The sequence below is a fragment of the Oncorhynchus clarkii genome, chromosome 5 (genome assembly GCF_045791955.1).
Source record: "Oncorhynchus clarkii lewisi isolate Uvic-CL-2024 chromosome 5, UVic_Ocla_1.0, whole genome shotgun sequence".
Lineage (NCBI taxonomy): Eukaryota > Metazoa > Chordata > Actinopteri > Salmoniformes > Salmonidae > Oncorhynchus > Oncorhynchus clarkii.
In genome coordinates this window covers 53,055,927-53,177,822 of record NC_092151.1, presented here as the reverse complement: position 1 = coordinate 53,177,822, position 121,896 = coordinate 53,055,927, and the positions used below count along the sequence as shown (strand labels likewise).

Sequence of the window (121,896 nt, the reverse complement as noted above, 5' to 3'; positions counted from 1 at the left end):
TTCAAGAGAACGTTTAATACTGTAGGCCTACATGTATTTGATAACAGCAAAGAACCATGATATTGTTGTATTGCAATAGTTGGCAACCACAGTGCGTGCACTAATGATACAAATATCCACCTAGGACAGTAATAAATGTACAACAGTAGTTTACCTCTCTCAGAGTCCTTTCCAGGTGTTACATGTTGCCCACACAGCTAGAAACCTTGCCTGAGATGTGCCAACAGATTTCAGTCATTGTTTCTGGTAGTGTGCGTAGCAGGTCCATCAACAGGTGTCAAGGCCTCCGGTTTTAAATTGGAGAAGTCCACATAACCTGGGGAGTTTGAGTGTGATTGAGCCGGTTACCCGGACACAGAATAAACCTAGTTGTAGACTAAAAAGCATTGTCAATTGAGAATGTTTTAATCCATGACTAGGCTTTGTCTAGGAAACCGTCTTTTACTGTGTTTGTAAGACTCATACATACCTGTTGTAGCCAGGGGGCAGTAGCGTGTCTCAATCAAATAAAAATGTAAATAAAAAACTTTGACATAACTTACTGTGTGCAGTCTCAGTGGGAGAATGTCAATTGCATACTCTACACATCCTCTCCCCAAAACCCATTGGAGGGGGAAGGTCAGACGGATCTCTGTCTTCCTCATCCAATGGGTTTTGAGGAGAGAGGAAGCGAGAAGTACACAATTGACATTTTCCCACAGTAGGTTGCCAAGGGTTTGTTTCTCCCCCTGATGTTGCAACATGCAAGCAAACCATCACTACAGGATCATCTCAATTGCGTACTCCTCGTGTCCTCTCTCCTCGCTTCCTTCTCAAAACCCATTGGATTAGAGAGCCAGAGGTCCCTCCCCTCTGACCTTCTCTTCTAATGGGTTTTGAGAAGGAGGCGAGGAGAGAGTATGCAATTGAGACAATTCCAATGTCTGGTATGTTGGTGAACCAGCTCTACTGAAGCACTCAGCCCTCTTCCCTGTGAGTTTAATGAGGAAGGAGTTAAATGGGTTAATGTACTTTCCCCGATGACCGCAACCCAGCATGACTCACTTTTATATTTGATCAAATTGCCATGAACTCATCGCAAGGTTGCTCCCTCTCAACATTATCATGAAAACCAAATGAGTAGATTTTAGGCTGTTAATCTGGAGATGGACAATGATAGTTGTTTTTTTTTAGCAAAAAAAATCTATTTCAGCTGACAATTTATTGTAGGATACTGTAGCAAAAGATTAAGGACACCTGCTCTTTCCATGACATAGATTGTGTGTTCCATTCAGGAGGGTGAAAGATTGAAGTGCCTTTGAACAGGGTTTGGTAGTAGGTGCACCGGTTTGTGACAAGAACTGCCACGCTGCTGGGGGGTTTTCCCGCACTCAAACAGTTTCCTGTGTGAATCAAAAATGGTCCACCGCCCAAAGAACATCCATCCAACTTGACACAACTGTGGGAAGCATTTCAGGTCAACATAGGCCAGCATTCCTGTGGAGCGCTTGACACCTTGTCGAGCCCCGTAAAAATGTAGGATGTTCTGAAGAAGAAAAAATGGAAGGGGGTGAAACTCAATATTAGGAAGGTGTCCTTAAACATTTTTTGTACACTTTTCTTCTGCATTATCATGAATGTTGAAGGGGAGAAAAAGTGAGCAAATTTCACTGTTCAAACAAGGAAAAATAATGCGCTAGTTTTTTAGTAATTTCAATCCATAATGATTTGAGTACCATTTCACCTCTGTGCCCAACAAGACTTCGTACACGCATAGCAGTTGCAGGCCCTACAGTGAAAACAGGTTACACTTGTAACAAACTGGTGATACTCATTTGGTACAGTTGCCTTGTAATGCAAATATTGATCAGGAGTCAACCATGTCATTACTGGTAAATGTCTCATAACCGCTTAGTTAGAACAAACACACGTGTGAACAGAGATTACAATTAGACTAGGCCTACATAAGACGTGGCTTTGTAACATTTGCCACTTCCTGTTAACCTGGTCGGCGTTACAGGATTATGAGGGGGCGCATTAACCAGGGGCACAACGTTGCGGAATGTTCAGATAGCCTTATGTTATTTAGAGCAAACGGAATCTTTTCTTCAACGTTTGCCTAGTGAACATGACCGAAGTCTTAACTTGTAGGCTAAAACATGGAATTGGCCCTTGGATAGTACTGTGTGTTGGAGACAGCCTTCCTCCATTCCACATTGTGGTGCAGGCAAAACCAGGGCATCAACAGAATGCTGCAATAAGTGTATACATGTCCTCTCTCTCTCTACAGGTAAGTGGGGAATCCCACCCAGACCATCCCTTTTCCCTGACAAGAGACTGAAAAGATGGAATGCAGCACAACATGTTCTCAGTGTAGTGTTAAGAGAATATGGTTGACTTTACACTGGCATATTTAATACTTGTGCTTTGATTGTCAACTCTTCTGCAATACGATTCGTACAATATCTGTAACTCGCTGAATAAACACTAAGCCAATTCCTAGGAGTCTGAATCTCGATTGATTCTTTCCGAGGGGAGCTACAGTAATAGCACCCAAATGCACCTCAAAATATTTAGGCTAGTTGGGGGCCATACATAAACCATTCACTTGTGTGCCTTGCATCATGTTTTAGTCTCGATAGAAATGTGATATCGAACCCGGGCCTGAAGTTAGAATACAAGTGACGCCACAGAATTGGACATATGTTTAGTGAATAAAACACATGCAAATATTGTTTTGAGATGGTAAAAGCAAAACGTTTATTCAGTTCATGATACAAAAGAGTCTCACAGTAAGCGCCAAAACACACACGTCTTTGATTTTGTAGGCCGCATACAGACTCGATTTCAGTTCGTTTTGCGCTCACAGCATATAGCACAAATCAGTATACAGCAAATCACCAATATGCACTCACTATCTGTTCCGATGATGTACGTGTTCTAATTTGATATTCAATTTGTCCACAAGGTGATCCTATTATCAGACGAAAGGAAAAATACACATCCCTTAGTTCTGCGATTTTTTTTTTTACACCGATCCTCCTCCACTGTCATTATCTTAAAAAGAGCAGAGATTCCCCGTTTATCGACAAGTCCCAGACAATAATCATCCTTAAAATGGCACAAATCTTATCCAGAACATTTTTACACGTATCAAAATGTCTTGACGAGTACAGAAGAGTCTCCGGGGCAGATGCCACCAACTCGGACAAAGCACGCCAACGCCATCGGACTTGGATAAAGAAGCTCGGTCAATGGGGAAAAATCTAAAATACGACAGGATCATAATTAAACATTTAATGTCGATCAAATTGGGAACAGTGTCTGATTTACTCTTTCCACCTGTGAAATAAACAATTATTAGCGCCATGTCCATTTGCAAGTCTCCCAAATGGCACCCTATTCCCTACATAGTGCTCTGGGGGGGAAATGTGTGCACTATGGGTCCTGGTCAAAAGTAGTGCACTACATAGGGAATAGGGTGCAATTTGGGAGGTGTACTATATCCAAAAGTCCCTATAGCCTCCTGTAACCCCTTTTGATACATGCATCTCTATTACAGGAGGACGTCTGATAAGTGTGTTCTCTATTCCCACTATTGTGATCTTTATTCAATATGATGAGAAAATGACAACTGGCCACAGAGCAGTGAACCCTATCAACACAGCTGTCTGAGTCAATAGGTCCCTTTTGAGTAGAAAGAAATCCTGTTCTCACTTTCCCTGTTAATTCCGTGGATGACTGAAACTTCCCTCCACTCTCTCATGCATGTCTACCCTGGGAATGTTTACTCATGTGACACAACCCTCTCGGTCAGAGAGGAGTGGTGTGTGTGAAAGAGAGAGACAGAATGCATTTTTATTATGGAATGTACAGAAAACAAGATTTTGCAACGGAAAATGTTTTGCAACAAAAATCAGAGTTTCTATTTCTGCGAATTCAGTTAGGTCCCTCCTTGTTTTGTCCTGTTTGGTTCCAAGTGAATACAGCCCTGCCAAGACCACCACAATCTTATGTTTGGCACAGAGGTGCAATATACATGCATTCAATTCTTACTGGTCACCTTGTCTTAGCGCTGAGAGCATGTAAACAGATGAGACTATCAAATACTGGATGGAACATACAACCAAATATATTAGGGCAATATTTACAAAGAGCATTTTGTTCATCCACAAAACAAAATGGATGGAGTTCAGTGGCTTGGGCTCTCGTTGACTCACGGAGTGTCAGAGTTTCGCAGAGAGGATAGAAATTCAGCCCACAAGAGAGCACAGTCAGTAAGCATGCACGTAAAACACTTAACCATGGCAGTATGTCCCATAAAACCCCACTTCTACCTCCCAAGTCTTCATTCCAAGTAGAGAAATGCCCCTTTAGAAAGACACAGGGGAAAAATACACGCATATGGAAACAGCATACAGCCAGCAACAAGTCAGAAGTCCACATACGATCACCATTCGCTTCTGGACTGGAAAGCATTAAAACACAAAGCCAAAAGACCCAGCATCCTGATATAGTAGGTTCTCTTTTTTTTCTTCCCCCCTGTGAATAAAATGCTAAAATATGTCTTTTCAAAAGGAGTATTATATGCAGCGCAGCACGTATGACTGGGCCTGTCACGTTGTTCATCCTAGATGCGCAGCACAATACGAGGACGGGAGAACTGGAGCCTGGGAGTGCAAAAAACAAGCGTCGGCCATCTTGGCTCAAAGACGTACAATTGGAGGCCATTTCGGCTCCAAATACAGGCACATCCCATAGACAGCGATAGATAGACGGAGATTGCACAGTTACAGTATATCCAGCAAAGGATTGATTCACCATGATCCACAGACGGACGGAAACACCAGCAAACGACAACTACAGCAAAACAGAAACGCCTTCATCTCCCCCCCATCATCATCTTCAACAGTTAAAAGCCAGCAAGAGGATAAATATCACAAGGCATCTCCTTTGAGTCTTCTTGGCTGTTGCGCCAATTGAAAGAAGACAACCAAAATGGAAAAAAAGGGAACGATAAAAGAGTATGCTCTCAGCCGCACGCTTTCCCGAACTCCCGGCCAACTGGACATGCTGGAGAATCCCACCGCCAACGACTAGGTGACATTGTCCCAAGGCTCTTGGTCAATATAAAGTGATGGGAGTTTTTAAAAATACAGCAACGATGAGTAAAAAAGAAAAGGAACAACAAAGTCACGGATGGATAACTTAGGGAGCCTGGGTCACTGCCTGTAATAGGTACCTGGAAGAGACAGACATAAACAAATAAGAGACAGCAGACATAAGCTTAAACTTTTCATTGCAACCACAACTGTGTGTGTATGGTAGAGAATCCAAAACAGTGGGAGATCTCTTAGGAAATTAACTAATCCGTTCAGCGCATGTCAACAACGTGGTATGCTGGATAGTTAGCTCCATTGGAAAGAGGGTTAAACCTGCACTAAAACGATCCAAGTGACAATGGGAGTCCTACTGAACCAGTCTAACATTGCACTCAATGTACACGCTGATCTAGTCGGGTAATGTAACTTAAAAACACAGCCGGGGGCCTCCGGTAGCTGGACTAACCTTTGTAAGCAGCCTCAGGTCTGGCTGGAGTGCGGGAAGAGTAGTGGCTCTCTGAGTAGCTGTAGCTGGTCTCCACATTCTCATAGTCATGTGGAAGAGGTTGAGGAGGTCTGAGAGAAAGAACAAATCATGTTGTAAGGGCATTATATTGGTGTAAAAAGAGTTTCTAATGTAACAAGGGGTGTATTTAATGTTGTGATAAGTGTTGCAATGTTGTGGGGGGGGGGGGGGGGGGGTTAGATCAGCTTTAATACTGGATATATATACACACACATGGTACCAGTCAGTTTGGACACACCTACTCATGCAAGGGTTTTTCTTCATATTTTACATTGTAGAGTAATAGTGAATCATGTAGTAAGCAAAAAAAAAAAAAAAGTGTTAAACAAATCTTAATATTTTATATGTGGGATTCTTCAAAGTAGCCACCTTTTGCCTTGACAGCTTTGCACACACTTGGCATTATCTCAACCAGCTTCATGTGGTAGTCACCTGGAATGCATTTCAATTAACAGGTGCGCCTTGTTAAGTCAATTTGTGGAATTAATGTGTTTGAGCCAATCAGTTGTTGTGACATGGTAGGTGTAGTATACAGAAGATAGCCTTATTTGGTAAAAGTCCAAGTCCATATTATGGCAAGAACAGCTCAAATAAGCAGAGAAATGACAGTCCATCATTACTTTAAGACATGAAGGTCAGTCAATATGTAAAATTCCAAAAACGTACATTTTATTAAAGTGCAGTCGTAAAAACCACCAAGCTCTATAATGAAACTGGCTCTCATGAGGACCGCCACAGGAAAGGAAGACCCAGAAAATAAGGACAAGTTCAGAGTAACCAGCCTCAGAAATTGCAGCCCAAATAAATGCTTCACAGAGTTCAAGTAACAGATACCTCAACATCAATTGTTCAGAGGAGAATGCGTGAAACAGGCCTTCATGGTCAAATTGCTGCAAAGAAACCACTACTAAAGGAAACCAATAATAAGAAGAACTTGCTCAGGCAAAGAAACACGAGCAATGGACATTAGACCGGTGGAAATCTGTCCTTTGGTCTGATGAGTCTGCGCTTAGTGGGACTATCATTTGTTTTTCAACAGGACAAAGACCAAAAACAAACCTCCAGGTTTTGTAAGGTCTATTTGACCAAGGAGAGTGATGGAGTTCTGCATCAGATGACCTAGCCTCCACAATCACCCGACCTCAACCCAAATTGAGATGGTTTGGAATGAGTAGGACCGCAGAGTCTAGGAAAAGCAGCCAACAAGTGCTCAGCATATGTGGGAACTCCTTCAAGACTGTTGGAAAAGTATTCCTCATTAGCTGGTTGATAGAATGAAAGTGTGCAAAGCTGTCAAAGTAAAGGGTGGCTACTTTGAAGAATCTAAAATCTATATGATTCCATAGTTTTGACATCTTCACTACTATTCTACAATGCAACAAAGTCAAAATAAAAACCCTTGAATGTGTAAGTATCCAAACTTTTGACTTGGACTCTATCTAGGTACAGTGGGGCAAAAAAGTATTTAGTCAGCCACCAATTGTGCAAGTTCTCCCACTTAAAAAGATGAGAGAGGCCTGTAATTTACCATAGGTACACTTCAACTATGACAGACAAAATTAGAAAAAAAAAAAAAAATGTATTTGCAAATTATGGTGGAAAATAAGTATTTGGTCACCTACAAGCAAGATTTCTGGCTCTCACAGACCTGTAACTTCTTCTTTAAGAGGCTCCTCTGTCCTCCACTCGTTACCTGTATTAATGTCACCTGTTTGAACTTGTTATCAGTATAAAAGACACCTGTCTACACTCCAAACTCCACTATGGCCAAGACCAAAGAGCTGTCAAAGGACACCAGAAACAAAATTGTAGACCTGCACCAGGCCAAAATTGTAGACCTGCACTTGATCTGGGGCTCCATGCAATATCTCACCCTGTGGGGTCAAAATTATCACAAGAACGGTGAGAAAAAATCCCAGAACCACACGGGGGGACCTAGTGAATGACCTGCAGAGAGCTGGGACCAAAGTAACAAAGCCTACCATCAGTAACACACTACGCCGCCAAAGACTCAAATCCTGCCGTGCCAGACGTGTCCCCCTGCTTAAGCCAGTACATGTCCAGGCCCGTCTGAAGTTTGCTAGAGAGCATTTAGATGATCCAGAAGACGATTGGGAGAATGTCATATGGTCAGATGAAACCAAAATATAACTTTTTGGTAAAAACTCAACTCGTCGTGTTTGGAGGACAAAGAATGCTGAGTTGCATCCAAAGAACACCATACCTACTGTGAAGCATGGGGGTGGAAACATCATGCTTTGGGGCTGTTTTTCTGCCAAGGGACCAGGACGACTGATCCATGTAAAGGAAAGAATGAATGGGGCCATGTATCGTGAGATTTTGAGTGAAAACCTCCTTCCATCAGCAAGGGCATTGAAGATGAAATGTGGCTGGGTCTTTCAGCATGACAATGATCCCAAACACACCGCCCGGGCAACGAAGGAGTGGCTTCGTAAGAAGCATTTCAAGGTCCTGGAGTGGCCTAGCCAGTCTCCAGATCTCAACCCCATAGAAAATCTTTGGAGGGAGTTGAAAGTCCGTGTTTCCCAGCAACAGCCCCAAAACATCACTGCTCTAGAGGAGCAGATAAATAAATTCATTAAAAATCCTACAATGTGATTGTCTGGATTTTTTTTCTCATTTTGTCTGTCATAGTTGAAGTGTACCTATGATGAAAATTACAGGCCTCATCTTTTTAAGTGGGAGAACTTGCACAATTGGTGGCTGACTAAATACTTGTTTGCCCCTCTGTAAATCGGTGCTACAACGTTGTAATAAGGTGTTCTACATTGTTGCAGCTAATAGAGTGAGACATACCTGACAGGCTTTTGGTGGTTCCTGTGCCTCTGATACTCCTCCTCTCGGGACCTGGGACGCACTACCTCCTCTGAGTTGGGCTGGAACACACATACAGATAGACAGGAAAACACTTTATCTGTGGTCGAATCCATTATCAACAAGTTGACAAAAAAAAAAGGCACCCTAAACTGTGCCAATACACCGTGGCTCTCTTACTACAGAACTCCTATGTCAAAACCAGATCATAATCGGCACCAAAGTTAAAATACATGCATCCATACATTACAGTATTGAACACAAATTCCATCTTGATGACTATCAAAATACTGTACATGTAGTGCTAAAGTCAGTGTTACTGATCATAAAGTCGTCTCGTCCAGAAAAACGATGCGAAGAAGACCAGTCACCTTGAAGTCTCCTCCCTCTGGCCGCCTCCTCTCTTCCAGCCTCATCCCCCTCTCTTCCGGCCTCATCCCCTGCTTCTCCTTCTCCCTGGACTTCTTGTACTCCTTCTTCTCCTGCTCCATCAGCAGCCGGGCTATCTCCTGACGGCGCCAATACAACCTGGTTCACTACACAGCTCTAGTACAAGACAGACGCACTCCTTGTCCCAATGAATTAGAGCGCGGTGACACTTCTCCAGCCCCATCCCCCAGCGGTTTACCTAAACAAGTGGCTTGGTACCCACTGTTGTTTTTCCAATCCCAGATTTAACTTTTCAGGCACATACAGTAGTGCTGCTTCATATGTTATCTGGCAGTATACACTGATAGGAGCTATTACCCATGATGTGGTGAAATGTGATTAACCCCAGGTTAAAACCGACCAAAGAGAATAAATGGGACCAGGGTTATCATTTATTTAACAAAGGCAAACCACTGTCACACTCAATAGATGGCTTTATTGATGGGGTGAAAGTCGAGACTTCAGTGACCGTGAGAGACCGGGCAAGACAGAGAGAGACAGCCAAGAGAAAGAGCGATAAAGTGAACGAGAGAGAGAGACAGCCAAGAGAAAGAGAGCGATAAAGTGAACGAGAGAGAGAGCGAGAGACAGCCAAGAGAAAGAGAGCGAGAGAGAGAGACAGCCAAGAGAAAGAGAGCGAGAGAGAGATTTGCAGTGACACGTCAGTCTGTAAAAAACAGAAGTTTCCAGACCGAGAGAAGGGGCCACATCCTTACCTCATCCTGAGCCACTTGGGCTGCGCGCTTGTCCATCTTGCTCGCCTGGAACCCGAAAAAAACAACAATTAGAAGCCAAGTTTGAGTCACATTCTCCCCCCCCCCCCCCAAAACACAGCACAAATGACAACTATACATGTATCTTTGATGCTGCTGTAACTAAATGCATCTAAAATAGGGGGCTAAGACAGAGGCCAACTGAATGGCGAGAGGGAGTATTACAGTACACGGTTGTGACATGGATGATCTTGAAAATAAAAGGGTGTTTTTAAAAAAAATGTAGGGGGGGGTCGTCATCATTCACTCGCTGACCAGTCCTCTCACCTTGACCTCTTCCTCCTGTAGTTTCCGGGCCACCTCCATGTCCAGGATCTCCTGCTCCCTCAGGTCCAGTTGGGCGATGCCCTGGGTGGCCTCGCCCATCCCGTACTCCCCTCCTACCACCACTGCGCCGCGACCCCCTGGTCCCCCTTGCACGATACGACCTGCAGGGGGCGCCACATACTAATTAATACAGCTGTATGTCGAGTCAATGATACAAACCACAGTATCCCCAACTCTGATTCCTCCAGGGCTTGTAGTGCAGTGTCTATAGATTAAGTCACTGGCATTTTTTAAATTTATGGTCCGAGACAGTAGATAGGTGTTTGGACAAATCGATGGCAAATCAATGCCAGTACTCGATCAGTTGTGGAGAGTAGGGCTATAAACACTGCACACCGACGGAAGCCCGTGAAGACTAGAATTAGAAGGTTCAAGACAGAAATGTAATGTATACAAGCTAACAAATAATGGAATCATATCTGTTCTACACAGTACATTTCTATCTGGACCATCTGTCATGTTGCATTTCCCGATGGAACAGAATCCACTGAGCTCAAATCACGACCCCCCCCCCCCCCCCCCCCCCCCCCCCTTCCACTACAGTGGAATCGTCACCATAACGATAAATCAGATACGGGAAGGAGAGAAACCCACCACACCAAGAAGAGGAAGAAGATGACGATGAAGAGGAAGATAAGGGTATGATTAGTAATTATTGTGTTAGGGAGCCAAAACCACCACCAGCAGCTCCCAGCAATGGGCCAATCAAGGCTACACATGCACACACCACACACGGTTGACCATGGGCCCGGCACTGCGCCGTACCTGGCTCCCTGGGAGCGGGGTGCGTGTAGGAGCGCTCCGTGCCCATGCTGGGCCCCTCAGGGTCCTTGTGACCTCTCCTCTCCCCCCTCATCACGCCGGGGCGGGGGCTCCTTCTGGCCTCCTCCTCCTCACACAGCTCACTGGGGCCAGAGTGGAGCCTGGCCATGGGCCCCCCCTCATCCCCAGGGCCCTCCACCCCACCAACAGTCCAGGCTCGGCTGCTGGGTATGGGCTCGTAATAGTCTTCATCAAGACCTCGCTCCCTGCTCTTGGTTCTCTCTCGGCGTCTGTCTTTTTCTCTGTGTTTGTCTCGGCCATGCTCTTGGTCTTGCGATCGCAGCCCATGTCTCTGTCCGCCTCGCGATCTCTCCTCGTGTCTTGGTGCGTCTCTCTCCCTCTCCTCGTCTCTCCTGGCTTCTCTTTGCCGGTCTTTCTCCCACTCTCTTTTTCTCTCCCAGGCCTCGTCTCTCTCCACAGGGTTGTGGGACTGCGGGGGCGGCCGGGCGGGCCTCTCCTTCCTCCTCACCACCCGCTCTCCCTCATCCCCTCTCTCCTCTCTGTGTCTCCTGGGCTCACGGCTGTCTGGGTAGAAGGTGGACTGGGACTCCTGGGGGTCTCGGCCCCTCTGGCCCCCCTTCCCTTTACTTCTACCCTCGGTGGGGTGGTGGTAGTCTGGGTAACTGCCCCCACGTTTCCCCCTGCTATTGGAGAGGTGGTCCTCGGGGTATGGGTCTCCATGCTTGCCCCTACTACCCCCTCCTCTACTCTCTAAATGGTGCTCGGGGGATCTGGAACGTCCACTGGTGCTAGGCTCCACAGAGTCGTATCTGGTCCTGCTAGGCTCAAGAGAAACGTACTCGGGGGAGAGGTCGCGTCGTGAGCCTGGGGTAAGGGGATGCGACTCGGGGGAGTGGGAGTTCGAACCAGGTCGCCTGGGTTTGTCATCCAGGTCCAGAGGGGCTCGGATGGCTGGGCCGAGGGGAGGGGGATGGGGGGGGGGGGGGGGGGTCGATGTAGAAGGAAGACATGGATGGGACAAGACAATGGCAGATGTGAGCAAACACTGGGTTGGTTAGTGAACACAGGGTTAGTTAAGTCACAGCACCTGCATGTAAGGACCGTGAGGGTCCATCATGGAGCATGTTTAAAATGTTGAGCCATGGATATTTCGTACAGTTTCAGCAAACTTAAGTTTGATAATTAAACGGGTGCCATTTTGGCTCCAATTATTCCCAGACAATCGGATCCGAGTTAGAATGCAGAGTGGGATGTTATTATCATGGCTAGTTAGCCGATCCCCGTACATCCGATAGCCGAGGTAAAAACCAAGCTACTGCTCCAAGCACCTCAGGCAGTGAGAAGGGATGACATGCAGGCATTCATGTTATGACAATCAGTGAGTGGCATCCACGAGAAAGCAATGGAACAATATGGACATAGTATAGTAATACGTGGCATTTGACAGACAAACCTCTTGGAGTGCGTCGTACCGGATAGCTTCGTATTGAGCTGTGGTCGGAGGCACTTGAAATTGAACAGCTTTTTTAAAGCTATAAAAATAATAATCAGACGATTATTGGGTGGGGGGGGTCATCTGATTTGAAAAAATATATAAAATACAATTCATGCTTAGTTCAAAGAATCAGTAGCCGCCAGATGAGGTTGTAACAAGCAGATCGGTTTCTGTTTTCTTCCTACACGTGGCTTCTTCTTCTGAACATTTTAAGTGACAAAATATTATGGCCCCATCACTGAAAGATAAGACCGTTTCCCCTCAAGCCGCGCAGGGCAGCACGGACAAGACCAGGCACGGATATCAGACAGGAGGGAAAAGAACAATCAACGACGCTGTTCTTTTCTACACGGAATATCACACAAAATGATTGCCTGATGACCTTCGGGAACTTCCCTTTCTGATGCATTTCAGTCACTTCAAACCATACTTCCTTCAGATTGAAATACTGTCAAAAGTAGTCAGACCGATTTGTAATACAGTCATAGCCGTCCCCCCCACCCCCAAAAAAAGTAAACAACAGCCTTTGATTACATAACTTTTTTATATGGTGGGGGTCGCCGGCCAAAAAAAGCCTGTCGTCAGCTGAATGGAATGTCGGCCATCCTGCAGATGTTGCTGAAGCTAATCTCGTCAACCGAAACGACTGTTTATGTTTAACTTTTGAAACAAGAGCGAGGCGAGGGAATGTACAAACCTACGTTAAAACACATTTAAAAGTCCTAATGTTTCCTTAAAACGACACTGAAGTGAAGTCATCGTTGAAAAACAAAAGTTCCGCCCTCAGCCTGGGCTGCTCTCCAATGGTGGCTTGAGGATCGAGCCTACTTTGTGGTCACCGTCATCTGCCGAAGATGTATTAGCCAACTAAGTCGGTACCGAGTATCCCAAAAAAGGTGAGCGGTTGTCATGCTCTGAAACGCAACATTTTGGAAATGATTCTCTCTAGCCTATTTCTGTGGCTTAATACATAAAAAAAAACCGAGGCAAAGCCTGGATATCTCGTCTTCCTTCCTTCCTCGGTCTCCTCTCCCTCCCTTCCCACTTCTCTCCCCTCCTCTCTTTCCAATGGCTTATCTGCGTAGAAGAGGCTGAGCGTTAAACCAACCGTTTCTCTCCCGATTTGGAGGATTAAGACAAACATGGCAGCGCCCCCTCCTTTCCTCATTTCCTGAGAGGGGCAGCCAATCACACAACCTGCCAGAGATAAGACATGGCAGAGTGTGTGTGTATGTATGGATATTTGAGATTTAAAATGCTCAGCCAGACAGCATGTGCACACACAGGGTAGTACTGCATATGAGGCTTTAGTTCTTGGCCCATACTCACAAAGCATCTCAGAGCAGGAGTGCTAATCTAGGATCAGGTCTCCCTCCTGTCCGTGTAATCTAAATCGGAAAAAAAGATCAGCACGACAACTCTGAGACGGTTTGTGGATACAGAAAAATGCCAATCACTAGGAAAGTAGAGATCCGTGTGGAAAGACGAGACAGCAGTGACCGTCCCTTCAACCCTGTTCATGTCAACACAGAGGTGGAGGGAAAACCTGTGTGTGTGTGTGTGTATCGTCCACACCTAACCTATATACTGTAACCACAGCCTTAGCTTTGTGTAGAGTAGAACGAAATCCCTGACTATACTCTCTGTTCCTTTTAAAAAAGAGAAAGAAAATAAAATCACTTTGAAGAGAAGATTTAATCCAATCGTTAGGTGAAATAGAGAGCGGTCCTGGGCAAATATTCCTCCTTGCCTTCTGTCTAAATAAAAGTAGCTAGGTGGGGCTGGGTCTGCAGGAAAACCTCAGCCTACCGTGTGTGCGAGCGCCAGCTGCGGAGGAAGGTGAAGAACATTAAAGAAACCAATTAATAAAAAATACCCCCTGCACACACACGCACACACCTGTGCCTCTAGCTATGAGGCCTGAAAGAGCTTCCACCACTAACGCCTCAGTGAATAAGGTAAAATGCCCACCAACACTTCCCAATGAGACATATTAAAATGATTAACGACAAATGTCTTACTGTTTTTAAGGCAGGGGGATGAGGAGGCTGGAACCCACTATGACAAACATTAACTGCCAAAAAGACCCTTCAAGTCTCTTGATTATTCTGACAGCAAGCTTCTAACTGTTTAAAATGGAGCCTTATTGCTGCAGTCAAGTCTAAGCTGTTCCCGCAGCCCTGCAAAGCACTGTCTCGGCTCACTAAGGAGCAAAACCACGGTGTGTGTGTGTGTGTGCGCAAGAGAGAGAAAGCGAGCGATGACAAACAACTCTTTTTTTCTACTTTAGTACCTACGCAGTACGCACCCTCAAGGTCAACTATGAAACAGCCCTCCTAAATCCTCGTCCGAAAGATCAACCCTACAGTAACTCACGCACCTCTCCACACACACCTCGTGCATCTCCATCCCTGACCAACACACACACTGTATGACCTTTCCAATCCACCCCTCGCCATAATGACCCACCCTGACACACACGCATGTGTGAATGGCTGCGTGTATGCACGTACCCCGGCCACTCTCACCCCAACCGTACCCCGGCCACTCTCACCCCAACCGTACCCCGGCCACTCTCACCCCAACCGTACCCCGGCCACTCTCACCCCAACCGTATCCCGGCCACTCTCACCCCAACCGTATCCCGGCCACTCTCACCGTATCCCGGCCACTCTCACCCCAAACGTATCCCTCCCTCCAACAACAGAGGAATAGAATCCTAGATTCCTGAAACAGACAGGGGGCGCTCGACCCACCTCCTTTATCCTCGTAGTACTCCTCCTCAAAGTTGGCCTCCAGCTGCTTCTGTCGCTTCCTCTCCTCCTTCATCTCCTTCTCCTGCAGCTTACGAGCGATGGCCTGGAAAACACACACACACACACACACACACACACACACACACACAAAAACAAAACACCTTCAAAACTGCTGACACCTCGCTTGTTATTTTTATCCTGCTGCTTTTCACTAAGGATTACAAATGAAAAGGTTTGAAGAAGTAGCCTATGAGGAATCCGTAGTATGGCCCTGTGCCTGCACAGTGCCAGTCAGACCTGGATTCAAATACAGGCCTATTTGAAACCTTTTAGCGTTTGCTTTAGCCTGCCGGGGCTAATGCCGGATGGGCAGGGTGACGTTTTGGGACTATTCTATTGGTTCCATTGAAGCATGTAAGCTAAAATAAAAAAATCAAGCACATATGAAGTATTTCAAATGACTCAAAATAGTATTTGAACCCAGTTCGGGTGCCAAGGCTCCATTAGGCTAGACATGCTTTACTAACAGTAAAGTGGAACAAACAAGTACACCAGCAGTGGATTTGAATAGGCCAATCCGGTGACCCGCCTGTGGTGACCCATCGATACTACAGTGGGGGTAGGGTGGAGGGGGTGCACCCATGTTGATTGGGTGCAGGTTGACGCTTCCCCTGGACCCTGATCTTGGGTCGGTTTAGCATTTCCCCCACTAACGGTTAATGGTTAGGATTAGGGAAAGGGGGAAGCTGATCCTAGATCTGTACCTAGGGACACTTCACCCCAGAGCTGTTGATTGGGTGTGGGTGTAGTCACTTACCGCATCCTTCTCCTCCTGCTTGCGCTGCTGCTCCGCCTGTCGAACCAATTCCTCCTGTATCTCCTGGGCAATCTCATTGTCGCTGCGCTCTCTAGGTGTGTGTGTGTGTGTCAGAGACAAAGGAGACAAAACATTAGAAGCAAATACAGAACAGTCAACTACCCCAAAACCTGTACCCTGCCCAAAGTTCTTGTATGGATAGTAGGGCTATTTGTATCTTGTCCACACTACCCCACTACATAACACTAGTGGCAAAAACAAGGGCTTTCACAGAACACAAAAAGGACGCTAGTGCTTCTATATCTGCATTGCTTGCTGTCTGGGGTTTTAGGCCGGGTTTCTGTAGAAGCACTTTGACATTTGCGGATGTAAAAAAAAAAAGGCCTTTATAAAACACAATCGATTTGATTGACTAATCAAGCGCGACCTCGATAGCGTCTCTCCGTTTCAGTCTTCCTCCTCTCGGCCTGTTCAGGATTACGAAAGACAGATTTATCCGGTGTTGTAAAGCGGTGAGGAGACCTGTCACAATGTGGCGGCGACAGCTAGGCTAACACAGTCGGGCTGCGATCGTTGACACGTTGAACTGTAGCCGTGTTGGCTCAGGGTGCCAGGGCAGACGACGACGGGTCCGAGATTAGGCAGATGGGACGTCTTTGCTACCGATCTGTCACGCATATAGCCTCCACTCCAATGACCTTCGCGCGTGTTCGTCAACTGAACCGATTCGGAAGCACAGCATCTGTGAGACTCAGGCGGCTCACACCCGAGCTGACTGATTATTCGGGAGAATATGCCAGTATGCAAATATGTAGGCTATTTTCTTATCTGTTTTATAATGCCTGCTCCCTTTGAAAACAGTGGAGACTACCAATAACAGTATACGTGCATTACCAAAATGAATAGACTTCCATTTGAACTTCAGAAAACGGCTCCTATTTCAATTTCAGGTACCCTGCTTGAAACGCACATATTGGAAATAGATGCTATGAATTACACTGCCGAGGTGGTAGCCAGGCTGCTAGCCCCCCAAACAAATTGTATTACCAGCGCCTGTGGCGTGCTCTCCCCAGATGACCCTATCGAAGCCAGCAGTGACGTTGAGAGGCCATCCCCTCACACACCCACAGCTAGCCATGTGGCTAAAGGAGCTAAGCGAGGCATGGGGTAAAGAGAGCGAGCGAGACAATAGGCCTGGGAATTGCCAAGGGACTTCACGATACGATATTATTGCGATACTTAAGATGCCGATATGATATGGATTGCGGTTCTATATGCATTGTGATTCGCTACTGTGATTTTACTGCGATTCGACGTTCCAAACATGTTGCTCACCACGTGTCTGCTGTAGAGGGACAAGAGAGAGCCATGAGAACTCGTTTTGATTTGATTTGTTGTAGAAAAAGTGCTGATGAACTGAAAAATACTAGTTTTGGTGCAGGTACAGCCAACTAGCGCAAAACATATTGCGTATAAAAATAATATGTTATGTAACTATCGATTTTATCCCACATCACTACAAAACAGCCTACAAGTGGGGGAGGGGCGAGAGGGACAGACAGACAGACACACACACACACACACACACACTGGGCAAAGGCAGAGAAGATGGCAGCAGGAGCTCCCAGCATGCCAAGCAGCATTAGCTGGGCTGTATGTGCGGCAGAGCATCTGGCCTCTCTCTTGGGGGCGCTGCCCTGCTGCTAGTGAGCGTGTGAGGAAGACTCACTTCGGAGCACAACTTTCACTGCGGCATGAGCCAGCATATTTGGCACAAAAAAAAGAGAAAAGTGGAGCACTTTCTTCCACATGACACAATAAAATGTGGCTGTGGCAGGGTGTTTAGCATCATGTAAACGGTGTGTATAATACAGTATGTGTGCGATTCATACGTACCGGTGGCGTCTAGGACTTTAGGGTTAATGTGTGGGTTAGATCATGGTTCTCTAGGAGTGTCTCTAGAACCTCCGGCTAGGTTAAGATAGCAGTAGTTTGTGTGGATGCGAGTGCGTTTTCCTACATTTGACACCCAAATGTCTGCTACCGTGTTATGGTCGTAGTAGAGTCCGTGGTCGAATGATATATAAGCAATAAGGCCCGAGGGGGTGTGGCATATTTAAGCAGTAAAGCACGAGGTGTGGTATATGGCCAATGTACCACAGCTAAGGGCTGTTCTCAGGAACAATGCAGAGGTGCTTGATTGCTATATAAACTGGTTACCAATGTAATTAGAGCGGTAAAAATAAATGTTTGGTCACACCGTTGGTATACGGTCTGATATACAGTGCATTAGGAAAGTATTCAGACCCCTTCGCCTTTTCCACATTTTGTGACGTTACAGCCTATTTCTAAAATGGATTAAAGAAAAACATTTCCTCATCAGTCTACCTACACACAATACCCCATAATGACAAAGCAAAAACACATTTTTATAATTTTTTGGGAAATGTATTAAAAATAAAAAAAACGATACCTTATTTAAACAATTACTCAGACCCTTTGCTATGAGACTTGAAATTGAGCTCAGGTGCATCCTGTTGCCATTGATGATCCTTGAGTCATTTCAACAACTTTTTTGGAGTCCAGCTGCGGTAAATTCAATTGATTGGACATGATTTGGAAAGGCACATACCTGTCTATATAAAGGTTCCACAGTTGACAGTGCATGTGTGGGAAAAATTCCAGCCGTGAGGTTGAAGGCACTGTCAGTAGACCTCAGGACATCCATCTCTGCAGCACTCCACCAATCAGGCCACAGAAGCCACTCTTCAGTAAAAGGCATGACATCCAACTTGGAGTTTGCCAAAAGGAACCTAAAGGACTCTGACCATGAGAAACAAGATTCTCTGGTCTGATGAAACCAAGATAGAACTATTTCGTCTGGAAGGAACCTGGCACCATCCCTACAGTAAAGCATGGTGGTGGCAGCATCATTCTGCGGGGATGTTTTTCAGCAGCAGGGACTGGAAGACTAGTCAGGATTGAAGGAAAGATGCAAAGTACAGCAAGCTCTTTGACGAAAACCTGGTTCACCTTCCAACAGGACAATGACCCTAAGCACACAGCCAAGACAATGCAGGAGTGGCTTCGGGACAAGTCCCAGAATGTCCTTGAGTGGCCCAGCCAGAGCCCGGACAAACCCGATCGAACATCTCTGGAGAGACCTGAAAATAGCTGTGCAGCGACGCTCCCCATCCAACCTGACAGAGCTTGAGAGGATCTGCAGAGAAGAATGGGAGAAACACCCCAAATACAAGTGTGCCAAGCGTCATACCCAAGAAGACTCAACGATGTAAATGCTGTCAAAGGTGCTTCAACAAAGTACTGAGTACAGGGTCTGAATACTTATGTAAATGTGATAATTTATTCATTTGATTATATAATCAATTTTAGAATAAGGCTGTAAAGTAACGTAACAAAATGTGGAAAAAGTCAAGGGGTCTGAATACTTTCCAAATGCATGGTATACCATGGCTGTCAGCCAAATCAGCAGTCAGGGCTGGAACCACCCAGTTTATAATGTCTGATATAATTCAGCTTTCAGCCAATCTGCATCCAAGACCCAAACTACCCGGTTTATAATAGTATCTGTGTCACTCACATGTCCCGGTGTTGTCTCTTGGCCTTGGCCTGGGCCCTCCGGTCCTCCTCCTCTTGCAGCTGCTTGGCCAACGCTACGTCCTGCTGCACCAGACGGCTCTTGTGGACGTTGGATGCCAAGTGGCTCTCGACTGTAAAGGACAAAAAAAACAAAAAAATAAACAAACACCATGCTGACTAGTACACAATCAAGGCATGAACACGAATTGCTCTCGCAAGCTGCCTCCCCAAACAGCACCCTCTGGTCAAAGGTAGTGCACTACGTAGGGAATAAGGTGCCATTTGAGACCGACAGTCAGTTCATCTGGCCAAACTGCAACGCTGAGGAACAAGATGGACGACGTCAGTCACAAGCCTCGGGTTTATTTGTTTTGGTGCCTTTTAAACCGCAGGACTGGGACGCAAGTACTTGGAGTTGAGTGTGTTTATTTAGCGAACAGTTTGGACATACATTTTGAGGAGTAGAAGGGCTGTTTTAGAGTTCACTCTGTGGACGAGACGAGAGGGGGAAAAAAACACTGACGCTTTGTGACTCACTGAGCTTGGCTATGACGAACTAGCCCACTTGGATCAACTTGATGAGGAGCTGCCAATTCCAAGGCTGTGAGTGGCTGCACGTGACGAGACAGGGCCGTGGACTCGAACAGGGCAGGCTCTAAATCCTCGTTGCCGACGCACTCCCAGCCCAAAACGCGTGAAGGAGCGTCGCTCACTCCTTTGCTACTCATTCAGCTCCACTGGACTGGCTATTGATCCACTCGTAGGCTTCATGTGAAAAAGACCAAATTACACCACTATTTACTAGAGGCTCCATGAAGTTGCTGCGGTGACAAGCTGGGAAGCAGTGGATCACCAGAGAAATAGACTGACATCGATTTTTAGGACAATGCTGATCGATTGTGTGGTGGGTTTACGGTGCCTCAATTTTTTTAGGGCAAACACACGACAACAGAGAACAAAATATATTGTGACGTTCAATGCTATTTTTTTCCTCCTGGGGTAAAACCACAGTTTGCTGTTATCTTGAATTTCTAAGAACACAGGATAAAGGCTTCTTGTTAACTCAACTTGAGAGATCTGATATCCTCCTAATCAGTGGGCCACAATCTGGTCTAAGACACTACAACTAGCTTAAGTCTATACACAGCGTAGCCTGGGAAATGACGTTTCTGTATGGGCTACTTCTACCAGTTCTCTGTGGCTGGCATCCAAGAGGACCAGACAGCATTGGACAATGACAAAGAACGCATGGGACAGTGATGCTGGACAATGAAAAGGGGAATCCTTCAGAGGCATAAACAAAGCTTAAGTTTATAGGACTAATGTGATGGAGAGACCAAATGTCAGGCCTAGCTGGCCCATCTGCCTGGGTTAAGAGGCATGACGGATGCTTTCAGAATGCAGCCTATTTATTATCTCAACCCAAGGCCATTCATGCCTTTTGGTGCATGACGGTTCTACCAGGGTTTTAAAGCAATAGGCCCTATATCCTACCATGACAGCCATGCACTCAGCAGTTCTTCTGTTGAGTGAACCAAGCCTTGCGTGCAACAATCCCCCCTTGAGGCCTTCCGAGTCAAAATAACCGTTGTTCGAGTTCCTCTCTCGCTGCAGATGCAAATATGCCAAATGTTTTGGTTAAGCAGAGCTGGTCGTGGGGCAGTAGCCATCTGTTGGTTGGAGTGAGGATGACACTGTGCAATGTAGGGGACAGCCAGACCGTGTAAGAGTAATTCCCAGTGACCTCCAAGACAAAGGAACACGCAGACGGAGTGGCTGCTAAAACCAGAACTGTTGCTGTGGCAAAGGAGGGGACCCGCCCTGTCGTGACGCACTATAGCAGTGGAGGGCGGAGGACTGATACAAGGACAGACCCAAACAGAATCCATAAACTCTTCACATTGAGGTATGGATGGATAACGGACGTCCTATCATCCAGTATAGAATTTCTCTTACAAGATAAAGTTTGTTGAAAAGCCATTGATTTTTTTTTTGTTGCAACTTTACAGATTGAAAGACATTATTGCTGGAGTGCTACATTCTGTCCTCCTTGGGCACTGGGAAAGCAATGGGCTCCCAACTAAATAGTCAAGAGGTCCAGATCCATAGATCTTAAAATCTCCCTGGACTTTTCGTGGGAGTAGTTGTGGTTGAGGGATAGCGCTGGGACGATAAACCGAAAATGATTGACACCAACCATACAGATCACTCATCGCAGGCATTTTGCGGACATCGTTCATTACAATAGTCTATAGTCAAGAAATGTTCCGTTTTGAAATGAAATAAGTTTGCTAATATGTGTGATTGTTAAATGGGGCAATTGATGGCTACAACCATCGTCGTCGGTTGTCGTCGTAGTAGTTTAAACAGGGCCGGTCCTGGCCGTACTGTCACTCTAAGCAAGACCAAAAATTGCCTGCCCCTACAAGAATAGTCCCCGTAAGCAAAATGGCGTTGAAAAGACGTCTAAAATATGTATTTTTCAAACGTTGAAGCTAGGTTCAATTTAGGCTCTGAACGAAACAGTGAAAATACGTATTTTCTGGACGTTTTAATGAAGTTAATTTTCTGTTCTGAATGAAAGTTGAAAATATGTCATTTATAGATGTCCATGTTTGGGCCAAATCAAGGCTGGTCCAGACCAGACAAAATATGAACCAACAATAATGTCTGACTGTTCCAGATTTGGTCTGGACTGGAAATCAAGGCTGGTCCTGACTGCACCAAAAAACAAAAAAAAAGGCCAGTCCAGATAAGACCCAAATAGATCAAAAAGGCATCAGCATCAGTCCGTGATTACTGAGGTATAGCCTACAGCAGGGATATGCAACTCGGGTCCTCGGGAGCCGGAGTGGTGTAACTTTCGCCCCCCCATCCCTAATCAACACAGCTGATGAAACTAATTGCATTCTAAACTGAAGATCATGATTAGTTCATTATTAGTGTCAGGTGTGTTAGCTGGGGCAAATATGTGACACCAATTAGGCCCGAGAGGACTGGAGTTGCCCCACAGTGTTGCCTGAAATGTCATTTTAGGAATGTCCATCTGGTAGGCCTACCATTTATTTTTATTTTTTTTTAAACACACACACACACACACACACACGACTACCGTTCCGGACAACAACAAAAAAACATTGCCTACGGACCGTGCTTCCTGGGGTGTAGACTACCTTGTCAGCCTGTTATGGAATTTCATGAATGCCCATCCATATTAGGCCCTCTGTAAAACAGGCCGTTGTAAATGGCTTTATTAGTCCTGATTCCTGTGACTAATCAAATTGGCGGAACGTCAGCTACCCAACTTTATCAGGAGTTATCCTGCGCCTATTTGTAATGTGATTACATAGCGGGAAATGCAGAAGCGCTTTCTTTTTCGCTAAGGTCAGCTTGTAAAACATTTGCAGATACAAACTAAATGACAATTTTAGCCCAAGGGATGAAACGCATGGACAGCAGTTTTGAGTAGCCCGATTGTCCATTCCATATTGTACATTTTACTTTGCCCTGTCCTGTTTTTAGGATATGTTGTTTGTTAACATGTCAGCACATTTTTTTTTTTTGATTGGGCACTATTTAGGTCGGGCTATTTAAGCGGAGAAACCTGCATGATGTAAAAAAAGTGTCCGTCTCATTACATTGTCATAGAGGCTGGAGATAAAAATGTAGGCTACAGAAAAGGCCACATACTCTTTCTACCATATACGATATCTGCGGCCCCCTAATCCTGCCTAAATGAGCGGGCCGGCCATGAGTTTAAAGGATGTTATGTTTTAAACTGAGGTGCACATTGTTAGAAACTTACCGTTATCGAATCAATTGCAGGCAATTTATCACAATATGGATTTTTGTCCATATTTCCCAGCTCTACTGAGGGACACGAGGGCTGTAATCCCCAGCCATCTGGGGGATAATGTTTATTTGTGGAAGTAAGTAGGAAGTAGTAGTTATGTCTGGCCTGGACTTTAATCTATTCTGGGAAGGGTGACTTTTTCACCTCAGGGCCTAATGAATACTGGGAGGCAGCCAATGACAGTGCTTACAGTCAGATAGTTTCACTCAAAGCCTAGGTTTCTGTGTGAAAAAAAGGGTGACACTGAAAGATGAACGACACACATTCACAGCCTAATTATGATTAGACACACACAGACAAGTACAGACACAAGGGCAGACACAAAGAAACTGAAATCTCAAAGATGACACATTCATCTAAAAATCAAACACGCAGGCAAGAATTTGGTTTCTCAGGACAAGTTGAAGAGTCTATGAGATTCAGTTTAATAGTCACATGTACAGGGCTGTAGGTGTGATTGCAGTGAACAGTGAAAATCTTAGGCTTCAACAACATGCAGTGCAAGTGAAATATAATAATGAAAATGGTAATAAAAACAATATAAAATAGCACTATATACAGTGCATTCAGAAAGTATTCCGACCCCTTGACTTTTTCTACATTTTGTTACATTACAGCCTTACTCTAAATTGGATTAAAATTGTCCCCCCCCCCCCCCCCCCCCCCAATCTACACACAATACCCCATAATGACAAAGTGAAAACAGGTTTTTAGAAATGTTTGCAATTTTTTACAAATTAAATCATTTTATTTACATAAGTATTCAGACCCTTTGCTATGAGCTTCGAAATTGAGTTCAGGTGCATCCTGTTTCCATTGATCATCCTTGATCTTTCTACAGCTTGATTGGAGTCCACCTGTGGTAATTTAATTTGATTGGACATGATTTGGAAAAGCACACCTGTCTATACAATGTCCCACAGTTGACAGTGCATGTCAGAGCAGAAACCAAGCAATGAGGTCTGTCGGAACAGATCTGGGGAAGGGTACCAAAAAATGTCTGCAGCATTGAAGGTCCCCAAGAACACAGTGGCCTCCATCATTCTTAAATGGAAGAAGTTTGGTTGGAACCACCAAGACTCTTCCTAGAGCTGGCCGCTCTGCCAAACTGAGCAATTGGGGGAGAAGGGCCTTGGTCAGGGATGTGACCAAGAACCCGATGGTCACTCTGACATGGCTACAGAGTTCCTCTGTGGAGATGGGAGAACCTTGCAGAAGGATCTCTGCAGCACTCTGCAGCACTCCACCTTACAGACTTTTATGGTTGTGGCCAGACGGAAACCACTCCTCAGTAAAGGGCACATGACAGCCTGTTTGGAGTTTGCCAAAAGGATCCTAAAGACTCTCAGACCATGAGAAACAAGATTCTCTGGTCTGATGAAACCAAGATTGAACTATTTGGCCTGATTGCCAAGTCTGGAAGAAACCTGGCAAACCATCCCTACGGTGAAGCATGGTGGTGGCAACATCATGCTGTGGGGATGTTTTTCAGATGCAGGGACTGGGAGACTAGTCAGGATTGAGGCAAAGATGAACAGAGCAAAGTACAGAGAGATCCTTGATGAAAACCTGTTCCAGAGCATGCAGGACCTCAGACTGGGGCGAAGGTTCACCTTCCAACAGGACAACGACCCTGAGCACACAGTCAGGAGTGGCTTTGGGACTAGTCACCGAATGTCCTCGAGTGGCCCAGCCAGAGCCCAGACTTGAACCCAATCTAATATCTCTGGAGAAACCTGAAAATAGTTGTGCAGTGACGCTCCCCATCCAACCTGACAGAGCTTGAGAGGATCTGAAGAGAGGAATGGGAGAAACTCCCCAAATACAGGTGTTCCAAGCTTGTAGCGTCATAACCAAGAAGACTCGAGGCTGTAATCGCTGCCGAAGGTGCTTCAACAAAGTACTGAGTAAGGGGTCTGAATACTTATGTAAACATAATATTTCTGTTTTATATTTGTATACATTTGCAGAAATTTCTAAAAACCTGTTTTTGCTTTGTCATTATAGGGTAGTGTGTGTAGATGTATGAGGAAAATAAACCATTTTAGAATAAGGCTGTAACGTAACAAAATGTGGGAAAAAGTCAAGGGGTCTGAATACTTTCCAAATGGACTGTACATAACAACAACAACTGTGGCCGTGATGAATAAAAACAAATAAATAAAACATTTCCTTGTGGTAGAGTCAAGGATGTTGCAGGGCTGGAATGACCATAGGGGGAACATCAGCATGATCATTGAGTGATGTAAAGAAATATACATATTAACAACTACAATAGTGATTGTCATTTGTGTGGGGGCGAGTTGACGGTGCGTGTGTGTTTTTGGGGGGATGTCCGTGTTGGGTGAATGTCCATAGGGGCAGTAGCAGGGGGGAGAAGGTAGCCCAATAGTCTGAGGGTAGAAACTATTGGCCAGTCTTTCAGCTTTGCCATGATGCTCCTGCACTGCCCGCATCGGAGCGATTGAAGCGGATGAGGCGTTCCCCCCCGATGACATCACAATCCCTGCTAATCTGATTGTGCTGGCCTAACGTCCACCCAGACTAGACTGTGTTGTTGTCCTACAGTAGATGGGCATTAATGTGATCCAGACACAGTGTGCAAACATCAAGCCCACTAACGCACACCAAAGCCCCAAAGTGCTATTGTTGTGGTTGCAGCCTAGCAGGAGTCCTGCAGTGCCAAGCCTGCTGGGTGAAGCAAGCTGTGGCTAGGCTTGTGTTTTATGGCTGCTTTTACTGCTTTGCTTCCACTGACGCTGCTCTTTATGCTGTCAGACGTGACAGATTTTCTGAGGGAAAACTTGTGGATTCATTAGACCTCTCTAAATTCTAAATATTTGGAAAAAATGTTCGATAGTCTGTATTCTCGTAAAGAAGACAAATGGGAGCTTGGAATACTTTATAATAAATATGCTGCAAAGGAAGCTCAAAGTGCTTTTTCTAGACCGGAAGAGCAGTTTGCATGAAATAGTTGCGGCTATTATGGACAATATATTGTAAATGGCTTTGACGTAAATGAGACTTCAAAATGTGCATGAAGCCGACTGTCTGCATCCAGACTTAAAAGTCAAATAATGCCCAGCCCCGATCCCAGCCCAAAGCACTCCGCCTTTACTTGACACATTCGAAAATAGGGGTCTGTTCTCTGTTGCACTGAGAGCTCTGCTTTGGGAACAGCCAGGACAAGCTGAAACCATAAGGGATGGGCGGGAGAAGCGGATGTCCAGGTCAACCTGAAGTGTAGTGGTAGTATACTTACTTTCCTGCTCCTGGAGATTATGGGCCAGGCAGTGGTCCTCCAGCACAGCAAAGTCTCGACACACTGTAAACAGAGAGACAGGAACACAAGGTTAGGGAGCTCTTCTGAAGGTTTATAAAAAATAAAAATACACATTTTTATTTTATTTTTTAAAATCGGTAAACTTTAAAAATTAACTTTTGTAGTGAAAATTGACAACACATTCCTGCTGCAACAAAAGTCTCTTGTTTTGCGATACAGCTGAAGGACTTACAGAAAAACGCACCAAAGGGCCTTTTGAAAAACAGTTTTTGGTGGTGTTCTATGACACAGAACATTTGAGACATTGTGCCCGCCTACACATGATGTTCTACTACAGAAAACACTGAACAGTCGCCCCAATCAAGGGCAGGAAACTTGAACAGAGCACGCAAGACTAAACAAGCTCCCCCAGTTTAACCTTAAGCTAATCAGATGGAGGCTATTGTGACTAAACTACAGCGTGAAATGGAGCAGTGGCAAGGCCATTGGAATGATCACACAATGCTGACAGAGAGGAAGTCCTTGTCTGCTTTGTGGCCAAAAAGGATGATTGCTGCACTACAAGCCTTATCTGCCAGATAAGAGCTAAAAAATAAAAAAAAAGACAAAATAAAAGCTAAACTAGACTGTCTCAAGCAGGGCCCCTGAAAGACAAGTGGTCTGTAAATAAAGAGAACAGAATGAAATAGAACTGTGGTTGAGCAAGCGGCGGCACCGAGATTTTGGTTTGAGTCAACAGCGTAGCTCATTTTGAATTAGGCTCCGCGCATCCCTTTTCTGAGCCGTATAGCCTAAGCTTGCTGTGGTAAATCAAAGTATTTTTTATTTTTTTTACAATACATCAAAATACAGAAAAACGCACAGGAAAACCAGTAACAACTTATCAAATCTTCTAAGAACATGAAAGTCACATCCAATGCACAGCAGCATGGCAAAGTCAAAAGTGTCTTATGCTGAACCTTCCTACATGTCACTCAATCAGAATAGCAATGCTCTTGTTATTGGCAGTATCCTGCACACATTCAGCCGTTTTTGCTGAGGACATGCAAACAGTTTAAAATGAGCTTATGGGGAAGAGGAGGGAAGCAGCAGCTTCCAAACAAATAGTCAGCAGAAGGCTAACAAAAACCATTCAGACCGTTAGACTGAGGCAAAGCAGTTGTGAAACAGCAAAGTGCTACCGTTTAAGGCAAATCAGATGGAGAACAAGAAGAATCACAGGGGTAGAAAAGAGAGAGAGAGAGTGGAACTAATGGAGGAAATCTAGGGCTGCGTCCTGATTTGCACCGTACTCCCTATATTAGTGCACTACTTATATATTATTATTTTTAAAACGGGGCCCATGGGGCTCTGGTCAAAAGTAGTACACTATGTAGGAAGACAACTAGATTCAGCTGCAGGATGATTTTTGTCTTGAGCGGATGGTCAGGGGACTGGAACATACCTGAGCACTCATCATGGATCTCTGTACTTTGCTCCGTTCAGCTTTCCCTCGATCCTGACGAGTATCCCAGTCGCTGACACTGAAAAACATCCCCTCAGCATGATGCTGCCACCACGCTTCACTGTAGGGATGGTGCCAGGTTTCCTCCAGATGTGACGCTTGGCATTCAGGCCAACGAGTTCAAGCTTGGTTTCATTAGACCAGAGAATCTTGTTTCTCGAGGTCTGAGAGTCCTTTAGGTGCCTTTTGGCAAACTCCAAGCGGGCTGTCATGTGCCTTTTACTGAGGAGTGGCTTCCGTCTAGCCACTACCATAGAAGGCCTAATTTGTGGAGTGCTGCAGAGATGGTTGTCCTTCTGGAAGGTTCTCCCATCTCCACAGAGGAACTGGAGCTTTGACCAAGGCCCTTCTCCACCAATTGCTCAGTTTGGCTCTAAGAAGAGTCATGGTGTTTCCAAACTTATTCCATTTAAGAATGAAGAGGCCACTGTGTTCTCAGGGACCTCCAATGCTGCAGACATTTTTTAAGTACCCTTCCCCAGATCAGTGCCTCGACAAAATCCTGTCTCGGAGCTCTACGAACAATTCCTTCAACCCTCAATAAAATGATGCACACGGGCCAGTTGGGGAACCCCGATGTAGGGAATAGGGTCCCATTTGAGACACATCCTAAATGTCCGACAGGTGGGTGGATGTCTTTGGGAGACATGCACTGTAGCCTGTTTTCCCTTGTGCAGGACTTGAACAAGAATTTAACTGACGGTCGCTAGTGTTATCAGTAATGCTGATATGGATATTCATATGATTACCGTCATTATTTTAAAACCATTAAGGGGGGGGAAATCAGACAGATTACGTAGGCTAACCCTAATCCCGAAAAGTCTGTCCTAGCAAACAAACAAACCATAATTGGCATTAGGCCTACTGATCAGCCAATCAACTACATGGAATGTTTTAAATCCCTTTCATACAACTGTATGCACCAGCCATCTCAAATCACTCGACCTTCAGCAAGCAAATGATGATTCAAAACAGACATGCTAATATCTTTTTGCATTTTAACTCCATGCGTCCAATAGACCTGTGCAGAGCCTTGCTACCGTAGGGTCTGTTTTGATCTCGAACATTCTCAGGGTGAAGCACGGCAAATGTTTGCTGAGGAACATTCGCATGTGTTTCATAAGCCGGGTAAAACTGTACTTAAGCCCCTTCTGTTTATCTGTGGTGGACATCTTTTCTCCCTGCACTGTGACTATGTTAGAGGATACAAGTAAGCTGTGATTATAAATGTGTAATTAACCATGTTCCCATCTGCTACTGGCAGTGGGTGGCTGACGTCTAGCCTAATTGTATCACCAGATCATAAGTTCAGATGTTTTCTACACCGAAATGTGCAGAAGTTGCACGTCTAGCAGCACTTAGGTCTAGTTTTGAAAGAAACTGTGTGGGCTAACTGAGGATGTAAATAAGTTTTTTTTTTCCCCCCCCGTGAATATGAATCCTTGTCATCTATAAACCGAGAGATTAACCAATGGGGGTTTGGGGAGGGATGGAACCATCTCCGATGACCATAATGAATCCCGTGGATGGTGCTATGGAGACAGCCGCAGAGCAGTGGAAAGGCACGTTCTCCCATCATGCACTTTTCTAGACCAGCATCTCAAATATTCCACGGAGTTGGATTGGAGCAGCTGTTTCGCACACGCAGGAAGAGTTCGTTACACTTCTCCATTCCGATCAGATTGAAAACATACAGAGGAACAGGAAACGTGCATGAGATATCCAACCCGGGATCTGTCCAGTGGCCACACAGCAGCTGTAACGTACTATTGTTTTAGGGAAGCGGTATGCTTTCTGATTTCTCCACCACTCCATTTCTGAATAACATTTAGTCCATTTTGAGGAAACATTGGGATTGTTTTGCACACTGACATGGAATATTTCTGTCAACATACCGCTATTAAAATAAATGAGATGTTTTCTCCATGAAGTAATTCAACAATATGTATGCTGCCATCTTGTCTAGGCTAGTGTTAACCCGGGATCCTTCGGCCGTCCCTACCCTAAAACCTAACCCAGTGGTATTCAAAGTCGGGGTCATGATCTCGAAAGGTTGCGGGGGAACAAAAAAATTAAGAGAACAGATTGTATGAGACAACATACAACATGAGACTTTTTTTTAAACTATTTTGAAAAAGTATTTATTGGCTTCTTTTCATAATTTTTTTAAACATTTTTTATTTATTTGAACATGGGGTCAACAGAAATTCTGGTAGAAAACAAAATGGGGCCCTCGCTGAAAAAGTTTGAATAGCACTGCCCTAACCCTCAACCATAATCCTTAACCGTTTTAAATGTCAACTTCAACAGGGGTGATGGCAGAGTTGGGAGGTCCCAAGGATTCCATTTAGACTTGTCCATCTTCTCTATTTCAAATATTCTTAATGACAGAGACAGGTGGGATTTAGGTACACAGTACCAGTCAAAAGTTTGGACACACCTACTCATTCAAGGGTTTTTCTTTATTTTTTAAATGTTTCTACATTGTAGAATAATAGTGAAGACATCAACACTATGAAATAACACCTATAGAATCATGTAGTAACCAAAAAGCGTTAAACAAATAAAAATATATTTTACATTTTTCCAAAGTAGCCACCCTTTACGCACTCTTGGCATTCTCTCAACCAGCTTCACCTGGAATGCTCTTCCAACAGTCTTGGAGTTCCCACACATGCTGAACACTTGTTCGCTGCTTTTCCTTCACTCTGCGGTCCAACTCATCCCAAATCATCTCAATTGGGGTGAGGTCAGGTGATTGTGGAGGCCAGGTCATCTGATGCAGCACTCCACTCTCCTTGGTCAAATAGCCCTTACACAGCCTGAAGGTGTGTTGGGTCATTGTCCTGTTGAAAAGCAAATTATAGTCCCACTAAGCGCAACCCAGATGGGATGGAGTATCGCTGTAGAATTCTTGGCCCAAGTAAGTCTCTTCTTATTGGTGTTCTTTAGTAGTGGTTTCTTTGCAGCATTTCTATCATGAAAGCCTGATTCACTCAGTCTCCTCTGAACAGTTGATGTTGATATGTGTCTGTTACTTGACCTCTTTGAAGCATTTATTTGGCCTACAATTTCTGATGCTGGTAACTCTAATGAACTAATCCTTTGCTTCAGAGGTAACTTTGAGTCTTCCTTTCCTGTGGCAGTCCTCATGAGAGCCAGTTTCATTATAGCGCTTGGTGGTTTTTGCGACTGAACTCGAATAAACTTTTGTAATGGTGAGAGGTTAGCATGTCTTGGTGATATGATATTTGTGGGTCTGTAACTTTCGCACTCATTATTCATGATTAATTAACTCAGAATTATCGTGGTAGCATCCACATTAATGTAGACGTTTTTAGAAACATTCTATTATTAGACTCCAAAATGATAATACATTATTTACCATTAATTTCTACTGGGCACAAAATACACAACCAAAACAAACAGCAAATGCATCCACCAAGTTTGTACAGTCACAAGCTTAATGTAGTCATTGCAGTGATAGGAATATGTGAACAAATACTTAACTTGTTTATACTTTAATACACATGTGAATTTGTCCCAATACTTTTGGTCCCCTAAAAAAATCGGTTCACCCGATATGGATGAAAATACCCTCAAATTAAAGCGGAGTCTGCACTTTAACTTCACAGTCCTTGTATCATTTAAAATCCAAAGTGCTGGAGTACAGTCAGAACAACAACAATGTGTCACTGTCCAAATACTTTGAGCTCACATTCACACAGTTTATTAGGTACACCCATCTGGTACCGGGGTCGGACCCCCCTTTGCGCCCAGAACAGCTACAGATATGCTGTAATGTTCAAACATTGCTCAATAGGTATCAAGGGACCTCACTTGTGCCAGGAAAACATTCCCCACACGTTGACACCATGCAGGATGGGGCCATGGACTCAAGCCGCTTACTCCACTTCCTGACTTTTCCATTAGCATGACGCAACAGGAACCCGGAATTCGTCAGACCAGGCGATGTTTTTCCCACTCCTCAATTGTTCAGTGTTGGTGATAGCGTGCCCACTGGAGCCTCTTCTTGTTTTTAACTGATAGGAGTGGAACCTTGTGTGGTTGTCTGCTGCAACAGCCCATCGGTGACAAGGACAAACAAGTTATGCGTTCCAAGATGCTGTTCTGCACACCACTGTTGTACTACGAGTTATTTGCCTGTGTGGCCCACCTGTTAGCTTGCATGATTCTTGCCACTCTCCATCGACCTCTCTCATCAACAAGCTGTTTTCGCCCACAGGACTGGATGTTTTTTGTTTGTTACACCATTCCCGGTAAACCGTAGACACCTGTGCATGAAAAGACCAGGAGGCCAGCCATTTCTGTGATACTGAAACTAGTGCACCGGGCACCGACAATCATACCACACTCAAAGTTCCTTAAGTCACTCGTTTTGCACACGCGAACGTTCAATCGAACAGTAACTGAAGGCCTCGATGCCTGCTTTATATAGCAAGCCACAGCCACTCACGATCTGTAGGAGCAAACAATTTGTGTAAACTGGCCACTGAGTGTATATCAATGTAGAGCTAATGTAACCATGATTGACCACACACTGCAGCACAGTAGGTGGCGGCATGTACCTTAAACGTCTGTTTGCGGACCACCACCATAGAAGAACAAACAAAAAGACAAAGCTGAGTCCACCCCAAACGCTGCATGTCATGGTGACACTCATCTGTCTACTCTTGATCAATGAGAGAATATTTGAAATAGACAAGAGGACAGACACATTGTTGTATTAGCTACTTAATGGAGAGATTCAAATCTCGATTTTTTAAAAAAAATCTATTTTATTAACAGAACATTTTCTAAATTCAAAAAACGAACCACCTGCAACTGGACATACGCATTTCAGAAGATACGTGTTTGGCCAAATCGAGAATGAAGACACTATCGCCAAGTTAATATGGTTGGTCGAAAATACTCAGGGCTACGCCAAACAGTACCTATCCTGCCCTAATGGAGCGTCACATTAGCCCGCGTCATAATCTGCTAGCTAGGCTGGCTGCCAGGCAGGCAGCTAAAAGCTCACGCTAACAACGGGGGATATCTACAGTAGCTTTATAAATAATCCCGGATACAGTAAAAAAAAAAAAAAAAAAATCTGCACCAGGCTAGATAGCAAATAAAACATAACGAACGTTAGCTAGTTACACTGGCACGCATGGATTCGAACAGTAACATTACTGATGCCCTCATAACATCAGTACAGTACTAGTACTGTAAACGAGGTAATGCAACGTTATTACCTGGCTAACAAAACAAACAGATGCACGCACTTGACACCTGAAATGTGGAAAACAACCACCTGGTCACAAGTAGGTCTAAACACGAGGCTAGTTCTACAGATGAACGTTGAATAGATCACGCTCGCCAGCAAACGTTACCTTCTTTTACTCCAGGCAGTTTGTTTTGATCGATGGGAAACTCAGCCATGTTGTCAGCGACGTGTCAAAGCCGTTCCCGTTGAATTATGCTTCCGCGATGTGCCGAAGGTTACCAGAGCAGAGTCTGACCATCTGTTGTCATAAAAACCATTGGTGATTCCGGTACTAACATTACGGGTGTCCCTTTGATTCTTGTCGGCACTGTGGCTAGCCAGTCAGATTTGGTGAGCGAGCCTCCCGTCTTCCTCCGTTCTGCAGCTGTGGGTTTGATTAGCGAGCTAGCTAGCTGAGGGAAGGAAGAAATGAAAAGAGTCCAGCTACGGATAGCAGGCGGGCCAAATCATTCACGGTTAAATATGTAAGGGATGAAAGAGTATAGAGGAGATATTGCGTTCGCTCAACGTACACACACACAATTACACAAGCATAACCACTATTACATCCCTGGCTGTATATCAGGAGTAAAAGTCATGCGGTACGGTACGGGCAAAACGTAAGCCTATCACAATTATTACAACATGCCCCAAAAAACGATAGGTTATAACCACCATTATTTAACGTTGCTGCATGAAAAATGTGCCAATTGACAGGAAACCGGGTGGCATATGCTCAAAATTGTTATGGTTTGAAGGTAACAATTACATTTGGTCAAGGCTGATAATTGAATTTATTTCTTTTAACCTTTATTTAACTAGGCAAACGTTTTAAGAACGCATTCTTATTTACAATCACGGCCTGCTCATTGTGGGATGGGGGCTGGGATTCAAAATAAAAGTATAGGACAAGACAGACACCACAACACTACATAACGATAGACCTAAGACGACAACATACCATGGCAGCAACGCATGACAACACAGCAACGGTAGCAACACAACATGACAACATGGTAGAAACACAACATGGTAGCAGCACAAAACATGGTACAAACATTATTGGGCCCAGACAACAGCACAAAGGGCAAGAAGGTAGAGACAACAATATATCACGTGAAGCAGCCACAACTGTCAGTAAGAGTGTCCATAATTGAGTATTTGAATGAAGAGATCAAGATAGAACTGTCCAGTTTGAGTGTTTCCTTGCAGCTCGTTCCAGTCGCTAGCTGCAGCGAACTGAAAAGAGAAGCAACCCGGGGATGTGTGTGCTTTGGAGACCTTTGACAGAATGTGACTGGCAGAACGGGTGTTGTATGTGGAGGATGAGGGCTGCTGTAGGTATCTCATATAGTGGAAGTGAGGCCTAAGAGGGTTTTATAAATAAGCATCAACCAGTTGGTCTTGCGACAGGAATACAGAGATTACCAGTTTACAGAGAAGCTCCAGACAAGGGAGGATGAGTGGCCCAGACCGATGCGTGCGTGGACAACAATTTAGACTACAAGTGTAGGCCTAATAACAATCGCATAATGTTATTGTTTGTGGGGTTGCCTGTTTCGCATGTTATTTTCGCATTAATACGTGTCTCACATCAGTTTGCAAACAATGTAAAAAATAATACAAATCATTGAGTTAATAAAGCTGCATACAAATATGGTCTCTTTTTTTTGTTGTTGCTTAGGACAGCTTTATGTAGGTCCTAACAGTTTGTGGGCACCGTTTGTCACCGTTATAGTGCAATTAATGTATTGTTTAGTGTTGTGTAGTGGCTTTGCTGGAATGCATATAAAAAATGTTTGGGGGAGTTTGCCCCACCAAGATTTACATACTAAAATTGCCACTGCGTAGGAAACTTGTCAATAAGACTAGGGTAGATAAGCTTTCCCTAAAGTAAATTATATTACACTGAACAAAAATATAAAAGCAACGTCTAAAGTGTTGGTCCCATGTTTCATGAGCTGAAATAAAAGATCCCAGAAATGTTGCAAAAATCTTATTTCTCTAAAATGTTTGTTTACATCCCTGTTAGTGAGCATTTCTCCTTTGCCAAGATAATCCATCCACCTGACAGATGTGGCACATCAAGAAGCTGATTCAACTATAATCATTACACAGGTGTGCCTTGTGCTGGGGACGATAAAAGGTCACTCAAAAATGTGCAGTTTTGTCACATAACACAATGCCACAGATGTCTCAAGTTTTTAGGGTGCGTGCAATTGGAAATCTGACTGCAGGAGCGTGTGCTGTACTTTTTTTTCTCCACACATAGTGTTGTGTGTTCCTTCCAAACAACTCAACTGTAGTTTATCTGTTCACGGAATATTTTGCCAGTGGAACATCCAGGTGCACTTTTGCAAACTTTAGACGTGCAGCAATGTTTTTTTTGGACAGCAGTGGCTTCTTCTGTGGTGTCCTCCCATGAACACCATTCTTGTTTACTGCTTTACGTATCGTAGAGTCGTCAACAGAGATAGCATGTTCCAGAGATTTCTGTATGTCGTTAGCTGACACTCTAGGATTCTTCTTAACCTCACTGAGCATTCTGCACTGTGCTCTTGCAGTCATCTTTGCAGGACGGCCACTCCTAGGGAGAGTAGCAACAGTGCTGAACTTTCTCCATTTATAGACAATTTGTCTTCCATGGACTGATGAACATCAAGGCTTTTAGAGATACTTTTGTAACCCTTTCCAGCTTAATGCAAGTCAACAATTCTTCATCTTAGGTCTTCTGAGATCTCTTTTGTTCGAGGCATGGTTCACATCAGGCAATGCTACTTGTGAATAGCAAACCCAAAATATATAGGGCAAGGCAGCTCTAACCAACATCTCCGAACTCGTCTCATTGATTGGACTCCAGGTTAGCTGACTCCTGACTCCCAGCGTCGTCCGGGTTTGGCCGGGGTAGGCTGTCATTGTAAATAAGAATTTGTTGACTTTCCTAGTTAAATAAAGGTTCAAATAAAACAAATATTTAAAAAATACAATAATTTGTGTTTTGTTAGTTTTAGCACTCTGTTTGTCTATTGTTGTGACTTAGATAAAGATCAGATCAAATTTGATGACTAATTTATGCAGAAATCTGGGTAATTCCAAAGTGTTCAGTTACTTTTTCTTACCACTGTATCTGTATTCCCAATCATGTGAAATCATCATATATGAATATATCATCATATATTCATTTCAATTGAATGATTCCGTAATATGAACTGTAACTCAGTAAATTATTTTAAATTGTTGCATGTTGTGTTTATATTAAGTGTACATTACTTACATTATTATGAAGAGGCAGCCGCAGAGATGAACAGCGCATGGGTTCTGAAAGTAGGCCATTTCGAGGCCTATAATTCATTTAAACAAGTCTTCATTTTAATTTGACTTCAGGCTACTAACATCAAGAGGGCTTTGTGTTGGAGCCTATTGATACCTATTCAAGAAATAAGAGATAGGCCTACCTGTTTGACAGACTCAATTATATTCTACTATCCATAGATTTTGTCAGCCAATTCCTTCAGTCACCATGCACTCCTTAAATATCTCAGTGTCTGTAAAGGGCTTGTTGTGCTAGGTTAAAACTAGAGCTTGAATTGAGAGGGTATGTGAGGGATTTGTGGCTTTTGTTATAGAAAATGGCTAAAAGCATTGGCCTACCCCTTGTTAGCTTAAGATTGAGATTTTTTTTATGGACCTGATTATATAAAGTAATCTAAAATGATGCTTTATTCCGCAATGGTAGGAACAAGCTGTAAAATGCCGGGGAAAACGTGACTCTGATGCATATGGGATATCTTTGGTTTGTCTTTATGACATTCAGAGGTAGCAGCGCTACAACCTTCCATAGCCAAGGAGACAAACAACTTTGCTTGGGAACTAATGTGTGATTCTGTCACTATCAATTGATGTTCAACATTTGTTTGTAAAATGTTACCCCCCTTTTCTCCCCAATTTCGATCTTGTCTCATCGCTGCAACTCCCCAACAGGCACGGGAGGCGAAGGTCGAGTCATACGTCCTCCGAAACATGACCCACCAAACCGCGCTTCTTACCACCCGCCCACTTAACCCGGAAGCCAGCCGCACCACTGTGTCGGAGGAAACGCCATTCAACTTGACGACGGAGGTCAGCCTGCAGGCGCACGGCCCACCACAAGGAGTCACTAGAGTGCGATGAGCCAAGAAAAGCCCCCCGGCCAAACCCTCCCCTAACCCGGACGATGCCGAGCCAACTGTGCGCCGCCCTATGGGACTTCCAACCACGGCCGGTTGTGATACAGCCCGGGATCAAACCCAGGTCTGTAGTGATGCCTCTAGCCTTAGATCGCTGCGCCACTCGGGAGGCCTACGTTCAACATTTCAACAGGCTATTAAACAACATACTGTACTAACTCTTAATCAGTCAGGAGCAAGCCAGGTAGCTTAAGAAAGAACAAAAATAAGGGCCTCCCGGTTGGCGCAGTGGTTAATAGCTGTGCCACCAGAGACTCTGGGTTCGCGCCCAGGCTCTGTCGGAACCGGCCACGTGAGCTACAGTATGCATGCCTAGTTTGCTAATTTTGATTACGTTCCTTAAATTCCTATGCCTTAATCACAGTCAACACAAATATACTTTGAAACCAACAATATCATGGAATAGAATAAATTTGAAGATTATAGTTTCCCAAATGAAAAAAAAGTTACATGCATTTAGGCCTAACTGATGATATGAGGCTGCTGTGTTAAAAAAACAAATGTTTTTTTCTCGAATTCATTGATGATCAGATACTTCAGTTCTGGTCTGTTGCGCTCAATTTTTACAGTTGATAGACAACTTTTGGCCTGTTCCAAACTTAGACAATCCTCTTTTTTTAACAAAAGAATATAGATCAAAACATCTCCGGAGCTGCAACACTTCGCTCCAGCACGCACTCATTCATTGTCATCCCCCACTGTGGTATTACAAAATATTCTGCTCGTCTCCAGTAATGTAAAATTACACACATTACATAAATTAAATGAGTTTATAAAATCTATATATTTTTTTTCAGACCACAAATAAAATGATAGATTCATGCAGTGCTTTTATTATTACGGAGATCTTTCCACACCTACCCTTGTCTGCGGTGGTCTGCGAATCCACAACCTTTTGCCATGTAATGCTTACATAGTGAAGAACAGTTTGTAAAACTGCATATCTAAGAATCTGGTCTGTCCTCAGAGTGAGAGTAAAATGTTAGGCATGTTCTCTGCTATCCACTTTGTTTTAATTATTATTTTGGGTATAGGAGAAGGTCAAGTTTTTTTTTCAAGCGTTCAGGGAGGAAAAACATATTTTACTTTCAGAGAGGTACGATTTTCTCAAGGTATCCCTCATTATAAAAAACGTCCAGTCCCTTCGTCTTTGTCATTACATGATCTGTTTCACCTGTCTTTGTGCTTGAGGTGTCGCCCACCTTCCCCATTATCCCCAGTGTACTTATCAAATCAAATTGTATTAGTCACATGCTCTGAATACAACAGGTGTGTAGACCTTACAGTGAAATGCTTACTTACGAGCCCCTAACCAACAATGCAGTTTAAAAAAATATGAATAAGAAATAAAAGTAACAAGTAATTAAAGAACAGCAGTAAAATAACAATAGCGAGACTATATACAGGGGGGGTACCGATACAGGATCAATGTGCGTGGGCACCGGTTAGTTGAGGTAATATGTACATGTAGGTAGAGTTATTAAAGTGACTATGCATAGATGATAACAACATAGAGTAGCAGCAGAGTAAAAGAGAAAGAGGGTGTTCAGCAGTCTTATGGCTTGGGGGTAGAAGCTGTTTAGAAGCCTCTTGGACCTAGACCTGGTGCTCCGGTACCACTTGCCATGCGGTAGCATAGAGAACAGTCTATGACTAGGGTGGCTGGAGTCTTTGACACTTTTTCCTCTGACACTGCCTGGTATAGAGTTCCTGGATGGCAGGGAGCTTGGCCCCAGTGATGTATTGGGCCGTTCTCACTACCTTCTGTAGTGCCTTGCAGTCGGAGGCCGAGCAGTTGCCATACCAGGCAGTGATGCAACCAGTCAGGATGCTCTCAATGGTGCAGCTGTAGATCCTTTAGAGGATCTGAGAACCCATGCCAAATCTTTTCAGTCTCCTGAGGGGGAATAGGTTTTGTCGTGCCCTCTTCACAACGGTCTTGGTGTGCTTGGACCATGTTAGTTTGTTGGTGATGTGGACACCAAGGAACTTGAAGCTCTCAACCTGCTCCACTGCAGCTCCGTCGATGAGAATGGCGTGCTCTATCCTTTTTTTCCTGAGGTCCACAATCATCTCCTTTATCTTGATCATGTTAAGGAGAGGTTGTTGTCCTGGCACCACACAGCCAGGTCTCTGACCTCCTCCCTATAAGCTGTCTTGTCGTTGTCGGTGATCAGGTCTACCACCGTTGTGTCATCGGCAAACTTAATGATGGTGTTGGAGTTGTGCCTGGCCGTGCAGTCATGAGTGAACAGGGAGTATAGGAGGGGGCTGAGCATGCACCCCTGAGGGGCCCCTGTGTTGAGGATCAGCGTGGCAGATGTGTTGTTACCTACCCTTACCACCTGAGGGTCAGCCCGTCAGGAAGTCCGGGATCCAGTTGCAAAGGGAGGTGTTTAGTCCTAGGGTCCTTAGCTTATTGATGAGCTTTGAGAGCACTATGGTTTTGAACGCTGAGCTGTAGTCAATGAATAGCATTCTCACATAGGTGTTCCTTTTGTCCAGGTGGGATAGGGCAGTGTGGAGTGCAATAGAGATTGCATCATCTGTGGATCTGTTGGGGCGGGCATGCAAATTGGAGTGGGTCTAGGGTTTCTGGAGTAATGGTGTTGTTGTGAGCCATGACCAGCCTTTCAAAGCACTTCATGGCTACAAACGTGAGTGCTACGGGTCTGTAGTCATTTAGGCAGGTTACCTTAGTGTTCTTGGACACAGGGACTATGGGGTCTGCTTAAAACTTGTTGGTCAGCTTACAGACTCGGACAGGGAGAGGTTGAAAGTGTCAGTGAAGACATTTGCCAGTTGGTCAGCGCATGCTCGCAGTACACATCCTGGTAATCCGTCTGGCCCTGCGGCCTAAGTGAATTTACCTCGAAGCGAGCATAGAAGTAGTTTAGCTCATCTGGCAGGCTTGTGTCACTTGGCAGCTCTCGGCTGTGCTTCCCCTTGTAGTCTGTAATAGTTTGCAAGCCCTGCCACATCCGATGAGCGTCAGAGACGGTGTAGTACGATTCGATCTTAGTCCTGTATTTAAGCTTTGCCTGTTTGATGGTTCGTTGGAGGGCATTTCGAGATTTCTTATAAGCTTCCGGGTTAGAGTCCCGCTCCTTGAAAGCGGCAGCTCTAGCCTTTAGCTCAGTGTGGATGTTGCCTGTAATCCATGGCTTCTGGTTGGGGCATGTACGTAAAGGCAGTGGTGGGCCGTCAGGGCCAGCAAGGCCTTCTCTGCTGGCCTAAACATCATCAGAATATAATTTAAAAATATATATATTTTCCCACAAATATGTATTAAAAGAGTTATAGACTTCATTTCATAGCTTTCCTCTTGGTTGCACTGCTTCCAGCCCCAGGTTGAGATTTGGAGGGCTGGTCTTTATGTTAGATCTTTTATCCAATCATATTCAGCCATCATGTGTTGCCAGGGGTCTAAAATCTGCCCTCAGGCCTTCAGAATCAACAGTGCGGGCGCTTGTAGCTTAAAGTGAATGGAAATGAAAATTTAGTGTCAACCAATCAGCTTTAGAGTTGGCTATTGTACGCCTGCTGGCTGGCTCCAGTGTTACACAGGAGCCAGCTAGCAGGCGTAGTGCGTGCTCGTCTTTTGATTGGATTACCAATATTGAGAGGCAGGTCCTATATGGGCAGGTCTATGCAGAACCTCAGAACTAGGAAACTGAATTTGATAAATAAATACATTTGCGTACGACTCTGTTTTTTCAACCCACAATGGCGGAAGGAGGAGAAGATATCGATTTGGTCGAGGATATAATTATAACGGCAGTCTCAAGACAAACTTTTCAAGAAAAGTTAGACATCGTCAGGAGAGGTTGCCCGACGCCGACGCTACAAAGCCTGTCACAGGCGGGAAAGGGGTCCGTTCGCCACTTTCAAAGTTCCAACTACGAGCGCTATCAATGGCTCACAGGCTCCGAGAAGCACTGCAAACTGTACTGCTGGGAATCCCTATTATTTGCAAGTGATCGATTTGGCTTTGCAAACTTGAGTTGTCTAACCAAGGCAGCAACGAGATACCAAAGTACGACTGGGCACTTACAAGCAATGGTGCTTTTGAAAACTTTTGGGGACACCCGAGTGGATCTACAGCTCAACGAACAAGCGTGCAGGGCAACGGGAGCTGCACAATGAAAAGGTATTGTACTCTTCCCCTGCAATTCTCTGAATTAAAATGTCAATTTTAAGGTGACGCCTGGTTATACTGTGTTTCTGTCTAAATGTAGTGTCTAGAGCCATGGCATCATAATGATGGTAATAAGAGGTGGATTAATTCGGGTGGGACTGTATGACCTCACTGAAGGCCCAGGCCCCAGGCCCACGGCACGCCACTGCGTAAAGGTCACTGTGGGGACAATGTCATCGATGCACTTATTGATGAAGCCAATGACTGATGTGGTGTACTCCTCAATGCCATCGGAGGAATCCCGGAACATATTCCAGTCAGTGCTAGCAAAACAGTCCTGTAGCTTAGCATCTGCTTCATCTGACCACTTTTTTTATTGATTTATACCTGTGTTCTCTGTTTGTCTGATGCCAGTTTGTTTTGTTTCATCAAGCCTACCAGTGTTTCTTCCCGTGCTCCTGTCTGTCTCTAGTTCCCGTTTTCTAGCTTTCCCGGTTTTGACCATTCTGCCTGCCCTGACCCTGAGCCTAACCGTCGTTCTGTACCTTGCCATACCACCCTGGATTACTGACCTCTGCCTGCCCTGACCCTGAGCCTGCCTGACGTCCTGTAGCTTTCAGACTCTGCTCTGGACTACTGACCTCTGCCTGCCCTGACCCTGCCTGATGTCCTGTAGCTTTCGGACTCTGCTCTGGACTACTGACCTCTGCCTGTCCTTTACCTGTCGTTTGCCTGCCCCCCTGTTTGAGGAATACACTTTTGATACTTCGAAACTGTCTGCATCTGGGTCTTCCCCTGAGCCTTGACAGTCTTAACATATTGATGTTGGTTGTTCCTCCTAAAAAAATCCCAAGAAAGAGGATTTCTACACCCACCATCTCAGATGGTTCTGAAATCGTTTCTGCTGTTAGAAACAGATACGATTAGCATTCCTACAACATTTTTTTTCAGAAATATAATTGACTCTCTGAGAATTTAAGCTAATTGATGCCACCCATACGCTGCTGCTACTCTGTTTGTTATGTATCCTGATTGTCTAGTCACTTTTACCCCTACCTACATGTTGTAACGGCTTTCTTCGGGTGAAGTAGAGGCGGACCAAAACGCAGTGTGGTGATGATTCATGTTTGTTTAATAAAGGAAAACTATACATGAATAAACTACAAAACAATGAAATGTGAAAACCCAAAACAGTCCTATCTGGTGCAAAACACAGAGACAGGAGCAATCACCCACAAACACACAGTGAAACCCAGGCTACCTAAGTAGGTACCATACTAGGCCAAAACATAGAAATACCCAAATCATAGAAAAACAAACAGACTGCCCACCCAACTCACGCCCTGACCATACTAAATAAATACAAAACAAAGGAAATAAAGGTCAGAACGTGACACATGTACATATTACCTCAACTACCTCGTACCCTTGCACATTGACTCAGTACCGGTACTCTTGTATATAGCCTCGTTATTGTTATTTTATTAATCAATCATTTCCTTTTTTCTCTTTGCTAATCTTTTCTTCCTTTTAACTCTGCATTCTTGGGAAAGGGAGGTCAAGTCTACGGTAAAGTACACACGTGGCGCATGTGACAAGTTCAAAAATGGATTGCCAAATTACTTCTTATCACAATAGAAGGAAACAAATGATTCCCTACAGACGCTGTACTTCAAGGATATCAGATATGGCTTTCATCAGAGCAATCTGTCAGGACATAACACCATCTGCTTTGACAGTTGACACTATTATAGAACTTCATTTTATTGAATGATTCCAAAAGTACATCATACAGCCAGAGGTACAGACAGTGTCTAGGAACGTTTTGCCCTGCAATGTGAGTCATGCCTGGAGATCCATCAAGTTATTGACTATATTTTCCACAAGAGGACCAGACTGTTTCACAAGATGCAATATATCCCTGATGTTACAAGGTTAATTCACTGTGACTCACTCAACCAGGTTCTCTAAATCCTCAAGCCCCGAGATCCGTATTATAAGGATATGTGATGTTTATTTGGGATGAGAGGCACAACTAGACGTCAATAACTTCCTCAGAGGAAGACAAAGGTGTCAATGAAAACAGCACTCAAGAAGCTTTATGGCAGAAACAGGCCAATCAAAATGGGTGCCAGGCACTTCATTTAACTAAAACTGCCGTACATAAACACAGCAGCCATTATACTGACAGAGTTGTGAGCCGTGATTTCTGGCTACAACATCCGGGGTCACGTGGTTTGACCTCGGTGATGGATGTTCAATCAGCCCCACATTGGTGCCGATGCTCAGACCTGGAGCCAAGATGGAAGAGCTCATCTCTGGGCATGGTGCACTTTATAGGGACAGAATCAATTCACTTCTCCCCGTCCAACATTCTCCCTCTATTATTCTTAAGGAAGTAATTCATGTAAAAGAAAAGGACTGAAAGTGCCAAGAACATCCCGTAAATAACAGGTGATAGACGACTTTCTCACTCTGCTGGCTTTGTATCTGTCGTGTTGATGAAGGGCCGCTGGCCGCGGATCCAGATCGTCATATTTCTGTCAGCCACTACATGGCCCCTCTTGCAAAGGACGGTGGTCCATTGACGAAAGCCATGGTGACTACCTATTGATTGAGTGCACTGGGGGGGGGGCCCTCCTCCCACATCTGACAGGATAAAAGTATAGCTGGGATGGACCAAAGGCAGTGGATTTGCTGGGGCAGGTTGAGAACGAGTTGACACTACGGTAAGCACTTCTTTGGGACAGTTGCTTCGCTGACATGGACAGTTTTGTCTCTGTGAACTACTGGCTGGGACTGCTAGCTTTTCTGCTTCTACAAGGGGTAGTCAGTGTGGAGGGAAGAAGCATCTTCAACCCTGGTGAGTCTGCTGGTTTGGTGAATGAATGTGTGCTAGCTGCTGGCCTATTTGAGGCATAGACGACCTGAAGATGTAGGCGGTCTGAGGACGCTGGTTGCAACTAATGGGTTAATTCCCAGCTGTTTTGCATGCATTGTCAGTTGTTATAATGTGAGCATGCAAAAGCATACGGATAATTATTTTGTTGGTATTCTACGGCGGTGTCATTTAGTGTTTGTTTGGCAATTCAATTGTGTTCGTCTAACAATACTGTTAATACTGCACTGTGAATGTGGCTCAGTTTAAAGGGGATATTGTGTAATTATATTTTTTCCCCACATATTCAGGAAACCATGTATATCCCCAAAGAGGAGACACAGACGCCCAGAACAAGATTCTAGCGTTGTTGCTACATAGAAGCTTAGAACCTATTGAAAGAAATGACGCTTTAGGTAAGGTTTTTACAGTATATCACACACACACACACACTAATACAGTGTTTGTCAATGTAAAAAATACAAGGATGTGTATATATAATATTACATGGACTGTTTCTCAGGTTTGCCGTTTGTGCCAACACATTTCTTTCTCCTCTGCAGGTTTAGAGTTTGCCAACAAGCTAGCGGAGCTGAAGGAGGTAGGTCATTCAAGTGTTTTGTACACACGGGAGTGCAACAGTTTAAGCACTTGGTGCACTTTGTGTCATACATTTCATCCAGCTGAGAAGAAGGCAATGCTTTTAAGCAGGGTTTATGAGATGAACGGTTAAACATAGTTCTCCTTGAGCGAGACACTGTGTACATTCTGTGGAAAATTCCCCCTGGGATTTAGCCTTTACATCGAGCAGATCTGCCTATTGTCTGACGGAGTTCAAATGAGAGCATAATCTCTCATGGCCTTGGATAGTGATGACCTTACCTGAGAGCAGGCACCTCCCGTAAAGACCGACACAGGGTTCCTTTGGCCATCTGTAACCACTATGTTCTCTACCTTTACAGATAGAGGCTTTGAAGGAGGACTTGGAGCTGGAAAGGGAGCTCTCCTCAAACACACTAGCGGAGGACAAGTCCATACTGCGGAAAAGGGTTGAGCGTACGTTTCTTATCGCCGACTGTCGGCGACGGCACTGATTTTTCCACAGTCCTAACACAATTTCCTACAGTGGTCTTCATTTTACAAACAAAATGATTATTCCTCCTTGAAATCGAGCAAGAGACTGAACAGTGTTTTCTCTGTGTCCACAGCCTGTTTCTGGAAGTACTGTGTATGACAGTACTTCCAGGAGCGCAGTACTGTACGTGCAGTACTGTCCTACTTAGAGAGGAGCCTCTGAGTCCCGCTGCATTGCCCTAACGCTCCAAAGACTCAACACGCTCACAGGCAACAACACAACTCACCCATTACCAAGTGTTTGAATGTTGTAGCGTAACTAATATGCTAATACTATAATGTACTCATCACTGTGCTGTAACCTCTGCGTTGATGTCGCAATATCAGGCGTCTACAGGTGTTTATAATAGGTTCAATGACGGTTGGGTCTAAATCAAGGTGGGCATAAGTTACATTTTATTTGTGTTGTTTTGCATAATTACCTCAAACGACCGAAATGACTTGATCGCCAGTTCGGTACTGGATGTAACGTTTCAGATGCTTCTCTACAGGACTCCAACTTTTGAGATGACAAGGAGTTATCAGCATTTCTCTAAGAATGGAAGGTATTGTTGTCACAGCCTAACATCGTCTGCTGACAAAGGACTTGGTCCATGTTTCCACACCCAGAGTAACTGTCCTCTTCTCAACATGTTGACTTTGTCTTCCTCTAGTGGTAAATGGGTGCAGTGACGCAATTCATGTACTTTCCATTGTCAAATATTAGTATTGCTTTGATGAAATATCAGTATTGCTTTGATGAAATATCAGTATTGCTTTGATGAATATGTTACCGTTTCCTTCATTTAATAAACTATATATCATCATGCTAGCTTGTGTCTCGGCTACCAGTGATTATGTCACTCCAGGAATAGAGAAATAAATGGTTAGATCAACCCCTGAGTTGTAAGTCACTCTGGATAAGAGCGTCTGCTAAATGACAACATTTTGAAATGTAAGGATGTTTTGGAAATGTTTGGCTATCTTCAGGCTATATCTTTTGCCTGAATGAAACACCTTTACAACTCAGTCGCAAAGACAAGATCTGGCAACAATCGTGTCCAGTATGAGAGCGAGAATGTCCATTGAGGTGCACACGCCTTATAAGTACGTTTTTTGGGGGAGGTACCTGTATAGCCTCAAAACATAGTTAAAACTATCATTTTGATATCATGGATGGTCAGTCCTTGCATCCATATCTCTGTCTACAGATGTAGGATCTTCATTTGAGCCTGTTGGAGCCAGTGCAGAAAAAATCCTCATGAGCAAAAGAGTGACCAAATTAAGATCCTATGTCTATATGAATTGGAGAGTGGTTACATTTCTCCAAGTCCATCCCGGGCGGGGAGGACACTTTGTTATTGTCTCAACTGCTGATTACCACCTTAAATACAGTATTATTTACACATTGTTATATACATTAATACATAGTATTTAGGCTATTCAATCTTGCACCAAAAAAAAATATTGTTTTAATTATATTTTACCAGTTTCATTTTAGTCGTGGTAAAACTATGCAATTTACAGTTCTACAATTTTAGCTCGGCTGAGAATTATTGCTCTGTCCATGACTTTGTTTTTCTGCCATGGTCTCTGCCTCTCTTCCACTCATTGTCACTGTGGTGGTGCATCTGGGAGCCGAGTCATTGGCTCGGTCTGAACATCGGGAGTTGCACCAATGATAGGGCTCTCTGAATCCTACAGAGAGATAGATGGGAGTGGAGGGATGTCTGAGAAACCAGTAAGCCTGTGCAAGCAGCTACCCTGTCAGAAAACCACAATGGAACATTGGAGAGAAACGTGTGGCTATGAAGCACCACTGACTTACCTGAAGCGGTAGAATTGTAGATCTGACTAAAACAGGATAGGGTGAATTATTCGTCACTCGTGGCCTACTCAAAACAAAAAACGCAGACAAACGGCTAAGCTCGCAACCATACACAAATGCACGCAAGCACACCAAAATAGAACAGAGAAAACCTTTTAAACCTACTACATAAGAATGTACGGGAAACAGCAGCATTGGCAACCCTCCAGTCTATAACGGATGTATTGTATTGTGGGTCTTATCTCCCCATGTTCAGCGGCCTGTTGACCGGAACGCGGGCTTGCGTATGGTCTGCGCATCCTGCTAGGATAAATTATACGGAAATGGAGACGCATCCTATCAAGTCTCTCAATTACCAAGCATATAAGGACCAAGAGCAACACAACAAGAGCAAGTCTGCTGTGGTGCGTCTCGTTTGAAAGGTAGGCAGAATTCCTTGCATCAGTCTACTACTACATTCCTTTTCTGTTTATTATAAAGTACAGAAACTCTAGTACTGTATATTGATTATTTGTTTGGTTAAGTCTTTTTTTTTTAATACCTGAAGTCCATAAACGTATCATTCTTGTGCAGTTTATATTTATAGGCTACATTGAGGACTTTATTGAATTGCTTTAGGCTATCTGGCATTAGTGCGTAAACCTAAGCTTCAGGGCCTAACTGGACAGGCGCCAAGTAGTTTACACGCCAATCGCCAAATGCTTTTGGGAACAGGCAACAAAAAAAAGGACAATGTCCAGTTTAATTCAATCAGAGAAAAGCTGCGAAATGGAGAGTTGAAGATCAAGAGAAGGGAAGGCCTGACAAGTAATGCTTGGGAAAGAATTGGTGAAATGGTTAAAGAGGATGATTGATGATTGTGAGGAGCTATAGGAATTCGACAGTCACAAGATGTCACGCCAAGGGAACTGTAGCCTACTGTTCAGACGGGTTGAATTGAAACTGAAATGTATAACCTCTGTGGGAGCAAAACTCATGACTATGATTACATTTCCATTATTAGCAGTATCTTAGACTGTCCACTTTGAAGTGCTGAGACAGAATGGCTATATAAGGAATGGAACATATATGACCGGGGCCCCTCCACCATTATAACCTAGACAGCGTCAGATGCGGGCGTTAACAAGCAAGAACTGAGACGAAAAGATAATGGTGGAGAAAGGTCAAGGGAAGTTATTTTCATATAGAGGGAGGGGATTCTATAAGTTATGCAAAGACAGAATACTATAAAGGCAGGGCTCTGTAATAAGAGAACTCAGCTGTTCCATGGAATTGCTCGGCTCTGTTACTTTGTAATAAAGTCTAACTGAATCTACAGGTTCCAGTATCTGTGCAAATATTTGACTCAATATTTTCCACAACACCTCTCACATAGCCATAATGTTAACTCCTGAAGAATTAAGCACTTCTTGCAGTAAAATTATACACCAAATGTAGGCTAAATTTTGACTGGGGAATAGGAGTGGAGAAAAAAATGATTTCTTTCTTTCAGCATCTTGAGAGAATGTGAATGCGCAGTCAGATAGCACCTCTACTGATGGTATCTTTATCAGCATCATAAAAAACGATAGTATTTCAACCACATAAAATATGCATCCAAGCCAAACTGAAATCTTATCAGAAAAATGTTGGGTCGTTTTTCACAGCTTTCTATTTCCTCACAACCGGTCAAACTGAAGTAATTCTTTGATTTTTTTTCACAGAACATATTTCCCTTATTTTGTTTATACAGCTGACCAACGTACCACTAACAGGGCAACCAAGCAAAGTTATTATTTTTTTTAAATGGCCAAATCAACTCAAAACTGCTCAATATTTGGTTTGATGTTACTTAAAGGTAATATGGTCTTTAAAAAAAAATAATAACTTTGCTTGACTATTCTTGCCCATTGACTACTTTCAAGGTGAGGAACCATCTAACAAGAAGTTGGAAAATACTGAGCTTCACCTTTAATCTAGCAACTTGTCATATACAGTAATAGCCTAATATTGATGATCAGCAGATATTTGATCTTAACACATTTCTTCCTTCAATAGGCACCATGTGGAGCGTATTACTCTTTCTCCTGGTCCAGCCTTTGCACACCGACAGCATGGTCTGCCCTAACAGCTGCATGTGCAACCTAGAGGGGGCCGTCAAATGTGTGGGCAACATCAGGGACGTGCCCAAAGGCATGCCCACCAACATGTACCTACTTCAGCTGAATGGCACCAACATGAAGGTTCTGAACGAACAGAGTCTGGCCATGTTGCCCCTTATGCTGCGTTTAGGCATCAGCCACAGCCCCCTGGACACCATCCACCCTGAGGCCTTCCATGTGGCCCCGCAGCTCCTCTCCATCAAGCTGTCATCCAACGCCCTCTCCAGCCTCCCTTCCCGGGTGTTCAGCCCCTTGGTCGGCCTGGAGCAGCTGCATCTGGATGACAATCGTCTGGAGTCCATCGCTCCCGTGTTGTTCGAGGGTCTGGCCAACCTGAACGAACTGGACGTCAGTAACAACGCCATCGCTCACCTCACCCCCAATGTTTTCCACGGACTGAGTAGCCTGCGCTATCTCAACCTGGGGAGAAACTCCCTGCAGCAGCTGCCCCCCACCTTGTTCCACTCATTGACGCGGTTGCAGTTCCTCATGCTCTACAACAACAAGCTAGAGCGGCTGGAGGTGGGTGCCTTCGACGAGCTGGCCAACCTCCTGGAGCTCAAACTGCACAACAACCAGATTGCATACATCCCCCCTGAGGTGTTCTGGGCCCTAGGCAACCTCATGACACTCACCATGTCCTCCAACCTGCTCCAGGGTGTCCCGAATGAAAGCTTCTACCACCTTCCCAAACTCACCAAGCTCACCATCTACAAAAACCCTCTACTGTCACTGCCTGATAAGTTGATGGGCCAAATGCCCAGGATGAAGGACTTCTACCTGTATGACACCAAACTCAGCACCGTGCCCTGGAGCCTGTTTGCCAACATGAGCGGGATGGAGAGGCTCTCGCTGCACATCAACAACAAGCTGAGGGAGCTTCCCCCTGACCTTTTTTGCTGCCTGCCCAACCTCCAGAAGCTTTCTCTCAAGTCCAATGACATCCAGGATCTACATCCAGATATCTTCTCCAAGCTGGCCAATATGAACACTCTGCTCCTGAATGATAACAAGCTTCGCTCCCTTTCTGAGGACATATTTAAGGGCAACCCCAGTTTGGCCAACATCGAGCTGAAGAACAACCAGCTGCGGACCCTTCCGGGGGAGGTCTTCTCTACTGCAGGGGGTTTAAGGGTTGTTACTCTGAGTGGCAACCCATGGGACTGCAGGTGTGGCATCAGAGACATTGCAAGTTGGATAAAGCTTAATGAAGGCGTGGTTAGTGATCGGACGGATGTGATATGTCGTAATCCGTACCCTCTACTTCTCCGCCCACTTGGTTCTCTACTCAACGAAGAGTTTAAGTGTGACGTTACCACACCCTCGAGCAGCCGCTCCACCCGCTCTTCGATTGAACTCAGCCATGCCGTTTCCACTACAGCTCTTGAGGAGCAAGAGGCGTTAGACTTCACAGCCACAACTACTGCACCCGAGGCTCCATCAACCCAACAAACAGAAAATCCTACTGAGAGTGTCCGGTTCACCACACCTGGGACTAGGCGCACAACAGCTGCCACACCGACCGCCGACGTTCTCGACATTCTTGACGACGACGATATATTCAAGCCTATGGGCACCGAATCGCTCCCCGTCCATGTCCTATCCCCGACCTTCCTCGACAGGCTGGTGTTTGAGAACGGGCTCGAGTTTGTGCACAACAACCGCCTAAAGGGCTGGGTTTACCTGTGGACGCTGCCACCCAATGGGGCTTACGTTGGTTTCCTCATGGCTCTCCACATCCTTCTAGTGGCCACAGGCGTGGCCCTGATTCTGGCTGCCATGTACGGGATGTACCGTCTCCACCAGGCCACGGAAGACCTAGGAGCAATACTCACAAACAGGAAACACGCCATCATATCAGAGAGGAAGCAGAAAGACCAAGATAAACTGTAGCTTCACCAAATGCGAAGATGCAGTACAGTATGTGTCGAGAGTATCATTGTGGTGAAACAGTTTTTAAAAGAATAGCGGAACAAGACCTTGGGAAACCTGTCAATGTAAAGCACAAGCCAACGCTGTCTGCATTATTTGAAGTTCATTAGCATTAGAAGAGTGTAACTGACAATTTATTCATTAGGCATATCTCGTCTCTTCCCAGTGGTAGAAGCTTTAAACAACAGGAACAAAGAATTATCCTCTCACAACATTGGTCCAAAGAGCCAGACCGTTATGGAGTTAGGCTAGCTCTTTTTTTTATTATTATTGTGAAAATAACGGATGACGGTATTGATGACTATGTGGACCGAGTGAACAATTTCTCAATTCTATTGGGTGAACCATATGTTCACTAAGCTGTGGGTAAAATTCACCTCTGGAGTACAAGCTAGGCAACCTTGTCTTACTCCTAAGAGTTTTCCAGTCAATTAATAGAGGTCATACTGTTTCTGCAGCTGGGGAAAGTAAGCCGAACCGCATGAATAGAAATGTTGTGATGTCATAAGATTATCTTATTCCTGTCTTTCCCACTAGCAGCTATGAGTGATCCTAATATGCCTGTATATTTTACACACGCACGAACGCACGCACACACACACACACACACACGTAAGTGAGGTACTGATATCTTACTATTTAACTGCTCAGAGACATCTTGGTAGGCCGACAGGTGTGAATTATGAAAATTAGGGGACTTTTGGATGACCCCCACAAATCACATGACCAATTGTAGTCATTTAAATGTATTAAACACATTGAAAAGCAGAAAAGGGGACAAGGGGACAAGGGGACATGAGCTTCATGTATTGTAGGTGAGCCGATGCTTTTCTTTTGACTCACGGGACACGACGGACAGATACGATGAGGCTCCTATCTCAGTCCTAAAGAATGGGAAGCTCAAGTACACCATTTGTCAATATCATAGTGTAGTAAGACATTTTTCGTTGGGAAATGTTCATTGCAATGTGCCTTCCAAAACAAAAACAAGCATCCACATGAAAAACTGTTTAAGGCATTTGGTATTCATTTATCACCATGTACAAAGTTGCCTATAAATCATTTGTTTTATCCCATTACTCTTGTGTTGGCAGATCATTCTCATGTAGGCTATTTGAGAACTACGCTGTTAAGATAGAAAGACTCAAAGCATCGTCATTGCGTAGTGAAACCATGAAAAGCAGTTCATCTAAGCTGAGATCTGGTGTTTGGAGGGTGTTTGAAGGTAAACCCAATGCCAGTGTTATAATACGGTGAATGTATTTGAAAACAGAATGGAGATTCAGAAAGTGGTTCTTCAGTTTGAAGGTTGGTGTTAAGATAGTCTTGTGAAAACCATTTCTGGTGTTTCAGTGCATGTAAAAAGCAGCATCTGAACACAAAAAGCATGTTTTGGCAGACTGTCTCTAATACAATCAAATGGTTTTGAAATGACAATGGTTTACAGCGTAAATATTGATTGGGGATGATTTTATTTGAGTTTTAAAAATTAAGATAATTATGGGAATTGAATACTTTTCCTAGGGTAGACAAGGGCACTAATTATAGGCTACTGTTGCCAGACCCATTGTGAGATTAGAATTATGTTACAAATCAAAATGACAACTCTTTATGTTGTCAAAACATTGTCTTAGTCCACTCAGTCAGTCTTCAGGACTAAACTGTTGTGCTGAACCACCCTTCTTGTATTGAGCACATCGGGCCTGATTCAGACTTGCGATAGACTTAACATGGACTCAATAAAATATGGACTTAACTCAAAAAATGTTAAAGTCCATGTTAAATCAACTTATCTTTATTTTTTCTGTGCTTTGTTTAGAAGGATTAGCAACAGGAGACTGATTAAATAGTGAATTTTACCCACTCAACCACACACCGTGTGAAGAACTTGGGCCCCCATATCAGAATGTTTAGATTAAAGGCAAAATGAACTTCAGACATTGTGCTTCTTTACTGTTTAGAATTGCTCCAGTCTGGGGCATGGAGGTGGAGAGAGGGCATTCATATCTGGTGTGCCCTCTAAGCAAACTCTATGGTCAAGTATAAAAACAGTATGCGGGCACCTCCCCTTTATTCAGGTCCTTCACGAACTCATACAGGAAAGAGCACAACAAACACTGAGGTGAAACGCTCCAAAATAATCCAAGAAAGTATGCGTCAATGACAATGCGAGTACAAAACGTTATTACACTGAAGAAAGAAACAGAAAAGGAATTCACTCAACAAGAACTCGCCAGCAGATCTGATCCACTTGCTCACAGCTAGTGATGTTACGTTTGATGCCGGCGCTCCAAGGTATGCGTCGAAATCGCAAAGCAGCTAACCTCGAAGATGTCTGCCGATGCGTGTATGACTTTATCAGCAGTACGTCATCAATGACCTCTGAAGCTTTGTTTGATCAAGTGCTTTTTCAAACCGTACGTTGCAAAACGCAAGATCCCACTGATCATGCCGTTGTTCCGGTGCCTTTTCCGATTCCAAGCTGATTTCAAACACTGACCTCTACTGGACACCGTACATACAAATACAGTTAGGATTTTGTACAAAAAGTTTCACCTAGCCGGTAGCTTAGCAGATAGACGAGGGAACTATGTAACAGTCATGGACGTGAGGGTTCGGGTCGAATCCCGTTGAAGGCACACTATTTAGAAAACTATTCTTTCTGCACTGTTGCTCAAATTTGTTTTATATAGTATAAGCTTCTGTCTTACGCATCCTAAATAATGCCATAGATTCAGTTTTTTCAAAATAGTCAAGCATGATGTAAGATGTGAACCTAGTATTCCAACTGATTAGGCTACTAAAGCCAATGACATACAGCTGTGCCTCGATGCTATAACGAAAACAATGGGGGGGAAAAATATCTCTGATAATCACACACTGCTATTTATTGCTGACCAGCAGAGGTCAATAATGTGCATTGGGAACATAATAAAGTTCTGCGTAATTAACAGTTTTTCGGCACAATTTGGTGAAAGCACCGAAGCCTTAAGAAAGCCTTGGTTTCCCATCACTACATATAGCTGCACTAGGGTCAGACAGGCTTCCTGTGTAGATTAAGACGGAGCTGGCGCGAGATATGGCTCGGAAAACGCACCTCAATTCAGGGAGGACAAATATGTTGCATTCCAAATTGTCCTCTTATCCCAACTGTTACACCGAAAAGATTGAAAACTGTTGTTTTTATCCTCATGCTAGCTAGCAGTAGCCACAGCAGCCATTGTGGAATGGCATGTCGCATTGAACAACAAAGGAGCTGATTTGTTGACACGGCCATTCCTAATTGTCTGCTGTTGCTTCTGCTGCCTAATATTAGGATGAAAAGGACTGTTTTCTGGAAAAACTAGCATTCGTTAAATCTTCTACGCGTAACAGTTGGGATAATGGGACAATTAGGAGCACAAGGCACTTCTCATGCCTGGATTGAGGTACGTTTTCCAAGCAATATCACGCCGGCTCCGCAGTGTCTTAATCTACACAGGAAGTCTGTTCGACTCTTATACAGTTGTCAGCAAGCGGGGGATCTGCTTGCCTACTAGCTTTATATATTGTTTGATGCCTGCACCACATGCTATATGTTACACTAAATAGCCACTGTCAATTTAGCCTGCTCTAGCGTTGGCCTGCCTCGCCACATGTTACTGCATCCCACTTTTGACATTCATATTGTTCTGTTGTTGCTATGTTTACAAAGCTTCATTAATGTATATGCATGTATGCAATGTATTAATGCATTTAGCTATTGATGTTTAATAATTGTATATTTGTATAGCAATTTTTGAATATTATATTAGTTAATAACTTCATTATGCATTCATGCACCATCATTATTGCTTGTTATTATTATTTGCCTGTAGAGAAACATACGTACTACGTTACCAACAGGCTGGCCATACCTAACCAAAGGAATCAAGACAAGGATCACAGACTAATGCCATCTGACCTGTCAACTGTCAACCATATCGTTAAGCTCAACTGTACTGTGATTCAATACACCTGAACATCCTTCCATGTACCATCTTCTGAATTAAAAGACTGAATTCAAATACATTAGCATAATGGATGACTGGTGTATCGCATTGAGCCCTGGGCTGAAGTTTTGTATTAGTAGTCATTGCCTGTATTTTTGTCCATGAATCTGAAATATAATGCCATATTTCCCTTGATTTAGAAGAATATTATTAATACCGTACAGATCTTTGAACTGTCTTAAGTGTTAATCAATATAAAAAACATTTTTTTAAACCTGTTTAATGTTTTGTCGTCATTTGATGATTTGCAAAGAAAAGATAAAGCATTTGAAACTTCAAAATCATCTCTTGAAAAAGTAAATGTTTTACTCCTGAATTACCCTGTACAAAGGTATTCATTTGTATTATCACAAAACGATACCCTCGTATCATTTCTTTGAGCATAATACCGTACATTTGACATTTTGGGAATTTCCAATGACGAGTTTATCATATAAGAGCAGGGGACATACAATAAGAGGAGGTATTTCCATTTACAGTGTTTGGAAATTACAGAAGAAGGGATGTAATTCTGCACTAAACAGGACTCAAAACACCAAGTGTTTACAACCTTTTCCAGGTTAGTGCGCCTAGTCTCTTGCAATGTGTAGCACAACTCTTGATTAAGTGATGTTACAACACACCACGTCATGTTTCAGAACACCTTAAATCTGTCCCATAGACACTTACACCCATGTGTTTCAAAACTCCAGCAAAGTTAAGGTTTCGTCTCCTTAACATTGGTGGCAGCTTAGTTGCCACTAGTTTTAGTGTTACAAAACACTTAATTTTAACAGTGTGTAAGTACAAGTAGAATTTAAGTCCCTAAAAGGGTTATAAAACCTGAAAAGTACAAACACAAACTACTTTGGAAAATGAATGACAAATTCCAAGTGATTGAATATAAAACAAACAATGAACAAAAGAGAATGAAATGCTGAATAGCAGACAAGTTCATCGCTATGGCGACCGGTGATTAAGCCTTTCCAGTACATTGAACTCACATAACAGTGGGCAGAGATCACACTATTCACATCAAACACAGGACAGGAAATAGCAACACTGTTTTTTTTTACCCATAGTCTTTACCCATAGTCTTTACCCATAGTCACAAGTCACGAGAACTGTGCCTTAAAAACAGCCATCATAGATTAGGGTTCCCAGTTTGATTCGTCAGAATACTTTCAGTGAATGGAAGTCATTGTAAACGGGCCAATCCAAACATTTCAATTCACAAAAGGGAATCCCCCCCCAAAATGGTCTGTGCACAGCATTTTAGCTGTAGCCAAAAATCAGACCAAAATTAGGCTAGCACTAATGATACTGTATCAGGGCCTACACAAATGTCTGTCTGTGTAAACCTTGCACAACCCATTACCTACATAAGTTGGCCTATTGCTCTTCTTGACTAATACAACTTCCCTGCAAAAACACCCTGTACAAAAGACAAGGACCCGTCCTTTATTTTGCATGTTCCTTAATGGTAATCAGCTACATCTGTATTTTGTCCACGCTGGTCACATTAAGTACATGTTCTCGCTGCTGCTGGGCTGAGATATACATTAACTCCACCCATGCTATCTTGTTTAGGGTGTAGTGGGGGTATCCGTTCCCTTGGTCTGCGTAGGAGTCGTAAAACAGATGGATTTCCCTTTTACAGCAACAGAGAGGAATGTTAATCAGAAGTGTAAGTTAACGTACAACCTTTCTTTAGGTCTAATTGAGAGCAGATGATTGCCACTTTACCTCTACTGAGCTAAAATTGTTTTTCTGCAGAAGACTGAAGTTTCTTTGGAATCTTGGAATAGAAGAAGTGAATACCCCTGGCTCTCCATCATACGTTAGTTATTATCTGAAAGGGTTGATCCCTAGTGCTGTATGCCTCTGAGCCATGCGTGAGAACCGCAGCCCCTCCCCTTCCACCCCCACGATCAGGCTTTTGGTCATCAGCGCATTGGGTAGCCCCTCCACCCCAACTGAAAGCCCACTGTCAGCATGTCAACACACGCCAACTTACTCACGCACAACCACAAAGTCCCATGCACACCTACAGTATATCATACAGTATATATATTCAAACACACTCAAAGGCACGCACATTCATGCAAGTAGTTCCCAAGCGCACCCTCACACAAATGCAGTCCTTTTACAGAGAGGGTGGGGCTTCCCCCTCACACAAACGCCCCACCATACTTCCCCAAAAAATGTGTGTGTATGTGAGGAAGAGAAACAGACAGAGCACAGGCGGTGCAAGCCAGCTTCAGTACATGACCTGAAAGTTTCAAGGGCAAAGGGGGAAAAGATTGATTGAGGATGATGAACGTGATGACAAAGAGCTGAACAATGTGAGGATGTGTGGTTCTGGAAGAAACTGGAATCTCTAATTAATTCACATCTGACATTTCTGAAGAGGGAGCACAGTGACAAGAGAGGATACAAGATAGCAGACACTCCCCACCAACTAATTTCTCCGTTCACTCAACTGCCAAGCGCTGTACAAGGTAAGCTCCACTCTACCATATAGCCGACAGCATCTCATTTTACAATAGTTAGCAGTGCACTGGTTGACCTGGAGATTCCTAATCTCGTGTATTCTGTTGAAATTGCTTTTTTTGCTCGTATGAGAAAGAGATGGTCAAAACCGTAATTATTATGAAAACAAATTATTATTAAGTGAGTTCGTCTACTTTATTGTGAAATTTTAATTGTCCAAGCAAGACAAAAACTATAACGATTATAAAGTAGACGACTGTAGGAGCATGGTTTTCTGAAACTATGATTTAACCATATTATTTAGTCTTTCTGTGCGCAAATTATGGGGAGGAACAAACAGAAATGTGCTTTGAAGAGAGCTCAAACGCTCCTCTTCCAACTCGTAACCAAGTTTTTTCAGGATTCGTTGCAAAAACATCGTCTCATGTCATTTTATATTACCTTTGTGATATTGTTAGTCTATGCAACTCTCCCCATGAACTCACCCTCTAATTTGCTGGATATATATTTTGTGACTGGCAAAGTGCTGATGCTTAAGTCCAGGAAATGGGGAGAGAAAAAAAATCACAGCAATTAATGGTGAACTGGAAATGTTTTACAATGTAAAAAATGTTCCAGCCCAGTCCAGACTGTGGTTTGGTGAGACTGGGACTGATTATATCAGAGAGGAGTCAGTTTAAATGTAAGCGGCCATTCAAATAGGGACCTTATGCATTTATATTTTGCTGAGGAGTCAGAAGAGGCATGTTTGCCAATGGTGCTGCTCAGTCATATCGGCTATATCTTCACTCCCAACACTTCGAGGGGAACAGTGATAGGATAACATTCAACTACAATTTCCTAAGAGGAAACATCTGAGTAAGTAACTATTCTTTAATTACAGTGCATTAAGAAAGTATTCAGACCCCATGACCTTTTCCACATTTTGTTATGTTAGCCTAACATGGATAAAATTATTTTTCCCGCCTCAATCTACACACAATCCCCCATAATGACAAAAAGTTTACAATACAAATTTGCAAAAAACAACAAAAACGTAAATATTACATATTCATAAGAATTGAGACCCTTTACTCAGTACATTGTTGAAGCACCTTTAGCAATGATTACAGCCTCGAGTCTTCTTAGGTATGACGCTACAAGCTCGGCACACCTGTATTTGGGGAGTTTCTCCCATTCTTCTCTGCAGATCCTCTCAAGCTCTGTCAGGTTGGATGGGGAGCGTCACTGCACAGCTATTTTCAGGTCTCTCCAGAGGATATTCGATCGGGTTCAAGTCCGGGCCACTCAAGGACATTCAGAGACTTGTCCCACTCCTGCGTTGTGTTGGCTGTGTGCTTACGGTTGTTATCCTGTTGGAAGGTGAACCTTCGCCCCAGTCTGAGGTCCTGAACTATCTGGAGTGGTTTTTCATCAAGGATCTCTCTACTTTTCTCCGATCATCTTTCCCTAGATCCTGACTAGTCTCCCACTGAAAAACATACCCACAACATGATGCTGCCACCAGCATGCTTCACCGTAGGGATGGTGCCAGGTTTCCTCCAGATGTGACGCTTGGCATTCAGGCCAAAGAGTTCAATCTTGGATTCATCAGGCAAGAGAATCTTATTTCTCATGGTCTGAGTGTCTTTAGGTGCCTTTTGGCAAACTTCAAGCAGGATGTAATGTGCCTTTTACTAATGAGTGGCTTCTGTCTAGCCAATCTACCATAAAGGCCTAATTGGTGGCGTGCTGCAGAGATGGTTGTCCTTCTGGAAGGTTATCCCATCTCCATAGAGGAACTAAGGAGCTCTTTCAGAGTGACCATCGGGTTCTTGGTCACCTCCCTGACCAAGGCTATTCTACCCGATTGCTCAGTTTGGCCAGGCAGCCAGCTCTAGGAAGAGTCTTGGTGGTTCCAAACTTCTTCCGGTTAAGAATGGAGGAGGCCACTGTGTTCTTGGGGACCTTCAATGCTGCAGAAACATGTTGGTACCCTTCCCCAGATCTGTGCCTCAACATAATCCTGTCTTGGAGCTCTACGGACAATTCCTTCGACTTCATGGCATGGTTTCTGCTCTGACATGCATCGTCAACTGTGGGACCTTATATAGACAGGTGTGTGCCTTTCCAACTCATGTCTAATCAATTTAATTTACCACAGGTGGACTCCAATGAAGTTGTAGAAACATCTGGAAACAGTATGATTGATGGAAACAGGATGCACTTGAGCTCAATTTCAGGTCTCATAGCAAAGGGTCTGAAAACTTGTGTAAAAAAAATATATATACATATATACACTGCTCAAAAAAATAAAGGGAATACTAAAATAACACATCCTAGATCTGAATTAATGAAATATTCTTATTAAATACTTTTTTCTTTACATAGTTGAATGTGACAACAAAATCACACAAAAATTATCAATGGAAATCAAATTTATCAACCCATGGAGGTCTGGATTTGGAGTCACACTCAAAATTAAAGAGGAAAACCACACCACAGGCTGATCCAACTTTGATGTAATGTCCTTAAAACAAGTCAAAATTAGGCTCAGTAGTGTGTGTGGCCTCCACGTGCCTGTATGACCTCCCTACAACGCCTGGGAATGCTCCTGATGAGGTGGCGGATGGTCTCCTGAGGGATCTCCTCCCAGACCTGGACTAAAGCATCCGCCAACTCCTGGACAGTCTGTGGTGCAACGTGGCGTTGGTGGATGGAGCGAGACATGATGTCCAAGATGTGCTCAATTGGATTCAGGTCTGGGGAACGGGCGGGCCAGTCGATAGCATCAATGCCTTCCTCTTGCAGGAACTGCTGACGCACTCCAGCCACATGAGCATTGAGTATTGTCTTGCATTAGGAGGAACCCAGGGCCAACCGCACCAGCATATGGTCTCACAAGGGGTCTGAGGATCTCATCTCGGTACCTAATGGCAGTCAGGCTACCTCTGGCAAGCACATGGAGAGCTGTGCGGCCCCCCAAAGAAATGCCACACCACACCATGACTGACCCACCGCCAAACCGGTCTTGCAAGCAGCAGAACGTTCTCCACGGCGTCTCCAGACTGTCACGTCTGTCACATGTGCTCAGTGTGAACCTGCTTTCATCTGTGAAGAGCACAGGGCGCCAGTGGCGAATTTGCCAAACTGGGTGTTCTCTGGCAAATGCCAAACGTCCTGCACGGTGTTGGGCTGTAAGCACAACCCCCACCTGTGGACGTCGGGCCCTCATACCACCCTTATGGAGTCTGTTTCTCACTGTTTGAGCAGACACATGCACATTTGTGGCCTGCTGGAGATCATTTTGCAGGGCTCTGGCAGTGCTCCTCCTGCTCCTCCTTGCACAAAGGTGGAGGTAGCGGTCCTGCTGCTGGGTTGTTGCCCTCCTACGGCCTCCTCCACGTCTCCTGATGTACTGGCCTGTCTCCTGGTAGCGCCTCCATGCTCTGGACACTACGCTGACAGACACAGCAAACCTTCTTGCCACAGCTCGCATTGATGTGCCATCCTGGATGAGCTGCACTACCTGAGCCACTTGTGTGGGTTGTAGACTCCGTCTCATGCTACCACTAGAGTGGTGTGGTTATCACCTGCAGAACCACTCCTTTATTGGGGGTGTCTTGCTAATTGCCTATAATTTCCACCTGTTGTCTATTCCATTTGCACAACAGCATGTGAAATTTATTGTCAATCAGAGTTGCTTTCTAAGTGGACAGCTTGATTTCACAGAAGTGTGATTGACTTAGAGTTACATTGTGTTGTTTAAGTGTTCCCTCTATTTTTTGAGCAGCACACAGTTGAAATTGGGAATTTTACATACACCTGAGCCGAATACATTTAAACTAATTTTTTCCAATTCCTGACATTTAATCTGAGTAAAAATTCCCTGTTTTAGGTCAGTTAGGATCACCACTTTATTTTATGAATGTGAAATGTCCGAATAATAGTAGAGAGAATTATTTATTTCAGCTTTTATTTCTTTCATCACATTCCCAGTGGGTCAGACATTTACATACACTCAATTAGTATTTGTTAGCGTTGCCTTTAAATTGTTTAACTTGGGTCAAACGTTTCGGGTAGCCTTCCACAAGCTGGGTGAATTTTGGCCCATTCCTCCTGACAGAGCTGGTGTAAATGAGTCAGATTTGTAGGCCTCCTTGCTTGCACATGCTTTTTCAGTTCTGTCCACACATTTTCTATAGGATTGAGGTCAGGGCTTTGTGATGGCCACTCCAATACCTTGACTTTGTTGTACTTAAGCCATTTTGCCACAACTTTGGAAGTATGCTTGGGGTCATTGTCCATCTGGAAGACCCATTTGCGACCAAACTTGAACTTCCTGACTGATGTCTTGAGATGTTGCTTCAATATATCCACATAATTTTCCTCCCTCATGATGCCATCTATTTTGTGAAGTTCACCAGTCCCTCCTGCAGCAAAGAACCCCCACAACATGATGCTGCCACCCCCGTGCTTCACGGCTGGGATGGTGTTCTTCGACTTGCAAGCCTCCCCCTTTTTTCTCCAAACATAACAATGGTCGTCATGGACAAACAGTTCTATTTTTGTTTCATCAGACCAGAGGACATTTATACACCAAAAAGTATGATCTTTGTGCAGTTGCAAACCGTAGTCAGGCTTTTTTTAATGGGGGTTTTGGAGCCGTGGCTTCTTCCATGCTGAGCGGCCTTTCAGGTTATGTCGATATAGGACTCGTTTTACTGTGGATATAGATATTATTGTACCTGTTTCCTCCAGCATCTTCACAAGGTCCTTTGCTGTTGTTCTGGGATTGATTTTCACTTTTTGCACCAAAGTACGTTCATCGCTAGGAGACAGAACGCGTCTCCTTCCTGAGCGATATGACGGCTGCGTGGTCCTATGGTGTTTATACTTGCGTACTATTGTTTGTACAGATTAACGTGGTACCTTCAGGCGTTTGGAAATTGCTCCCAAGGATGAACCAGACTTGTGGAGGTCTAAAAAAAAATTCTGAGGTCTTGGCTGATTTCTTTTGATTCCCCATGATATCAAGCAAAGAGGCACTGAGTTTGAAGGTAGGCCTTGAAATACATCCACAGGTACACCTCCAATTGACTCCAATGATGTCAATTAGCCTATCAGAAGCTTCTAAAGCCATGACATCAGTTTCTGGAATTTTCCAAGCTGTTTAAAGGCACAGTCAACTTAGTGTATGTAAACTTCTGACCCACTGAAATTGTGATACAGTTAATTATAAATTAAATAATCTGGCTGTAAACAATTGTTGAAAATATTTCTTGCGTCATTCACAATGTAGATGTCCTAACCAACTTGCCAAAATGAAGTTTAACAAGAAATTTGTGGAGTGGTTTAAAAACTAGTTAACGACTCCAACGTAAGTGTATGCTACCTATATATATATATATATATATATATATATATATATATATATATATATATATATATATAAAAAACCTGTCAAAAGTTGTGAAGACATCAAAATATATTTTATTTTTGAGATTCTTCAAAGCAGCCACCCTTTGCCTTGACAGCTTTGCACACTCTTGGCATTCCCTCAACCAGCTTCATGAGGTAGTCAACTGGAATGCATTTCAATAAAAAGGGGTGCCTTGTTAAAAGGTAATTTGTGGAATTTCTTTCCTTCTCAACGCGTTTTAGCCAATCAGTGTGTGTTGTGACAAGGCTGGGGTGGTATACAGAAGATAGCCCTATTTGGTAAAATACCAAGTCCATATTATAGCAAGAACATCTTAAATAAGCAAAGAGAAACAACAGTCCACAATCTGCAACTTTGAAAGTTTGTTCATGTGCAGTTAAAAAACCATCAAGCGCTATGATGAAACTGTCTCATGAGGACCGCCACAGGAAAGGAAGATCCAGAGTTACCTCTGCTGCAGAGGATACGTTCAGTAGAGGTAAATTTACCTCCGATTGCAGCCCAAAGTTGTTATTTATTTAACCTTTATTTAACTAGGCAAGTTAGTTAAGAACAAATTCTTATTTACAATGACGGCCTACCAAAAGGCCTCCTGCGGGGATGCTTCACAGAGTTCATCAACTGTTCAGAGGAGACTGCATGAATCAGGCCTTCATGGTTGAATTGCTGCAAAGAAACCACTACTGAAGGACACCAATAATAAGAAGAGACTTGCTTGGGCCAAGAAACACGAGCAATAGATATTAGACCAGTGGAAATCTGTCCTTTGGTCTGATGAGTCCAAATGAGAGGTTTTTGGTTCCAACCACCGCATCTTTGTGAGACAGAGAAGGTGAAAGGATGATCTCCGCATGTGTAGTTCCCACCATGAAGCATGGAGGAGGAGGTGTTATGGTGTGGGGGTGCTTTGCTGGTGACACTGTCGGTGATTCATTTACAATTCAAGGCACACTTAACCAGCATGGCTACCACAGCATTCTACAGCCATACGCCATCCCATCTGATTTGAACTTAGTGGAACTATCATTTGTTTTTCAACGGAACAATGACCCAACACACCTCCAGGCTATGTAAGGGTTATTTGACGAAGAAGGAGAGTGATGGAGTGCTGCATCAGATGACCTGGCCTCCGCAATCACCCAACCTCAACCCAATTGAAATTGTTTGGGATGAGTTGGACCGCAGAGTGAAGGAAAAGCAGCCAACAAGTGCATATTTGGGAACTCCTGCAAGACTGTTGGAAAATCATTCCAGGTGAAGCTGATTGAGAGAATGCCAAGAGTGTTCAAAGTTGTCATCAAGGCAAAGGGTGGCTACTTTGAAGAATCTCAAATATTTTATGATTGGTTTAACCCTTTTTTGGTTACTACATGATTACATATATGTTATTTCATAGATTTCATGTCTTCACTATTATTCTACAATATGGACAATTTTAAAAATAAAGAAAAACCCTTGAATGAGTAGATGTCCGAACTTTTGACTGGTACTGTATATTTGCAGAAATGTCTAAAAACCTGTTTTCGCTTTGTCATTATGGAGTACTGTGTGTAGGTGGATGAGGGGGAAAAAATATTTTTGAATAAGCCTGTAACATAACAAAATGTGGAAAAAGTCAAGGGGTCTGAATACTTTCCAAAAGCACTATATACTGCTTGCTACAGTCAATACTGAACTATATGGACTACCAGGGGAAGCAGCGTGTTGCACACACCCACAGGTTGCTATGGTTATGATGAGCAACATGCAACATAACGCAAAAATTATTCAAACCTAATCCAAACCTAATATTTTGATAAGAAACTGGAACTAGGCTATGTTATTTCTACTTTATAGAGCGAAACTCAAAGCAAATAGGCTACATACTGACTGAACACAAAATCTATTGAAATGGGTAACATCTGGGAAACTCCAGGAACGGTTTTATGTTCCTACTTCTTTGATGTAATAATAAAACCCAATTCCTCTGTGGCTGTGTTCAATGGAAGGACAAACACGCTGGTCTTTCAAACACTCCATCTGCACTTTAAAATAACATTCCGCTGCCATTCGACTTTAATAATGGACCAGGGTCTATATGGAGAGAGAACCAAACCGACAATAATATTCGCAGAGCTTTGTATATGCTGCTTCCTCTGCCATTACAAAAAGTCCAAACAGTCCACAGCCCCAGAATGCTGCAGTCGCCCTGTATGCTAATGCTGTGGCTATCCTTTGCCTAGAACACTTGTGGCGGTGAATTAAGGCACTCTTAAAAGTATTATACAGTATTTTATGCTGAATTTTGCACTTCTTGTACTGGTACTTTGAAACTTTGATTCAATTACTACACTTCAGAAATGATTCACGCCTCTTGATCTACTCCACATTTTGTTGTTACAGTCTTAAATCAAAATGGATTAAAATAAAATAATTCTCACCCATCTACACAACAATACCCCATAATGACAAAGTGAACATTTTGTTTTTATACGTTTTAGCTAATTTATTGAAAAGGAAATACTCTACATGACCAAAAGTATGTGGACAGCTGCTTGTCGAACATCTCATTCCAGAATCATGGGCATTAATATGGAGTTGGTCCCCCCTTTGCTGCTATAACAGTCTCCACTCTTCTGGGAAGTCTTTCCACTAGACTTTGAAACATTGCTGCGGGGACTTGCTTCCATTCAGCCACAAGAGCATTAGTGAGGTCGGACTGATGTTGTGCGATTAGGTCTGGCTCGCAGTCGGCGTTACAATTCATCCCAAAGGTGTCCGATGGGGTTGAGGCCAGGGATCTGTGCAGACCAGTCAAGTTCTTCCACATCGATCTCGACAAAACATTTCTGTATGGACCTCGCTTTGTGCACAGGGGCATTGTCATGCTGAAACAGGAAAGGTTGTTCCCATAGCTGTTGCCACAAAGTTGGAAGCACAGAATCGTCTAGAATGTCATTGTATGCTGTAGCGTTAATATTTCCCTTCACTGGAACTAAGGGGCCTAGTCCGAACTATGAAAAACAGCCACAGACCATTATTCCTCATCCACCAAACTTCACAGTTGTCACTATGCATTTGAACAGGTAGTGTTCTCCTGGCATCTGCCAAACCCAGATTCATCCATCGGACTGCCAGATGGTGAAGTGTGATTCATCACCCCAGAGAACGCGTTTTCACTGCTTCATAGTCCAATGGCGGCAATCTTTACACCACTCCATCCGATGCTTGGATTTGTGCATGGTGATCTTAGGCTTGTGTGCAGCTGTTCGGCCATGGAACAGTTCTTGTGCTGACGCTGCTTCCAGAGACAGTTTGGAATTTGCGTGTCGCAACTGAGGACAGACACTTTTTACGTGCTACGCGCTTCAGCACTCAAGAGGTTGCTGTTCTTTGAGCAAATTCGTGGCTGAGCTGTTGTTGCTCCTAGACATTTCCATTTCACAATAACAGCACTTACCGTTGACTGGAGCAGCTATAGCAGGGCAGACATTTGACTAACTTACTTGTTGCATAGCTGGCATCCTATGACGATGCCTCATTGAAAGTCACTGCGCTCTTCAGTAAGGCCATTCTACAGCCAATTTTTGGCTATGGAGATCGCATGGCTGTGTGCTTGATTTTATACACCTATCAGCAAGGGGTGTGGCTAAAATAGCCTAATCCACCAATTTGAAGGGATGTCCACATACTTTTGTATATATAGTGTATCGAATTTACATAAATATTCACGCCACTGAGTCAATATATGACTCACAGTGATTACAGCAGTGTTTTTGGGTAAGTCTCTAAGAGCTGTGCACACCTAGAATGTACAATATTTTCACATTATTCTTCAAAAAAAATTCAAGCTTTGTCAAGTTGGTTGTTGATTATTATATAGACATGTCCCACAGTTGTTCTTATCATGTCCAATCAATTGAATTTACCACAGGTGGACTCCAATCAAGTTGTAGAAACATGTGAAGGATGATCAATGGAAATAGGATGCACCTGAGCTCCATTTTGGAGTCTCATAGCAAAGGGTCTTATGTAAATAAGGTATTTCTGTTTGGTATTTTTTTAAATTTGCCCAAAATTCTAAAAACCTGTTTTCGCTTTGTCATCGCTGAGAATAAAAAACAACAATAATAATTTAGAATAAGGCTGTAATGTAACAAAATGTGGAAAAAGTTAAGGTGTCTGAATACTTTCTGAAGGCACTGTATACTGTAATTGTATATGAAGGTTCAAAAATATTGCAGAAAGTGAGTCCATGCAACTTATTATGTGATTTGTTAAAAACATTTTTACTCGTGAACTTATTTAGTCTTGCCATAACAAAGGAGTCGAATACTTACTGACTCAAGACATTTCAGCTTTTTATTCTTAATTCATTTGTAAACATTTCTAAAACCATAATTCCACTTTGACATTATGGGGTATTGTGTTGCCAGTGACACAAAATCTCAACTTAATCCATTTTAAATTCATGCTGTAACACAACAAAATGTGGAGAAAGTCAACGGGTGTGAATACTGTCTGAAGGCACTGTAGAAAAAAGGGTTCCAACAGGGTTCTGCAGCTGTCCCCATAGGATAACTGTTTTTGGTTCTAGGGAAAACTATTATAGGTTCCATGTAGAACCCTCTGTGGAAAGGCTTCTATGTGGAACCCAAAATGTTTCTACCTGGAACCAAAATGTTTCTACCTGGAACCAAAAGGGGTTCTTGAAAGGGTTATCTCCCAATCTGGCCCTTAAACCATCACGGTCACCTCATAATCCCCAGTTTAAGATCGGCTCATTCATCCCCCTCCTCTCCCCTGTAACTATTCCCCAGGTCATTACTGTAAATGAGAATGTGTTCTCAGTCAACTTACCTGGTAAATAACAAATAAATAAAATAAAATAAAAATGGAGACAGCCGAAGAAGCCCTTTTTGGTTCTAGATAGCACTTTTTTTGGTGAGAGAGTAACATGTCATAAGTGCACAGGTTTTTCCTCACAATACTTGGTTATTTCACTTTCCTTCAGCTTACTTGAAGTATTTACTGTGAGTAGCTCTGGATAGGAGTGTTTGCTAAACTGACAAAAAAAAAAACAGTTGTAAAAAATGTAGGCCCTAGGCTTCTATGCCAGACCTTTAAGCTGGTGTTAGACTGGTGAACTAATATGTCTGTTCAGATGGTACTGAGTGTAGGAATAATTTGGTAAGAATGTCGGGTGAGAAATGAGTCTTTCTAACTTTAGACTCTGGGAATTTCCTAGAAATTAATAGCCTAGCCATTGTGGATCCAATCAAATAAAAAAATAACATGAAAACAAAAACATCACAATCTGGCAGTATTGTCGGTTTACCCCCATTTGAACAGAAAGTTGTTCATTTTTGCTACTATTAAGTTAACAGTCCCATTAAGCCATTAACTTAACGATTAAGTACTATTAAGTCAACAGATGGACTGATTCCAGTACTCAACGGGAGATGCTAAATGTAGCCCATTTCATGGTCTATTTAGCTCACATCCTCCCATGCGTGTCATGTCCACATGATCCCAATTTAACAAGACACAATTTAAAGAATCGATGATGCAGCCGTATTTGTCTAATATATTTTTAACCTCACTTGAATTTGATTTATTAGGTCTTATTTTAATGTGGATTTCTTTATTCAGTGTAACACATATTGCTTTATAAACCTGACATGTTGTTTGGGTGTGCATGGCATCAAATAAAGCAACCCACTGGGCACAGACGTGAATTCAACGTCTATTCCAGGTTGGTTTAATGCCATTTCATTGAAATGACGTGGAAACCATGTTGACTCAACCAGTTTGTGCCCAGTGGGTAACCACTCTTTTGATCTTTTCTAGGAGCATCAATGGACCTGCCAATCAACCTCCTCATCTTTCTCCTCCTCCTTGCCATCAGTGGAGTTCTTGGAGCGTGCCCAGATGGATGCCAGTGCAAAGACAACAAAATCCTTTGCCATGGCAGGTCAATCACAGAGTTTCCCTCCTCAGTGCCTGGTTCCACTACCACCTTCTACATCTCCAACACCAACATCACCGCTCTCAAACCTGATGACTTGGCTGATTTTGCCGAGGCCCTTGGCATCTTTGTGGTCAAAGACACTGGGATCAGAGAAGTATTCCCTGGCACCTTTGACCTCACCCATAACTTGGGTGCCCTGGGCTTCACAGGCACTGAGCTGAATGACCTGCCTGAGGCCCTGTTTCTAAATCTGGTGAAGCTAGAATCTCTGACTCTGAGCAGCAACAAGTTCCTGGTGCTTCGCCCCGCCTGGCTCTACTCCCTCGCTGCTCTGAGGACCCTGGACTTCAGCAAGAACCTCATCACGTCTGTACCAGAGAAGGCCTTTCGCTCTGTCACTCAGCTGGAGCATCTCACCCTGGCCAGGAACGGCATCAACCAACTCTACAGGGACACCTTCAGGGGCCTGCGCAAGCTCAAATCCCTGCGTCTGAACCGGAACGCTCTTAGGGCGATCCCTGCTGGAGCGTTTGATGACCTGGTAAGCCTGGAGGAGCTCTCTCTGCAGGATAATGCCATCACTCATCTCCCCGCTAACCTGTTCTCCCAGCTGCAGAGGCTAAAGAAGCTTTATCTTTCCAGCAACCGTCTAACTTCCCTCCCAGAGGGGATTCTCCTCAACCTCCCTAACCTGGCACAGATCTCCCTGTATGAGAACAAGCTCCAGAGTCTGTCCCCAGGAGTGTTCGGCCCCATGGCCGTGAGGGAGCTGTGGCTGTATGATAACCAGCTGACCCACCTGGAGGAACACACCTTCAGCAACCTGACCCAGCTGCGTCTGCTGGTACTGAGCCGGAACCAGATCAGCTATGTGTCTCCCGGGTCCTTCAGTGGGCTGGCAGAGCTGGGGGAAGTGTCCCTACACACCAACCTCCTCACCAGCCTGCAGGAAAGCACCTTCCAGGGGCTGCATAAGCTGGTAAACATCTCCCTGGAGCACAATTACATCCACTCCCTTCCTGCCAGGCTTCTCCAGGGCCACTCCCACCTTGGCCAGCTGGACCTCCACAACAACTCCCTCCTCAACCTGCCCTCAGAGCTCCTCAGCACCCTCACGGTGGCCAATGAGGTGCTGCTCGCTGAAAATCCCTGGAAGTGTGACCAGGACATCGTGCCACTGCGGGACTGGCTGATACGAAACCCCACCAAGGCTAACCTCAGTACTGTGGTGTGCCTCACGCCCTCTGTCTTAAGTGGTGACAGCATAGCCGAACTGACTGACGAGGAGTTGATGTTGTCCACTCCGACCGCCGTCCCTGATATCACCCCGACAGAGAAGAGGAGGAAGCCCCACACCCCCGCTCCCAAGAGGAGCACCCCCTCCCCTGCTGCAGAGGCCACGCCCACCCAGGAGCAGGGGGAAGACACCAGCAGTGGGCAGGGGAACGGAGAGGGTGTGTCCAGGAACACGCAGATCATTATCATCGCGGTGGTCTGCACCGCCATCATCACCAGTCTCATTGTCTGCTGCGTCTGCTGGAGGAGGAACAACAGAGGCAGCCGCAACCTTGGCCGCAGGAACAAAAACAACTCGGTCATCTAGACTGGCCCAGAGGCCTGAGAACCACATGGGAGGTGTACTGTACAGTTATGCTGAGCATGCCAGAGCAAACATCCTGATGCAGCTGTTCCCAAACATCTTAGCACAGGAACCCATCATGTCTCTATCATGTCTCTTCAAGAACTCATGACCAAGGACAGACTAGCTGGGGCCTGATCCTTGGGGAACTCTACGTTGATCGAATAAGTTATTCTGATTGGGATCCCATAATATTATAACTAGACAATTTTGCAAGTCCCTCTTCAGCAAGCTTTCTGAGGTTTGAACACTATCTTGCACAAATAACCAAAAAGAACATCATCTGGAAATTACATGGATGGAATGCACAAAATGCCATTAATCTTTTTTCAATACTGGTAAAAAAGTTGAACGTATACAACTGAAGTCAGAAGTCACCATACACGTGGATTTTAGTCATTAAAGCTAGTTTTTCAACCACTCCACACATTTCTGGTTAACAAACTATAGTTTTGGCAAGTCGGTTAGTAAATCCATCACAATTCCAGTGGGTCAGAAGTTTACATATACTGAGTTAACTGTGCCTTCAAACAGCTTGGAAAATTTCTGAAGATCATGTCATGGCTTTAGATGCTTCTGATAGGCTAATTGATGGATGTATTTCAAGGCCTACCTTCAAACTCAGTGCCTCTTTGCTCAACATCATAGGGAAATCAAAAGAAGTCAGCCAAGACCTCCACAAGTCTGGTTCATCCTTGGGAGCAATTTCCAAACGCCTGGAAGTAGCACGTTCATCTGTACAAACAATAGTACGCAAGTATAAACACCATAGGACCACGCAGCCGGGATAACGCTCAGAAAGGAGACACGTTCTGTCTCCTAGAGATGAACGTACTTTGGTGTGAAAAGTGCAAATCAATCCCAGAACAACAAAGGATCTTGTGAAGATGCTGGAGGAAACAGGTACAAAAGTATCTATATCCACAGTAAAACGAGTCCTATATCGACATAACCTGAAAGGCCGCTCAGCAAAAAACAAGCCACTGCTCCAAAACCGCCATAAAAAAGCAAGACTGTGGTTTGCAACTGCACATGGGGACAAAGATCGTACTTTTTGGAGAAATGTCCTCTGGTCTGATGAAACAAAAATAGAACTGTTTGTCCATAATGACCATCGTTATGTTTGGAGGAAAAAGGGGGAGGCTTGCAAGCTGAAGACACCATCCCAACCGTGAAGCACGGGGGTGGCAGCAACATGTTGTGGGGGTGCTTTGCTGCAGGAGGGATGGTGCACTTCACAAAATAGATGGCATCACGAGGCAGGAAAATTATGTGGATATATTGATGCAACATCTCAAGACATCAGTCAGGAAGTTAAAGCTTGGCCGCAAATGGGTGTTCCAAATGGACAATGACCCCAAGCATAATTCCAAAGTTGTGGCAAAATGGCTTAAGGACAACAAAATCAAGGTATTGGAGTGGCCATCACAAAGCCCTGACCTCGATCCTATCGAAAACTTGTGGGCAGAACTGAAAAAGCTTGTGCGAGCAAGGAGGCCTACAAACCTGACTCAGTTACACCAGCTCTGTCAGGAGGAATGGTCCAAAATTCACCCAATTTATTGTGGGAAGCTTATAAAAGGCTACCCGAAACATTTGACCCAAGTTAAAAAATTTAAAGGCAATGCTAACAAATACTAATTGAGTGTATGTAAACTTCTGACCCACTGGGAATGTGATGAAAGAAAGAAATCTGAAATATATCTTTCCCTCTACTATTATTCTGACATTTCACATTCTTAAAATATACTGGTGATCCTAACTGACCTAAAACAGGGAATTTTTACTAGGATTAAATGTCAGGAATTGTGAAAAACTGAGTTTAAATGTATTTGGCTAAGGTGTATGTAAACGTCCGACTTCAACTGTATACTGAACAAGTGTAATGTTCAGCATAGTCTTATCACACACCTGCTGGTTTTTTTAGAAGCTCTTTTTTTATGATTTACTGACTGGAATTAGGAAACTTACTGTGTCATTTTTCTATAGTGTAATCAGTAGATAAAGGCTGGTTTCATCTACTTGCAAATGATTATGCTCCACACACAAATCAAGTCAAATGACGGACTGTTATATTAAATAAATACACTATATGGTAGTGATATTCTGAAATACTCAAGAGACAAGTCTTCATTGTGTGGCACTGTGTGATAAAGAGTTATTATCTTTCCACAACAACAACGTGTTGAACTGATGTGGGGGGGATTCCCGTCTTCCTCAGCCCATTGTATTTGGTCCAGTTGTATACCAAGATCACTTGTTCCTCGGGTAAACATTGGAGTTTTAAGGCTGACTATTTGAATGAGAAGTTATCCCACTAGTGAAATTTGGTATGCACTCTGAGTAGGCTACACAAAAAAGATTGATGATCATGTTTATGCCAATGGTTTGTGATGGGGTTGGGAGGGTATCAGATGAAAAACTCTGCCATGACCTTGGCACCCAGAGTTTGTGTGTGGGGGAGATTCTGACTTTATCCTTGGTACATTCCACGTGTTTAACGCAGATTGATGGTATAGGCCTACACTTAGCATTGAAATGTAAGCCACCCATCTAACTGAACACACTTAACAAGATAGAGAATAGATAAGAGTTTGGTTGATGCTGAGAATGGAATGTGTTTTTAAATATATGTTTTTAAATAACATTCTCTGAACATAACTAAAGTTTTCTTGTGTTTTTTTTGTGGAACAATTCCTTTACGTTCTGAGAACGGAATGAATGTGTTAAACAGAATTCTTAGAACGTTGCTAAACTCTTCCTGTGGTTTTTATGGAAAGCTTTCTTAAAACCCTTTACACTCGTGGGAATTGACATAAATGGATAGGGATACATTGAAACGTTTCTTACAGAAGAAACATGAAAAGCATTGAGGAACTAGAGCAAGCACACTTGTAGCCGTTTTGTTTGGAACTCAGCCCTGCATCCCCGCCATCACACAATTACTGTTGTTGTTTAGGCAATCCAAGAATGGTCCATTATAAATCGCAATCTGGGTCAGGTTGGCATCATTTGAAAGCTTGTTCTATTGCCAACTAGCAAAGTTATAAATTACGATATTACAGTGTTAGTCTTTCACAATGCAATTTGGGGAAACAGATCCTAATTTTGGTGCGCATAGAAAGGAGTCATGAGTGCAGTGTTGTAGTACTAGGGAACGGTTGCGGACTTACAAAAAAAAGATTGCTGTTTTGAAAAAGTGCAGTAACTGCAGTCAACGGTGGTATTTTGGACACAGTATTTGCAGCATACTGCAATTATCCTTCACTAAAACTGCAGTTATACTGCAGTGTACGTTACAGCCTTATTATAAAATAGTTTAAATAAAAACATTTCCTCACCAATCTACACACAATACCCAATAATAACAAAGCAAAAACAGGTTCTTAGAAATTTTGGTAAATGATTAATGAAGTAAAACCGAAATGCCTTATTTACATAAGTATTCAGACCCTTTGCTGTGAGACTCGAAATTGAGCTCAGGTGCATCCTGTTTCCAGATGTTTCTACAACTTGATTGGAGACCACCGTGGTAAATTAAATTGATTGGATGTGATTTGAAAAGGCACACACCTGTCTATATAAGGTCCCACAGTTAACAGTGCATGTCAGAGCAAAAACCAATCCATGAGGTTGAAGGAAATGTCCGTTGAGCTCCGAGACAGGATTGTGTCGAGGCACAGATCTGGGGAAGGGTACCAAAATATTTGTGCAGCATTGAAGGTCCCCAAGAACACAGTGGCCTCCATCCTTCTTAATTTGAAGAAGTTTGGAACCCCTGAGACTCTTCCTAGAGCTGGCCGCCCGGCCAATCTGAGCAATTGAGGGTGAAGGACCTTCATCAGGGAGGTGACCAAGAATCCTGATGGTCACTCTTACAGAGCTAAGAGAGATGGGAGATCCTTCCAGATGGACAACCATCTCTGCAGCAATCCACCAATCAGACCTTTATGGTAGAGTGTCCAGACAGAAGCCACTCCTACGTAAAAGGAACATGACAGCCCGCTTGGAGTTTGCCAAAAGGCACCTAAAGGACTCTCAGACCATGAGAAACAAGATTCTCTTGTCTGATGAAACCAAGATTGAACTCTTTGGCCTGAACGCCAAGCGTCACCTGGAGGAAACCAGGCACCATCCCTACTGTGAAGCATGGTGGTGGCAGCATCATGCTGTGGGGATGTTTTTCAGCGGCAGGGACTGGGAGACTAGTCAGGATCGAGGAAAAGATGAACGGTGCAAAGTACAGAGAGATCCTTGATGAAAACCTGCTCCCGAGCGCCCAGGACCTCAGACTGGGGGTGAAGGTTCACCTTCCAACAGCACAATGACCCTAAGCACACAGCCAAGACATTGCAAGAGTAGCTTCAGAACCCGGACTTGAACCCGATCAAACATCTCTGGAGAGACCTGAAAATAGATTAGCAGAAACACCCCCCATTCAACCTGACAGAGCTTGAGAGGATCTGCAGAGAAGAATGGGAGAAACTCCGCAAATACAGGTGTTCCAAGCTTGTAGTGTCATACCTGACCGTGTGGTGCAAAGACCACAACCTCTCCCTCAACGTGATCAAGACAATGGAGATGACTACAGGAAAAGGAGGATACAGGCCGTGAACAATTAAACCAACACACAATTATACACAATTGTAAAAGGATGGACTTAGACTCTTTTTAGTTTGAGGTTTAGGGGCTTTAAATCTAGAAAAATACACATTTGGGGTTTTCTTTCAAAAAGTTTAAGCTTTCAGTAAACTTTCTGTAGGTAAAGACATCGCCACCTAAAGGCTACTTTCCTAACAAAATTAAACAAACTCTACTACTACTTCCTAAACCTGCTAGTTCACGAAGAAAATATGTCAATTCATCAATGTTCATTCTCTGAACCAATCTGCTACACTTAGAGAGGAATAATGTCCCCTGCTGCATGTGACTTTCTGGAGCGGGGCCATACCATACAAAATGGTGCATTGTTTAGATCAGACCAGTGACCTTTGACACAGCGCTACTGTATTCTGTATCTCATAGTGCGTTCTGGAACTCACTGGATCACTGATCATGGCATAACCAACCAAAGAGCGCATACACATTTCAACTGGAAGTTAACATGACAAAACAGAAACCGTAGCTACTGTAATTGAACTTTACTGTATATGGACACATACTGTGTAATAGCCTAATTGATTATTAGAAAATAAGAATAAAGAATGCAGCACTAAAGCATACCATACCACTGCCATAAGATTCAGAGTTCTAGTATAGCACCCAATGTGTGATCTATGCTCACAGCTCTGTTCCTTCTTATCTCTGACAGCAGAGGGTTCTCTAGCCACGCCCCATGTTGCCTCCGGTAGGCACCTAGCACACTGGTAGCCTGCTGTGGGAGTTAAATCAAAGATATGCGAGATCAGGTGAGTCCATTCCAGCCAATGAGAGGGCAGAACCGTGTGTGAACAACAGGCACAACGCCGACATAAAGTTGTTTTATTCAAAAGTTGCCAAAATGCCACGTACATCCACTTACATCCGTGCATTCTTAAAAACCGAACCATTACGAAATGTCTATTCGATCAAAAAAGCCTCACGTAGCAAATTAACAATTACACTTTATGTTGACAAAATGTGTCACTCTGTCATTGACAACAAAAGTTTTGGAACAAAAGTCAAAGGTTTTGGAACACCTACTCATTAAAGGGTTTGTCTTTTTTTGTACTTTTTCTACATTGTAGACATCAAAGCTATGAAATAACACATATGGAATCATGTAGTAGCCAAAAAAGTGTTAAACAAATCAAAATATACTGTATTTTATATTTGAGATTCTTCAAATAACCACCCTTTGCCTTGATGACAGCTTTGCACACTCTTTGCATTCTCTCAACCATCTTCATAAGGAATGCTTTTCCAACCGTATTGAAGGAGTTCCCACATATGCTGAGCACTTGTTGGCTGCTTTTCCTTCACTCTGCGGTCCGACTCATCCCAAACCATCTCAGTTTGGTTGAGGTCAGGGGATTATGGAGGCCAGGTCATCTGATGCAGCACTCCATCACTCTCCTTCTTGGTAAAATAGCCTTTACACAGCCTGGAGGTGTGTTTTGGGTCACTGTCCTGTTGAAAAACACATGATAGTCCCACTCAGCCCGAACCAGATGGGATGGCGTATTGCTGTAGAATGCTGTGGTAGCTATGCTGGTTAAGTGTGCCTTGAATTCTAAATAAATCACAGACAGTGTCACCAGCAAAGCACCCCCACACCATCACACCTCCTCCTCCATGTTTTACGGTGGGAAATACAGTTCATCCGTTCTCACAAAGACACAGCGGTTGGAACCAAAAATCTCAAATTTGGACTCCAGACCAAAGGACACATTTCCACCAGTCTAATGTCTAATGTCCATTGAGATAAGGTGCGGCAGGTAGCCTAGTGGTTAGAGTGTTTGACTTCAAGATCAAATCCCCGAGCTGACAAGGTTAAAAAAAGGATCAAATATTTAATAAAAAAATCTGTCGTTCTGCCCCTGAACAAGGCAGTAATAATACATAAAAATATGTTCTTAACTGACTTGCCTAGTTAAAAAAAGGTAATATATATATACATGTTTTAATTCTAGTGTTTTTTGGCCCAAGCAAGTCTCTTCATCTTATTGGTGTCCTTTAATAGTGGTTTCTATGCAGCAATTCAAACATGAAGGCCTGATTTACACATCTCCTCTGAACAGTTGATGTTGAAATGTGTCTGTTACTCGAACTCTGTGAAGCATTTATTTGGGCTGCAAGTTCTGAGCCTGGTAACTCTAATGAACGTATCCTCTGCTGCAGAGGTAACTCTTGGTCTTCCATTCCTGTGGCGGTCCTCATGAGAGCCAGTTTCATCACAGCGCTTGATGGTTTTTGCGACTGCACTTGAAGAAACTTTCGAAGTTCTTGAAATGTTCCGTATTGACTGACCTTCATGTCTTAAAGTGATGATGGACTGTCATTTCTATTTGCTTATTTGAGCTGTTCTTGCCATAATTTGGACTTCGTCTTTTACCAAATAAGGCTATCTTCTGTACACCCCCATACCTGGTCACAACACAACTGATTGGTTCAAATGCATTAAGAAGGAAAGAAATTCCACAAATGAACCTTTAAGAATGCACACCTGTTGATTGAAATGCATTCCAGGTGACTACCCCATGAAGCTGGTTGAGAGAATGCCAAGAGTGAGCAAAGCTGTCATCAAGGCAAAGGATGGCTATTTGAAGAATCGCAAATATAAAATATATTTTGATTTGTTTAACACTTTTTTTGGTTACTACATGATTCAATATATATTATTTAATGTCTTCGCTATTATTCTACAACGTAGAAAATAGTACAAATAAAGAAAAACCCTTGAAACTTTTGACCGGTAGTGTATATATATTCGTGGACATATTTTGGGCAGAGTAAACCCTCTACAAAACTGTGCGTTTGCCTGACTCTCTCTATAACTGTCCTGATCACCTCTCTCAGTTATAAGCCTCAAAACAAGAGAAAATAATCAGGCGTAGCTGTTTTTTTTATGTTGGACGGCATATAAATGACCTAGCATTAAATGGCTCCAGTGTATACTGTCGTTGCTCTGCTTAGCGCTTAGCGTTTTGCTGCAGGTATCAATTAAGAGATCCCCTTTCTTTGTGAATCAATGCAACTTTTGAATATATGAAGTTAAATGCCATATCAAAACGAAATCTTTCCATAAAAAGTTCTACATATTTTCAGGAAAAATGGCTAGAGGGCACATAATCTGTCTTCTGCCTTTGTGGTTTGGGTATTAGTCTCAGTCCTGTGAGAAGGAGACTGACTGCCCCAAAGAGAACCAGGAAGTTGATGGCAAGGATGTGCCACAGAGGTATTCTTTGTGGACAGTCAAATCACTGTCATCACAAAGGGGGCCTTCACCACCAACCCCCAGCTGGAATAGGAGGAGTTTGTTGTCTGGACATAGGATCGTTTGATGGCCTTAAGAAACCGAGAGAACTCCAGTTACACATAAACGAGATTGACACCATCGAGGAGGGATGTTTGATGACCTTGAAAACATTCAGATCCTCCATCTGGCCAAAAAACACCTACGCCCTGTTCTCAAAGCTGCACAAACTGCAGGTACTGAGACTCAGTATGACAACCAATTGACCGCCGTTCCGAACGGGATATTAGAAAGTCTATCCAAATATGAAGGAGATCACTCTACGCGGTAACAATATCACCGCAATACCACCCAAATTGTTCCCGCATACATGTAAAGACAAATTAAACAAGATACTTTCGGACAATAATCTTTTGACTGAACTGTCTCTGAGATGTTTGTGGGCTTTCCTCTGCTTAAAACATTGACACAACAGGAAAATAAACTTGCAAGTCTACCTCCTGTCCTCTTTGGAGAGATGTCCAAAATGTCTGAGTTGAGTCTCACTCAAAACAGTCTTACAAGACTTACACAGGGCGTATTGAGACCTCTTAAAAAAACTCACAAAGCTAGATCTGTCTATAAAAAAAATCCAACATGAATGAAGCATATGAAGCATATTTCGAGAGGCTTGAGAAGCTAAAATAACTTAGGGAGTGAACATCTTCTATTGTACAGAAAGTTAATAGCTTAATTTAGGGCTGAAATCCCATTAACGGGATGATATGACAACAGCCAGTGAAAGTGCAGGGCGCCAAATTCAAAACAACAGAAATCTCATAATTAATATTCCTCAAACATACATGTATCTTATACCATTTTAAAGGTAATCATGTTGTTAATCCCACCACAGTGTCTGATTTCAAATATGCTTTACAGCAAAAGCACCACAAATAATTATGTTAGGTCACCACCAAGCCACAGAAAAACAGATTTTCCAGCCAGTCAAAAAGCACAAATAGAGATAAAAGTAATCACTAACCTTTGATGAGATTCATCAGGTGACACTCATAGGACTTCATGTTACACAATGCATGTATGTTTTGTTTGATAAAGTTCATATTTATATCAAAATCTGAGTTTACATTGGCGCATTACGGTCACTAGTTCCAAAAACATCCAGTGATTTTGCATAGCCACATAAATGTAGATGATAATATACACATGGAATTATAGATATACCTCTCCTTAATGCAACCCCTGTGTCAGATTTCAAAAAAACTTTTCGGAAAAAGCAAACCATGCAATAATCTGAGACGGCGCTCAGAAAAATAATTAAATTAGCCTCCATGTTGGAGTCAACAGAAACCAGATATTACATGATAAATATTCCCTTACCTTTGATTATCTTCATCAGAATGCACTCCCAGGAATCCCAGGTCCACAATAAATGTTTGTTTTGTTCAATAATGTCTGTTATTTATGTCCAAATACCTCCTTTTGTTAGCGAGTTTGGTATACATATCCAAACACTTGTTCTGGTCGAGCGTTACTTTGGACAAAAACTTCAAAAAGTTATATTACAGGTCGAAGAAACATTTCAAACTAAGTACAGAATCAATCATTAGGATGTTTTGATCATTTATCATTTTTATCATAAATAAAGTTCCAACCGGAGAATTCCTTTGTGTCTTGAGGAGCAAAGGAATGCTAGTAGATATCATGTGGAATGCGTGTGACCAGGAAATGGCTGACTGCCAGACACATGGCTCATTCAGTCCCACAACACAGTATAAGTCTCATTCAATTTCTATAGATGGTTGATATCTTGTGGAAGCCCTAGGAAGTGCAACTTCATTCATATCTCAATGGGATTTCAATTGGAACTGTGTTGAAAATCTACCAACCTCAGATTTCTCACTTCCTGTTTGGATTTCTTCACAGGTTTTTCTCAGGCCTGCCATATGAGTTCTGTTATACTCACAGACATCATTCAAACAGTTTTAGAAACTTCAGAGTGTTTTCTATCCAAAACTAATAATAATATGCATATATTAGCAACGGAGACCGAGGAGCAGGCCGTTTAATCTGGGCAATTTATTCATCCAAGCTACTCAATACTGCCCCCCAGCCATTTAATCAATTGATAGTGAAGGAACTAGATTACTTCCCAAGCAAAGTCAATGTTTTGTCTTCTCGGCTATAGAAGGTTGTAGCTCAGTCTCTGAATGTCAAAGAAATGAAACAATGATATCCCCATGTCTTTCCCTGGTATTTTACAGCTTGTTTCTAGCTGAAGCATTGGTAGGCCTACCTTGTATTTCTTAAATAGGAAGAAATAGGCTCCAACACAAAGCTTTCTTGTTGTTAGTAAAGTCTAATTAAAATGAAGACGTTCGAAATGAATTATGCCTACCAGAACTTGCCTACTTTCATCATCATGAGCTGTCCGTTTCAGAGTGAATGTCACCATTATTTAACCAGGTAGGCCAGTTGAGAACAAGTTCTCATTTACAACTGCGCCCAGGCCAAGATAAAGCAAATCAGTGCGACAAAAACAACAGTACAGAGTTACACATAAACAAACGTACAATCAATAACACATCATTGTTTCATTTGAAAGCTATGTACAGTGTGTGCAAATGTAGAAGAGTTACAATAAATAGGCCATGGAGGTGAAATAATTGATAGCTGTGCTGATGACGATGTGCAAGTAAGCATAATAAGCATTTCTCTACGGCTGGCCATGCTTTCCTCCTGGCTACCCCAAACCCGGCCAACAGCTCCGCACCCCCCGTAGCTACTTGCCCAAGCCTCCCCAGCTTCTCCTTCACCCAAATCCAGATAGCTAATGTTCTGAGAGAGCTGCAAAACCTGGACCCATTCAAATCAGCTGGGTTAGGCAATTTGGACCTCTCTATCTAAAGTTATCCTCCGCCGTTGTTGCAACCCCTCTTTTGTATCGTCCGAGACCTCTAAAGATTGAAAAGCTGCTGCGGTCATCCCCCTCTTCAAAGGGGGTGACACTCTAGACCCATACTGTTATAGACCTACAGTATATCCATCCTGCCTGTCTTTCTAAAGTCTTCGAAAGCCAAGTCAATAAACAGATCACTGACCATTTCGAATCCCACCATACCTTCTCTGCCGTACCTTCTCATTTTTCGAGCTGGTCACGGGTGCACCTCGGCCACGCTCAAGGTACTAAACGATATCATAACCGCCATCGATAAAAGACAGTACTGTGCAACTGTCTTCATCGACCTGGCCAAGGCTTTCGACTCTGTCAATCACCGTATTCCTATAGGCAGACTCAATAGCCTTGGTTTCTCAAACGACTGCCTCGCCTGGTTCACCAACTACTTCTCAGATAGAGTTCAGTGTGTCAAATCGGAGGGCATGTTGTCCGGACTCTCTGGCAGTCTCTATGGGGGTACTTGGTTCAAAAATGTTTGAATTGCGCATGCTTATTTAATGGTGAGGAAAGCACTTTTGAAGAGCAACAAGGCATCCTCTACTGATGGGATGAGGTCAATATCCTTCCAGGATACCCGGGCCAGGTCGATTAAAAAGGCCTGCTCACTGAAGTGTTTGAGGGAGCGTTTGACAGTGATGAGGGGTGGTCGTTTGACCACGTACCCATTACGCACACAGGCAATGAGGCAGTGATCACTGAGATCCTGGTTGAAGACAGCAGAGGTATATTTAGAGGGTAAATTGGTCAGGATGATATCTAAGATGGTGTGTGAGATTGAGGGCATCTAATTTAGATGAATGTAGATTGTAGGAAGGCCGGGGTGTTAAGCGTGTCCCAGTTTAGGTCACCCAACAGTACGAACTCTGAAGATGGATGCGGGGCGATCAATTCACATATGGTATCCAGGGTGCAACTGGGGGCTGAAAGGGGTCTATAACAAGCGGCAACAGTGAGAGACTTGTTTCTGGAAAGGTGGATTTTTAAAAGTAGAAGCTCAAATCGACTGCTGCTTTAAGTTTCAGAACCACAATGTAAGTTACTTGAATCTGGCTTAATGTAACGTCTCTGACTGATATTTACATCATGGGCAAGAAACATGTTGTTTATTAAAATCAATTATAGTAGTAGGTATCAAAGTTGACCTCCGGTCCTCCTCATCTTCACACTCTCCTTCTCAAACCTAACAGAATATAGAGTGAATTCGGCAAAGTATTCAGACCCCTTGACTTTTTCCATATTTTGTTAATTAAGTTACAGCCTTATTCTAAAATTGATTAAACTGTTTTTTTTGTTGCAAATTCTCCCATTCTTCTTTGCAGATCCTCTCAAGTTCTGTCAGGTTGGATGGGGAGAGTCACTGCACAGCTATTTTCAGGTCTCTCTAGAGATGTTCGATTGGGTTCAAGTCCGGGCTTTGGGTCCTGCGTTGTCTTGGATCGCTTAGGATTGTTGTCCTGTTGGAAGGTGAACCTTCGCCCTAGTCTGAGATCCTGAGTGCTCCGGAGCAGGTTTTCATCAAGGATCTCTCTGTAATTTACTCTGTTCAACTTTCCCTCGATCCTGACTAGTCTCTCAGTCCCTGCCGCTGAAAAACAGGCGTACCCCGGTTTGGCTGGGGTAGGCCATCGTTGTAAATAAGAATTTGTTCTTAAAGAAATTAGCAATCAGACGCCGACATTGTTGGCATTAGCATTCTCATAGACTTTGAATGGTGGGTTAGCTAGTTAGCTTTGTGCCACAACAGATTGCAGATATCCTAATGTTATCAAAATAAAACATTTACAGTTGAAGTCGGAAGTTTACGTGCACCTTAGCCAAATACATTTAAACTCAGTTTTTCACAATTAGGTCAGTTAGGATCACCACTTTATTTTAAGAATGTGAAATGTCAGAATAATAATAGAGAGGAGGATTTATTTAAGCTTTTATTTCTTTCATCACACTCCCAGTGGGTCAGAAGTACATACACTCAATTAGTATTTGGTAGCATTGCCTTTAAATTGTTTAACTTGGGTCAAACATTTCGGGTAGCCTTCCACAAGCTTCCCACAATAAGTTAGGTGAATTTTGGCCCATCCCCCCTGACAGAGCTGGTGTAACTGAGTCAGGTTTGTAGGCCTCCTTGCTCGCACACACTTTTATAGTTCTGCCCACACATTTTCTAGAGGATTGAGGTCATGGCTTTGTGATGGCCACTATAATACCTTGGCTTTGTTGTCCTTAAGCCCTTTTGCCACAACTTTGGAATCATGCTTGGGGTCATTGTCCATTTGGAAGACTCATTTGCGACCAAGCTTTAACTTCCTGAATGATGTCTTGAGATGTTGCTTCAATATATCCACATAATTTCCCTACCTCATGATGCCATCTATTTTGTGAAGTGTACCATCCCTCCTCTAGAAAAGCACCCCCACAACATGATGCTGCCACCCCCGTGCTTCACGGTTGGGATGGTGTTCTTCGGCTTGCAAGCCTCCCCCTTTTCCTCCAAACGTAACGATGGTCATCATGGCCAAACAGTTATATTTTTGTTTCGTCAGACCAGAGGACATTTCTCCAAAATGTACCATCTTTGTCCCCATGTGCAGTTGCAAACCAGAATGTGTCTTTTTTATGGCGATTTTGGAGCAGTGGCTTCTTCCTTGCTGAGCGGCCTTTCAGGTTATGTCGATATAGGACTCGTTTTACTGTGGATATAGATACCTGTTTCCTCCAGCATCTTCACAAGGTCCTTTGCTGTTGTTCTGGGATTGATTTGCACTTTTCGCACCAAAGTACGTTCATCTCTAGGAGACAGAACGCGTCTCCTTCCTGAGCGGTATGACGGCTGCATGGTCCCATGGTGTTCATACTTGCGTATTACTGTTTGTACAGGTGAACGTGGTACCTTCAGGCATTTGGAAATTGCTCCCAAGGATGAACCAGACTTGTGGAGGTCTACAATTTTATTTCCGAGGTCTTGGCTGATTCTTTTGATTTTCCCATGATATCAAGCAAGAGGCACTGAGTTTGAAGGTAGTTCTTGAAATACATCCACAGGTACACCTCCAATTGACTCAAATTATGTCAATTAGCCTATCAGAAGCTTCTAAAGCCATGACATAATTTTCAGAAATTTTCCAAGCTGTTTGAAGGCACAGTCAACTTAGCGTATGTAAACTTCTGACCCACTGGAATTATGATACAGTGAATTATAAGTGAAATAATCAAAACAATTGTTGGAAAAATTACTTGTGTCATGCACAAAGTAGATGTCCTAACCGACTTACCAAAACTATAGTTTGTTAAGAAGACATTTGTGGCGTGGTTGAAAAATATGTTTTAATGACTCCAACCTAAGTGTATGTAAATGATGAGAGAATTGTGTTCTCCAGGTACATCACCAAATGTAATTATATTACTCTCAGTGTGCAAACCAGAATTTGTAAAATCCTGGTCGAATGAAACAGACGGAGACCCAGCTAAATAGTCAAAGGTTTATTCACGGAGCGTTCTGAAGTCAAGAATACAAATCAATTCCTTTTATACTGACTTCTCACGCCCACACATACACACAAACATACGCACACACATGTCCTGCTACGCACACACTGTCTGTCTCACTTCCCAGCCGACAGAGATGGTGACCCTGTCCTGCTACACACACTGTCTGTCTCACTTCCCAGCCGACAGAGATGGTGACCTTGTCCTGCTACACTGTCTGTCTCACTACCCAGCCGACAGAGATGGTGACCTTGTCCTGCTACACTGTCTGTCTCACTACCCAGCCGACAGAGATGGTGACCTTGTCCTGCTACACTGTCTGTCTCACTACCCAGCCGACAGAGATGGCGACCTTGTCCTGCTACACTGTCTGTCTCACTACCCAGCCGACAGAGATGGTGACCTTGTCCTGCTACACTGTCTGTCTCACTACCCAGCCGACAGAGATGGTGACCTTGTCCTTGAGACGTACTCCCCGTTCTCTCCCAAATCTCTAGTCCGGTCGGGACCAAGCTCAGGCAGTCTGAGTTTGAAATACCATAAAGGCACATTGTTTTACCCTAATTCTGACTAGGACTACACATTTATTGATTATGATTTTATACATTCTAATCAATTCCATACAAGTATATGTTTCAGGGCGGAATGTTCTAATCATTCAATTAACAGACAATCCTCACCTATCAGTAAACTTCCGACTTCAACTGTAGGCCCCGTTTCTCTCTTTTGAAATTGAAGATCTGTGTCTAACAACATTGCCAGTTCAAGCATTGACTTTTGTTTGAAAAGGTATACAGCCTGTATGGATAACAACCATTAGATACAGTCTAATATGCTAACTACCTAACCCGCCATTCAAAGTCTACGAGAATGCTAATGCTAACAATGTCGGCTTCCGAGTGCTTACACAATGTGTAAACAAATGTTTACATTTTGTTTTCAAGAATTTTCCTCAACCTAGAATTAACATAGCTTTCAAATTATGCCCACCTCATTTAATAGTTTTGACAAATATAGTTTATATTTAACTAAGTTTTGTGAATGGGCCGGAAGGAGGAAGGAATCACGTTTGATCAGGAACTGGGTCAATTACAAGGTGATAGGAGTAGCAGGCTTATATTTCCTTCATAACGTTACATTTTAAATGGCAAAGTGCCATTTACAATAACTTTGTTAGACTATATTCTTTTTTATTTTTTTTATATCTAGTTATATTCTATAACTAATTCAAGATTGGCTTAATTTAGTTACATATTTCAAATATTGACAGTGCAGGGATATCTTTCCCGATAATCACAAGAAATTACCATACTTTTTAGGACAAATTGTAATTAATGGATTACATAAATTAGAAACACCATTTTTAGTTGAGTAGGCTAAACCAACACTAAACCAACACCATTCATAAAACGTGTAGGGTCAATTGCCGCAGTACATTTCCTTTGGTAAACAAGGAAATACTTTATTTAAATTTTAAATAATCATTTTCCAATAGTTAAATCTATCCTTGGTCTGTAAAAAAAAAAATCTGTTTTAATTTATACAGATGACAATACCCATCGGAGGGGCGAGAATATCTTCAAAGATGTTGACAGCAAGCAGGACAAAAAAATGAACACTGACATCAGCTTTAGGGAGCAGTAGTTTGGTGGCCAATGACAGTTGAAATTGAGATCAGGTGTTCAGGTGATATTTAGCATATATTGATGGAGATAGTACACTGGCCAACGCTGGTTGCAATAGGCCCAATGTGTTTACTCATGACTACAAAGTTATTTATCATACCTTTTTGCCACAGTGTGCCGTACTGAACATGAGTCCGTGAGTGAAACATCATGTTGCTTTTGACACAGGGTCCATCTGACACAGGGAAACTGAGCAGTCACACCGCCTATTTCTACATCCGGGACAGAGGGAATTGTGCGGTTTTGTAAGTTTGTCATCAGCGGAGATGGTGTAGATTGACAGAGTACCGGTCGGCCAGTCCAGGTACACTCCTACTCTGTCGGAGAGTGAGGCGTTGACACGTACAGAAGTTTCCTTTCCTGATTGTGCCAGGAAATGTACCAGTCATCAAAGCAGCACAGACTCCAGGACTTGTCATTGTCTCCAGGCCCAGAAGTCATTAAGCAATCCTCTCCTGCTGATTCCTGAATATGCTACTCCTATAAGAGCTTCTCTCCCTCTCTACTCTGCCTCCCAGTAACAGCGGCCAGTCAGACCCGCTCTACATAGCACCTGTGCATAGCCCTCAAACCTTTCTGGGTGATCATGATACTGGTGTTGCACTGTTAGACACGTCACCTCTCTGTTCTCCTCAGACAGGACACAGTATGTACAAGTGAATCATCATTCACATTCTCATTCACCCACTCACAGCATGTTAAATGTGCCTACAGTGAGGTCCAAAAGTATTTGGACAGTGTTCTGCTCTGTACCCCAGCATTTTGGATTTGAAATGATACAATTACAATGCAGTTAAAGTGCAGACTGTCCGCTTTTATTTGAGGGTATTTTCATCCATATTGGGTGAACCGTTTAGAAATCACAGCACTTTTGGTCCCCCAGTTTAGGGGACCAAAAGTGTTTGGACAAATTCCATTATATGTGTATTAAAGTAGTCAAAAGTGTAATACTTGGTCCCATATTCCTAACATGCAATGACTACATCAAGCTTGCGACTCTACAAACTTGTTGGATGCATTTTCCATTTGTTTTGGTTGTGTTTGAGATTATTTTGTGCCCAAAAGAAATTCATGCTAAATATTGTATCGTGTCATTTTGGACTAATTTATATTGTAAAAAAGAATAAAATATGTTTCTGAACACTTCCTACATTTAATGTGGATGCTACCATGATTACAGATAATCCTGAATGAATCGTGAATAATGATGAGTGAGAAAGTGAACTTTAACCTCATAGACATTGTATCATTTCAAAACATTTCACTGTTATTAAAGGACATTTAAGACGTGTTGATTAATAATGATGATGCTATACTGTGTGGCCATGTAAAATACACACACACACACACACACACACACACACACACACACACACACACACACACACACACACACACACACACACACACACACACACACACACACACACACACTTCTGTATAAAGAAAGCTTGTAATTGACGCGACCAAGTAAGCCATGAATGAGAGATAATAATAATGAAAGAGTTAATAATAACAGACTTATTCTTCAAAGCAGTCAACACTCACATTTTTGTAAACCCAGGCTTCGACCATGCACTCTCCACCATAGCGGCGGGAAGTAGGGGTGCTGAGGGTGCTGCGGAACCCCCTGAAAAATCGGAAAAAAATATGTCCCCCCCCCCAAAAGTAGTGCACGGGGCTTCACTAGTCCTGTATTAGCTGTCTGTAGCACAGACAAAACACAATTCTACCCCTCCCCCCATCCAGCGACTGTGTTCTCCATCACATTCCACACTGTAGAGAAAAGTAGAGGACAGTCATTGAGCACGACACACGAGACGCGTGCACGAGCACACACGCGCACGGTCAGCATATAACATTGTCCAGGTGATGGTAAGGATGTTTGAGTTACAGTAAATGATGATAAATAGCCTGATAATTCAGAACCATGTCTGATATGAAGATGGGTCGACATCAAACCCTCTAGATCCCCTCTACATCTCCAGTGTGGATCCTCTAGTAGAGAGCAGTTGGACACCTGTGTCTCCTGGGTGATTATTGCTCAGGCCCAGCTCCCTCAGGTGTGAGGGGTTTGACTTCAGAGCTGAGGCCAGAGAAGCACAGCCTTCCTCTGTGACTACACAACCTGCATTTAACATGATTTGAGAACAACCCCCCTCCCCCAAGACTTTCAGTAATAGCATCCAGAAGCAATGGCTTTATCTACTGTCAGTCAAAAGAGACACGGTAAGACATCAGATTTAGATTGCATTGGCTATATTGATATTTGTAAAAAGTTATCATTTGTGACCCGTTGCGGGTCACTACTTCACAGGAGAGCCATTTGATATATATGTTTTAATCAAAATGCGTTTTTTTGGCATAAATGCCTTCTGGAACATGTGAACTTTCATGTGCCTTAATAACAAACTTGTATGCTATCTGTAAATACAAATAAAATTGCTAAATTACGAGTCTAGTTGGTTTAGCCACAGAAAAAGGTAGCAACCTTCCCTCTAGCCCATGATTGGCTGAGAAATTGAGTGGGCTGGACATGCTGAGAGATGAGTATGGATTGGTCTGCCATATAGCACCCTTCTGTCTATTTGAGCTGGTCAGTCTGTGTTGGTAATCCTGTCTAACGCAGCTTTTCATTTATTTATTTTTGCGTAGTAGAACTGCATAAGTGTTGCTCTACACTTTCTGGAGGACAGAGTTTTGAAATCAGTGGAATTCGAGTATGATAACTAAGGAGACGGAGAAAACATATCCCAGAGATAAAACACATCGTAGGCCATATCCCTGGATCATTTCTACCGAATATTTACTGGCTACATGTGCTTATTAACGTCCTGTTTGAGAAAGACTGTCACTAACTAAAATGAAGTAACTTAAATATCACTAGTAATCCCTTAATCCATCACTCTAATGAACATTTATCCTTTACTCTCTCTAACAGTATAAATATATTGCTCTGTGTATTTACGCTTCTCTTAGACTAGCAACACAGTACCTTACAGGTTTATTTTCTGAAACACTTACCGTGTCTGTTCTCTCCGTTTTAAACATGATGCTCTCCTCAGTCTTCTCAAAATGTATCCGGAGATTTGAGATGTATGTAGAGATGAACATTCCTTCCTTTCATTGTCGTCTGATGTAATGCCCATAATATCTACTGTATATCTCTACATTCTAAAACATGATAATAATAGTTTTCTTTATACACAGTTGAAGATACTATATATGTTTCTAAAACGAAATATATTTTCTTCCTGTAGGCCACAGTCATGGTAGTAAGGTCTGTCTGCATTGTCTAATCAAATCAAATTGTATTGGTCACATACACGTGGTTGGCAGATGTTATTGCGAGTGTAGCGGAATGCTTACGCTTCTGGATCTGACAGTGCAGTAATTTCTAACAGGTAATACCTAATATCTAACAAATTACACCACAAAACCTAATACACACAATCTAGTAAAGGAATGGGATGAGAATATATAAGTATAAAATATATGGATGAGCAGTGACAGAGCGGCTAAGATGCAATAGATAGTAAGAATATATAGTTAAGGATACAGTATACAGTATGTACTGTACATATGAGATGAGTAATGCGAGATATGTAAACATTCTTAAAGTGGCATTATTAAAGTGACTAGTGTTCCATTCATTAAAGTGGACAATGATGTCAACTCTGTAGGTAGGCAGCTGCCTCTCTGTGCTAGTTGTGGCTGTTTAACAATCTGATGGCCTTGAGATAGAAGCTGTTTTTCAATCTCTCTGTCCCAGCTTTGATGCACCTGTACTGCACCTGTACTGAACAGGCAGTGGCTTGGGTGGTTATTGTCCTAGATGATCTTTCTTGCCTTCCTGTGACATCGGGTGTTACAGGTGTCCTGGAGGGCACGTAGTTTGCCCCCGTGATGCGTTGTGCAGACCGCACCACCCTCTGGAGAGCCCTGCGGATGTGGGGGCGGTACAGTAGCTGTACCAGGTGGCGATACAGCCCAGGGATGCTCCCAATGCTCACACAGGATGCGCCCAATTGTGCACCTGTAAAAGTAAGTGAGGGTTTTCGGTGACAAGCCACATTTCTTCAGCCTCCTGAGGTTGAAGAGGTGCTGTTGCGTCTTCTTCACCACACTGTCTGTGTGCTTGGAACATTTCAGTTTGTCCATGATGTGTACACCGAGAAACTTAAAAGTTTCCACCTTCTCCCCTGCTGTCCCATCAATATATATTTGTTAACCTTAATTTAACTAGGCAAGTCAGTTAAGAGCAAATTCTTATTTTCAATGACGGCCTAGGAACAGTGGGTTAACTGCCTGTTCAGGGGCAGAACGACAGATTTGTACCTTGTCAGCTTGGGGATTTGAATTTGCAACCTTTTGGTTTGCTAGTCCACCGCTCTAACAACTAGGCTACCCTGCCACCCCAGCAGGATAAGGGGGTGCTCCCTTTGCTGTTTTCTGAAGTCCACAATCATCTCTTTTGTTTTGCTGACATTGAGTGATAAGTTATTTTCCTGAAACCACACTCCGAGGGCCCTCACCTCCTCCCTGTTGGCTGTCTCATCGTTGTTGGTAATCAAGCCTACCCTTGTAGTGTGGTCTGCAAACTTGATGATTGAGTTAGAGGTGTGCATAGCCACTCAGTCGTGGGTGAACAGGGAGTACAGAAGGGGGCTGAAAACGCACCCTTGTGGGGCCCCAGTGTTGAGGATCAGCGGAGTGGAGATGTTGTTTCCTACTTTCACCACCTGGGGGCAGCCTGTCAGGAAGTCCAAGACCTAGTTGCACAGGGCGGGGTCGAGACCCAGGGTCTCAAGCTTAATGATGAGTTTGGAGGGTACTATGGTGTTGAATGCTGAGCTGTAGTCAACGAACAGCATTCTTACATAGGTATTCCTCTTGTCCAGATGGGTTAGAGCAGTGTGCAGTCTGATGGCGATTGCATCGTCTGTGGATCTATTGAGGTGGTAAGCAAATTGGTGTGGGTCTAGGGTGTCAGGTAGGGTGGAGGTGATATGATCCTTGACTAGTCTCTCAAAGCACTTCATGATGACAGGAGTGAGTGCTATGGGGCGATAGTCATTTAGTTCAGTTACCTTAGCTTTCTTGGGAACAGGAACAATGGTGGACATCTTGAAGCATGTGGAGACAGCAGACTGGGATAGGGATTTATTGAATATGTCCGTAAACACACCAGCCAGCTGGTCTCCGCATGCTCTGAGGACGTGGCTAGGGATGCCGTCTGGGCCGGCAGCCTTGCGAGGGTTAACACGTTTAAATGTTTTACTCACATCAGCCACGGAGAAGGCAAGCCCACAGTCTTTGGTAGCGGGCCGCGTCGGTGGCACTGTATTGTCCTCAAAGTGCACAAAGAAGTTGTTTAATATGTCTCGTGTTTGAGCCGTTGAATTGCGACTCCACTTTGTCTATATACTGACGCTTTGCTTGTTTGATTGCTTTACAGAGGATATAACTACACTGTTTGTATTCGGCCATGTTTCCAGTCTCCTTGCCATGATTAAATTCACGGTATCTAGTTAAGGAAGGTTTTAATAGACACAGTGGGTACAACATCTCCTATACACTTCCTTATAAACTCGCTCACAGAGTCAGCGTATACGTCAATGTTATTGTCCAAGGCTACCCGGAACATATCCCAGTCCACGTGATCGAAGCAATCATGAAGCTTAGACTCATTGGTCAGACCAGCATTGGATAGACCTAAGCACGGGCACTTCCTGTTTTAGTTTCTGCCTGTAGGAGGGGAGCAACAAGATGGAGTCATGGGCGAATTTGCCAAAAAGAGGGCGGGGGAAGGCCTTGTATGCATTGTGGAAGTTAGAGTAGCAATGGTCGAGGGGGTTACTCGCTCGTGCACTGCAATCAATATGCTGATAGAATGTAGGTAGCCTTGGACAAAAAAATTACCTTTGTTAAAATCCCCAGCTACAATAAATGCAGTCTCAGGATATATGGTTTCCAGTTTGCATAAAGTCAAGTGAAGTTCCTTGATGGCCTTCTTGGTATCCGCTTGCGGGGGGATATACATGGCTGTGATGTTAACCGAGCGGATTCCTCGATAATATGGTTGGTATCTGATTGTGAGGATTTCTAGGTCAGGTGAACAAAAGGACTTGAGTTCTTGTATGTTGTTACAATTACACCATGAGTCGTTAATCATGAAACATACACCCCCGCCCTTCTTCTTACCGGAGAGATGTTTATTCCTGTCGGCGCGATGCACTGAAAATCCCGTTGGCTGTTCGGACTCAGACATCATGTCCCCAGCTAGCCATGTTTCCGTGAAACAGAGTATGCTACAATCCCGGATATCTCTTTGGAAAGCAACTCTTGCCCTATTTCGTTGACTTTGTTAACTAGGGACTGAACATTATTAAAGTTATAAGACTAATATACTCAGAAGCGGTGGGTGCATACGGAGCCTCACTAGAAGACCACTCCGGCACCCTCTCCTCCGGCAGCATTGTTTTGGGTCGGCCTCTGGAATCAGTTCAAATGCCCTGGGAGGTGCAGGCAAAGGATCCGCTTTGGGAAAATCATATTCCTGGTCGTTGTGCTGGTAAGTTGACGTCTCTCTGATATCCAATCGTTCTTCCCGGCTGTATGTAATAACACTTAAGGTTTTCTGGGCTAACAATGTAAGAAATAATTCATAAAAAAGCAGAATACTGCACAGTTTCCTAAGGACTAAAAGCGAAGCTGCCATCTCAACACTAAAGGAGCATTAGATGGTGTATTTGGACCATTGTTTTATATATCCACACAACTAACAAACCTTACACGTAACAAATAAATCTGTGTCAGCTCCCTGCGGATTCTGGAAGTTGTCACAGTGGCACAGCTGGCATCCACATGGCACATCTGTAGCACGTTACACACAACTTTATCCTCTAGCTATAAACTTTCCCCAGGAAACTTTACATGGAAACATCTGCTTAGATGGTTTGCATGTCTGCAATATACTTCAGAAAAACACATATAAGTACTGAGACATTCCTAATATGTACACCAGTATGTGGCATGCAATGTCATTCCTCATCAGCAGGTGGAGCCAGAGATTCATGAGAGGTGGTTCATGGGACAATGAATGGGAAAACTCAGCATGCTGATACCGCACTGTATTTATGTCATCTGAAGTAGACCAATAATCCTACTCGTTACAATTGTGTATAGGGGATGCCTCGGAAAGACATTTGTTCAAAGCACAGATGTTGTATGAAAAGACTGGTTCAGTTCTCAAACTAAATCAGTTCACTGAGCACTTTTAACCACATGGATAAAGTAGTGAAGAAACTGTATAGCACAAAAACATGTTTTGAACCTTTCAATCACACAGGCTGGGGAATCATCAAGCACAAGGTACTTGAGTGGAACCCCTGAGAAGGGCTGTGTGTTGGCGGTGACCCAGGTCAGTGCACGGGCATGGCCCAGGAGGGAGGGCGTCTGCTAGCCAACCGCTAAACACCTCAATTAAGCCTTTTATGACGAGCTTAGCTAGCAGCTAGCACAGGTGCAGGACAGGAAGCCAGCCTCATTAACCAAGGAAGAAGAAGAGGGGGAGAATGGGCCAGCGGTGAGGCCACTGTCGTCACATGTTATTGGAGGGCTGAATGAATGCCATTGTCCTTGCTCACAGAGAGGGAGAAGGGGGAGAAAGTGGAGGGGAGAGTTGACCAGTCTTAACCTCTTGCGGGGTAGAGCTGCGACTCTCTCAAGGACTCTTCAAAGCTCTTCAAAGTGCCTGGGACTGTCAGCTGTGTGGCTGACAGGGCCCAGGTCACATTATCCCAAATGGCACCCTATTCCCTATTTGGGGCACTACTTTTGACCAGGGCTCTGGTCAAAAGTTGGTTTGTGGGAAATGAGCGGTAATAGTGCAGGCTATGTCATCCATTTGTCCGACTGCCGTCGGCATCAAAGATTATACGACCAACTTGACTAAACACTTGGGCAGCACTGGTGTAGAATATGAGCGATATGGATATCACTTTGACCTATTATTGATATCCACTGTAGCAATTGTGTGAATCACACTGCTGCTCTCTCAATGATTTGCACTTTACTGTGGTTGTTGTAGATGGCTGTTCCCAATTCAATCATTGTTTATGCAACCCATGGACAGTCAGTGAAAAATGCGCTCTTGCAACAGCTGCAGATCCCAGCCTATAGACTAAAGGTTTAAGGGAGTTCCTCCCTTGTAAACTTCTCCATGGCATTGTGCTCCACACATACTGTCAACAACAAGTTTAATTTAAGGAGACCACAAGAAGGGCTTTTATTTCTCAATCTAATTCATGCTGATTAAAAGAATACAATTCATAGGCCTAACGGACACGTGCTTAAACTCGCACACTTTTGATAGACTTTAGTAGCTGCAAATGGTCGAGATATCGAACTTGTCACCCATAGAGATTCTATTAAATGAATGAAGTATTCTCATTCCTAAATCTATGGTGCCACCAACAAAAAATTTAAACAATAGGCCTGTAGCAAATGCAGCACATGGAATTCATTTTTCCCGTTATGCAAATGACCCTTTTTGGTACTGCTCAACGCATGCCGTTCCAGGAGAGCAGCATTTCTCTTTGAACCATGTTTTCAACTACTGACAGGAAACGTGACAGACTTTGGTTTTTGAATGTAAATACAGTGTCTTCAGAAAGCGTTCACGTCCCCTGGCTTTTTCCCACATGTTGTTGTGTTACAGGGTGGGATTCAAATGGATTGACGGATAATGGTGAATTCCACTTTGACCTTATGGGGTGCTGTGTGTAGATCAGTGACACAAAATGAAGTGACATAAAATGAGTGGCACAAAAAAATCAGTGACACAAAATGAATCCATTTCAAACTCAGGCTGTAACACAGGAAAATGTGGAATAAGCCAAGGGGTGTGAATACTTTCTGAAGGCACTCATCGTTTAGCCTAATATTTTTATTCTCCGTATTGAAGTAGAAAGCAACGGGTTAGAAGCCTACATCACCCATGAAGTAAAATGCAACATCCCATTCATAGCCATCTACGTAAACTCTAACATTGATTTATCCTGCAATAGATGTCGTTCAATTGGTAACATTCCTTTGTCTTCTTATTCTAATGCCTCTTAAGGGGAAAGTCATCTGAAAGTAATTGAAAGTAATCAGATTATGTTACTGAGTTACATTACTGATGAACATTTTAGACAGGTAACTAGTAACTGTAGTTTCCGTTTAGAAAGTAACCTACCCAACCCTGGTCAGTACTGTATTAAATAATCAAATAACTTAAAGCTGGAATCCTTAATGGTGAAACTGCCACGTCCGTTTGCGATGTTACAACAAACAAAGAAGTTACTGCAAACAACGAACACAGGTTGGTCCCTCTGACATCACCGAACACAGGATAGAACAGCAGCGTGTGTGCTGCAATTTATTATTACGATTCCCCAACTAAATAAAAAAACAACGTGCAGCCGTGAGGTGACCGTGACGCAGACAATGGCACTGCTTCCTCTACTGCGGATTCCATCTTGAATGGTTCGGTCAAAGAGTACAAGCAGAGGTATGCACATTTAGTAGGCTATGTTTTTCCATTCTCTTGATTTTATGGAAATTGCTTTCTGACATTATAGTATAGAATAGCCATTAGATGGCAGGATTAGATCAGACTGACAGCTGACATTGGCTTCATACACACACTCAATACAAATGGCTTTGTAAAATGTCTATACGCATATCTCTTAGACTCATGTTATATTTAATATAAAGCATAATCATTATTGATGCTGTACGTGTTGAGTTCATGTCAAGTTATGTTCCTCCTATTTCATTATTCAACCCAGCATAAATACCGCTGACATACTGTCCCCATTCCCATTCTTTCCGCTAGGTGGTGCTGTCTTCCAATGACAACCAACAAGAGTTTGCGAGAGCGAGAGATACAGTTCCTCCTGTCCAGTTTTCAGTTACCACTGCTATGTCAAAGATGCAATCAGCTCAATTAGAGGAAACGCTAGAGACCCGTAGACATGTACAAATATCAATATGCACGACACCACCGGAGCGCAGCTATAACTCAGAGTACATCTGAGTACATCTGCCAGAAGACCACCAGGAGAAGCTGGATGTAAAGGGCGGATTGCTATGTTTATAAAGCCATTCGCATTTCAGCAAAGATCACTTGCATTCCAATCACCGAACGTTTCTATAAATGCCTACACCCATTGCACGTTCTTTGCAGCCAAAAAACACGTATGGCGGAATGGCATGTATGGCCATTCTGTTTGGAAAATGATTTCCATATATCTTTATGGGCTTTGAGAGTTCATTCCTGAAGATGATACATCCCAGATTGAAAATGTCATCGCTCGGTGTCCTAAATGGCACCCTATTACCTGTACAGTGCACTACGTTTAACCAGGGCCCCCCCCCAAAAAGTAGTGCACTACGTAGGGAACAGGGTGCCACTCGGAACGCAGGCGTGGCTGTGTGTCACTGCCATGTTCTCCATCTGCAAGGGTTTAGAGTGAGGGGATGGTTCCGTTGTTGATTTGTGCAGTGATCGTCCCAAACGAACCACACAGACGTCAGAAGCATCCCTAAAGAGGACGCATCCCAGTTTCACGGTCTACTCAGCGCCTTTCCCCTCGCACGTCAACAGTCAAAACCAGCACATACCCGGAATGCTTGGGAAACTCAACGCAGATTTGAAAGACGCACGGACTCAAACCCACTTGCTCGGATGAAATCATAAGCCCGCAACTTCACGCTACCCCGTCCACACACTTGGATGTGTGTAAACAATCCCACGTGTACATGAGCACGCGCGCACTCCCACACACACACTGTATCTGCCACTAGAGATCCATCAAAAAGTGGCCTTGGACATTCTAACGGCGCTTTTGTTTTTTTTGTTTTGTGAATTTTATCAATTTTTCTTCCCAATTTTGTGGTATCCAATTGTTTTTAGAAGCTACTATCTTGTCTCATCGCTACAACTCCCGTACGGGCTCGGGAGAGACGAAGGTTGAAAGTCATGCATCCTCCGATACAAAACCCAACCAAGCAGCACTGCTTCTTAACACAGCGCGCATCCAACCTGGAAGCCAGCCGCACCAATTTGTCGGAGGAAACACCGTGCACCTCGGCCAAACCCTCCCTAACCCTGGACGACGCTGGGACGCTGGGCCAATTGTGCGTCGCCCCACAGACCTCCCGGTCGCGACAGAGCCTGGGCGTGAACCCAGAGTCTCTGGTGGCACAGCTGGCGCTGCAGTACAGCGCCCTTAACCACTGCGCCACCCGGGAGGCCCCCGGCTCTTTTCTTTGAGTGAAAGTAGCTGGAAGTAGCCGAAAGTAGCTGAAACCGTGTGCTTACGAGTTAAATACAAGGGTTCTCAAAGGAGCTGGCTTCTTTTCCTCCTTCCGTCTCTTTGGGGTTGAGGAGTTTGACAAAGGCAAACAAAATAAGGGCACAGTAAGCAACTTTTCCACGCCAGCAGCCCTGGACACAGCATGTAGCCTGGAGAAAGAGGGGTGGAGGGGGGACAGAGTCAGTCATAGAGGAGGGGGGGGGGGACACACAGATGGTAACACCTTGAATACGTCGGACTAAACCCACAGTGTGGCTCGGGGTCAAAGGGCCCCGGAGTCGACAAGCGCACACAAACCTGAATGGAAGGCCAATTGTAGCCCCAATTGAAACAAGAGAACAAACAAACAATCCTCACTGGACTATAGTCAAAATCCACATGCAAATAACACCCAGTGGAAATAACTCTTACTGGCATGTTTAAAGGGAGAGTTAACCTAAAATATAAAATGACATGTTACGTTGCGTATTCTGTAAGGAGTCTATGGATAAAGTAAGACAGCAACCCATTGGGTAAGGAAATCGATATGTCATTTTGTACTTATCCCTTTAACTTTGGTGGAATTTCACTGAGTTGCTTGGAGTTTTGGAAGGGTTTTATAACGGGTTTATCGAGACCTGAGCAATAAGACGTTCTCGTGTCATTTCCAAGGTTCATTCTGTAAATGGCATCGCTGATCAAAAGTCCCGCCCCACAACCCTTGCGTCTTGACGAATGGAACTGTGGGGTGTTTTGTTTTGCGTCTCGATCGAAGTACCCTCCACTAAATAACAGTACATCCACAGGTGGTACAAATCCATTACAACCTTACAGTATATCATTCTGTGTGACCTCCATGGACAATCCAATGAGATACACTGATGGGATACGCCCCCCCCCCCCCCCCCCCCCCCCCCCATTTGTCATTTGCTGTGCGTGAATTACCCTTCGGGGACACTAAAGATCTATTGAATTGAATTTGATTGAACTGACCTTTAATTGAAAATCCTGGTATTGAAAAGTCTGGCACAGTAAAAAAATAAAAAACCATGTAGATGTGTCTTTATGATAGATCTACATGACAATATGGGGTATAGCTGTAGCCATGGAGATGTCCTCGTTTAGCAGTGTATGTACGTAAAGCCCCTCGTTACCAACATTCAATGGATCAAAAGTGATTAGACCTTCGGCTGCAAAGGAAAACTGCAGTTTTACGATGCGAAACTGGGATTCATTAATGGAATTATCTCCCGAGTCTGAGCTGGAGGCGTGGCGCCACATGCATGAGTCCGAAATTGCACCTTCATCCCTTTATAGTGCTCCTCTTTTAACCGGGGCTCAAACAGCCATTTGGGACTTATAGTCTGGGCCTTCTAGAATCAGCCCAGTCAGTACAATCACCAACCGGACCAACAGAGTACTCTGACTGGGACCCATGTTAATAGAGGGTCTCAGAATGCTGTTCTAGGATCAGGTCATCCCCGGCCATGTGTTCTTATCCATTATGATCTGAAAGGCTAAACTGATTGTAGATCAGCACTCCTATTCTGATACACTGATCAGGTGTTCTCAACCAGACAGCCAATAAGCCCACTTTAAAATAATACAGGCTGATGATCAGAAATAGTCTAACCAACATTCTGAAATTACTTTTTCAGTTGGCAATGTAAATCAACATTCTGAAAAGAGTTTTAAAGTAGCCACGCAAGGTTTGATGAGTCATGACGATGAGTAGCAACAGATAGCGTTTTAGCCTCGAAACCTTTGTTATATCTTCCTATTTCCCATACACACTCAACACCAACGGTTGGATAGAGTGAGAATCTATGAAGCAAGGGCTCGGGCCCGCTAATTAACCAATTACTAGCACTAATTGCTGGTCTCCTGAGGAGAGGTTAAGGAGTGGGATCAGGGACTCCCTGCGCGCCGCTGGCTGGCTGTCTGCCACCGTGTCATCCATCCTGGGGCCTAATCGAGTTATCATATCAACAAATATCTCATCAGGGGCCCCGAGCCTGACACTCCCAGAAAGAGACCCAGAGGGGGACGACAAATTTCCAGCAGCAGGACACTGGAGCTCGCCTGCCAGGCTGGATGAAAGGGTACCTGCAGCCCCCGGTCAAGCTCCCGTTGGGAGGAACACTCATGCTGGGCAACACGGCCACAACTCTACCCCTCTGCTCAGGAGGTTGGGGGTGGGGGGGGGGGGGGGTTAGTAGAGGAATGTAGGAATCAATGAGGAAGAGAAGGAGGACACTATTTAGTGGGACAAACAATGGCTAGGGAGAGAACACAATGTGGTGGCCATGCAGAGTTTGGAGGGGTGCGCAGGGGGGGAACCCCTGTGGCTGTGAGACTGGGGGGGGGGGGGGGGGGGGTCAGGGTTATAAGGGCCGTGTGGCCCCTGACTGGGAGGAGGTTAATGTACTGTTAATCTGGGGTCAGGGACGCGCCTCGAACCCTCATACATCACTCACTGACAGCAGCAGCACTCACTGATGACCATACCAAATCCTCTGTCATAAATTATTGGCGGCTGCATGAATGAAGCTCTCTCATCTCTCTCTCTCTCTCTCACTGACCGACGCTACTTGATGGCTTTCACTCTCAGAAAAGAGCCTTTGCGCGTGCACGTTCTAGCTGAGGTGAACAAAAAAACAGCCGATTGATCAAAATTCGATACTTGCGGAATACATGGAAGTGGTAGGGTAATGGCAATGGCTTCAAGCAAGTGTGAACGAGTGAGAACAAGAATGAAACGAGCTTGAAAAGGAGCATGTCTGTGCAAGACAAGCTATATAGAGTCAAGACAATGAAATAACGCTTCGATTGTTGTGTTGAAACATGAAGTTCAACCCAACTAAACTAACTGAAGTGCAAGATAGAACTGCAAGGTGATTCATTGAGGATGAGAACGTTTTGTTATCTCACTCTGTAAAGGAAACGGTGATGAGTCCGGTGTCGAGAGAGAGATAAGAGTGTGTGTGTGTGTGTGTGTGTGCGTGCCTGCCTGCCTGCCTGCCTGCCTGCCTGCGTGCGTGTGGTGAAATGTTCCATGGAAGCCAATTCCACATTTCTGCGTGGTCAAAGAAAAGTGTGTGTTTGTGTTTCTCTTGCTGACGGTGCATGCAGGCGTGAGACTGAGAATTCCCGGGAGGCACAGGGGTGTGATAAGGAGAAAGATCAGGGAGATGAGGTGAGTTTTTGGCTTAATGCATATCCAAATGTTTGGCGTGGTCTCTCACCACACCATCCTAGACCCCCCATTCCCCTTCACACACACACACACACACACACACACACACACACACACACACACACACACACACACACACGCATCCTTCACATGATTCACACACACCCATATCAACAATGGAACTTATCCAGATACCATCAGAGTTTTCTTTTTTTTCCAGCTGGAGAAAAGATTTTTATCATGAAAAGTGCTGAGGTATAGACTTCTTCTGTGCTTAGCAACAAGCCTCTGACCTCACCACTCGTTACTGCCTCTTACGGGCCCATTAATTGAATTACCTATTCATCGAAAAGTAGAGACTGCACGGAATTAGCCTCTCCCGCTCTGCTACCTCTTAATGTTAAGAGCCTCCTTTATGCCTTCTTGACTGCTCTCTATTGAGCCGTCCTCTCTCCTCCCTGGGAGTGGAGTGTTGCGGAGGGCAGGGCAGGTATGGAGCAGCCCAGAGGGGGGCTGACCTCTGGCCCTCACTCTGGAGAGGGACTCAGGCCCCATCCAGCCATCACAATGCAGGCAGGACGCAGCCCTCCGTGGCTGCCTGCTGATCCCCACAATGAGGCCCTTTGGCTGGGCCGCTGTGGGCAGAAAGACCCCCTGGAGCTCCAGCCGCCATCCGGAGGTCTTTCACTGCTCTCCCCTATTTCGGCCAGGGCCAAGCTTCCAGTCAGAGGAGGAGGGGGGGGGGGGGGGGGGGGGGGGGTTCACACAGAAACTCTCTTTATGAAATAATGAAGGAGATACAAGAGGGACAATGGTCTTTTAGAGGGGCATCTTAACCCGCAACAAACAGTGTCAACATCTGTGGTGGTGGAGGACACAATGTCCGCTCCGAGAGAAAAAAAAGCCCTTCCTTCTGGGCAGTCAAAGTGAAAAGGCTACAGTGTTTGTTTTTTTGTTTTGTTTATGAGAGGGGATTTGGTCGAGTCTTTGGCCCATCTCTTTTCAGCGGCAGTTGAACCGCACCGTGATGCTCCATGGACGACTTTGTCTCACTCGAGAGCCGGAGCCAAAGATGAAGTGAAGCTCGGAGAGCGGGAGCTTTCTTCCCATGGGGCGAAACAGATTATTGTCATACACATCTAGTAAAACGCATCAAAGTCCCTGGGGGAGTGTGGCAGGGTGGAGATAGTGCGGGATGATGTGTGTGTCTGAGTGTGGGGGGGGGGGTTGTGCAAGGACACATGGTGTGCGTGTGTTGAGTATGTGTGTGTGTGGTGCGGCCACACGCTAGCCCAGACGTGTGGGAGTGTAATAGCTTTTCAGGGGGGTGAGACGGTCTCTCTCTCTCTCTCTCTCTCTCTCTCTCTCTCTCTCTCTCTCTCTCTCTCTCTCTCTCTCTCTCTCTCTCTGACATGCTAATGCTAACCTGTAGTGACGTAAAGGCCCTCTTCATCTCCCCCACCTCAACGTGAAAGGGACGATTGACTGTGCAGCGGTAGGCTGCAGCCTCATCTCACTCAACACTATTTATCAGTTGCCGCCAATTGGGCCTAAGTGAGAGCTTATGGGGATCCAGGTGCTTCCCATTAATTCTGCTTTGTTGTGGTGGGGAGGATAGCGGAGGAAGTGCGTGTCCTTGTCCCGACATGTCTGTCTGTAGGAGTTATATGATGCCACCACAAGCTGACTGGCACAGCAAACCTGTCATGACGCGGTTCCATTTAGTTTTTTACACCAAGCAACAAATGGGTTTCTGCTGTTTTCTACTGGGAGGAACTTCCTTGGTGGTCAGTCAGATCTGGAAGGTTGTGTGTGAGTCCACAATGCCTATTCCACCCATGCTCTACTAAGGTTTTCCAGCACACAGCTTTGACCTACTACAGTAGCTAAGGGAGGAAGCCTTTTAGGTACTAGCCAAACAAAAAAACACAGAGAAGTCTCTCGGAGTCCTGTGGTCACCTGAGTGGAGTTTAGTAGTCGGCTGACTGTCTCGCCCCTCAATTCCTCCTCTCCCTCTCAGACACACATGGACAGGCAGACGGATGGAGTGACGGACGGACGGACGGACGGACACAGACAGACAGGCAAACAGAGGGACTTAATCTCTACAAGCAGTGCGGACCGTTCCTGTGACATGGGGGATAACCACTCCAACACTCCAAAACATTGAAAGGCTCGTCAAAGAACTCAGCCTCTTTGAGCAGCATCAGCCGTCGGCCCCCTGAGTAGTGGATGCCTGCGCGGCTTTAGCATGCCACTGAACCAGGCAGTAATGTTCATTACCCGAACCCGAGGGAGGGGAACACCTTTGTTCACCCGGGAGAGCCCGGGCAGCATTAGGGATGACTGACCTGTAGCTAATGGCGCTGGGTGAGAGAACGAGCGGAGATGAGGGAGAGACGGAAGGGAGACGGGGGGGAGATGAGAGGGGTGCCCTCCAAATGATAATCTCTTGTATTCCTCCCCCCGCGGTGCTCCTCATTTACACCCCCCCCCCCCCCCCCCATTGGCGCCTAAGCTCCTTATCGCCCAAATTACAATTATTGCCGGAGAATCCCATACACCCCTCTGCTCCCTCACGTCCCCCGTCCACCCCCTGGAGAGGTAGGCCCGCTCTGGGAAGCACTTGTTGATGAAGTGCCTTTAATACGCATATAATCAAGGTTTCATTGCGCATCAACTGCTTTTAATTAAAGCAGTTACTCACTTTTTTTATTTTTTTATTTGCGTTCTTCTCTGGAGGAGTAAGAAAAGAAGAAGAGGAAAGCGAATCCCTTTCTCCGCACGACGACGTGACGACCCCCCCCCCCCCCCCATTCAATTAACCCCAAGGAATTCTGGGTATATGGATGAGCATCCACACACACCGCAGTGTGCCTTTAATGACACACACTAAAAGCATGGTCAATGTCTCCGTGCCGATGTAAAACGTGGGTTTAGGGAAGAAGGACTAATAATAAAGGGAGTCACTTCGAAACACAAATTTGGTGGTCATGACGGTTGTTTCAACAGCGGACCGTTAAGTGCCATCTAGCACTGAGGAGAAACTATGAATCCAGCGGTTGTTCCTAAATCATTTGATATGCCACAACAAACAGGAACAGAATGCCCGAGGCTCGAAAACAAAACCAACATCTTTCTTTCTCTCTCTCTCTCTTGCATTTCCTTTTCTTCTCTGGACTTGCATATCATGCGTTCACATCAGTGCTCATTTCGTCAACAAAAATAGTGACTAAAATATTTGTCAAGTACCTATTTTTTCAGTGGCAATTGATGAGACCATAGCCGACTAAATAGACCCGGAAAAAAATATAACTAAACTGAAATGATTTTTCATTTAAAATCAAACCACTAAGTGGACTGGACAAAAGTTTCTGGAGAGATAAAAAAGCTTTTTCAGTGATAAGCACAATTAATATTAGCAGCACAGAAGCGCAGGGCAGTTCTGTTCAGCAGTGGTAAGGACAAGCTACTCCCGGGCACACAGCCTACATCAGCTGGTGAGCTGCAGGGGAGAAAGTGATGAGTTGTGGGCAGACTGGCAGACAGGGTTTGCTCTGGCTTCCGGCTCCGGCTCCGCCTCCGATTATACACATCACGCAGGCGACTCTCTCGCCTCTCCGTAGCAAACCAGTCACCCGCAGCCTTCTAGTTAGCTACCATTTGCCTGGGTAAGAAACACGAGCTGCCTTAAAAAAAATGTTCAACAATAGCTGAATGTACTTCTGATGTACCAAAACACAATGACGCAGTAGGTGTGACCTAGCGTAAAACTAGGCTACTTGAGGACCGGACCGCTAACCATATGTTTAGGTTACACCTTGCTCAGTCACGTTACTATAGTAGCTATAGTTTTTGAACGTTCAGATTAAAACATGCTATGTAGTACAAGCATGCCTCTCTGATATGTTAAAGGAATAACGTCGCTCTATTCATGGTATTTCTATCTGCAATATCTGAGAGTGTTTTGTAACTGAGTGTGGCCCTGGTTACATTACCTGTAGCCTGTATGCAAACATTTGGTGGCACAGAAAGACAGGAAAAGACAAACAATTTATTGACTAAGTTTCTCTTGCCACCACACTATAGCTGACTGGGTAAAACACTTTCTTTTGAGTTAATGGGGACCCAGTGACTCACACTTGAGCCCTTGGACCAGGACTCAAGTACTGGGACTCAGACATCAGCCACAGGGACCCGTGACTCGACAATTGGTGATTCGGACTTGGACTTGGACTCGGACTCGAGCACAAGGGGACTCGGGACTCAATTCGGTCTCGAGGTTTAGTGACTCGACGACATCACTGGGCGAAACAGTCATTAGGTCCCCGTCCGTTCTACTTTTGGACACCAGTGTGGCTGCGGGCCGGCGTCTGTGGAACATTGACAACAATGGCAATGACGCGAAACGAGGGGCAGAGGTGCAATCCATACTACTACACAATCCGTGTCTCAATCGTCTCCAAGACTTAAAAATCCTTCTTTAACCTGACTCCTCCCCTTCATCTACACTGATTGAAGGATGTATTTCTGCTGTTGGGAAGAGAATAGGATGTTATGCAGAAAAAATATGCTGGTATGACAAGGCTATGTGGAAGTTCGTGATGTAAGTTTACTATAGGTTAATGAGGCAATACACATGGGATGTGACTAAAATGTGACTAAAATGAAAGGGCATTTAGTTGACTAAAATGGCCCACTGCTTTTGTCATTTTGACAATAACAAGACTAAATCATTATTCAACGGAACAAAAATGTGACTAAGACTTAATCTTTTTTGTTTGTTGTCAAAATGACTAAGACGAGGCTAAATCTGAAAAAGAGTGGCGAAAAGAACACTGGTTCACACAGGCAGGCCGCAAATAGAAACTGGCTAAACCTCTTCTCTAAACCATAACCCCTTCTATTAGAGGCAGTTTTAATGAATGAGGTGTGTGTGTGTGTGTGTGTGTGTGTGTGTGTGTGTGTGTGTGTGTGTGTGTGTGTGTGTGTGTGTGTGTGTGTGTGTGTGTGTGTGTGTGTGTGTGTGTGTGTGTGTGTGTGTGTGTGTGTGTGTGTGTGTGTGTGTGTGTGTGTGTGCGTGCGTGCGTGCGTGCGTGCGTGCGTGCGTGCGTGCGTGCGTGCGTGCGTGCGTGCGTGTGTGGATGCACTGACTACAGCTAGCTTACACCTGGCCCAGCTATTAGCACTAGAGCTGCAGCACTGTCAGGGGCCAATAAAGAAGCTCGCAGGCGTCCACATTTCTTCCTCTCCTTGTATCTCCAACGAAGCCTCTGAAATCACTTAAAAGTATCCTCCATTATTTGGCATCTTACCTCAGACTGGTTTAAAGACAGAAGCACACACACACACTCTCTCTCTCTAACACACACACACAGACAAGAATGCACACACACAAACACACACACACAGACACGCACACACCCTCTCCCTCATACACACCCCTCAGGTGAGTGGGAAACAAAAACAAACAGATATTTTTTCTTCTTCACCGAGCAGTTCTCACACTCGAACGATGGGGGGGGGGGGGGGAGTGTTTGAGGAAGTGCAGCGCATGCTTATCTGGCTGAGGATCAGCATTAGCCAGGTTTGCTCATTGTCAGCATTGTGAGGGTGAGAGGGCCTTTGTGCTGCTGGCTCCCACTGGTTCCCACTGTACGGCCTGCTTGCCTGCGTGAATGCCTGGCTGCCTGCCTGTCTGCCTGCCTGGCTGCCTGCCTGGCTGCCTGGCTGCCTGCCTGTCTGAGCTGGAGGAGTGCCTGAGAACCTGCCCGAACGGCGGCTCCGTGTGTGCTCCATCGACAAGCACATGTCAACATGAGGAAGATGGACTGCCTCCGAGTAAGGCGCCCATTGAGCGCGAGTGAGTGAGGGGGTGAGCGAGTGAGGGAGTATGTGTGTGTTTGGGGTTGGGGGGGGTGTCTAGTGTGTGTGTGTTTGTGCATGCGTGCGTGTGTGTGCTGTCTGTGTGCTTGCGTTTTCTAGAGAGCCATACAGCCTTGGGTTTCTATGGCACCCTAGTTGGGAGCAGAGCTAACAGCTCATTAACACCAATTCATTATGGGCTGTTTCTCCCTCCCTTGTGAAGCTAGCTAAGCATTAGGAGACGCAGAGCAGGCCCTTCAGACACAGTGTAAATCACTGGGCCCTTCCACACAAGACTCACTCAGAGGGGATGTGAGAGGCTGAGGCCCAGCCAACTAGCCTCCCAGTGAGAAATAGGAAACCTGCACCCAGCCAACCTGCCTGACCCCCACACATGAAATCTATGTGAAATCTTACCTGTGTGTGTGCTTGTGTGTTGAGTGAAAGCACAACGGCACAGCTGCTTTAGAGGGTGGGGTGAGGTAGGGGAGGGGGTTGGAGGTTACGGGGGCACAGGGTAGCGAAGTGTGCATCTGGCAGACCCGGGCTTCTCACCACCCCATGATTTGCTGCCCTTTTCACCACCTCCACGGTGCTAACACAAGCCTGGCCTAGGGAGTAGGAGAGAGGGAGGGACACAGGGGTTCGAAGGGGTTTCAGTGGAGATACTGTAGGTACTTCACTGTACATACGGCTAAGGGCCCCTTCCCTGTCAAGCACAGAATAAATACTTTGTCAGTGTACAAAAATGATGTTTGGTGGGTTCTTCACATGCTTCACATTCTTCACGTGACACAGAATTCCTGGAGAGCCTGTCAGTAAGTGCGGGGTCAAACGTCAGGCAACATTGTCCCCTGGGAGGACAGGGCCCAGCGGGAACCGCCACCAAAGATGGTGGATAAATTAAGATGTCCTACTCAGGCCATTTGCCATTGGGAAAAATTGTTAGTTCCGGTCTGCTTAACGGGGTGGCTTTCCCATAGGCACCAATGCATTAGCAGCTGGGTTCGGCTTAATTCATTGACTGCATATAAACCAGAAATAAATTAGGGAGTGGGATGTCTCGCTTCCTCTTCCATCTCTGCCGCCACATCTGACCCTCAACGGCTTTGTACGGCTGTCATCAGGGCCCAAATTTGAGTAAATCGCTCAATGGTCTGTGGTCTGTCCTATGGTTCAAAAGCGGGCCAGGGAAGAGAGAGAAAGAGAGAGAAATAAACAATCCTCTTATTATCAGGCAAATAAATAGTTGCATGTGGACGAGCCACACACAATTCCCCCAGAGGCGGTTTATATTGGGGTTTGGGCACCATTTTGGTGCGGAACGTATTTCTACTTTAGCACCGAGGCTGATGACGTGAGGGATCATTATATCCACAGCTTTTCTTCTGAAGAGTTCCACTTCTCCCGACCCCCAAACTGGAAGAAAAGAATATAAAACCTATTTTCCATTACGTCTCTTCTTTAAAAACGCTGCCCACTGCCGAAGTGACAGACCCCCCCAAAATAATATTGGCCCACGTTGTTGGCCGTCAATCACACATCAATGCAAAATAAGGCGATTTGGACCCTCAGCACTGTTAGATCCCCGAAAACACAAAAACAACGACAAAGTTAGCTCTGTGTTGCGATGTTTCCTTCTGTATCTCCTCTTCCCTTAATTACAATAAGTTGGTGGCATAATAGGATTGTCAACCACTAAGGAGTGACGGCTTAAAAGAAACGCTTTCCAGTTGAAATGTGCCTTTGAGGGCCAATTTTCCAGGGCTTTTTTCGCTTCACTTTAAAGCTCGATCCAATTGAGCAGCCCTTTCAGTGTAACTGGGATACAAATCCATGCCACTTCAGCTATCAGAGGCCCAGAATGAGCATAAAAAAGCTGCATTACATCTGGCTCTTTTTTTGAAAGGCTCTTTTTTGGCTTCTCCTCGAGCGGAGCCCCCTTCTATTGCCGAGTGCCGCGGCCCACTTTGGTCTGCCAAGTGTCTCTGTTACTGGGATTCGTCATAGGGGAGTCAGAGAATCGCAGGCGAGACAATGCTAGCGGCCACCATTTCATCCCAGCCCAGTCTCTCTATCTTATCTCGGGAAACACCATTGTCATGTCGACTGCTTGCCAAAGAGCCAAAGAGCCTACCTCGGGCCAGCCCTCCAAAAAAAAAAGACCTAGCGACTACTCGCTGAGGTGATTTCTCAGTTAGCCAGTCGTGTTAGATTTGATTTCCTTCCTTCGGTCCTTCCAGCTGCCTTTTTTTCTTGCTTCCAGCAGAAGGTTCAACGGATTCCTAGGAGTGATTCTGTTTTATCCGTGGTGCCTTAGCGCGGTGGCAGCTAGGAAGGCAGCAGATGCTAGTGATAACCATCCTTAGCCGAGGGCTACTACTGTGCTTTGGCTTCTTTTGCCGGCGATTTCCAGGCCCACTCACGCCGTCCTGCGCCATCCGCCCTCCAAAGAGGCTCCACAAAAGGGACACATTTGCAGCCTTCCCCTGCGATTTCCCTTTGCTTTTTTCGAAGAAGGGGGGGGGGTTTCCCATTCCGATGGCGCCTTAACAAACCCTGCAAATCATTTTCAACGGTTCAGGAACAGATAGGGGTCCAAGCAGAGACAGATGTGGGGAGGGAGTAGTAGGGCACACTACTGATGCCCCGTGGCCTCCACCAGGTGCCTCTACGTTCAAAGACCACCACACAATTAGCGTTAGTGTGCGTGTAAATGCTAAGTGTCGTTCAAAGGGTGCGATTCTACCCTTGATAGCGACCAAAGATGCATCTAAGATCTCTTTCAAGTATCCAAAATCACGAGTGTCCTCACGAATGTCACTTCTTCTCTTCTACGTAAATACACACATGGTCATGTTCGCCAATGGGCTTGAATCTCAACGTAATGCGTAAAACCAGTGCAAAAAAAATGATGCAATCCAAACTGCACGTTCCATATTACGACTTCCCAGGTTGTGCGTTCAGACTGCACACAGGGGATTGGGGGAAAGGAGCAACTAGCACCTCGTTCACCCCTCTTTACCCCCCCCCCCCCCCCCCCCCCCCCCCCCCCCCCCTCTCATCCCCCGGTCCGGATAAGCAGGGGCTGCTCTTGCCTGCTTTCTCTGACAGCTCGGAGCTGCGATTGAGAAGGGAAACTCGTAAAAAATCAAATAAATAACAAATGTTTTACAAGGCACTCTTAAGAGGTCTGCTGAGGAGAGGCCATTTGCTTTAGTCTAATGGGGTGCAGCCCGTAGACCTGAGGCCAACCCTCCAACATTGCCCACCTTAGTCTAGTCCCACTGGAGGATTTTTCATTCTCCTAGACCGTATGCCAACGGTCTATTCTTCTTGACTGTGTACCAGTGGTCTCTACAAGCCTCCTGTCCTGTTACGCACCAGTTTAGGTACAGTGAAACAGGACGGGTGAGAAACAGTCCCTTTCAGAGAAAGGAGAAAAAGGAAGGAGTGTATTTGGGAAAATTAGGACGCGGTGGGTTTCTATCCCCAGCAGACAGATACACTCTCCCTTCCCACACTTTCTACACCTCTCCATATCCACTATGTACTCTCTTTCACTGAGGCGGGACATTTCCTTCAACAAAAACTAAAATTCATAACGTAATTCAAGGTGCCGAGCGCAAGTCAGTGACGATAATATCTTAATTCAGAGTAGTAACTTTCCTAATAAATGTACAAAATACGCTGAGGACAATAAGCCGTGTGTGTGCCTCTTTGGCCAAACTTCAGAGACTCAAATGTCAAACCATTCAAGGACACCAGTGAACAAACTGTGAAGCCTCCTTTTGACCAATTTGCTAGTGTCGGCACATACATTTGCATTTAAAATGCATTCTATACGCTCCCAATCAAGAAAAAGAACGAGGGAGAAAGGATGAAAGGAACGGAGGAGGGCAAAATGAAAAGAGAGACACTGTAAGAAGAGACAAGCTCACTGAGAGACTGAGGAGGAGAGGGCGAGAGGGAGGACAGGGAGCAGTAAACAAAACATCCAACCAAACGAGAAAGAGAGCGAGAGAGTGTGAGGGAGAAGAAAGAGGAAGAGAGTGAGTTGGTGCTGCTGAAGAGGAGCCAGACCCTGCGGCCGTAACCTCAGTCACATCTCCATGTGCAGCAGCCTCCCTCTCTCCCTCCTCTCCCTCTCCCCTAGCCAGCCTCCGGCCCTGCAATAAATACATGTTCAATTACAGGGGCCAAGAGAGGAGGAGGAGGGGGAGGAGGAGGAAGAGAAGGAGGAGGAGAGGGGCCCCAGAGGGTCTCAGATCGAGACAGCCCCAGGATGACACCCACCCTGCAGCACGAGCCTCAGACAGCTCACGCAGGGGCCTCCTCGGCCCCTTCCATTGGCTGGCCTTCCCTACCCAGTCAGCCGTTTAACAGATCCATGCCGCCCAGCCAACAGACCGGGGCCAAGCCAGGGCTTTGATGGAACACCTGCAGTGAAACAGTATCTTTACTGCCCGCGCCGCAACCTGAGGAGAGGCTACGTCCCAAATGTAGTCTTCCCTATTTAGTGCACTACTTTCTGACCAGAGCCCCGTCAAAGCCCATAGGACTCTGATGAAAAGTAGTGAACTAAATAGGGAGTAGGGTGCCATTTGTGATGCAACCCGAGAGAGGGGAGACGGGTGTTGGGCAGAGATCCATGGTGGTGCCCGGAAAGGGGTACACCGGTACACGTGTGTGGGGGTTTTGAGAGGGCAGACAGACAGACATGCCACCCTGGGTGTCTTTGAAGATTATTATAGGTGGCCGTATTCAATGCCGACCTAGCGAATGGCCTAATATAATGGTTACATCACTTCCTCTGTGGTTGTTACGGTGATGTGAGGGTGCACTAAACTGAGAGAGAGAGAGAGAGAGAGAGAGAGAGAGAGAGAGAGAGACACAGACAGACAGACAGACAGACAGACAGACAGACAGACAGACAGACAGAGGGAAACAGCCAGCCTGGGAGGGGGGGAGGGAGGTAAGGAAGGGAGAGAGAGAGGGTTGGTGGGTGAGATCCTACACTAGAACAACCTAGTCATCTCTGTAAGATACCTAGCCCTTCCCCTCCTCTCTACAGCTACATTCTGCAGACCTGGGCTAAATTGACTACATGCTTCCATTTTAGAGTCGGTGCCAGCCAGCTTGATCAAAGTGACCACGGTAAAATAGCCTTGAACAAGCTTATCCAATAAGTTGATCCACCTTTCTCATGCATATTGCATTATAGGTAAACGTTAAGGACATTTTAGTTCAAACTTTTACATAATGTATGTACAATAATATAGAACCATACACTGTACTGCCTCAGTGTGACGTAGAGAGGGAGAAATCACCTTCAAATGCCGCTTAACTATTTATTTTTTTCGGAGAAAATGGCAGTTGAAGTCAAATTGGAGAAAGGTTGCACCCTGGGACAGGCAAGGGAAGGTGTGCTTTCCCATATGAGCTCAGCAAAACACCGAGAAAAAGGAACAACCTTGTTCACGTCGACCGTCGTCTCAGCAAAGATGTGACAGATACCTGTAACTGCCATGATGATGGTTGATACCTGGAGGGTAAAAGACTGGTTCTCTGAAATGAGAGATCAGTATTTGTGTACAGCTACAACAGAATAGTCGAATTTAGTAGATTGGAATATACATCGTGGATTTGGAGACATGTAGAAAGTGCAGTGCTGTGGTTTGCTGCTGTGGTGCAATATTGAACCAAAAAGGGTTCAATGGGTTGCTTAAGACCTCAAAAATGTTAAAGAGCTTCGATATGGGATAAATAGTCAAAATGACAGATATAACAAATTTGGGTTAGGAGCTTTGCGTGAGTGTAATTGCTTCAGAGATAGGATTGAGGAGTGGACCACCCCCAGTCTGTTCTACTACACAAATAACCAGAAAGATACAAATCTATCAGATTGTTCTACGCAAAACATAAATCTAACAAGTAACAACATAATTACCCAAACTGGTAAAAACGTATTTCCCCCATCTCGCTAACAGGCCCCTGCCATTCATTTATATTCCCACATTCCCTCACATTACATCTGAACGTTAACTATTTCACAACAGCACACAATACATCAGCCAAAGGGCATTATGATCACCAATCAGCCAATCAGAGAGCCTGCCACTGAGAGGTCAACGATTCATTTGTCGGAAAGCGCTGGGGTTTATTGAATACAAAGGGGACACAGCTAAACTCCTAGACCTGTCAGTGGGGACTGCCTGGGGTCAAGAGGTCAAACGCTGGTAATTGTCTTAAATTGGTGGAAAAAGCATTGGCATTCCAGGAGTGGTGATGGAGGGGACACTATTTGTGTGGGTTGTAGTGGCACACACACACACACAAACACAGACACACAAACACAGACACAGACACACACAGACACACAGACACACATGCACAGACACACACAGACACACACACAGACACACACAGACACACACACACACACAGACACACACACACACACACACACACACACACACACAAATACACACAGACAGGCACAATACTGTGGGGTCAGTCAGTAGCCTTGGTCAGATGCTGGTTAGTTGTGGTAATTCTCAAAGATCAGATATATCTTGACGATATTCTACGTCTCTTTCCTTTCCCCATGTCTCACCACATTGCCATCTGTCTACCTCCGCTATCTAAGAAGCAGCTCTGAATCCAGGTATGTTAGTAGTAGTAGTATTACTAGTGTTATTTCAACTCTGCTCCGTCACCCAGCACACCCAGCAGAAGCAGTAGCCCTGCATGGCCCCTGTAGACTAAGACTGTGGTCCGCTGGTCGGCCTCCCCAAAGATTCTTGGCTAGAGTCATCCGCGCTAACGAGGACCATGTTGCTCCTTATTCCCAGCGTTTCCTCCTTCCCTCCCTCCCGTCGCCTGCCAGCCAGCCAATTCCCACATCGGCCCCCATTACACAGCTGCCTGCTGTAGGTGTATGGCAGAGCGTGCGCCCCACGGCTGGGCAAAAGGGCCTGGGGGGGGCGACGGGGCAAGATGGGTTGTGTGTGCATGTGGAGTGAGGTGTGTGTGCAAGTGTGCATGTGTGTGCATGTGTGCTTGTGTGCGTGTGTGTGTACACCACCACGGTTTCATTCCCCCAGGCGTCTTGAGGAGGAGAGGTAGAGACTTATTGGCCTGCGGTTGTGGATGGGGGGTAAAAAGAGTGAATAAGGCCGACGAAAACAGTGGAATTTTCATGTCATCTCCGTCTATCCAATCAGCCCGGCCGGCTGGGGCCCAGGGGCTGTGAGGGCGGCTGGGAAAGTTAATGCGATTTTGGGCAGCGCGGTAGGGGAGAGAGGAGAGCCGGGGCTATTTTGACAGACGCTGGCCTCCTGCTCAGACTGGGGTCTGCAATTACCCAGGACATAAACACGGCCTGCTCGGGGACGGGAGGCCACGCTGTAAGTACAGGCCTCCGCTCCGCTCCGCACGTGTCCCAAATGGAACCCTATGCCCTATACAGTGTGCAACTTTTGGGGCCCTGGTCAAAAGTAGTGCACGGTGTAGGGAAAGGGGTGCCATTTGGGATGCAGACGAGGGCTCGGACGACTGGTGGGAACGTAAACCGGTGGGCGCCGGGCAGACTTCGGTGAGGCGACAGGGGCGAAGCCAGACACCCCGAGAGGTCCATGATCGCGTGAGCGTAAATAAAGCACCAAGATGTACTTAACCGTCAGCGGCTTTACACTGCACACGCGTATACTGTACACTGAGATCCAGAGGTTAAGTATGGAGATGACCGTGAGAATTAAACACCGACAGACAGACAGACAGACGCGCGCGAACACACACACACACGATGCAAAATACAAAATACGCTATTGGCCTCAGCTTATTCCACCATATAATGCCTTAAGCCTAAAGTGTGTTTCCCGCAGCTGTGTGCTGCATTCACACCCCCTTTCCTCCCTTACCTCTACACCTCCCTAGGAGGGGATTCACAAAGCCACCAGGGTCCATGTTCTGTTTCCTGGCATAGAAAAAGACCCCCAAAAAGAACCACCACTGGGCTTAAAACAATTACCAGCCTAAGAGTCTCTAAACCAACTGCTTCACGGAGACAATGCGATGACTGCCACTGTTATTTACAGTAATGAATTGGGCCCCATTATGAGAACACAACTCTTTAGGGACTCCTCATCGAGGCTTCTGAATGCAGCCGGGCCTGAATGGATTTCAGGGAAGAGAAAGGCCTATAAAGGGCTTTCTGGAGCAACACTGAGTGTCTAAAGAGTGTAGTCTTGTAGATAAAAGAGTGGCGGTGAGATCATATTTACTCACCATTCAGAGTGGATACAATCCCTCATCGACCACATCCTATTTGGATAAATGAGGGACGGGGGAATGGAGAGAGAGGGGGGAGAGAGAGAAAGAGAGAGAGAGAGACAGAGAGAGAGAGAGACAGAGAGAGAGAGAGAGAGAGAGAGTGGGGGTGTGGCAGTCTACCGTATTCTCATCCCTCCCAGCCAACCTGCTACAAGCATGGGAAAGCAAATAACCCGGATTAGGCTTCTTCAAAGGTCCGGCTCTGGTGAATGAGGGAGCAAGGAGAGCGGACAAAGGTAGGAAGCAGCAGTGCACAGTACACACAACCCTGCCTTCACTAGTAGAGAGAGAGAGACAGAGAGAGAGAGAGAGAGAGAGAGAGAGAGAGAGAGAGGCCAAGAGAGAGAGCGAGAGAGAGAGAGAGAGAGGCCAAGAGAGAGAGCGAGAGAGAGAGAGAGAGAGGCCAAGAGAGAGAGCGAGAGAGAGAGAGGCCAAGAGAGAGAGCGAGACAGCGAGAGTGACAGAGAGAGAGAGGCCAAGAGAGAGAGCGAGAGAGAGAGAGAGAGAGAGGCCAAGAGAGCGAGAGACAGAGAGAGAAAGAGAAAGAGACAGAGACAGAGACTGAGACTGAGACATACAGAGAGAGAGAGAGAGAGAGAGAGAGAGAGAGAGAGAGAGAGAGAGAGAGAGCGAGAGCGAGAGAGAGAGAGAGAGAAAGAGAGAGAGAGACAGAGAGACAGAGACAGAGAGACAGACCCAGAGAGAGAGAGAGACAGAGACAGAGAGAGAAAGACCCAGCGAGAGAGAGAGACCGAGACAGAAAGACCCAGAGAGAGAGAGAGACCGAGACAGAGAGAGAGAGAGAAAGACCCAGAGAGACAGAGCGAGAGAAAGGCCGAGACAGAGAGAAAAAGGGGGAAGGAAAAGGGATGTGAATTGGAACCCAGCACAGATTGAGTTTGTTTGAGCGTTTTTCTGTTGTCTTTAAGCTGGTTAAACCATCTGAGAAGAAGAGGAGAAGTGGGTGCGTGTTCAGGCAGCTCAATAGGATCGGCTTCACCTGCAGGTGTGGCGTATTACCCAGAGTGCCAGAGGTGCAGCCAAACTAAACATGGTAAATGCCATTCTACACATCCAGAGCAGCTGTCCATGTGCAACTAGCCTACAGAAGATATTTCAGTCACTTATGGGGATGACTGTATGTTAAAATACAGTAAATATGTGCAAGAGGCACACCAATACACATTCAGTTTGCTCTTCAATTCACACACCTTGTTTGGACTGCTATGTGTAAGGACACCCTGTTTTCGAATGAGGGAATTTCACCCTTGTCCTCAAAAACAAACATTTCTCTGAGGCGACATATTATTTTAGGCTATATTCTTGCCGGCTCATCGTATGCATTATTTCCCACTACAACAACATAAGCAAAACAACAAGCTAATTCCCCTTTCCTCTAGACCTTTATAGTCCCGTACCCCTTCAAACATTCAACCTCCAGCTGTGTACCCCCTCCTCTAGCACCAGGGTCAGCGCACTCTCAAATTTAGTTTTTTTTTTGCCATCATTGTAAGCCTGCCACACACACACACTATACGATACAGTTATTAAACAGAAGAATGAGTGTGAGTTTTTGTCACAACCCAGGCTCGTGGGAAGTGACAAAGAGCTCTTATAGGACCAGGGCACAAATAACAATAGAATAATAATCAATAATTTGACTCTTTATTTAACCATCTTACAAATAAAACCTTATTTGTTCATCGAAAATTGTGAATGGCTCACCATAGGTTAATGAGAAGGGTGTGCTTGAAAGGATGCACATAACTCACCAATGTTGGGTTGTATTGGAGAGTCTCAGTCTTAAATCATTTCCCACACACAGTCTGTGCCTGTATTTAGTTTTCATGCTAGTGAGGGCCGAGAATCCACTCTCACATAAGTATGCGGTTGCAAAGGGCATCAGTGTCTTAACAGCGCAATTTGCCAAGGCAGGATACTCTGAGCACAGCCCAATCCAGAAATCTGGCAGTGGCAATATTCACAGAACCGCTTGTTGCAATTTCGATGAGGCTCTCTTGTTCAGATATCGGTAAGTGGACTGGAGGCAGGGCATGCAAGGGATAATGAATCCAGTTGTTGGTGTCATCCGTTTCGGGGAAAGTACCTGCGTAATTGAGCACCCAGTTCACTCAGGTGCTTCGCTATATCACATTTGACTTTGTCCATAAGCTTGAGTTCATTTGCACACAAAAAAACATACAATGATGGAAATACCTGTGTGTTGTCCTTGTTAATGCAGACAGAGAAGAGCTCCAACTTCTTAATCATAGCCTCAATTTTGTCCCACGCGTTGAATATAGTTGTCCCTGCAATCCTAGATTCAGATCATTCAGGTGAGAAAAAAACATCACCCAGATAGGCCAGTCGTGTGAGAAACTCGTCATCATGCAAGCGGTCAGACAAGTGAAAATGATGGTCAGTAAAGAACTCGTCTCTCAATTTAAAAAAAAAAGTGTCAATACTTTGCCCCTTGATAATCAGCGCACGTTTGTATGTATGTTGTAAAAGTGTTACATGGTCACTGCCCATGACATTGCATAGTGCAGAAAATACACAAGAGTTCAGGGGCCTTGCATTAACAAAGTTAACCATTTTCACTGTAGTGTCCAAAACGTCTTTCAAGCTGTCAGGCATTCCCTTGGCTCCAAGAGCCTCTTGGTGGATGCTGCAGTGTACCCAAGTACGTTACCACTCCACTCTGTCTCCCTGTTATGGCTTTTGTGCCATCAGAACAGATACCAACATGAGCAGCAGCTACATTTGGCGACATACGGACAGTTAGTGGAATTCCCGCGAGAGAGTAACGGATAATGTGATTGGATGTTCATTATTTGACTAGGCTACCTGTATTTGACATTGCATTGTTGTTTCGCTGAACACTAGATGGTTTCATTTGATTTTTGGCAGTGGAACGAGGCTACTTGGGCGAGAAAAAAATCTCACCCAAATGTATAGCCCTGTTGGGAAATATAAATGGACTGTTTGAAAATGTGAAGAAATGTTTTATTTTATTTTTATTCTTAAATGTAAATCACATTTTTATTTGGCGTACCCCCGACGGCATTGCGCGTACCCTGTACCCCAGTTTGGGAATACCTGCTTTAAACATTGATGAGGAGGTTAATGACTTGGTTCGTTGATGATTAATCATGTTCAACACGTGCTGGATAACTCTGACTGAGACAGTCTTTAGTGTTCCCAAAGACAACCCTGTTCAACTCCAGGACTTTTCACACAGCTATGAGTGAAACAGTTTTGGTGTGTGTGTGTGTGTGTGTGTGTGTGTGTGTGTGTGTGTGTAAGGGGGGCAGAGTTATTTCCTCTTCTCCACGCTTCACTCCAAGTTCTCTCCATCACTCACGTCATCTTATCATATCATACTGCTCTCTCACTCCTGATATTCACTAGAATCACAGTAGCCTTGCAAATACATACACACACACACACACTTTATTTTCTCTAGAATCCCAGTAGCCTCCCAAACACACGCACACACACACCCACACGCAAGCACACACACACGGCCAGGCACGCAGTCAGCCTCTCCCTCAGGCGGTCTGGCTGTAAAGTGATACCACGTCTCGGAGCATTTCGCACATGCCTTCCCGGACAGTTCCCACACTCCCGGGCCGTCTCAGCCTGTCTGACCTTTGCCAAGCCCGCCGTCTCCCCTCTCCTCCCCTCCCTCTCTCCTCCCTTCTCCCAGGGCCTGCGGTTTGGACAGTTGCGGCCAAGCTGGCTGCTCCGCTCGTGGAAAACATCCGCCACACATGGAGGGCCCCGGCACGGATCCTCTTGGCCGGGGCTGCTGCCCGCGCGGCAGTGGGGGCCTGTTTCCCAGCCCTGCGGACACATGTCTGACCCCCTCCACCAGCTCCAGTCTCCCCCAGCCCCTCCACTCCCACCACCCCGACTCCCAGGGTTCGCAGGCCCTAATCCCCTGCAGCATGGCTCCAATTTAGGGCCTCCCCACCAGCAGAATGTGGTACATAAACAGGCCTGGGTTACACGTTGCCTGCTGCAGCCTGCCTCTCCTCCTTTCCCCACCTCGGGCCGACCGGGCCCACAGCCAGCCTGCGCATATGAGACTGATTCACTTCTGGACTTGGACCTTTTTTTTTTAACGTCCTTTTTCGAGTGCACAAACGCGTGTATGGGCAAACAAACACATATATACACACACAAAAAAAACACGCATTCACACTAATGGGGTGAACTACACACACATATACCAGAACTCCTTCACATTTTCTAATTTAACCCTGCCTGCCTGCCTCTCTCTCTCTCTCTCTCTCTCTCTCTCTCTCTCTCTCTCTCTCACTCTCTCACTCTCAGTGCTGTGCTAGTGACGTTCACACACATTCTTGCCTCCAGTTTCCTCACCTTCCCCTCTTCATACAGGATGAGAAATGAGGTGTGATGAACAGAGGGAAGGAGCGCTGTAAAATAGAGGATTACCCCTAGATTGGGATTCTCAACGGCTAGCTTTACTGTAAAGAAAATACAGTCTGTGTCGTGTTGCTGGTGCCTTGCATCATATTTCCCCACTGTTTCAGATTGGATTATGGTGTGAGTGTGTGAGTCTGGGCTCAGTCTTGGCAGGGTGGACATAGGTTGCATTATCGTGCACTATATAGGGGATAGGATGCCATTTGGGACGAAGACACGGCCTGACCTGACCTGAGAGGGGTTCTAGCATGTTTGTGGACGACTTCAGGAGTAACACTGTATGTCTGAGCTCCTCTCATACACATCGTCTTATTCCATTCCCCTGCAATACTACTCTGGTTAGTTGATGCCAAACCTGAGCCATCTGTAATGTATTTGACCCTTTACCGAAATGATACTGCCCTCGCTGGATATGTTTTATCTATATTTTATAAACATATACATTCTGGAAGTACATTATATCCTTACACAAACTGAACAGATGAGGGACAGACTAAATATCCTTATTAAAAGTGTTGATCACACCATACTCCCTGCTAGAGAGCACGGGTCAATCCTAAGCATGTAACTCCTCCACACCCCCAGCCCATCCAGTAAGACTCAGTCTCCTCTGGATCAGTGTGTTCTGCTCCAGGGGTGATCCACAACCCAGGGGGGCTTGAGAGGCTGCTGCACACCCACGGCCAGACCACACCCCCCCCCCCCCCTACTTCCCACCTTCTCCATGCCCATCCAACTCCCCCTCCTCCTCCTTCCTCCTTCCCCCACGAGAAGCTCCTCTCGCTCCAAGGCTGTGAAGCGAGTGCTCGTAAACCAACCCTGCTCGCACCAACGCTGGAAAAAACCGACACATTATAAAAAGTAGTAGGAAAAAGAGTTTTAAGTTTAAAAGCGAGCAGTTTTGTTTTCTTTTTTTTCCTCTCTGCTCAGCTTTTTGGTTTCGGCTTAAACCTCTTCGGTTGCCAGGCGCTGCTCTTTCATCATTTGGCATTTTGGTGCTTCTGCTGCTCTGCTCTCCATACCCACTGGCAGTAGGCAACTGAAGCACCACTCACTCTCCTCAGAGAGACACCCGCTTCTTTCATGCAAAAGCAAGCAGCAACCTATGGAGTCATCCACAGCCAGGCCTTGTGGTTTATTCTCTCTCTTTCTCTCTCTCTCTCTCTCTCTCTCTCTCTCCCCTTCTTCTTCTTCTTCTTCTTCTTCTTCTTCATTTTCAGATCCAGTAGCTAGCTAGGCCTACATAAGAATAATATTTGTAGTTATATAATCTCCAGCGATGGATGGCTCCAAATGATGGTGATGATGTTGAAAGCGAGGGAAGGAAAAAGAGAGAGGCAGAAAACAGTGACCTTTGATGTCTATTTTTCCTCTCTTGGAGGAACAGAATCTTGGCGGTACCATCACTGAAATGTGCCCTTTCCAAAAACAAAAGCCTTTCATCATTTTAAAAAGCTCTGCTTTTCCTTTGGAGGCGATTTCAAAGTACACCTGCCACCCTCTTTTCTTGGTTTTTGAATATCCTTAAACAAAACCCCTGTTTTATGCACATACCTCTCACAAACATATACCATCACTACTATAT

General features: G+C 44.5%; 4 protein-coding genes and 1 pseudogene across 7 annotated transcripts; 4 read left to right on the top strand and 1 right to left on the bottom strand.

Moving 5' to 3' along the window:
* Positions 1 to 2,714: 2,714 nt before the first annotated feature.
* On the bottom strand, positions 2,715 to 33,774 carry LOC139408986 (coiled-coil domain-containing protein 50-like). 4 transcript variants are annotated; one of them, XM_071153562.1, is made up of 12 exons: positions 33,459 to 33,774; positions 26,538 to 26,600; positions 19,424 to 19,553; positions 15,823 to 15,913; positions 15,006 to 15,108; positions 10,737 to 11,705; positions 9,912 to 10,072; positions 9,588 to 9,632; positions 8,814 to 8,951; positions 8,425 to 8,504; positions 5,548 to 5,657; positions 2,715 to 5,221 (listed from the first exon to the last, which is right to left on the bottom strand). In XM_071153562.1, the coding sequence occupies exons 1-12, from the start codon at positions 33,505 to 33,507 to the stop codon at positions 5,202 to 5,204; spliced, it is 1,959 nt and encodes a 652-aa protein (XP_071009663.1). In that variant the 5' UTR covers positions 33,508 to 33,774; the 3' UTR covers positions 2,715 to 5,201. The 4 variants fall into 4 exon arrangements, with proteins under 4 accessions (XP_071009663.1, XP_071009666.1, XP_071009664.1 ...); XM_071153565.1 differs by lacking the exon at positions 10,737 to 11,705 and having other exon boundaries at positions 33,459 to 33,773; XM_071153563.1 differs by lacking the exons at positions 19,424 to 19,553; positions 26,538 to 26,600; positions 33,459 to 33,774 and adding an exon at positions 18,455 to 19,390.
* A 9,439-nt stretch (positions 33,775 to 43,213) lies between these two features.
* LOC139410077 (urotensin-2B-like) lies at positions 43,214 to 46,374 on the top strand. The gene is made up of 5 exons (XM_071155513.1): positions 43,214 to 44,558; positions 44,885 to 44,989; positions 45,137 to 45,174; positions 45,536 to 45,629; positions 45,782 to 46,374. Exons 1-5 carry the CDS (start codon positions 44,459 to 44,461, stop codon positions 45,805 to 45,807), a joined length of 363 nt encoding a protein of 120 aa, XP_071011614.1. The 5' UTR covers positions 43,214 to 44,458; the 3' UTR covers positions 45,808 to 46,374.
* A 1,458-nt stretch (positions 46,375 to 47,832) lies between these two features.
* LOC139408985 (platelet glycoprotein V) lies at positions 47,833 to 55,820 on the top strand. The gene is made up of 2 exons (XM_071153561.1): positions 47,833 to 47,936; positions 49,552 to 55,820. The coding sequence occupies exon 2, from the start codon at positions 49,557 to 49,559 to the stop codon at positions 51,546 to 51,548; it is 1,992 nt and encodes a 663-aa protein (XP_071009662.1). The 5' UTR covers positions 47,833 to 47,936; positions 49,552 to 49,556; the 3' UTR covers positions 51,549 to 55,820.
* Positions 55,821 to 57,877: 2,057 nt separating this feature from the next.
* LOC139408995 (leucine-rich repeat-containing protein 15-like) lies at positions 57,878 to 71,826 on the top strand. Its single transcript, XM_071153590.1, has 2 exons — positions 57,878 to 58,098; positions 69,342 to 71,826. Exon 2 carries the CDS (start codon positions 69,350 to 69,352, stop codon positions 71,063 to 71,065), a length of 1,716 nt encoding a protein of 571 aa, XP_071009691.1. The 5' UTR covers positions 57,878 to 58,098; positions 69,342 to 69,349; the 3' UTR covers positions 71,066 to 71,826.
* Positions 71,827 to 78,852: 7,026 nt separating this feature from the next.
* Positions 78,853 to 102,741, top strand: LOC139409708 (P-granule-associated novel protein 1-like; annotated as a pseudogene).
* Positions 102,742 to 121,896: the final 19,155 nt, after the last annotated feature.

Excerpts from the sequence above, each read along its gene's own strand:
- LOC139408986 (XM_071153562.1), bottom strand. The coding sequence starts at position 33,507 with ATGGCTGAGTTTCCCATCGATCAAAACAAACTGCCTGGAGTAAAAGAA. Across the intron at positions 9,633-9,911 it reads TACAGGAGGAAGAGGTCAAG|GCGAGCAAGATGGACAAGCG; the intron begins GTGAGAGGACTG and ends TTCGGGTTCCAG. Across the intron at positions 8,505-8,813 it reads CAGAGGGAGGAGACTTCAAG|CCCAACTCAGAGGAGGTAGT; the intron begins GTGACTGGTCTT and ends TGTGTGTTCCAG.
- LOC139410077 (XM_071155513.1), top strand. The coding sequence starts at position 44,459 with ATGGACAGTTTTGTCTCTGTGAACTACTGGCTGGGACTGCTAGCTTTT. Across the intron at positions 44,559-44,884 it reads AAGAAGCATCTTCAACCCTG|GAAACCATGTATATCCCCAA; the intron begins GTGAGTCTGCTG and ends CCACATATTCAG. Across the intron at positions 45,630-45,781 it reads ACTGCGGAAAAGGGTTGAGC|CCTGTTTCTGGAAGTACTGT; the intron begins GTACGTTTCTTA and ends CTGTGTCCACAG.
- LOC139408985 (XM_071153561.1), top strand. The coding sequence starts at position 49,557 with ATGTGGAGCGTATTACTCTTTCTCCTGGTCCAGCCTTTGCACACCGAC.
- LOC139408995 (XM_071153590.1), top strand. The coding sequence starts at position 69,350 with ATGGACCTGCCAATCAACCTCCTCATCTTTCTCCTCCTCCTTGCCATC.